Source organism: Vanellus vanellus (assembly GCF_965231255.1).
Source record: "Vanellus vanellus genome assembly, chromosome: 24".
Classification (NCBI taxonomy): Eukaryota; Metazoa; Chordata; class Aves; order Charadriiformes; family Charadriidae; genus Vanellus; species Vanellus vanellus.
The window spans coordinates 2921864-3059261 of record NC_138929.1 but is presented as its reverse complement, the minus strand read 5'-3'; the positions used below and the strand labels follow the sequence as shown (position 1 = coordinate 3059261).

The 137398-nt window shown below is 54.6% G+C and overlaps 6 protein-coding genes across 10 annotated transcripts; 4 read left to right on the top strand and 2 right to left on the bottom strand.

The window, feature by feature from the left end:
* Positions 1-16977: 16977 nt before the first annotated feature.
* Positions 16978-30439, bottom strand: NGFR (nerve growth factor receptor; the record flags this gene model as incomplete). The annotated part of the gene is made up of 6 exons (XM_082494990.1): positions 16978-17279; positions 17357-17517; positions 18893-19136; positions 20819-21178; positions 26368-26509; positions 30398-30439. The coding sequence occupies 6 exons, from the start codon at positions 30437-30439 to the stop codon at positions 16978-16980; spliced, it is 1251 nt and encodes a 416-aa protein (XP_082351116.1).
* A 24920-nt stretch (positions 30440-55359) lies between these two features.
* PHB1 (prohibitin 1) lies at positions 55360-61884 on the top strand. Of its 2 annotated transcripts, none has more exons than XM_082494755.1 (7): positions 55360-55410; positions 55926-56051; positions 56473-56634; positions 57099-57241; positions 57866-57982; positions 59157-59252; positions 60225-61597. In XM_082494755.1, the coding sequence occupies exons 2-7, from the start codon at positions 55964-55966 to the stop codon at positions 60435-60437; spliced, it is 819 nt and encodes a 272-aa protein (XP_082350881.1). In that variant the 5' UTR covers positions 55360-55410; positions 55926-55963; the 3' UTR covers positions 60438-61597. The 2 variants fall into 2 exon arrangements, with proteins under 2 accessions (XP_082350881.1, XP_082350882.1); XM_082494756.1 differs by lacking the exon at positions 55360-55410 and adding an exon at positions 55415-55451 and having other exon boundaries at positions 60225-61884.
* An 11165-nt stretch (positions 61885-73049) lies between these two features.
* ZNF652 (zinc finger protein 652) lies at positions 73050-97517 on the top strand. Its single transcript, XM_082495126.1, has 6 exons — positions 73050-73097; positions 89505-90652; positions 94114-94261; positions 94563-94678; positions 95968-96112; positions 96583-97517. The coding sequence occupies exons 2-6, from the start codon at positions 89744-89746 to the stop codon at positions 97095-97097; spliced, it is 1833 nt and encodes a 610-aa protein (XP_082351252.1). The 5' UTR covers positions 73050-73097; positions 89505-89743; the 3' UTR covers positions 97098-97517.
* A 12915-nt stretch (positions 97518-110432) lies between these two features.
* On the top strand, positions 110433-118065 carry PHOSPHO1 (phosphoethanolamine/phosphocholine phosphatase 1). 3 transcript variants are annotated; one of them, XR_014270015.1, is made up of 3 exons: positions 110433-110564; positions 112465-112655; positions 114559-114574. XR_014270015.1 is itself a non-coding variant. In XM_082494783.1 (2 exons), exon 2 carries the CDS (start codon positions 115945-115947, stop codon positions 116695-116697), a length of 753 nt encoding a protein of 250 aa, XP_082350909.1. In that variant the 5' UTR covers positions 112628-112655; positions 115936-115944; the 3' UTR covers positions 116698-118065. The 3 variants fall into 3 exon arrangements, 2 of the variants coding, with proteins under 2 accessions (XP_082350909.1, XP_082350908.1); XM_082494783.1 differs by lacking the exons at positions 110433-110564; positions 114559-114574 and adding an exon at positions 115936-118065 and having other exon boundaries at positions 112628-112655; XM_082494782.1 differs by lacking the exons at positions 110433-110564; positions 112465-112655 and adding an exon at positions 115936-118065 and having other exon boundaries at positions 114529-114663.
* A 96-nt stretch (positions 118066-118161) lies between these two features.
* On the bottom strand, positions 118162-123758 carry ABI3 (ABI family member 3). Its single transcript, XM_082494781.1, has 8 exons — positions 123636-123758; positions 122740-122907; positions 121756-121932; positions 121000-121082; positions 119921-120016; positions 119403-119584; positions 119156-119281; positions 118162-118925 (listed from the first exon to the last, which is right to left on the bottom strand). Exons 1-8 carry the CDS (start codon positions 123750-123752, stop codon positions 118765-118767), a joined length of 1110 nt encoding a protein of 369 aa, XP_082350907.1. The 5' UTR covers positions 123753-123758; the 3' UTR covers positions 118162-118764.
* Positions 123759-124636: 878 nt separating this feature from the next.
* Positions 124637-128169, top strand: GNGT2 (G protein subunit gamma transducin 2). 2 transcript variants are annotated; one of them, XM_082494988.1, is made up of 3 exons: positions 124637-125202; positions 126323-126412; positions 126801-128168. In XM_082494988.1, the coding sequence occupies exons 2-3, from the start codon at positions 126329-126331 to the stop codon at positions 126924-126926; spliced, it is 210 nt and encodes a 69-aa protein (XP_082351114.1). In that variant the 5' UTR covers positions 124637-125202; positions 126323-126328; the 3' UTR covers positions 126927-128168. The 2 variants fall into 2 exon arrangements, with proteins under 2 accessions (XP_082351114.1, XP_082351115.1); XM_082494989.1 differs by lacking the exon at positions 124637-125202 and having other exon boundaries at positions 126006-126412; positions 126801-128169.
* The last annotated feature ends 9229 nt before the right edge of the window (positions 128170-137398 follow it).

Below are 137398 nucleotides of genomic sequence, written 5' to 3'. Positions count from 1 at the left end.
TTAAATTAACATGGGAGGGGTGGGGGGAGGCTGGAAGGGGAAGGGAATATTTTCCGGGAAAAACGGCCTTCTCGGTTTCTTTGGGAAGCTCTCGCTGCATCCGGGGGGGAGGGAGAGGTCGGCGAGTTCACTTCAATTAGGGGTAATAAAGCTGTTTTCCTTTCCCCTCCGTCCTTGGGAAGAGTGGCATTGAGGCGGTAATGGGTTTAACCTGCTGCTTGCTCAGGTGAGCCTTCTCCCATCCCAAATATCCAAAGAGAGCTCCTGGCTGGAGGCAGCAGGAGCAGTGAGAGCCGGACCTGGGGAAACCCCTGGAGATGCAGACAGGTACGGTGCAAAGCAACCGGGTGCCGGTTATTGGGATCCCGTGGTGCTTCTGCCGGCAAAGAGGGGAGGAAAGTTAAAAAAAAAAACAAAACCAAAAACACAAACCCCGTGGAAAATCTGCCACGAACTCTGCAAATGCAGCGATGCCTTTGGGATGAGGTCCTGCTGTTGGTTTTTCCTGGGATAGGACCCCGCTGCCGGGGATGGGGGATGCGTTTTGCCATTTAACCCGCTAAGGCGCCCGGAGATGCTGCTTTGGGGAAGGCTGGGGATGCCAAAGGCTGTCCCCTCGGGGTCTGCAGGCGGAGGCTTTGCCTGGGAAGCGAAGGGAGATGGGGGGAGCCTCGTGTTTTGGGGGTGCCACGAAGGTGTCGGCTCTTCCCTGCTCCCGAGGAACAGCAGGAGTTGGCAAAAGGTGGATTTTGCTCAGCCCCGGGGGGGAAAGCACGTTGGGGTGACGCGGTGTTTGATCAGCGCCGAAAGGACAGACGAATGGGGACAGACAAACTGCCGGCTGACGCTTTGCCGCAGCCCCGGAGCATCGCGATCCCCTTCCCGGCTGCTCCATCCCCTGTGCCCCCGGAGCAGCCCCACATCTGGGGCTAAATCCTTCCCGGCTGCTTCCCCCCCCCATCCTTGCAAACGGGGAGGGGTGGGGGGGGCTGATCCCGCTGGGAACGGGACGATGCTGCCGGCAGCATGTGCCCCGCCGGCTCCTTCGAGGCATCGGCCGTTTCGGGGACCCAGAGCTGACATGAGAGCCCGAACTGCCGATGCCCGCGGCGCCCGGAGGCAGTCGGCGTTAAGCTCTTTCGAGGCGCTTCATCTCGCAGCACGCACAGCGCCGATGCTTTCCCAGCCCCGGCATCGCCCCTTGCTGGCACGCGATGGCGAGACCCCGCGGGGACACGGTGCCGTCACGTCCCCGCGCACATCCAGCAGCCGGACACGTTTTAATTAACCGGCGTGAAATACAAATCGGAGAATTGCCTCTCGGCGCTGAATGGAAGCGGCGGTGCTGGGAGCAAGCCGTCGCTTCCCCGCCGCCCCTAAAAACGCCGGAGCAGGTCCGGATCGCGGTGCCCGCGGTCCCCATCGCATCCCGCGGCTCTTCCCAGCAGCGTCGCGCTGGTGTGGCCCCGCGGGCGGTCACAGAGGGTGTGGGGACGGGGGGGTTTGTGTCACTTGAGCCGTTTCTTAAGGGCAGAGAAGCGCGGCAGCAGGCATGGGGAAAGCGGAGCAAAGCTCCGGCCCTGTCTGGAACGGATTTACATCCGGAGAGAGGTCGTGTCACGCACATTCGGTGCGCACGTGTTAACCTCGCTCCCGCTTTCTGCTCCGGCCGGCCGTAGCCGGGATGAGGCAGAGGGGCCGGCGAGAGATTTCTCAATTCAGATAAAAAATGTTGAGGTCGTTTTCCAAGCCCCTGCTTTGGCGACCGCGGCAAATGCTGCGGGAGAAACACAAAACCATGTGAAACTCGTTGAGGTCTCAGCTTTGTTATGAGCACGAAACTCGGACCAGATTTCCGCAGGGGCCGTCGCCGCGCTCGCCGCCCTCCCCGCAGCCTGGAAGCCAGAATTAGACGCGATGGGGTTGGGGTTTTTTTTTTTTTTTTTTTCCCTTTTCTATTTATTCCCTGCAAACTCCTTGAACGCCTTCTATTTTTGGCACCTTTCATTTAGGCAGAGAGCAAACCCAGTCACCTGACGGATGAAATAGTTTCTCGATAAGACACTTTTTTCCCCTTGTTTTGCTCCCCGAGGCTCCCAGGACCGCTCCGTCCCGGCCAGCTGTTGGTCCTCGCGGAACTCTGTGCCAAAACTAAACGTTACACAGCTGTTTCTCACTAGGGCGTTCTTCAGAGGCGGATTATTTGTCATTCCCCGGCTTAATAATAATAATCCGTTAATGCATTTTTGTCATCCAATGAAGGAACAAAATGCTCCCATGTGTTTTTACGGCGACGGCGCTTTTCCGCGCGTGCAGATGGGGTTCGGGCTCTCCCCGCGCCCTGGCCCCACTAAACCCACTAAACGACCCCCGCAGCGCCAAGTATGAAGTCTTACAATATGACAGAGTGGGTCAGAAGCGTATTAAAACCACTGACTAACGAGCGTATAAAAGAGATGCAAATGGGAAGGGAAAAGTGAACGTTTCCGACACGCCGGCGGCCGTGGGGATCCCCCCCCACACACACACACCTCCCCCCGGCCCCGACTTGTGCTTCCTGGGAATCTTGCGAAAATATTTGGTTTTAATCCTGCGCTGGATCAGAGGCTGTGCCACGAACGGGGGAGTTTGCGGTTCCCCCAGTGCGCGCTCGATGCTTTGCAGCTGACGGGCTGTGGGCAGATGTCCTCGGCCAGATCCAGATGTGCTGCACCAAGCTCTCGCCTTCCCCCCCCACCCCAGCCCATCCCCCCCTCCCCACCAGCTCCAGGGCTTTGCCGGAGCATCCTCGGGAACACCCCCAGCATCTCCGGGGAGCAAAATCACCCTTTCAGTGGGTTGTCAGGTTTCCGACGAAAAGGGACTGCTCTGCCATGGTCCCTTCCTCGGGTAGGAGCGGTCCGAGCCCGGTGCCACCTGCTGCCGGCAGAAATGGGCCATTTTGCCCTTTTTGTTGTTGTTGTTGTTGTTGTTGCCACTGTCGCCGGTGCCCTGGAGCCAGGCAGGGGCTGAGGATGAGGCGTAAGGATGCGCCTACAGCTGCCGTCAGCCCCCGGACAGTGGCAACTGCAGCATCGCATAGCCACAGCCTGGCCAAACTCCTCCTGGGCAGCGGGGTCGCAGCGCGGGAGGACGCTGAGCATCTCTCCGGCCAGCGAGAGCCCGCCTGGCTCAGCCCCGGCTGCCGTCCCGGCGCTCGCTGCGATAGAGGGAGAGAGCCCCGGCAGGGCGACGGGCGCGAGTGGGGACGGCTGAGCCCCAGGGTGGCTGGCGGGGTTCCTCGGGGACATCGGGTCCTCTGCTGCCTCATCTTCCCGGCCAGCGCTTCGACGCCAAAACTCGGTGGTTTTGCAGTTCCCGGGTCGGCGGCTTTGCCAGCACGGAGGAGCCAGCGGCCACGGGCTGGGGAAGGGATTTGGAAGCCCTGCCTTGAGTCCTTGCTCCGCCAGAGCATGTGGGAGCCAGTCCCACGTGTTGGGGCGATGCAAACACACGTGTTAAAGCATCGAGGACGTGGCTGGGAGCGAGGGGAGGTCCGGGGTGGGGGGGGGGGGGGGACGGGACACGGCAGCACCTTGGGTGGTGGCTGCTGAAGCTGTCCCTGCGACGCCCAACTTCAAACGAGGGGTCAAATCCACCGACATCGAAACGGCTGGGAGCCGGAGGCAGCGTGTGAACGCAGCGCAGGACAGGCATCCACGCCAAAATTTGGGTGACTCGCTGCGCTGCACGGAAATTAAAAAGCGCTTTCTCCTGTTCTTGCTTATCCGGACGCTCACAGCCGCGGCGGGCTCGGTGCGCTGGAGGAATCGGTGTTTAGAGCAGGCTTGGGCTTTGATTTGTTTCTTACGGCTTCCTGTCCTGATGAGAAAGGAAAAGTTATTTGGGGAACCTCATGAATGAACCCCAAGAGGTGACCGAAGCATCAGCGGGGCGGGCAGGAGCGGCGGGGGCAGCCAGACACAATATTTCTCCTACCCGCGGGAGAGATGCTCTGGAGGCCGTTTGCCTTTGATTCCTTCTCCCCGACCGCTTCTCGGTGCAATGAAGAGCAATTATCCTTTCCATAAAAGCCTCCTTATTTTAGGGGATTTCTACTAACTTCAAAAGAAGGGGCAGGTTTCTCTCGGGAACAAAGTCATCGTTTCAGTGGGTTGTCGGGTCTCTGATGAAAAGCACCGTCTAAGGCTCCCTGCTGGGTGCTGGACCTCTGCTCTGTCCCCGTCCCCGTCCCCGTGGTTTGGTTCAAAGCACGCGTCCCCGCAGGAAAATGCTTTCCGCACACTAATCCCACGCTGCCGGACCCCGTCCCCAACCGGGCTGAGAGCAGGAGCGCCGAAACCCACCTTGCACGGAGCGATGGAGATGCTCACAGCCACGCGGGGACCTGCAGCATCTCCCAATCCTCCGCCACCAAAGGGGACCGGTGGGGAAAAGCGCGGAAACGCCCGGCTTTCCAGCTCCCTCCTCCCAGATAAATATTGTTTCTCCTTCCGAGAAAAAGGCGGCGATACCGGAGCCGAGGTTGGCCGAGGCTCGGGATGTCAGAGTGAGCAGCGCTCGGTTGGATCGGTGCTATTTTACCTCCCCAGCCCCTGTTCTGAGCCTCCAACTGGGTTACGAAATAACCTTTCCCGAAAGCCAAGAAACGCTGTCGTGGCCAGGAGATGCTTTTCCTCCCGCCCTGGCAGAGCGCGCCGGCCCTGGACTGCTCGTGCGAGGGCCGAGCGGCATTTTTGGGCTTGTTTCTTGCAAACGGGAGATGCTTCCCAGGCGCCGCGGGGCTGCGAGGGGCAGGCTGAGCTCGGGGCTCGAGGGCTCCGGGCTGGGGGGGGGGAGACGGCGGCGGAGGAATTAACCTGTAATTAAGCCCCGCGGGAAACTCTCTGGGATGCAGCCCGGTTTCCCAGTGCGCTCCCATTGCCGGGGTTTCCTCGGCAAAGCCGCTGAGGCCATTGTGGGACGCAGTATCCCGTTCCGTTCCCCGCATCCAACGGGCAGCATGGACGGGGAAGTGGGAGAAAAAGCTGCGCGAGGCTCAGGCGAAGGGGAAGGGCCGTGGTTTTGCTGGAGCCGGAGCCTCTCGGGGATGCGATACCCCGCAGAGCGACGGGAGGGAGCGGGTTGAGTTGCAAAGAGGCAGAAGGCACCGGAGAAACCCTCCGGTTTGGGGTGCTGAGGGGCTGAGCCTTGTCTAACCTGCTGGCTCTGATCTTATCTCGCCAGGCAGTCTGCTCGGGGCAGGGGTTATCTCCGCTCCCCATCTTGGTGGGGAGGAGATGAAAGCGCCCTGGGCCGGGCTGTGTCCCCATTTGGGGACCCCCAGCCCCCTGTCGCCGGCACCTTTGTCCGTGGGGTAACTGTAGCCGGTGGCGGTGGGGCGGGGGGGGGAGCAGCCGGTGAGGGACGGAGCGGGAAGGTGATGGCGAGATGGGTGTCATTCGGTAACCCAATCTCCCCACTTTTCATCGGGACAAAAGGAAGCCATTCCAGCCGCCCGGGCTGGGATTACAGCAGGGAGGTGCGGAAAGGCCGGTGACCCACCTCGCCTCCCCTTCCCCTTCCCCTTCCCCCCTCCTCCTAAGGGTCCAAAACGCCTCTGCTCCCACGGCAGAGCCCAGCAAGAGCTGTAACCCCTGCGAACGGTGGGGGGTAAACCAAACACAGTCTCCCCTGGTTTTGTGCTGCTGCTCTGCAGCTCCCACCCGCCGGTTCCTCTAAGCCAAAACTCCCCAATCTCTCGATTCAGCCTTTGCCGGACCCCCACCTCCAGAGTTTGGTCTCCATCCCCGGATTTCAGACCCCGTATTTTCCTAACATCAGGGTTGGTTTTTTCTCTCCCAAACCGGCCTCTTCCCTCTCAATCCGTCACGGGGGCTCTGCGCTCACCCTACAGCAGCGGCTGAGCACAGCGCCCCCGGGGCCGATGGGCCATCAGGGAATGGGGGGCTTTGGGGGTGGGAGGGGGGGGCGGTGATGGGGATGAGTAGGAAATCTTGGCAGGAGCCCACAGACCTTCGTTATGGGTTTCTGGCAGCCTTAACGGTGCTCCAAACTGCTAATTGTCTGCACGCAGCCCCGGTGGCTTCCAGCTTGTGCCTGGCTCAGCCCAGACACACAGACAGCCGTGGGAACGGCGCAGGGACTGGTGGTGGTGGGGGGTCCACCGCATCCTCACGTTGTGTTCGGTGGGGAGAAGGGGGCTGCCGAGCAGAGCAAACCCTGCGTGGGGAGACCGCGGGCATCTGCCCCATCGCCCTCCCCGGCAGCCGGACCGGTCTTAGCAGAGCCGCGGTGACAGCCGTGCAGCCACTGCTTCGTCCCAGCGTGTCCCATCACCCAGCTGGAATTCCCCCGGCTGTGATTTAACCTCTTGCTACTGTTTTTTTGGCCCAAGAGGCGTGGAGGTGGTGACCCTGCAGCAGAGCTCCGTAGCGCGGCGTCCTTCCCCGGCTCCGCGTACAGCCCCGAGACCTCCCGTCCCCCCTCAAAGATGCAGATTTTTACACTTTGGGTTTTGTTTTTTTTTTTCCCCATCCTGCCCTTCTCCAGCACCGGGGGTGGGGAGGGGGGGGGAGACCCCAGGACCCATCTCAGGTTTTGCAGCAATCTGAGCTGCAATCGTTACCCCCCCCCCCCCGGCTTTGGCTGAGCAGAAGGGGAAGGGTGATATAACCAGGGGGATGCGGGGGGACCCCCTCGGGGCGGGCGATGGAGCCCAGCTGGCCCCACTTGCTGCCCCCCCAGCCGGGCCAGGGGGCCGAGGAGGGGAGGGGAAGGAAAAGGGGAGAGGGAGGAGGTGGTACGGTCAGGGACTGCTTGCTGGAGGGGATTAAAGGCTCAATCTTGGGTCGAGAGAAGGAAATTAGAATCAAATCGGCTTCTAGCGCCTGCTGGAAGTGGGGGCAGGATTTATGGCTGGGGGAGAGGTGGGTTGGGGCACCCTGTGGCTTCCCCCGAGGGTCCTGGTGGGTGATGAAGAGGGTGGCGGTCCCTCCGTGCTCCTCCCCCACTGTTGCGGAGGGGTGGGGGGTCCTGAGGAAGGGCCCAGGCTGGAGGTGACATCCCCCGCTATGTCCCCAAAGCGGTCCCCCGATGGGGTCTCCACAATCTCTGGACCACAGTGTCCCCAGCAGTGCCTGGAGCTGGTGGAAGGGGCAGGAGATGGTGAGGGATGGATGGAGGGATGGAGGGATGGATGGAGGGATGGATGGAGAAGGGCGTCAGCACTGAGCTGTGCTGGATGGGGCCATCCGCAGCCCACCGGGTCCTGCGAGAGCTGGGTTCCCCCGGCCTCTGGGTACTCTGTTGTAGAGGGGGCAGCACCCATGGGTGCTGCGGGGGAGGCTGGTGGGTGCTCCGAGCTGGATCCCGGGGGCTGAGCATGGGCGGGAGCAACGAGATAAAACACATCACCTGCTGCTCCCACCTTGCCTCTCTCTTACCAAGCCCAGCACCAGCTCCTTCCTCTTCCCTCCTCTCCCCCTCCCCAAATCCCGCGTTTCCAAATCTTTCCTGACCCCCTTCCATCACTTCTTTCAGCCTCCATCCTCTTCCTCCTCCCTCTCCCCTTCCCTTTAGTCTTTCCTGCCTCCAGCCTTTCAGCTCAGCATCCCCCCGGTCTGCCCAGAGGCCGGAGCATCCCCCTACCCCCCCAGCAGCACCCCGGGGTGCCCTGTGGCTCTGACCCCCCCACCCCATCAGCCACACCGCTCCCCACATCGCAGCAGGGTGGAAACGGGGCGCCTGGCAGGAACCGCCTGTAAAATGAAGAAAGTTAATCATGGAGATAATTGAAACCAGCGGCTGCGGCTGGAGAGCGAGCGGCTTTTTCTGAGCCGAGGGGAGGAAGGAAAGCGTTGGGGCTGGGGGGGGGGCGGGGGTCTTTGGGGTTTTGCGTTTGTGTTTTTTAAGCCGGGGAACAAATCCATATGGTTGCACTGGCAGTTCCCAGGAACTTTTAGCCTGGGCTCGATCGTAAACGTTTCAATCCTTTCACTTCAAGTGTAAAATTGAGGGTTTGGGGAAGGAAACGGGTCGGTTGGCGGCGCTTTGCCGGGGCTGTGCGGGCAGCCGTGCCCGGGGGGGGGGGGGGGGGTGTCTCGGAGGTGTGTGGCTGTGATCGACACCCCCCCCCCCCCCCCCCCCTCGGACACCGTCTGTGGGGGCCAAATCTCTTTCTCACCCATCACTGGAGAGCAGGACTGCGCTGCTCGCCCAGCCCGCATCCCCCCGGTGCCGTAAGCCGGGCTCCCTTAGGAAAACAGGGCTGGGGGGTGGAAGCACATCACCCCCCCACCCCCCCACCCCATCCCATGCATGCTCCTGGGCATGGTACGGGATCGTGGCACCCATCACCTCACTTTTCGTTCCCCTTCCAGCAGCGCTGGCAGCACCTCGCAGGAGCAGCAAACCCGGGGGGAGGAAGGTAAGGCAATGGCTGGAAGGACCCCTGAGCCCAAAGTCTGGCTGGGGGGGGGGGTGGGGGGTGACAACGGGGTGGCCCCTCTCTCGGAGGTGCCGGAGTCCCGTGCCTGGTTCAGATCGGCATCATCGGGGCCCTGCGACTTTGTTCCCCTCCTCACTAATCTTCCCACAATCTCTATTCCACTCATCCTGCTTACCCCCCCCCCCCCCAAGCCGAGGCTGCCCCCCCACCGCACCGGGACCCCACGCCCCCCCCCCTGCATCCAGCACCTGCCCCAAACACGGGGGCGCTCCAGGTTTGCACCGGGTTTTAGCCCCAAAAATGCCATTTCGGTGCTTCTGGCCTCGGGTCGCCGGGGCGGGCGGGGGGCAGCGAGGATGCACGTGTGCCCCACGTGGTCCGGGCGGGCGGGCGGGCGGGATGCTGCTTCCCTCCGGCTGTTTTGGAAAACCTCAATTTGGGCTTTGGCTGGGGCTGGTGGTGGCGGTGGTTATCCGCCCCCAGATCTGCAACTGGTTTACGCCTCTGGTTTGTTGACCTCGCGGTTGTTGTGTGCAGCATTGCCCTGGGTATTTTCCAGGGTTGCGCCGAAGCGTCTCTCCAGAAAGCCCTGATTATTCCAGGCTGAAAAGCGGGTCCGAAGCAATTAAGAGATGGAACAAAACCCTTCCAGCTACGGAGCCGCGCGAGGGAAACGGGGGGGAGGCGAGAATTTGTGTGGGATGGATTTGAGCTTAAAGCCAGGCTGGACCTCCCTCCCCGCTCAGGAGCTGAGCAAAACCCTCGCGGGTCTCACGTCAGTTATTCCTTCTCCCTCTTCAAGCTCAGTGAATATCAGCGAGAATCGGGTCTCGTCATGAGACTGCCGTGGCGGTGACCCATCCCTGGCGGCACGGGGACACGAAGTGACCCAGAGAGCTGGAAAGATGTGGCTGCAGCCAGATTTTGCTTGGTTTTGGAGGACAGGCTGCAAAAACGGGTCCTTCCCCGGCATCTGTCCACCGAGGGAAGAAGGGGGACAAGGATGTGCCCGGGGATGGGAAGGGACATCACGCACGAGGGTGCACTGGACTTGGCCGCTCTTTGCTGCCTTCCCCCGGCTCGGCTGGCGCCCGGCCCGGCCTCCCTGGTTGGAAAACCAGAAATCTGTATTTCTAAGGACTTAATCTGGCAGTTTTTACAAAGGGGAGGGCAGCCTCCCGTCCCGCCTGACGGTCGCCGGAGTTTTGCTTTGTTTGTTGGGCAGAGTCTCATTTCGCATCTAATGAAAATTTTATTCCAAATTTGTTTTGTGTTGTTTCGTTTCTAAAACAAAGAGGCATTTCCCCCACCCAGCAGTCAGGGATGAAAAAAAAAAAAAAGAATAAAATATTTATTTTAAAATGAGTAATTAACTAACCTGGGAACTTGTACCTGAGGAGGCTTTATATTCTCTCCGTTTTTCGGATGGGGAAAATGAGTCACCAACTTAATGGCCAAGGGGAGCTGATGAACTGGGATGAGTTACATGGGGTTTCTCACCTGTCGAGGGAATAAAAACCTCTTTACCATCCTTCCAGTGTGGGTCTCAGCCTGGTTTTGCACTCAAGCGGTGCAATTTTCCCCGGATTTACACGTTCATCCCGGGAGCAAGGGACCCTGGAAGCCTCCTCTGAAGCGGCACTGGCTGAAGCTCATCTTCAGTTTGCCCGGGAACGAAAATCTCCTTCATCAGCCCCATCCTCCCTTGGAAAGAGGAGAAAGTCAATTCTTCCAGACCCTCCGGAGGCTTTTTCCTGCTCTCGGTGATTTTTGCCTTCAGCCGCATTTGGAAGGAAACCAACTCGACCACTTTCTCCCAGTCTCTGTAAATCATTCCCCCGCCCCTTCCACTTTCATACTCGAAGGAAATAATTAAAAAGACCAGGAAAACGAGCTGTTGGCAAGTTTCCCACAAACTTGCTCAGCGCTAGGGTGCTGTGCAGAGCTCGAAGCCTTTCGCGAGGAACGGGGTAGACTTCCAGGGAGCTGCCGGGATGCCTCCGGCGGAGGGATTTGGCCGCTTCTGTGGCTCTCTGCTCCCTTCCCCGCGCTCCGAGATGGCAGTTTGCCGTCTCTTTGCCGGAGGAAAAGCCCCGCTCCGTACCCAGGCGGCTTCTTTTCGGCTTCAGATGAAGGCAGCCTTTGCACGGCAGCCTGCGGTGACGGCGGAGTTGCCGGTGAGCGGCAGTTTCCATCTCAGAGCGATGCTTTGAGGCAAACCGGAGTGTTTTCCCCCGTTTACCCGCTGGCTCGCCAGGCTGCGGGGGGGTTATTTGGGGTTCGCTGGGCGGCTCCGTTGTACCCTCAGCCTTGTCTTGCCGGGCTGGAGGTGGGTTTGTTCAGCATGTTTTGGGCAACGTCTCACACCCCCTGTGCCAGACCCTCCGCGCTGGGTCTTACTGGGATGATGCAACCGCAGCAATAGGAATTGCATGTGCTCGGGGAGGGGGGGATGGACACCACTGCCCTGGCTGCTGTATCCCCGCTCACGTTGTCTCCCTTGTTAACCTCCCCCCCCGAATCCATCCATCTGGGGCTGCTTAACCTCTCCCTGCTCCCTCCAGGAAGGCCACATCCATTAAAGTCCAGCCCCATCACCACCTCCCTTGGTTTGCACCCAGCTGCGGCAAAGCAGGAGCACCTGGAGGAAATTGGGGGAAGAAGAAGAAGAGGAGGAGGAGGAGGAGGAGGAGGAGGAGGAAGGGCAAGACTTTCCCTCCCCTCTCCTTTCCCTTTCCCGCCTGTCCCCGCTGGTGGTGGCAGTGCCGTCCCTCCTTCCCGGGTGAGTGGGTGAGACGCGGTATCCCGTAGATGCATCGGATTCGGGGTGGTTTTGCGTGAGGTGGCTGCAGGGGTTGGGTTTGGCTCTGTCACTGCTCAGACACCCTTATCCCATGATAACCTGTGCTGGGACACCCGCGTCCCTCTCCTCTGTGTCCCCTACCCCATATGGGGTCGTGGGGACACCCTGAGACACGGGGACTTTCCCCACCTCTGCCCTGCCTCGCCGGGCACCGGGGTGTGTTGGGTTTGCCCCTTCCTCACCCCTTGCCTTGTCCCCTTGCTTTTTTGGGCCAAGTTTATCCCGGGCCAGGTTTTATCCTGCTCCAGGCACAGCCCTGCTTTCTGCTGGAGCTTCTGGATGCTGTAAGAGCATCCGCAATTCCTCGAGGTTCGGACCACGCGCGTTTTTCCCGGAGCCTGGTCGATAGAGACGTGGTGATGGGTTAAACCAGCACCGTGCGATGCCGCCTCGGCCCCGTCTGCCCCATCGGGTCTTCGGGGCTGGAAAAGCCCTGGGCGAGGAGCAGAGAGCAGGTTAAAAGCTGAAAGGGTGACACGCAGCTCTCCCGGGGGCCCTTCGCCACTGGGGTCTCGCGTGGCCCGAGGCGGCCGCGGGGGAACGGTCGTGCCCGGTGCTGGCACGTGGCCATCGCCCCGGCGCTGCCGGCTTTGCCGCCGACCTGCTTCCCATTATTTGGGAATGTGGCTCTCGCCGGCATATGGGAGGCAGATTTTGCCTGGGGGGTTCAAAGGAGCGGGGGGGTGAGATGGGGCTGCTGATGGCAGCGCTGACCCTCCTGCCCCGCTCGGGGCGGGTACCACGGGGCTGTTGGCAGCTCGGGGTGGTCTCTGGGGTCTGGAAATGGAACAGCTCCGAATCCCCCCACCCCACCTCCCTGTGGCCGGCTGCACCCCCAAATCCCGGGTAAATTGCCGGGGGAACCTGCAAGAACACTTGCTCAGCTCGCTTCTGGAGGCAGACAGATGGATGGGGAAGAAATATAGGTGAGATTAACGTCTGTCAGCTGCAGCTGAGCGCCGTGAGCTGTTGTTTCGCTTGCGAAGCCCGGCTGCTCTTCTGGAAGCTCGGCTTTCTTTTCCCATCCTTATCCCCCCGCCAAAGGAAGGTCCCGGCTCCCCGTAGGAACCAGCAGTTGAATCAAAACCGTCTCGGTGCATCGCGGGGTTTCAACGTAGGTTTTTTGGTTTGTTGTTTTTTTTTTTCCCTTTTTCTCGGTGACTGGTGAGGTTATCCGAGACCTCGCGCTGGGGATGGCGAGCGGTTTGGCGAAGCGGTGGTCCTTTGCTGGGGGTGAGGGTGGTCAGAGCGGGTGTGTGGGACCAGCACGGGTCTGTCCCTGTGCTCCCGCGCTGGTGGCTGTCCTCCTCCGCCTCCCGCCCCCCCCAGCCTGGGGGAGCCCCTCCAGAGCTCCTCAGAGCAGATGCGAGATTAAGCCGGGGGCCGCTCTCTCCCTCCCCAGGCACCCATAAAGAAGGGGAAGGAAGTTTTCCAGGGCCCTTTCCCCAGCCCTGCTCACCAGCCGATGCAAACATCAGGCTCCTTTCCAGATCTTATTGTTCTTCCCCCCCCAACACCGCTTCTGCGCTAACCATAAATCAGGTTGTTCTCCCCAAGGACCATCTCATGCAGCTGATCCCACACATGAAGACCACCTCACATAGCTCCATCCCTCCCTCTCCTCCCAGCACGGGGGATGCAGGGAGGGTGATGGGGGGGAGAGGATGCTCATTCCTCCCCCCACCCCACCTCGCCCCCCCCCCCCGGGTCCTGTTTGCCAACTCCAGGCTCCTTTCCCGGGCGCTGAAAGCAGAAACCCTTTAACTCGCGCTCGCAGCCCAGCTCCGCTCCTCTTCTCCATCCCAGCCCCTTTCCCAGGGGAGGATGGGGATTAAGAGGAAGCAGATTAAACCTAATGGATTGATTGCAATTATTTTCCCTTGTTTATCTGCAGTACCGTGTGGGAGCCTGGAGAAAAAAAAAAAAAAAGGGGGGGGGGGGGAAAGGAACGCTCTTTATGTGCGTGCAGTCCTGGTCCTCATTACGTTTCCCGTGACCCAGGCCAGCCAAAAATAAAACCAGCTACATTCGAGCATCCTATTTCAAGCTCTTATAAACTGCGACGTGTAAATACTTCTGTGCGCGAACCCACACGCGATCCTGCGTGAAGAAGCTCTTCCTCCCCCCCCCCCCCCCCCCCGACTCCCCCGCAGGTCCCAGCTGCCCTCGCCCGCGTCTCCCACCTTCGCCGGGGACGCGTACCCTCCGAGGAGCCGTCGGAAGCGCTTTGGGACAAGAGCCGACCTCTTGTTTGGGGGAAACTTCACCTGCCCCCATGCCTGGGAGGGTTCCCCCCCCACCCCCCCCAAATTCCACTGCTCAAGGGTTATGTGAGTATTTAGCGTCAGAAATGCACCCTGTGTCCCTTTGGCCACCTGGACCTGAGCCCTCCAAGCCCCTCCTGGACTCGTTGCAAAAACTTGTCCCACCTCGATAAATCTCCCCGGGTCTGGGGGTTTGTGTAGGACCGCAGGAGGCTGAGCCCACACCGTGGGGTGCCGATCACGGCACCGGGGTGCAGAAACAGGCGCCTTGTGCCCAAAGCAGCAAATGCTTCAAAATAAGTGGATTTGAGCCTTTTAATGCTCTTTGACAACAGCCGAATTAACTCGGAGGGGCAGGAGGAGGAAGCTACCTCCTTTTTGTGGGGTTTTTCCCAACATCCAAGGTGAAACAAGCAGCACACCAACGTAGTGATGCTCTTTATTGGCATCCGACAGATACACAAGGACAGCTACCCACCCGGCCGGCGCGGCGACCCGCCACCCCCCGTGCATCGCCCCCCCTCCCCCACCTCATGCTGCTCACACACACCCCCACCCCATCCCCCCCACCCCCCCACCCCCGACAAACCCCCCAACTCCTTCTACGACGGCTATTTCTTCACCGTAAAACTTCCTAATAAATCGGCACTGGCATCACAGAGGGGTGAGTGGAGAAACACACATTCTTCGTACAACAGAAACATTAGAAAAGGACACAAAACGTACCGACGAGCGCTAACTTTGGCTTGGTTTTCCCTCCTTGGTTGTTTTTTTTTTTTATTATTATTTTTATTTATTTCCTGCAGCCCAGGGATTTGAGGCATCCCCCGGCTTCTCTTTGGATGCTGAGTGTGTCTCCGTTTCCCCAGCTCTGAGGAAATCCCTTTACTATGGCAATTGAAACCTGAGACCGTGGCAATGTTGTCCTGAAGAAAAGCGATTTCCAGCTGGCAAGGTACGGCCAGGTTGGCTGGTCAGCCCGAATCGGGCAGTTTGGTTCGCTTTTGATCCGGCCGCCTTATCCCAGGGGCCCTTAGTTCGTATTTGAGTCGATTCAGGCAAAAAAAAAAAATAAAAAAAAATAAAAATAAAAAGGGGACTGATGGAAACAACCTGCCGACAACCAACGTTTAAATTCATCCAGAAGCATCCATGTGGATGGCTTGGTCTGGCAGGAGCTGGTGGCCCCGCCGGGGGCTCGCAAGCCAGAATCGCCCGCTGCAAGTGGGGTTGCATATTTGGGGCAGTTTCCTTGGATTTTAGCGACGGGAGAGGGTTGGGATGCAGAGGTGGGACTCGCAGCCCTGTCGAGGCCAAGTGTTTCTAACCAACGGGTTTGGCATGGGCAGCCAGTGGCCACGGCCGTCCCTCCAAAAGGGATCTTTGCTCTTTCGTTGCAGGAGGCATCAGAATACCCCATCCCGGAGATCCGGATTCGGCCCGTCCTGCTTTATCATCCAAAGCACAGGGGGCAAAATTCCCAACAGCTTTTGAAGGACCTGGGCGCTCGAATCCTATTGACGCAAGCTCCAATCCTTCGGGAAGCGCCGAGCTCTCCCTCCCGGCGCCCGGCACATCCGCTGGGAACAGCCAACCCTTCCATGTTCCCAAGTTGCCCGTGGACCTTCCGCAGTGATTTCGGGAGCACGTGTGTTCCCCTGCCTCCAAACTGAGTCTTTAAGGCCAGAAATGAGGTGGGACCGAAGGCTTGGACTGGAAGAGGAAAGCTCGCCTTGCGGGCAGAAAGGCTGCGGGGACGAGCAGGGGGGCCGGGGCGGGCACCGTCGCCCCACGTCGCACGTAGAAACATCAAGCAGTTAGTAAAACGACACGGGATTATTTACAAGTCTTGTTTATCTCCTTAAAGAGGGGAGGAAAACCACCTTCTGCCTCCAGGAGAGAGTTTCTGGCTGAATCCGGAGGCGAAGGTCCACAGGCACAGATGTACCGGGCACGGGTGCTGTGCACCGGCTCACCTTGCAGTCCTCCTCCCGCAAAAAGTTCGCGATGCTCCAGGCGGGTCAGATGTCAAAGCTGTACCTGTGTTGGGGACGTCCCCCAGGACCGCGGTGGCAGTTCGCAGGGGGAACAGGGCGCTCGTCCACCCGGCGGGTGCTCCCCAGCGTCACCCATGAGCGAGCTGGGTGCCGGGCAGGGAGCTGATATGCCAAAAAAAATACGCTTATAGCTCTGGAAAGGTGGAGGCGGTGAGTGATGTCCCCTCCCCGGGGCCGCAGTGGGGTCACGGCAGAGGGAGGCGCTGGGACCACCCGAGGATGCTCCAGGGGAGGCAGTGGGTGCACGGAGGGTGGGCAGCACCCACTGCGTGCGCAGACGGAGGCGAAGGGTCCGTGGGGGAGTGGGCAGGGGTGTTTCCGAGCCCCCCTTCACAGTGCTGGAGGAGAAGGAGCCCTTACAAGCAGGGGTCAGGACCGCCAGCCCCCGCCGGCTCTGCGGGCAAGCAGGGAGAGTGCAATGGCAACGGTGGCTTTGCTCCTGGGTGGGCGCAGCACGGGGACACCGGGGTGGGTGCCGGGGGGGAAGAAGGATGAGCGGAGCCCTTTCGTCGTGTCCTCGCTGCCGGCAGGCACTTTTTCAGCCCTTTAGACCTTCCGTGTCCTCCCACGGAGCTCCAACGCCGGGAAAGCGGTGGCACCCGGACAACCGGTCCCTGATTTTCGGGTGGTCCCGTCTGCTCCTCACCGAGACCAAACGCTGGCAGCCCTGCGGAGCGCGCGTGGGGGCTGCACCCCCCCCCCCAAATTTCACAGTGTCGGTTGGGCTGTTGGAAGCCAAGTCCTTTCCCCCAACCCACCCCCTCCCGTGGCACAGCCCGGCCGTGGGACCAGCCCCCTCCCCGCATCCCAGTAAAGCAGCTCCATTTCTTTCCGGTGCCCATCCCAGCGCTGCCCCTTTGCCTGCGGTTTGGGGGGAAATAGCTGCATTTTAGGGCGTTGGAGGGGAGCAGGAGTCAGCAGCGGGGTGCGCCAAGGAGGAAGGCTGGGAGGAAGAGGAGAAATGGAACCCCAAGGAGGAAGGAGAAAGGGCTGGAAGGGGAGAGAGGGGAGGGCTGAGAGCGCGGTGGTCATTCCTCCGTCCGTCCGTCCATCTGTCCAGCCTCCTGTGGCTGCAGAGGATGCTCTGGCAGCAGACGGGCTTCGGGCATCGAACGGGACTGAGCTCTGCACCCACCCCACTTACAGGCTGCCGGGGGAAGGTGGCGTCGGGAGGGGGCGATACCGAAAACAGGAGCTCAGTGCGTACAGGACTGTAAATTGGGGGGGCCCGGGGAGCCCCCGCTTCCTTCTCGCCCTCCCCTCCAGGGCTCTCGGTGCCGGGGAGGGGAAAGGGGAGGGGGCGAAAGGGGAAGGGGACCCCGCGGGGCCACCCCGGGCCACCCTTCAGACGGGGGAGGTGGCGGTGGACTCGCTGTACAAGCTCTCGGCGATGTCCCCGCGCTGGATCTTGCGCAGGGCGGCGAGCAGGGCGTCGAGGGTGGCCGTCTCCTTGGAGGACCAGTCGGCCAGGAGAGCCCGGGCGGGCGATTCCTCCCGGGTGAAGGAGTCTATGAGGTCCTCTTTGTAGCCCAGCTCCCCGGCCAGCTGCCTCCACGTCTCCTCCGCCGAGCTGCCCAGCAGCTTCTCCACCTCCTCCTGCTTGCTGGGCGGCAGGTTGGCGTAGAGGTTCCCATCTCCCTTGGGTGCTGGGGACGGACGAAGCGGCGTTAAGCCCGTTCCCCGGGGTCCCCCTGCTCACCCCACAGCACCCGCTTCGCCCTACCTGGCCCCTGGGTGCTCTGGTTGGGCGGCTGCTGGTCGTGAAGGCTCTGGCTGTCCACCGAGATGCCGCTGTCACTGTGCAGCTTCTCCCCCTCCGGCGAAGGCGTCTGGTTGACCGGGCGGTTGTTGGCCCCTTGCTTGTTCTGTTTGCAGTTGTTCCACCTGCAGGGAGAGGAGCGGGGAGGTGACAGCCGGCGGTGACATCCCCCAGAGCTGGCAGGAGGTTTGTTGCTTTGTCCCCCTTTCTTGGGGGAACCGCTTTTCCCAGGGAGAAGCATTTCTCCCGCAGCCTCAGCCTCTCCAGCGCGGTGGCCGGATGGGTTTAAATCGGCATTTCTAGCTGCCAGGTGGGTGATGAGCTCCTGAGATTTATCATAAAATCATAGAATGGGGGGAGTTGGAAGGGATCTTAGAGACCATCCAGTTCCAACCCCCCTGCCCCGGGCAGGGACCCCTCCCCCCAGCCCAGGTCGCTCCCAGCCCCGTCCAACCCGGCCTTGACCACCCCCAGGGATGGGGCAGCCACAGCTTCTCGGGACACCCTGCGCCAGGGGCTCACCGCCCCCACAGTCAATAATTTCTTCCTCATATCTCATCTCAATCTCTCTCCTCTTTCAGTTTGAAGCCATTCCCCTTCATCCCATCACTCCATGCCTTTGTAGAAAGTCCCTCCCCAGCTCTCCTGGAGCCCCTTCAGGCACTGGAAGGGGCTCTGAGGTCTCCCCAGAGCCTTCTCTTCTCCAGGCTGACCCCCCCCACCTCTCCCAGCCCGTCCTCCCAGCAGAGGGGCTCCAGCCCTCCCAGCATCTCCGGGGCCTCCTCCGGTCTTGCTCCAACAGCTCCGTGTCCTTCTGCTGTTGGGACCCCCCAAGCTGGAGGCAGCACTGCGGGGGGGTCTCCCCAGAGCAGAGCAGAGGGGCAGAATCCTCCCCCCTCCCCCCCCCTTGCCCTGCTGGCCACGCTGCGGGGGATGCAGCCCGGGATGCCGGGGGCTCGCTGGACCACGAGCGCGTTTGCGAGGGACGAGGGCAGCGCTCCCTTCTGCATGGATGTGCTGCAAAAAAGCCACTGCGCTGCCGGAGCTCGTGGGGGTCCCGGGGCTGGCTGGGGGTGTCCCCCCCCACACTCTCGGGGTGCCTCCAGCCCGGGGTGCCCAGGGAGCGGCCGAGCCGGCCCCGGCCTGCCCGTGGCCAGGTGCAAACGCAGTGCACCGGGGATGAGCCGCTGAGCGTTATCGGCCGCGACGGCGCCCGCGGCGTGCCGGAACGAGCAGGGGCCGGGCGAGGGTGGGGGGGGGACACATTGCGATGAGGGCTGGGTGGGGTGCATGGCACGTACCGTACCCCCAGCCTGCTGCCATCTCCCTCTTTCACCCCCCTCAACCTGATTTCTCATGCATTTTCAGAAATCCCACTCCTACCCACCCGGCGTGGTCCCCTTCCCTCCCTTGCTGGTGACCGCCGAGTCGGGGACGTAGCCTGTTTCCCCCTACCCAAATCCTCTGCCGTGACCCCATGGCACCGCCTCGGTCCCCCACCTTTTGAAAGCGATGTAGGCCACCAGCCCCACCACCACGGCCGCCAGGATGGAGCAGTAGACGGGGATGAGGTTGTCGGCGGTGCCGCGGCTCACGACGGGCTGCGAGCTGCCCATGACGGTGGTGACGGTGTCCGCCAGGGTGCTGGGCATCACCTCGGTGTTGAAGGGGTCCCTGGTGATGGGCTCGGGGCTGTCGGAGCCCACCAGGGGTGGCGCGTGCGTTGTCCAGCGAGGGTGGAGGTCTGCCAGGCAGGAGGGGAAAAGAAATGAGAACAATTAGCCATGCAGGTGGCCCTGCCTTGGAACGGGCTGCGGCGGGTGAATCGGTGAAGGGACAACGATCCCTGCAGGGATCTCCTTCCAAAGGCTGTGGGGTTTGCAGAGGTGCCAGCGCTGCCCCATCCCCTTGTCCCCAGGCTTGTTCTGCCAAACCCCCTCCTCCCCCTGGCCCCAGACAGCACCCGGTCCCCAGGACAAGCTGAAGCCATCCCCTGTCCCGAATGGCCGATGGTGCCTGGTCATGGCTGGACATGGACATGGCTTTGCGAGCTCTTCTTTCCCAGCACGGGGTTTGCTCGAGCCCTCCAGCTCTCCCCCCCAACGTCCGAGCCGCAGACTGAGCCGCGGGCTCCCATCGCCGGTCCCAAAGCCCCAGCTGCCTCCCATCCACCGCGCATCCGCACTGGGACCCCTGTGGGACAACCCAGCTCCCGCGGAGCTGGGCTCATCCGCTGCTGGCACCGCCGGCGCCCGCATTTGCCCCTTTCCCGGCCCCCGCTGGGAGTGACCCCATTCCCGCCGCACCCGGGCGTCTCCCGCGGAGCGAGGGGATGCGTCTCGTCTCGCCCAGGGGAAAAAACGCTCTCACCTGCGGCCGCCCCATCCCCTCCCCTGAGCGCCGGCTGCATCCCAAACCCGTCCCTGCACCCCTCTCCGGGCTCCGCACCCGCCGGCAGTGATCCCCGCGGGGCTGTGCCGCCACCACCACCGCCTCCGCCGGCGCGGTGAGGATGGAGCGGGTGCCGGGTTGGGGAGCTGGCATCTCGCCGTGGCGGGGAGCTGGCATCTCGCCCTGCCAGCCGGACCCCGCTGCCCTTTCGAAGCGGCGCTTCGGTGGCCGGCAGGACCCTTTCCGGCGGGGGCCCCGCGGCCGGCTAACAAAGCTGGCCCTGTGCTCCTTGACTTATGGCTCCATTTACTCGACCCTTTCAAGGGAGCTGCGCTGGCTGCCCCCGCGCTGTGAATCAGCGGCGGTCGGGACAAAGCTCTTTTCTCCCCGGCCGGGCTCCGGGCAGGGAACTGCGCTGCTGCTGCCAAGGAGCGACCGGGGCGTCCCCAACCGGAGCAGCTCTGCCGCTCCTTGGGGGGCTCCACGTGGCAGTGGGGTACGGGCTGGCACGGCGGGGGGGTGCCGCCGGCGGTGAAGGATGCTCTCCCCTTTCCCCTGGGCACCGAACCCTCCCGGGCTGCGGAGCCGGCTGCTCCCCGGCTCTTCAGGGCGGTTAATTCCCATCACAAACCCATCGGCTGCCAAGTTCCCTCCTGACGATGCTCGGGTGGTGGCGGCGGCGGAGAGCGTGGCATACGAGATTGGTGAACCTCTCGGCTCCGCTCGCCGTTCCTGGATGCTAAAAGCCACCCGGCCACGTCCCTGCACCCGCAGCAGCGTCCCGCCAAGGAAACCCCTGGAAAGGGCTGGGCAGACCCCGGGCTCACGGAAAGCACTGCCTCGGTAGGAAGGTGTGCGCCGAAACGCCCAAGAGATGGGATCTCAGCTGGACACCGGGGTCACCTCCTCCGAGCCCAGGGACGTGGCCCTGCCTCCCCATTGCTGCGGCGCAAAGGGAAACTGAGGCAGGGAACGCTACAGGAGAGCCAGCGAACCCAGTTCTCCCCTCCGTAACCCCAGAAAAGGCGGCGTTACCTCTGCATTCGGCATCCGAGGTGGCCGTGCACTCCTTCACCATCACCTCGTTCTCCTCGCAGGTGGTGCAGGGCAGGCAGGGGTCCACGAAGTTGGCTTCGCTGGAGAAGGTGCCCTCGGGACACTCCTCGCAGACCGTGTCCTGCGAGTCCTGGCAGGGGAACATGAGGCCGAAGCCCACCTCGCACACCCGGCACTCCTTGCAGCTCCCGCTCGGCTCGTCCTGGTAGTAGCCGTAGGCGCAGCGGCACACGGCGTCGTCCGACTCCACGCAGGGCGCAGACATGCTCTGCAGCCCCACGCATTGCGTGCAGGGCTTGCAGGGCTCCGTAGCGCTCACCGTGTCCGAGTAGGTGACACCTAGCAGGGCACAGAGGGTGAGGTGAGCGGGGTCCCGGTATGGCGTCCCCATCCCCGTGGCCGCTTTGCTCCCCGGCACTGGTTTCGTCCCATCACCAAATGGTGCCGGGACAGGGAGACGGGCTTGTGCGGCGACCGCCAACTGGGACCGTCTCCCCTTTCACCATATTCCCCCTCCTCCAGGCCAGATGGAGATGGAGACGCATCCCTACCTGCAGCCCCCCAACACCGCTGAACGTCCCCCCCAGTCCGCAGGCTCCGCTTCCCATTAACAGCGACACCCTTTCCGCAGCAATTCCCAGCCCGGGGGGGGGGGGAAGCCTTTGAGCTCCTGCAGCCTGGGCAGGGCTGGGTGCTGCCCTCAACGTACCCACCCCGGCTCTCATGCCCCATCCCTGGAGGTGGTCAAGGCCAGGTCGGACAGGGCTTGGAGCAACCTGGGCTGGGGGGAGGTGGCCCTGCCCAGGGTGGGGGGGTGGGAACTGGATGATCTTCAAGGTCCCTTCCCACCCAAACCATCCTGAGATTCTATGATCCCAGCGGCTGGTGCCCGTGTCCCTGGGCAAACATCCCTGCCCCAGCTGGAGCACCACCCCCATTTTCGACCTCTGGATGGTCCCTGTGGGCATCCTACAGCCGTCGCTGCTCCCCAGCATGGAATCATAGAATGGTTAGAGTTGGAAGGGACCTTGAAGATCATCGAGTTCCAACCCCCCTGCCACGGGCAGGGACACATTCCATTAGACCAGGTTGCTCGAAGCCCCATCCAACCTGGCCTTGGACACCTCCAGGGACAGAGCTTCCACAACTTCCACAAATTTTGCACTTTGAGGGTGGTAAGCCACTGGCCCAGTTTGCCCAGAGAAATTGTGGGAGGTGTCCCTGCCCAGGGCAGGGGGGTTGGAACTAGGTGATCTTCAAGGTCCCTTCCAACCTAAACCATTCTGTGATTCTATAATTCTCTGGGCAACCTGTTCCAGTGCCTCATCACCCTCAAAGTGAAAAATTTCTTCCTGATATCTCAACTAAATCTCCCTTCTTCCAGTTTGAAGCCATTCCCCCTCATCCTATCACTACATGCCTTTGTAGAAAGTCCCTCCCCGGCTCTCCTGGAGCCCCTTTAGGCACTGGAAGGGGCTCTAAGGTCTCCCCAGAGCCTTCTCTTCTCCAGGCTGAACCCCCCCACCTCTCCCAGCCTGTCCTCCCAGCAGAGGGGCTCCAGCCCTCCCAGCATCTCGGGGGCCCTAACAGCATCCCAAACACTTTCTCCTCCGCATCCTGCCCGGGATGGGTCCCTCGGGGCATCACCACCCTGTGCCCCCCTCCTCGGCCGCGTGTCCCCGACACGGGACGTGATGCGAACAGGAGGTTACAACACTAATTGCTGACTCTCCTCTGACCCCGGGGGCTTCTTGCTCTCCGGTTTCATCCTGCAGGACTGACTCTGCGGGGGAAATCAATCCTCCTCCGCGCCCCCTCCCTTCCCCTGCCGGCTCCCAAAGGTGTTTGAAGATATTTTTAGCCCTGGAAGACGGGTCAGCTCCCGTCCTGGAGGGCACAGCTGCTGTCCCTGCGTCTGCTGCCTCCCATCGATCCCCCCAAGCCAGAGCTGCTGCGACACCCCGTCTTCCCCCGTCCGAAACGCCGGGGGGGGGGAAAGTCCAGCCTCCTCCATGGAGAAGGTGTCGGGGAGATCAAGAGCGATCCCTCTGCCAGCCCTGCTCCTCGGGAAGGCGATCCAGCCCTGTGCTCATCTGGAATTACCTGCCTGTCTCCCAGGGATGATCATGGGAGACGGCAACTCCCACCCTGAGTGGCCTCCAGCATCCCCGGGTGGGCAAGGGGAGACCGAGCCATGGATGGGCTCAGGGCAGAGGTGTTCTGGTGCTTAATTTTTGGCAGCTTTCAAGGTAGATGGGAAGGAAGAGCCCCGAGACCACGGGGATGGGCAGAGTCAGCATCGCCTGCGCAGGAGGAGCGGGATGGAGGTGCCATCTCAGCCTCGGTGGCTCCTTTCCCACCGTGGCTCGGCCGCAGCAAACCCTGAGCAGCGACAGCCGTGACATTGCCACCTCCCCAACATCCCCCCACACCGTGTCTGGGCCTCCTGCTCCCCCCTCGGGGCCGGCTCCGGGTCCTCCCTGGGACCGCAGGACCCCGGGGACGAACCCGTTCCGCTGCTGCTGGCCCCGAGCCACCGCCTCGGCTCTACCCCGGGGTGGGCTAGTAGCCCCTACCCCGCTGGCCAGCCGAGCGAGCAGAGCCAGAGCAGCACCGGGTCGGCCGCCGGCGTGCGCGGCTCCCATTAACCTGGGCTCATCCTTTGCATTATTGTGAATTATTGATAGGCACCATTAGAGCGGGGAAGTGGCCAGGAAAGGCATACGGCTGAGTGGGCACATTTTCCGTGGCAGCAAGGTATCCGAGCTGAGCAATTACAGCTGAGATTCAAACAGTCCCCCCCACCCCACCCCCCAATCTCCCCCCCCCCGTCTCCCCCTCCCCTCCCGCCCGCAGCGATGGAGGCTGACGAGGGGGATAAATAAATCATGAGGCAGCAATCAGGGGTGGCTGGCAAGGGAGGGGAAGAAGGAAAATAATAATAATAATAATAATTAATAATAATAATAATAAAAAGCAAGTGGCCATTTGGGCTAACGCAAGGACTGTCGTTCCCCCCCCCCCCCCCAGGCCCCCAAGGGCTTTGGCAGGGTTGGCGCTTTGGTGGCAGCAAATTTTTGCGAAAGGATTTGGCTGGTGAACCGGGAAGAGGTCCAAAGCGAGAGCTGCGGAGGCAGCCCGGGGTGGAGGTGGGGACCGCGGCGGCCCAGGGCTGTGCCCGCATTCCTCCCCGCCGCCTCACGCTTGGCACGCACGGGGCTTTGCCAGGACCGGGGCTGCCTGCTCCTGCCCGCCGCGTGCCACAGCGGGACCCGGCATCAGCCCGGCTCCAAAAAGACCCTCTCCCCCATCCCAGCAAGGGTCAACAATGGGATTTTCAGGTCTCCTTCTCTTCCCCATCCCGAAATCCCGCTCAGGGGGGAGCTGGGGGAGCATTTACCCCCTTGCAGCACCTGCACCCCTGAGTCGCCCCGTGGGCGCCCCCACCCAGCAGCTCCCAGCTGACGAGCTTCGGGGGATTAGTCCGTGCTGCCATTAATGAGCGGAGGAAAGCCTGCAGCTGGGGCAGGGCTGGGGGTATAAAGTAGGGGGGGTTGGCTGCTGTGCCCCTCTTTGAGGTAGGGAAGGGGCTGGATGGTCCCCTCGGTGCTGTTTCTTGTGAGGGTTGCCTGATGCTGCCCTGGGGTGTACCCCACGCCGCTGCGCAGGCGGGTGAGCGAGGGGGACCCCACCGAGGGGTGGGAGGGCTGCGAGCCGCTGGGATGCGGGTGAAGGGGCGTGGGGGAAACTGAGGCACGGAGATGGGGGCGGGGACGAGGGACTGGCAGCTGGCCGGAGGCCGGGAGCGCTCAGCCTTGCGGGTCCATCGGCAGCAAAGGTAAGCAGGGCACAAAGCGCTGCCCTGGGGCTTTGCTCTCCGTCTGCGTGCCATGCGATGTGACACCGGGAGGTTGCTGCCGGTTGCTCTCATCCCCGCAGGGATGGAGGAAGGGGCCAGACCCTTTTGTCCTGCTATTTTCCAGCTCAGCTCCCTGACCCAACACAGCTGCTGCCTGATGTTAATTCCCCTGCAAAAGTGAAAACGTCTGGGATGGGATGGGATGGGATGGGATGCAAACCAGCGTGGTGGCACTTGCATCCATACCCTGGCTGATGCACGGGCTTCCAGGTGGTGGTCCCGGTCTCTCCATAAACTCCACATCCTCCAGAGAAAGTGGGATAACCCCCCAGCTCCCAAAAAGAAATCAGGGAGACAAGGCATCTGCCAGCCTGGAAGTGGTGGTGGTGGGGGGAGTTACGGGAAACAGGATTTTCAGAGCATCCCTGGGAACACGCAGCGCTCCGGGGCACATACAGCCCTGCGCACCCGGGAGCCGGAGCCTGGCAGCCCGGCCAAGTTCCACCCAAGATGGGCTCACGGGGGGATGGACAGCACGATGGATGCTCCGGCACCTCGCAGGAGGATGGCTCTGAGCCCGGCGGGGTTATCCTGCACGGCAGCCCCGAGATTGCAGCTGGGGGGGGGGGGCTCAGCCCCTGCAGCCGGGCGCTGGGAGGGTAAACGCCGTTTATCGATTTTGCAGGAGAGCAGAGGTATTTTTAGCACCGCCCTGACACTGCTCCGTCCCCTGCTCCGTGCTGGCGCTGCTCGGCTTGTACTGCTTCTTCCCCCCTCCCCGGACTTTGCCTCCTTTTTGCTCCCCCGCAGCCATACTCTCTCCCTTCCCCCCCTCCTCAAATCACGTCCCCGGAGCGGTCTGGGCTCGGCTGGCACAGCTTTTCCTACAAATAGTTGTCCTCGGGCCTTCAAAGGGTTTGCAGCAGTAAATTTGAAGGGCAGATTGTTTATGCCTATCATGGCATTGTTTAAACGGTATTACTGTTGGACCACTTCATCTGTAAGCATTTAAGCAGGTCTCCAGCGCGCATCGCCCACCGACATTTATGAAGCATTTGACATAGGCAATGCGCCGGGAGAAAACCGTTCCCCTCTCTCTCGGGGTCCTACAGGATTTGCTTCTCCCCTCCCAAACTTGCTTTTGTTCTGCAGTCTTTACAAGGCTTTAAAAAAAAAAAAATATATATATAGGTGGCGCACTGGGAGACATCCCTGTGGCTGGATGTGTGGTTAATGCGGGGGGGGGGGGAGAATTTTTCGGAGGCAAACGCTGGCCACCAACCAGTAGCCAGGGAGCCATCGGGAGGGCAGCAGTGCTGGAAGGGGGATCTGCAAAGGTGCCGGGCACCAACGGGTCCCGAAACGGGGAGAACGGCTGCATCCGCGGCTGGGATTTGCAGGGCGGATGCTTTGGGAAGCGCTGGTGGTGGTGCAGGGATGGGGGGGGGGGGTTGGGGGGACGACCGGGAAGGCAGCGTGCGGGGTGATGCTGTGCCCGGGACCATCGCGCTGTGCAGGGAAAGACTGAAACAAACAGGAAAAATTGCGCCCAGGCAACAATTCCAGGAGGGAAAGAGGGTGCAGACGGGGAGACCCACAGCCTACTAATGCTCGCGGACCCCGAAGCCCCCCCCCCCAGCCCCTTTGCGGTGGGGGAGCGGGTACTCACTGTCCAGGCAGGGCTCGCAGACGGTCTGGTTGACCCCGCAGGGCTGCACCACCCCCTCTCCCAGGTTGCAGGCTTTGCAGCACTCCCCGCTCGCCGTGTACATCTTGGTGAAGCACTTGTCCTTGGAGCCCCAGGCGGGTCCCTGGGAGAGAAAACGGAGCCGGGAGGTCACCCTTGTTATGGGACCCTCCCTGCGGGCGGAGATGTGCCTCACACCCAGGTAGGGTCCTGCTCTGGGGTGGACATCCCATGCCGGGGCTAAAGGGGGCTCATATATTCAATAGAGGTCTTGGGAGAAATGATTTTCCTACGCGAAACCTGCTCATGGAGAAACCCCGCATCTCCACGGTCTGGGCTGGTGGGTAGTTTTTTTGGGGGGGGATGTGGGCTTTTTTTGCGGGGTTATGGCGTTTTTTGTCCTAGTCTGTTATCCGAGTGGTCTTCTCTAAGGATGCTTTGGCATCCTCAAGGGTTCGGCCCTTCCCACCCTCCAGGCTGGTGGCAGGGAGACCTGCCTGCCGCGGTGGAGGGTTTGGGGAGGCAGCTCCGCACAGCGCTCTTGCTGCCCAGGGGGATTGAAAATCAGACCCCCACGATGGAAATAAAGATTTTGACGGTCTCGGTGCTCCCTTCAGCAACATTACTCAGTCTCCCACTCTGGAGCCGCTCCAAACCCGCCTGGACGCCATCCTGTGCAACCTGCTGGAGGTGCCCCTGCGCTGGCAGAGGGGTTGGACCGGGTGAGCTCCAGAGGTCCCTTCCAACCCCGACCAGTCTGGGATACTGCCTAATGGAAGTCAGCACATCTGCTTATAAAACCCGTCGTGACAGATGGAAGCGATAAACACGCCACGAGCGGTGGGGTCAGAGCCACCCTGCACGTGCACTTTGCAGCCCGGGGAGCGGGGTGCATTTGCGGGACAACTGCTCCCCAAAACACCTCTTGGCCGGGGCTGTGTCGTGCAGGAAACCTCCTTGCCTACCGAGATGCTCGGGATGCTCTGAGCTCTGCCAGGGCTCCTTTTGCTCCCTCTGCGCGCAGGCAGGTGTGCTCCAGGGCTGGACCATCCCTTTGCCATCCACCTAAGCCTGATTTTTGGGGTGGTGGTGAGGAAGAAACTCGGCTAATGCTTGGAGAAGCTCTCCTTCCCGGCGCATCTGGATGCCTCGTCAGCCAGTTGGCCGCCTCCTCCTCGCACAATGCGGCAGTTATGAACTCGCTGTGCATCATCCGGCAGCATCCGGCCGGGGCTGAGACAATGGAGCGCCAATTATAGGCATCTGAATGACAAAGTGCTCCAATTACCCTGCGCTTGAAAGCATGTGCTCTCCTCCCTGGCACTGCTGCTGCTGCTTCGCCAGCCCAGGCTGGCAGCCCGCTCCGGCACTGGGCTTCAGCTGAGCAGCCAGGAGGGCATGGGATGGGAGGGATGGGGGGGGACACGGGGACTTCCCAGCACCCCCAAATGACAGCTGGGAGATGTTTTTTTTTGGGGGGTGAGGAAGGGGTTTCCGTTGCAAGGGGTTGGCTGCGCGCTCCTCCGGAGGGGATGGATGCCGTAGGGCTTTGTGGCCAACTTGGCTAGAGAACCACCCTGCTGCCCTGCCTCGCAGTGCGTCCCCCCCCGGCTTGGGCAGGGCTTTGCCCCACTCCTAACCCCCCCGCGAGCCCCACGGCTGTGGCAGCAGCAGCCGTGAGCGGGGCTGGGGGAGCAGCCCGACGTGCCTGGCTATAAATAGTGCCGGGGAGGCCGGGGGCAAGCACAGCTGGGGCCGGCGGTGGCCAGCTCTCTCCCATGCCGCAGGCAGCTGCGAGCGGCTCCGTGTGCCTGCGGGAATGGGTCGCCGGCCGTGCCGCTTCCTCCGGACCCCCCCTCTGGCCACATGTCTTCCCCCCCCCCCATAGGGCTGCCAGGAGCTGCCGATGACTCCTCCCTGCCAGGTTCCCCTCCAAAAAATGCTGTAGAAAACGCAAATTCCAGTCCCGGGTGCTGCACCATCCCCCTGCTCTGCCCACGTTTGCCTTTCAGCTCTGCGCCTCGAGCCCCGAAACCCCCCTCCCCTAAAGATTAACACACTTATAAGAGGGGCACATGGTCTGCATTAGCCCGCTGAAATGTGCATGTTATTAACACAACTCCTGTTGACAAAGCCACAGGTATTAACACCATAAAGCATTTTGACAGCTGGACCGAGGACGGGGGGGACGGACGGACGGACGGACGGAGGGTGTGAGCGACACCGCTGTAAGCTTTTAATTGCTTTTGGAGTTGTGTCAGTGGGGGGGTTTTGTGTCCTTCGCAGATGCCGCCGGTTGAGGAGATGGCCTTGAAGGGAGATAGGCTAAGTGGGAGTTCGGCATGGCACCGTCAGCTCCGGAGCCCCGGCAGAGAAAATCGGTTCGCACCGGAACGGGGAAGGGAGGGGATGCTACAGCTGGAGAGGGGCCCAGCGGCAAGCCTGGACCCGAACCGCCTGACGGTCGGGCTCTGCCTATTCTGGCAAAGCACCCAGTCTAGGAAAGGCAAAACCCCTGGCTCGGAGCAATCCCCAAACTTTGGGCAGCAGAGAAAGCCACGTCTGAGGTCTGCGGGTCCGGCCAACGCTCGGCACAGCCAGAGCGGGGAAGGCTCTGCCTCTTCCCATGCGGAGCTACCAGCCACGCAGCGCAGGTAACGAGCAACGAACACGGGGTGCCCGGGGAGTTGGGGTGGCCCCGGGATTGCTGCCACAGCTGTGGGTGCACATCTGGACCTGCCCGTGCGAGGAGAGCTCAGCAGAGCAGCCGATCTCCCCCCATGCACACACTCCCCCGGCACAGGGGGTGTAATTCTGGGGGGCAGATCCAGCCCCACGGCAGCGGGTGCCCCGGCTGCGCTCAGCCCTGACCCGGAGAGCCGGCTGTAGAAATTTGGGGGACACCAAAGCCCAGCCCCCCTGAAGCAAGCGGGGGGGCCCCCCAGGCGGGTAATTCCCTGGGGTGAAATAATTTGGAATCCATATGGCCGGGGACAGTTCTTGCCTTTCCTGCCACCACGAGCATCCCCGGGGAGCGGGGCCAGCCTGGTCCCACGCCCGGCACTGTGGGTCTACGGGGGAAGGAGACCCTCCGGCACGGAGCTGCGAACACCGCTCTCTTCCTCCGTCTCTGCATGAAACCTCTCAAGCGCCGGTTTTAATATCCTGCCCGAAAGGTGTCCCGCTGCCTAACGAAACCTCCGGGACCCCCGTCAAATCCTCCCCCAACAAAAGCCCTGTTTCTGGCACAGGTAGGTGGGTCCATCCCTGTGTGCCCCCCACCTCCCACCCCCCACCCTCCCCCCCGGCTGCCCTTCTCCTGGTGTTTCCCTCTCTTCTGTCGTGTGTCCCGTCCCCCCCCCCCCCCGGTGCCCCGAAGTTCTGTCCCCGACACCCGCCGAAGCTGTGCCCGTCCCGGGGGCTCACGTCGGGGCGGGGGGGGGAGGAAGAGAAGGTCTCACCCTTCGCTCTGGGCGGTGAGTTTGGAGCTGGAAAAGTCTAAGGGAGATTTTGGGGGATGTGGGATGGCAGGAGATGAAGGCATTGGGGTGTGGGCGGCTTCTCCCTCCCTCATCTAATCACTGAGGGCACTGTCATCCTTTTTTTTTCCCTGGGTGAAAGGGATGACGGAGCTCGGTGCGGCGGGATCAGAGGGGCCGCCCACGCCATCCCGGTGGGTTCCCCATCACCACCCACCTCCCCGGACCCCCTCCCTTTGTCCCCAGCAGTCTTCTGCCTGGCACCCCCGAGCCTCCCCCCCGCTGCCTCCGGGACGCTCCAGCCCCGCCCGGCGCGGACCCCCGGGACCGCCCGCCCCGTACCCCCGGGGCTCTCCATCCCGGTACCCGCGGGACCCTCCGTGTGCGCAGCCTGGTACCCCCGGGGACCCTCCAAACACCCCCGTGTGGTGCCTCCGGGACTCTCCATCCCACCCCCGCCCGGTGCCTCCGGTACCCCGGGGACCATTTGCGCTCCCCCCGCGCCCCCCGGGATGCTGCACCCCCGCACTCACCGCCGGGAGCAGGAGCAGCAGCAGCGGCAGGAGCCCGGCCATGGTGTGTGGGGGCTGTGGGGTCGGTCACCCCCCCTCCCTCCCCGAGAGCCGGTGCGCGGCCGGGGCTGCCCTCCCTCTGCCGCCCGCCGCCTCGGCGGCAGCCAGAAAAGGGCTGCAAGTCCCTCCTCCTCCTCCTCCTCCTCCTCCTCCTCCTCCTCTCCGCCCCCGGAGCATCACGGCGAGCCGCCGAGCCAGCACCCTCCTCCGCCGGCACACAAAGCCCAGACACCCCCCCCGCCCCGACCCCCCCGACCCCCCCGCCCTCCCACGAAGCCCTTTCGGGGTGCGCTCGGTCCCCACTCAGCCCCTCAATTATTCACGCTCATCCATCCCCCCCCTCCATGCACCCCCCCTCTGCTGTCTGCCCCCTCCGCCCGTCTCTCTCCATCCCCTCGAACGCCCACGTCCATCCGTCCGTCTGTCCCCGCACACCTCGCTCCAGCCCTCCGCCGGTCACCGTCCCCATGATGGGTTCGTTAATAATATTGCGGCCCCGGCGAGAGGCTCCGCGCAGGTCAGCGGCTGTGGCTGGGATGGGGTGACCAGACCTCCTCTGGCTGCAGGGGACAAGGGACAACATCCCACGGGTGCCTGGATTGGTGACACCCCCAGGACCCAGACCCCAAGGTCTGTCACAGCCACCCGGGTGACAGGGAGAAGCCCCCAGCGGGGAGCAGGCGGGTGATGCTGCGGTGTCCGAAGCTGCCCGCTCCTCTCAGTAAATCCACCCTCGGCAGTAAAAAAAAAAAAAAAAAACAAAAAAAAAAAAACAAAAAAAAACAAAAAAACAAAAAACCCCCAACCCTAAACTATATTGACATCCTTCGGTTCCTAAAAACCTCCCCGCTCCCTGCGTGCCCCTCTCCTCCGCCCCGGCGCTTGCAGCATCTCGCGGGAGAACTCTGCCCGGCCCAGACCCCACGGTGATGGGAGCTGAAAATGTCACGGCCTTTTCCCCGGCCTGGCAAGGGCCCTGCCGGGATGTGTGAGTGCCAGAAACCCTCTTTGTGGGGCTCACTGGAAAAACGAAATGGGTTTTCTGGTGGTGTTGGTAAGAGAGGGCAGCTGGAAACCGCCCGGAGAAGCTGTCGCTGGCCCCTGCGCTGGCTCCTGCTGCTGGAACGGGGGGGAGATGCCTTCCCTCTCCGACTTTGTCCACCGCACAGTGGATTTGGCCTCGTGTCCTGCCAATACCAGGTGTTTCCTCTCCCCTCTGGTCTCTGCAGGTGCTTTTTGGGTTCCCTGTAGTGCTGTTTGGTCCAGGCTTTGCCACCGCCGCGGCCATTTGAGCCCCTCAGCTCCCCGCGGGCTCTTCCCGTGGGTCACATCTTCCCCTCCGGGCAGCAAAGCGCCTGGGGCTCAGCTGAATTTCCTCTTGAAAAAGCGAATTATTGACCTCTCGAGGTGTACGAGGTCGGCTGCTCCCGGCCGGCTCACGCTGCTCCGCCGGGCAGCCGGGAAGGGCTTTAAGGAAAGTCCCTCGGTCGCAGCCTTGCCTTTCAATAAGCCTTAAACCGAAGCCAAAGCCGCCGTTAATTCCCCGGCGTGGAGATACGGGAACACATGTGCGAGCCACATGGTGACGGGTTTGCCGGCCAGAAAGCCGTGCCGGGACCAGGTGGGGACGGGGCAGGATGCGCCCGGGGCTGTGGGGCGCGGGATGCCCACCCGCGGGGCAGGGAGGGAGGGAGGGAGGGAGGCGATAAGCCCAGCATCCCGCTCGCTTTTTAACGCGCCGAGAAATGGAAATGGGGCGAAGCCGCCTGCAGACATATGGCAGGGCTGGGCACAGCGGGGGGAGCCGCCCCGCTCTCCGGTAATTAATTTGCCTTTGCCGATCCGCCGCAGCAAGTGGCAAACCCAGCTGCTTTCCTTGGCCCCTTCGATAAATCCCTCTACCCCGTAGGATTTGGGGCTGTGGCTTCCCAGTGTGGGGGAACACAGGGTTTGGGGCGAGCGGTCCCCCGTGCCTCCCTCCCTGCCACCGGCGCGGCGCGACAGCCTGATGCCACCGCGGGGAAAATGCCGGTACGGGCGATGTAGAGCTGAGCCCGGCAGGCAGCGACGGCCGCGGGGACCGGGCCACATCTGCGCGGGGCTGGGCCGGCGGCCAGCCGAGGTAAGTGAAAACTTCTGCTCCCATCCCTAACCCTCCGCGGCTCCTTTGGTGAAGGGACCCGCTAGCGCTTTTCATTAAATCCCCCGCACGCTCTTTTGGGGTGGGGGTTTTTGGTTTGGTTTTTTTTTTTGGTTGGTTGGTTTTTATTTTTTTTTTTCCTGTCCCAAAAAGGTTGTGGCCCTTCCCTGGCTCCGTCAGATGACAAAGAGCCTCTTAAAAGTCTGCTGTCACCTCTCGGAATTAAAACCAAAGGCTCCGGGGGGGTTATTTGCTGGGGGAGCATCCTTTAGGCTGCCGGTGGAAGACGGCGCTCTCTGCCGTATTGGTCAACCAAAGGCTACATCCACCCGCAATGGGCTCCGCGTGCCACAGTGTGGCCGGTCACGCTCCTGGGGTGGCTCATGGCCATTGGCGGGGGGGGGAGGGAATTGGGTGCTGGTGCTACTGTGGGTCCCACTCTGCCCCGGCAGGATGATGCTGCGGGGGCTGGCACGGCGCTGGCTGCCGGCAGAGCCGGGTTTGCCTGGCTGAGAGCGGGTTGGGGACTGGTTTGGCTGCCAACTGCCCCTTTTGTCAGAAGAAAAAGAGCTTCTGGTTTTCTCGTTGGCTCCCGACATCCCTTCAGGCTGCGGGCGGGGGGGGGGGGGGGGGAAGGTCCCCGCCGGAGGGGCAGAGTGGGGCTCTCGGCTGCCGGCACCCGGGCGGCATCGCTGCCTGGCAGAGAGACAGCCGTGCGCCGGCGTGCCTCCTCGCCCCTGGAATGGGAAGGTTTAATTAGCAAAAGCCCAATTACAGCTGGGTGAAATATTGCATTAAGTCCCTCTCAAGGACAGAGCACGCAGCATCCTCGGAGAGACTGTCTCACCCCCTCGTTATTCATCGGGGCTCATCCGCAGCATCCTCGGAGAGACCGTCTCACCCCCTCGTTATTCCTTCGGGCTCATCCAGGTCTTCCCCCAACCGCTTCCAAAGGCCAGAGGCGTCCGAGCAGACCCAGGCGACGCTTTTCCCCTCTCCTACCACCTGCGAGGACCCGTCGGAGCCCCCAAAAACCAGCACGAGTTAAACACTGGGTGTGAGCTCCTGCCTTCAAACTTTTTATTGATTTTACTAAAAAGCATAGGTAATTACTTTCCCGACAAAGAGAGTAACACAGTAATGGAAAGTTATAAATAACGATGAATAAATAATAGACATTGGGAAAATATCATCCCGGCCGTTCACAGCCAGGGCTGAGTGTAAATAAAGGGCTGCAGGGAAAAGCCCGGGGGGGAGTGAAAAGGCCCCTGCAGCCATGAGCTGGGACCAGTTTGGGAGCTGGGGATGGGTCCCGGTGCGTGGCAGAGCCCGCCTGCTCCGGGGGAAGGCACGGGGGACCCGGCACTGCCCACATTGTGGTGGGAAAAGTCCCTTTTGAGGGGGGAAGGGAGGAAATTGGGGATGGAAATCAGGCTGTGGGGTTATCGCTGCTGACTTCAGCGAGGGGCTTCGCTTCTCCGGGAGCTTTCCTCAACGGACAGTCTCTGCGGGGTGGAGAGGAACTGGTGGCAATAAGGCACCTTTTAGAAAATTCATTAATTTTTTTTTTTTTTTTTTTTCCCCCAACGGAAAAAAGATAAAGAGGAGAAGAAATGGTTTCATTTGCAGTTTCTAGACCGGCTTTGCCGAGAGATTTGCACCGAGGGCCGCTTGGCAAGAGCCGAGCCCACGTCTAGAGAGCAGGAAGCCGCTGGCTCCCGCGGTCCGCGGGCTCCCGGTTCTCCTTGCGATCGATGGGGTTTCGGCACTTAAAAGCTTTGAAGGATGGAGGCCAAGGGCGGCTCTCACGCAGCGGGCGCAGGGCTGTGCTCTTCGCTCCCGGCGGAGCTCGGCGCCTCTGCCAGCTCCGAAACCACCCGTTTGTTCTCCCCGACGGAGGGACGGGAGGATCAGCTCCGTCTCGAACCGCAATTTAAAAACTGCCGAGCATCTTCCCTGGCTGAAGCAGAGTAACCGCCGAGCGGCTCCGGGCTGGTACGCCCACGGCAGAGTTTTACCATTCAGGGGAAAACCGCTCTCTCGATTTAGACAGCCGGGGAGGGACCGCCGTGAACACCTCCCCTTTTTCCCTTACTGGAGCCTTGTGCGTGCTCATCCTTGTCCGCGCTGTGCTCGGGATGCAGCCTGCGAAAAATGGGGAGCGCTCCGAAAAATCGGTGGCCGTGCAGCGCAGGGAGTTATTCCCATGAGGATGGGGCTCAGCTGGACCCACGGCATCCAAACCGAGCGGTTCAGACGTTGCCCTCCCAGTTTGGGGAGGGAGATCCCACCGTTCCAGTGCTGCTGGGGCAGGATCAAACCGCAGCCCTTTGTACGGACCGGGATGGACGCAGCTCGCTGGTGTCGCTGGTGCCGGTACGGGTGGACCAGGGAAGGATGAACCGCCCGCGTGGGGCACGTGGCCGGGTGCTGCGTGGATTTGGGCCACCTCGGTGCTGTTTGGGGGGTCCTGAGCAGAGGTTTCTCTCGGGTTTTGGCCCCCAGATACCCCCGAGGTGTTGGATGTGGCCCGAAATCGCTGCTGGGCACCTACCTGGGGGAAGACTCAAAGCACCCCCAAAAAGCACAGCTCCAGGGTAGGAGGGATCCAGCATTCCCCCAACTCACAAAAAACCCCTGATTTCCATTACTATCAAAGTATCCCAATCTGGTTTCGATTACGCTCCTTGATTTCCATGCCTGTAATTTCTCCTAATGCCTCTCTCCCTCTCCCCCCCTCCCCTTTTTCACTTGCTAATCCCCAGCCTGACGGCTCCCAGCCTCCCTCCCTTTCCTTTTTTCTTTCTTTAACTGTCTTTCCAGCGTGATCCATCACCCTGACTGCGGCAGGGGGGATTCATGGTAGCGGCTGCGATGAATCTCTGGTTCCTTATAAGGACCGAGCGAAGGAATCTCCGGCCAGCGGAGACCACGATGTCCGGGAAACTCGATCCCTCCTCGGGATGGAGCCACGGCAAAATCGTGAGACGGTAAAAATAGACCGTGGTTTCCCTCCCTGAGAAAGAAGCGAGATTTTGTACAGTTTAAAATAACACTGGCAGGGCCAGGCAGGGGGGAGAAAATTGCTCCTCGTGGCACATATAATAAAGGACATAAATATGTCCGCGGCAGCAACAGTATCAATATTTTTCTGCTTAAGGTATTGATTGATTCCACATGCCAGGGGCAGGGCTGGCTTTCTTCTCACCAGCCCGGCTTTTGGGAACCGATTGATTCAGTTTTGTTGCTGATGGATCAAGAATTCTGCTGTTAGGAGGAAATGAATGTCAAATCCGCCGTGGCATCGATAAGGGCAGAGCAAGGCAGGCGGTGCGGGCTGAAGCAGGATTGCTGGGGGGGGGGGGGGGGGGTATTTCTGTTTTTTTTGTTTGACTCGTAGCTGGGCTGTCTGCTGGTTTTGGTTTTATTTTGGAAGTGGACATTTATTTTAATTGCTTCAATGCTGGATAAGATAGGATAGGATGGAATGGGTTGGAATGGGTTGGGATGGGTTGGGATGGGTTGGAATGGAAGAGAAGAGAAGAGAAGAGAAGAGAAGAGAAGAGAAGAGAAGAGAAGAGAAGAGAAGAGAAGAGAAGAGAAGAGAAGAGAAGAGAAGAGAAGAGAAGAGAAGAGAAGAGAAGAGAAAGAAGAGACTATTTCAGTTGGAAGGGCCCTACAGCGATCATCTAGTCCAGCTGTGGGATGCTTTTCCAACTGGTTTTCAGAGTGCACGTAGCCCAGACAAGATGTGGCGGGGGTGGTTGCCTCCCTCTTCCCTTCTCCCAGCATCTGGCCCGCACCAAACAGGGATGATATTAGTGGTTGTGTTGGAAATATCACCTGCTGACTCTGCCGTGCCTCAGTTTCCCCCTGTGTAAAGCGGGGGCGCTGATCCCTGCCTCTCTCAGCGGTGTCTGGAAAGATAAGCTGTTTGTTTGCCACGTGCTTAGAGATACCGGGGCTCTATTTATTAATTGGTGGAACTGGAAATGTGGGTTTGCAGATGTGCTTCTGCAGAAAAACAGCTCCCGGGGTTGTTTTCTGGCTCCGGCAGGTTGCCGTGAGGCCGGGGACATCCAGAAATGCAGTCCCGGGAGGTCCTGCAGCTTTGCCGGAGATGGACCACCATCCGCGGGGTGTCCGCTCTCCTCCCCAGCCAAACTTCCCAAACTTCCCAGAGGGCATCCGGGCAGCAAAGCTTTGTCAGGAGACAGCCCAGGCTCCTACTTGGGTGTGAGATTCCCCTCTTTACTCCCTAAAACCTTTGCTACCGGAGTCCCGAGCGCGTCGGCCGCCGTCCCACCGCGGCCACCTGCGCGTTTGCACCGGCCGCTTCCCGCAGCTCGGCCCCGGCCCGGCCCTCTTCCGACGGCAAGATCCATGGCTGCGTCTGCCCCGCTGCCCATCACTCATCCTGCCTCCCCGGGGCACCGGCCCAAAAGGTTACGGGTCTTTAAATCACCTTCATTTCCCCCTTCCAGGCATTTCTGGCAGCGAGCAAAGCGGGGGGGCGGCTGGTTCGGGGCGGGAAGAAAGGGGCAGGGGGTGGGGAGGGGGGGCCGAGCCCCTTCCTGGAGCGTGACGAGGTTTCTACGAGGCTGGTCCAGGGGAGAGGAGCTCCGGCGGCGCCGGGGCGAGGGGGTGAACCAGCCTGATGGTTGTAATCTGCCGGGGATGTGCACAACAGCTGCAACACTCTCGGCCCCATTTATTTTCCTTCTCCCCCGGGTTCCCCTCCAGTCTCCTGTTTGGTTTTGCTCACGCTGAAGTCGCTGGGGAAATCTTCATCAGCCGCTGAGCGGGGCCGGAGGGGATGAAATGCCCTTCCCACACCTTCCTCCATCCCATCCCATCCCATCCCATCCCATCCCATCCCATCCCATCCCATCCCATCCCATCCCGCAAGGCGCCCCATCCCATGGGGCACCCCAACTCTGTGGGGCATCCCGTCCCATCCCATCCCATCCCATCCCATCCCATCCCATCCCATCCCATCCCATCCCATCCCATCCCATCCCATCCCATCCCATCTCATCCTATCCCATCCCATCCCATCCCGTTCTGTCCCATCCCATCCCATCCCATCCCATCCCATCCTATCCCGTCCCATCTCATCCCATCCCATCCCGTTCTGTCCCATCCCATCCCATCCCATCCCATCCCATCCCATCCCATCCCATCCCATCCCCACGGAGACCCCGGTGAACCCCAACACCGTCCAGCCCAGTTCAACCCAGTACCCCTTCCCTGTTTGGAAAAGGGAAGTTATGAACCCCTCCTCCCGGGGCCAAATGAAGCCTTTTCTCCAAGATTTCCTCAAAGCCGGTAATAAATAGGGTAATAAACTTGACCAGGTTACAGCTTCCTAACGAACTCGGACTTTTCCTCGCAGGGACTGTGCATCCCGGCAGCCAAAGCCCTTTGGTGCAGGATGGTGCCCTTCTCTCATGGATGCAGGGCAAACCTGAGCCGGGAAAGCTCGAATATAATCCCATTTTCACCTTTTTACACACGAAAAAAATCACACAGCCCGCCAGAGTGGAAGGAGCGAGCGGGGTACCGCAGCATCCAGGGGCTCCCGTCTCCTCTGCTTTTGATTAAAATGCAAAACATTTTGGAGCGTTTAGGGGGAAACAAAGAGATCCAGGGAGCCGCCTTCATTTTCCCGGGATAATGATGCTGTCGATGATGTCAGCTAACGAGGAGGGGGGGGGAGGGAGGTCTTGAGTGACCCCCGACGGCCCCGTTCCTCAGATCGCCATGTGGTCCCTCCAGCCCCGTCTCCCTGATGGATGGCCCTTTCCCGTCGCCTTTAGGGAGGGCAAGAGGTGCTGCCTGAGCCTCCCCCCGGGATTTGGGGTGACTTTGGGCTTTCCCTGCCTGGGCCGGGGCAGGGGATGCTTTTCCACCCCGCGGGGCGAGGAGGAGTCGCCGCGGCTCTGACCACTGGGTCTCTACAGCCCAAACCTTCACTTTCATCGCGGGACACAGCTTTTTGGGAGCTGGCTGGCCACGTTTCCCTCCCCTCCGTGCTCACCCCGGCCGACCCCATCCATCCGTCCATCCGGAATGACGCTCTCCGGCATCCAGCCCTTTCCTCCCACACCGACCCAACGCCCCCCCCGCCGCAAGGGGGGATTTGACCCTGGCAGAGCCGCCGAATCGGGCTCCTCGCAGAGACACCGAAAGGGAGAAAAAAAGGGAAGGAGAGGAGATGGGGATTGCAAACGAAGCCCGAGCTGCCACTCAGAGATGCTGTCCCTATGGCAACGGCTTCCAGCGCCCCGGCTGCGACGTCCTCTCCTTTTCATCTCCTCCTCCGCGCATCTGTGCACAAAAGCGGGGCGAGAAACCTCCTGGGGAGAGTGGAGAGGGGCTGGAGATGGGGTGCCATCACAGGGCTGCGAGGAGAGGTGGGAAACCAGGGGGTTTCTGCCCGGAGAGCCGTTGGGAAGCCAGCTTGGGGGGGGGCGGGGGGGGCAGCAGAGCCGTGACCCCCCCACTGCAGCCCCACGCGCTGCTCCGGGGGATGCTGGATCCTTCTTTCCGCTCAGATGTCCCCAGGAGGCTGGTTTGGGGACAACCGGGGGTTTAAGCCTTTCGTGTCACCCAGTCGAGACCCACCCCTGCCCTTACTTTTTCCCCAAATCTCCCATTTCTCCAAGATTTTAGAGGATGCTGGGCACCTTCACAGCCTGAGCTGATGACCCCGGCGGCGGCCGGGCAAGCCCAGAGCTGGGGAGCCCAGCAGGGTGGGAGCTCAGCTGGACTGAATTAAGGACTTTTAAAGCAGGTGGGAGGCAGGAGATGGTGTTGGGAGGGCAAAGGTGGCGCACCCGATATAAAAGCGAAACTTTTCTCGGTCTTATTGGGATGTTGCCGCAGAAAACCCCCAAGCTCCTTGCTCTGTCCTTTTGAAAGTGGTGATGGTTGGAGCCTCAGAGCTGCGGCGGGTCCTTCCCGGGGCTCGGCTGGATGCATTAAGCAGCAGCGATGCGGTGGGGAGAAATGCATTTCCATCCATCTCCCCGCAGGAGAGCGGCTCCGATCAGCGCCCGGCAGCGAAGTGCTCATCAAGGTGAAGCTCCTGGGAGCGGGATGGGGAGAGGGGCTTCTCCGCGCCTGCCAGGCTCGTTAAGATTCCCGCAGGGAATAAATCTTCAAGGGGAGTTACTGCTCCGCTTTGAGGGAGGGAGCGGGCTGGGGGTGAAAGATGTGGGCAAACACATCTGCTGTCCCCTGGGGAATCTCCCCCCACCAGCAGGAGGGTGAAGCAGGAGCTGTTTTCCCCGGGGAAATGCCAAATTGGGGCTGGGTCTGACTTTTTCTCCGCAAGCAAAGCGGGGGCTTGAGGCTTCCTGTGTGTCATCCATATGGGATCTGGTAGAAACGAGCCCGGAGGTGAGGAGGGCACGACCTGAAGGCTGAGGGCAGCGCGCTGGTGTGAGACTGGGCTGACTGGGACGGCAGCTCTCGTCCCCATTAAGCGGAGCCCGACGTGGCTCTGGAGCGGGTGCTCGGTGCGGCGGCTGCCTCTCTCTTCTTCCCCCCCCCCCCCCCCCCCCATCGCATCCCCAGAGCCTCTTCCCAGCAACTGTGATTGAATCAGAAGGCAGCTAATTTCCCAGTCTGCTGAGATGATGAGGTAAACTAATTGCTGCCTTCATTCCCTATGCAAATCAGCCAGCCGCCGGCCCTCGCAACAAAGCCCGCAGCATCTGCCGGAGCCGTCTGAGAGCGGGGCCGGGAGCTGCCCCGGTTCTCCCCTTTCGGGTGGGAACCACTGGGCTCGGTACCCGCTATCCCAGTGCCGCCGCGCGCACCGCATCCGTACGTGCCCCGTGTGTGTGTGGGGGGGGGGGGGGGTGCCTACAGCCCCGTCCCCCCGACCCGACACATCACCCTGCCCCTACCCATCCCACCTCCTGCCCCTTCAGCTCCGTCAATTAGCCTTTGGGGTTTTAATTAACGGTTTCCCTGTGGGTTACGGCAGGTTTAGCGGCTCTTTGCTGGGGAGTCGGCTGCCCCGACAGAGCAGAGCCAAGGAGGGAGAGGAAGGAAACCGTCCATTGCAAACGTCTTGAGCTCTGGCAATCAGGTGAGAGCTTTATAAAGGTCAGATAAATGAAGATCAATTGGATAAAGGTAATGTGATTGGGACGAGCAGCGCTGTCTCCGCGGGGAAGAGAGCCTCTCGGACCTGCTGGAATTCTCCGAGTCAGTAAACAACGTCGAGGACACGGAGGAAATTGGTAAAGGCAATTTTATTCTGGCTTCTGGAAGGGTTTTAATGAGGTCCATAATATGACAGCGATACAGACACGCAGCTGGCGTTTGCGATGGCACAATGGGCAAACGGGAGAGGGGAAAACCCACCCGGGAGAAGCAGTGCCTGGTTTGGGGTGAGCATCTCCTGGCCGCGCTTGGCGTGGATGGGGGGTGGCCGAGGCGAAGAGCTCCAGGATGCTCTAAAAAGGGACCACAGCTCGGGATGCGCGTGGAGGTGGATCCCCCCCCCAACCCCTTTAAGGTCCGCACTCGGGTTTGGTGACCCGGAGAGTTCCTGTGCCGGGCTGGCAGCGGCTCTGCCGGCACCGTGGGATGGGAAAACGTGAGCGTAGGAGGCTTTAAGGTCTTTATAAACCGCAGGCGGTTTGCTCCAAGGTCTCCGAGAGCTGCCCGGCCCCATCCTCGCCGCTCCGGAGGAGCAGGGGAGGGATGCGAGGCCGAGCCTTCAGACTCCCCGGGGACGCGCGAGACATGCTGAAAGCAAACAAACCATTATCTGCCATCCCTGTCGCCAAAAGCCTTCCCCAGCGTCCGCTCAGCCCTGCACAAACAGCACAACAAACAAGCGCACGTGTGTGTGTGTGTGTGTGTGTGTGTGTGTGTGTGCACGCACACGGGGCGGGAGGCGAGGGCCGGGGCAGCCACCGGCCCCGCCACCGCTTTGGTTTGGGGTTTTGGCTCCATTTTTCTGCTGGAATGGGTTGAGCCGAGCGCGGGAAAGCCGGGAGGTGTGGGGAAACGCTCTCGCAACCGGCAGGATGGGGAGGAGGAGGAGGAGGAGGAGGAAGGTGTGATGCTTTGGGGTGAGCTCGGGGGTTGGGATTTTGGCTGAGATGTAGGTCAGAGCTGGGGACGAGCATCCCGGCGTGTAGATGGAAGGAATTAAACCAAACCCCCATTTCACCTCTTGTGCCGCTCCGAAGGCGGTAAGAGCAGCTCAGGGCGGCTTTTCCTTCACCCCCTCCCCATCCCCCGGGATGGGAAGGAGCGGGAGACCCGTTCGCCACTGCTCTGGGGGCGCTGGGGGCTGGCTGAGCCCCCGTCCACCTCCTGCCCACCTGCAGCAGCACTGGGGGCCACAAACCCCCTTATTTTTTTGCCCCCTGGGTCCTGCCGGCAGCCCTGGCTGGGGAAGGGATGGACCGAAAGCTGAGCTGCGGCCGCTGGCAGCGAGCGATGGGCTGGGGGCTGCTGCTGCTGCTGCTGCTGCAAATCTCCTTGTTTTAAAAGCATTACGGCTCCCCGGCTAATAAAGCGAGGGATTTGCTGAAGCCGCTTGAGGTCCCATTTTCTCTGGAACCCATTTCCATGGCATGAATCACCGAGTGGAATGAACTCAATTAGTTCAGACAGAGGCAGGAGATAAATCAGGGTCCCATTAGGAAACCCTGAGGTTAATTTATGGCCTCGAGCGGCGCTGGCTGTCTCCCTTCCCTCCCCATACGCAACCTGCTCCAGAGCAAGCCGAGAAGCAGGGTGGGATCGCCGTTATCTTTTTTTTCTCCGGCGGTGGAAGACGCACCGGAGTTATTCAACCCGCTCCCAGCCCTCGCCTCGACCGGATGACCCAGATCCGGAGACGCGGAGCGGCTTTCCTCGCCCGGAGCCGCGTTCACCCGCTTGACTCCTTCATCCGTCGCGGGTTTGCTGCGAAGGGATGGTTGGAAGAAGGCTGTAGCCTTCCAGGACATCCGGGCTGGAGCTTCCCTCGCACCAACCCATAGCCTGGACGCTGCAGGCTTGGCCCTGTAAAATCCGTGTATAGGCGATGAGCTCCTCGGGCCGCATCCTGCTTCCCATCCTCGCCATCCCGGGGATGCTCGTTGGGTGATCGGATCCCTGTTAGAGGCGGAGGTGCTCTCCTTGGGCGCCCACCGATGGAGGCAGAGCTCCAGGAGAGGGGGGGGGGGGGGGGGAAGAGGAACCCGGATTTGGTCTCTCTGACCCATCTTTCGAGGTTCTGAGGAGGCAGCCAGGGTGCTGGGTGCTGGGTGCCTGCTCTGGAAGCTGCATCTCTACCCGGGGCGTCAGCCTGAGACGTTTCTGTGAATAATGTAGCTGCTCTGGTCTCCTTCCAGTCAATGGAGAAGGACAGGAATCTTCCAGGGACAATTTATATCTCAGATGGGCTGAATCATCGCCTGGGAAGAGAGAGGCATGTCCATCCCTCGCTGTGCGGGATCCTAAAGCAGACAACCGCTCAGGGCAGCTCGGGAGGAGGGTTTGGCTTTGCGCAGCATCCAGCTTCGCTCGCATCCCTTGAGCCGGGATTTTCCAGGGCGCGTTGGGACGCCAAAAACCTGCCCTTTACTGCAGGGCCAGCAACGTAGCCCTGGGAAAAGCCACCGGCCAGCTTGGGGCACTTGAACCCTGGCCCCAAAAGTGGTTTCCCTGGAGAGAAGGGCTGCCTGGGAGGCTCCTGGGGAAGAGCTGCTCCTTCCACACTTGTTTTCACCAGGAGAGTACCTGGGTGTCCCGCCAAAGCATCCCTGCCGGCGGTGCAGGGCGCTCCCGGTCCTCGGGGGGGCTGCGGGCTGTGGCGGTCCCAGGGGGATCGGCTCTCCGGCTCTGCCCCGGGGAGGTGGTTTTGCTCTGGAGGTCCCTGGCCGCCCTGGCTGAGTTTGAAAAACAACGGCGGAGCACTAATGGGCTTCTTCAGCTGAGCCCTCCCGGGAGCGGGGCGAGCAGGGTGCCCCCCCCCCACCCACCCCCCGCTCGCTTTGCAGTGGGAGGAAGGGAAAATAGATGGAGGGCGCGATTGAAACATCGGCATCCCGGGGATCTACTTACGGAGCATCCCGCTCCCTTCCTTCTCGCTGCAGCCCCGAAAGCTCTCGGGTGGTTGTCGCTGCGGAGCGAGGGGGGAAACTTTGCCGGGAATGCCGCCGCACGGGGGACCTCGGCAGAGGGACCTCCGGCCCCGCTGGAACCCGAGCGATGCGGCGCGGGGCACAGACCGCTGGTGGGGCGCCCGGCGGGCAGAGGCAGACCCCAGCCCCAGCCCTGCACGGGAACGGGCTCCTCCGGGCTCCCGGCATCCCTCACACCAGTCAGGTCCCTGAGGCTGTAAGGTGGGACAAGGGGCGGGGGGGGACACGGGAAACCAGCTTTTCCCATTACACCCTTTCCTTTTTCTAAGAGAAAAAAAAAAAAAGAAATAAAACCATCGCCCTCTATCCGAACCCACAAATTTGGAGCTTTCAGGCGGTTTTGGCGTGAAGTCTTTGCTGAGGATGGGAACATGATCCACTGTGTCGGGTCCTGTCCCCGCAGCCTGAGCGCTCGCCTGGATAATTCCCGGTCAACAACTCGCCCAAAAGGCGGCAGCTGTTCCCTGCTCTGGTTTTCTGATATCACCCTTGCTTGATTTTTTTTTTTTTTTTTATAATTTTTTTTTTTTTTTTCCTCTCTGCCCCTGTTGTTTGGCCAGCCGGCTCTCGGGCGGCTTTCCACGACACTTCGTGCCGGGCGGTGGGTTGTTTTTCCTGCGTCTTCTGCTCATGAGAGGTTTACTCGGGACAACCTCGGAGGGGGGGGGAAGAGGGAAACGGTGCCGAGGCCGAAGGGCGCACGTGGGGGAGTCGGCAGCGTGGCTGTTTGTCTGTCTGCTCCCGTTCTGCTTCATCATCAGGGCTTTGTACTGCAGGTCATCGTCCCCCCGCTCGCCCCATGGTGCCTCCGCTGCTGCTTCGTCTGGTTCCGCTCGTCCCGGCGACGGCCGCGGCCCCTCGTGAGCAGCGCCCCGTGCCCCGTTCGCACGGGGAGGCTGTACCCAGCCCTGCCAGCGCCCTCCTGGAAATCCCATTTTCAGCACCTCCGAAGGACATTAATATTAAAACAAACCGCCCTGCCTGCTTTTTACCCCTACAGTTCCGTTTAATTTAAAAAAAAATAAAAAAAAGGAATCTGTGCAGCACTTCCATCCGTACTGTGCTTTGGTGACAGCTTTGCTCGCTCGGCGCGGGAACCCTTCGCCCCAAAGCGCTTTGAGCGGCGAATTGCTCCTGCTCTCACCGCGTCTGTTGGGCAGAAAGCGGCTCAGGCACATTTCCCTGGAGGAAAACCTTCCCCGGGTGTCTCCTCCAGCGCTGTCCTCACTGGGGCTCCTCCAAGGACACGATCAGCCCTTTCCCTCCGGCCATGCCATGGGGGGGGACCCCCCTGCGCCCCCTCCCAGGTCTGCAAGCACAGCTCTGAGGTTCCACTTTCTCCGCAGCCGCCGGGGGAGGGGGGATTGCAGTAAAATGGGAAACCTTGGGAAAAACTCCCACGAACGTGTCCCCGGGCTGAAAGTGGAGGAATCTGAGAGGGCTCAGCCGTGTGCGCACCGGAGAAGGGTCTCTGTGTCACGGCAGTGTTCCCTGGGGGGAGCCGGGCAGAGCTGGGGGGGTTAGGGGGAGGGGGCCTTGGGCAATCTGTTGTGAGTTCCCAAAGATTTTAAAAGCTGGAGGGGAATTTGGGGAAAAGCAGCAGCTTTGCTGCCTGCTCCTCTGGGAAGAGCATCTCTGCCCGTGGCTTTCCATGGGAATAGCCATAAAAAGGAGGGTGCGGGGTCCCCTCCGGGGCCAGGCAGGGGTGACAGCTTGGGTAAAACCTGTTCCCCCCCCTCCCAAACCTTGAGCAGCCCTTGGGGTGGGGGGCTGAGCATCGCCGGGCTCAGGGAGCTCCAGTTCATCCCAACCATCCCTCTCCCCTCCGGCTGGTGGTGAAGAAGGGGGGAGAGGAGCTGCCGCTGGCTGCACTCGCGTCCCCAAGCTCCGGGGTCACCGTCACAGCAGCGGAAGGGCGGTGGGGAAGGATGGGGGGGGGGGGGATGGGACAGGAGGGAGGAAGGTGACCCCACGGCGAAGTCCGGGCAAAGGCAGAGCTGGCGGCAGCGAGGAAGGTCACATCCAGAGGGGTTACGTGTCTCTACCGAAGCACAAACCTCCGTGACGCTCCATGGCCCAGGATGTGGCCAGGGGAGATGCTGCCACCCCCTCACAGGGAGAACCCCCAAATTCTGCCTCCCCCCCCGCCCCAGCCCCGCTCCCCCGCGAGGCGCTGGCGAGTGGCGTTGTGACAGCTACGCTCTCCATATTTATTAGCCCTGATAAAACCTCCCTTCCAGGGCCCCGGGGAATAAATCTGGTGCGGCGCAGACTTCCGAGATGTCGCCGGGGGAAATCACCCCCCGGCAGAGAGGTTTGGGTGAAGCTGGGGGGGGAAAAGGGGCTGGGGGGGGGGGGGGGGGGGGGCAGTTTCCATCAGGGCAAAAATTCCCTCCAGTCTTTTTTTTGGTTTTTATTATTTACTTAGCGGCTTTTGTTTAAACCTTTTTCCTGTCTGTACGAAGAGGCCGAGAGCATCGCTCCGCTTCGACGGCCGTCGGCGTTCCCGGCTGGATCAGCTGCCGGAGCGGCTGCTCCCGGAGGGGATTTGAGCAGGGAGGGCTCAGCCTCAGCCTCTGCCCACCCGAAACCCCAGGCGTGGAAGGAGGATGTCCCCGAGGCGGTAGCGTTCACGAAACCCCACCGCTCCCAACCCACGTCCCTGCCAGCGATGGGCTGGGGACAAGCGAGGGGGGTTCCAGATGGGGGGAGAAGGTCCCCCCCGGGGGCTGTTTGTGCCTGGGTCAGGTCCATCCTGGTGCATCCCACCTGATGTTGGGAACTAATAACCCCCTAAAGCTGCCCAGCACCTGACCCTTCCAGCAGGATTTGCCCCCCCCCCCCCCCCTTAGGACCCATCTTTCTGGGGGTTCGACCCCACCACCCCCACCACCCCCTCCCAGCGCATCTCCTGCCAGACCTGAGGAAACGCTTTGATGAAGGATCAGCTTCGGGAGAGGGGAGAGCAGAGGTCCTTGTGATCCGTCTATTTAACTGGCAGCGACCACAAGGCTTAATTGAATTAAACGATTTAAGGATTTCCCCTCCGCTGCAGGGGAGGTGGCGAAGAGCCGGGGGCTGCGGGAGGCTGCATCCGTGTCCCGGCTTCCTGGCAGCTCCTCGGGATGGGGGTTTCTGCTCCCCCTTCGTGCTGCGGCACCTTCGTGGACCGCTCATCCTTCATCCCAGCGGGGGAAAAAAAAAAAAAAAAAAGGACTTTCTCTTTTCCTTCTTCCCCTGCAAAGCAACGGCTGGCGCTGGGGGCCGCTGCCTGGTCCCACGGATTTGGGTTTTGCAAGGTGAGGTCTCCGTGTCGTCCCCCCCCCCATCCCGAGCCGCCCCCAGCGCCTCTCGTTAGCTCTGCCACCCGCCTGCCCCGTTGCTCACAATTAGCAGCAGTTTGAAAACTGAGCTCCGTCCCTAACGCAGAGCCGGAGCAGAACCCCGCGATAAACCCCAGGCGGGAGCAGCACCCCCCGCTCCTGCGTGACCTCCCCCGCCAGGGCTCCGGGGGAGCTGCCCCCCAAAATGCCACTGCTGGCGGTCGCACAGCAGCGCCCCAAATTGAGGTCCCCTCCTCGTCTGGAGCATCCACCCCCAGCACCCACCCGGTCCCGGTGCCGCGGGGACCCCTCGGCGGCAGCGATGGGGTGGGTGGGAGGGGGGGGGGGCTGTGTGTCACCTCTCTGGTGGGGAAGGTCTCCTGCAGGACGCAGGTGGGTCCCCAGTGCGTCCCCACCGTCCCCACCTCCCCGTGCCACGGCGGCATGAGCTGACCCCAGCAGGGACGTCGTGTCCAGCCGCCGTCTCCGGAGGAGCGGACGCCTCCAGGCTGTCCCCGGGGCTGAGCCCCCCCCCGACACTCCCTCCCCGGACCCGCGCAGCCCCCAAAAGTCTGGTTTCAATAAACTTCAAAGCCTCCTCCATGGGCAGCCATTAGCTGAAGTGTTTCTTTCTCTCCGTTCCGTGGTCGGATCATTATTTCTCCTTGCTGCTGCCCAGGATTCCCCGGATCACGTGGGGCAGTGATGCTGGGGGGGGGGCTGGGGGCACCCCCCGCCTCGCCTGGGGCAGTCTCGCAGCTCTGCAAGGCGGGGGGACGGGGCAGGATGTGGCCTCGCCGTGCACAGCCGGATTCGGGGAGAGCAAGGAGTTATCCCATGGATGAGAGCATCACGGGGAAGTGGGAAGCAGGGGGTGGGAGGGGGTGGGGGTGATGCCTTCCCTGGAGCCCCCCATGTCCGTGAGAGCTCAGCAGATTCCCTGTGGGGCAGGATCAGGCCATGCCTTTGCCCTCCCACCTTTGGGGCTGTTTCAGTAGCAGCTTTCGGGCAACGGGAATTTTGCTGCCGGGTTTGGGAGCCGGGCTGTGGGGCTGAGCCCCGGGGGGTACCCCAGACCCCCCCCCTCCTCCAGCCCCCCCGGCTCACAAAGAACCGTCTTTCTCAGCATATTTTCCCCAAAGCTCCGCGATCCGTCTGAGCGCGGCTGAGCTAAGGACGGATCCGTACGGCCTCCGAGCTGCCTCTTTCCCACTACCCGCGGATTAAACATTACGTGTGTCAGCGGGGAATTTAGGGAATCAATTGGCAGACAATTAAAGCGCATTGAAATTTGGGTGTACGGAGAAATAGGCAGCAAAAAGGTTTAATCTCGCAGAGCTCCCGGTTGTTACCGGTGCCAGGGAATGAAAACGCTGGGAGAGAGCCATGGGGGAAGTAATACCTGGGGAGCGATGGAGGTGCATTTGGCAGAGAAAGCCCCCGGCCTTTTAGAAGCCGGAGGAGTTAAAGGGAAGGGCCGGAGGCGATGGGGCGCTTGGCTGGGGGCCGCGGCGGCTGCCAACCACCCCCTCCCCTCCGGGCTGCCTGGCTGGGCTACTAAAGCCAGCGGTGGGGCAACTTGTGCCGGGGGGCGAAGAGCAGAGGCTGTGTAACCCCCCTGACGCTCAGCCCCCCCCGCTCGGCTCTCGCTGCCGGCGCTGGTGGTTCCTGCCCTGACTCCCAGCGAAGGGGCCCTGTGGTTTGCCTGGTGTGTCCCCCCCCCCGTCCCCGTGTCCCCCGTCCCCCCCCAGCACTCTGCCTGCGGGACAAAAGGCAGCCTGGGGCTGCCTGACCTCGCCGGCGTTTCGGGGTGGTTTCTTTTCACGGCAGCTTCCACAAAGCGCCGGATTGTTTCCCCCCTTCGGCAGCTCCGGCAGCGTTCCGGCCTCCTCTGAGATGGGGGGAGCGGTGGGGGGAGGTTTGGTGGGTTTTTTTTCCCCCCAGGGAGAGATGTTCCTGCACCCGGCATTGCCCATCGGGCTGCTGGCTCGCCACGCTGCCACGGCACAGCCGCGGGGTGCCCGGCACAGTTTTGGCCGGGGTGAGGATGCTCTGGCCGGTACCGCTTCTCTGAGAGGGGGGGGGGGGGCTGCACTCACTGGCTGCACATTTTGGGGGGGCTGTAGCACAGCATATCCCCCCCCCCTTACCCCATCCCTCCTGCACGGGCACAGGGGGATGCTGGGGACGAGCTGAGCTCGGCAGGGACGGGGAGGGGGGGATGTGTCAGGGACAGGGTGACACACGGGCGAGGGACGCGCACGTGGACGCACATCACCGCGACGGGGCTCAGCGGTGAGAGGGGATTCGGCAACCTTCACCGGGAGCCGATCAATCCGGCAGCTCGGAATAGCCGGGCCGGGCTGGAGAGGCATCCGCTGGGGTCAACGCAGACAAGAACAAGCACCTGGGACTAATTGCACTAAATAAATGAGCAATTAAAGACATTACAGGAAGACTAAAACATCCCAGACCTCCCTCTGACCCCCTCCTAGTTCCCCTGGAAACAGCCGCCCGACCGGCAGGTCCGGGGATGCTCATTCCGGCTGTTCCCAGTGGGATGGGGGACATCGCAGCCCCCACCCCGGGGGGGGCGGAAGGGACGCGGGGCCGTGGGGCAGCTGGTGGCGGTCAGGCGAGACTGAAGTGCTATTGTCCCCAGGGACGGATGGGCTGCGGCGGGAGAGGGCAGGATTTGTGCCGGTGCGGGATGCGGCGCGCGCCGAGCCCAGCCCGTCCTCCCGGGAGGATTTGGGCTCAGGGTTGGGGACCCCCAAGTCGGGGACAGCGATGGGGCCGGTGGGACACGGCCATCTCGGTCCGGGAGGGACCACCGGGATGCACCATCCCCCCCCCAAGACCGGACCCCCACTTTGTTCTGAGCCGTGCAAGAACCACCCGGAGGGATTTCCCTCCCTGGGGTCACCCCGGCAGCGGAGATCCCCACCGAGTCCTGGCCACGTCACCCCCAAAACTGTCAACTTTGCTCTTTTTTCTTCCTACAAACGAACCGGGGGCTGTTGCTGCCCTTCCATCAGACTGGCGCAGCGGCATAGAAACGCCACGTCCGTCCGTCCCCCCCCCCCCGGGCAGAGAAGGTCTCGCGGGGGTCCCAGGGCTCCCCAGGCCCCCAACCTGGGATGAACCCCCCCGTCTTGGGGCCACGCCACGGCTTCGCCCTCCCGTGCCGTTGCGCCAGCGCAGATGAAAACCCTCCCCGAGCCCCTGGGTTGGAGGGGAGCGGGGCTGAGCGCGGCGGCCATAAATCCGATGTGAAGGGCAGCGCAGAGCCGTGGATCGCCCACCCTGGCGTGGGTGGGCTCAACCACCCCCCCCGCCCCCCCCTAGAGCACCCACGGCCGGTGCTGCCTTTTGGGTGGGTGCAGCAGGTTGGCGTTGGGGGAGCTGTGGGTGAGCAAGGGGGGGGATGACCGTGGCAGAAAGAGGATGGGGGTGAGGGGGGGGGGTCAGATGGAGCCCAGGGTGGGCCGGGTTCTGCTCCGGTGTCTGCGGGACCCCCTCCCCCCTCCGTGTGCCTCCCAAAGATGGGGGGGGTGAAGGTGCTCGTTGGAGGATGCTCTCGTGGCTCGGGATACGCATCCCTGGGTGGGCACCGCTGGGCTGTGGGGAGGGGAAGGCCCATCTTGAAGCTGCTCCCCATCGTGTGACAGATGGGTAATTAACGAGCGGTTAACGAGGAGGAGAGTCACCCCCCCCCCAGCCCCTCCCTTAGCCCTCCTGGCTGTTCTGGGGGGGATATAAGGTGGGTGAGGGGGCGGTGAATCCCCTTCGCTTGGGGATTTGTACAGCTCCTAGCACCCCAAAAATCTGAATACAATTTAAGTCTTAATTTGAGTCTTAATTTTCCGCAGCGCTGCAAATCCTCACTGTTTGGGGGGGAACGAGCGGGGGCCGACGGAGCAGCTCCTCGGTGCGCGGGGGCTCAGGCTTCGGGTCAGCACTGGTGCGGGATGGGGTGCTGGGGGGGGAGGGGGGGGGGGAGGGCTCACCTCCCCCAAACTGGGCTTTACCTGTCCCCCCGCCCTCCAGAGCTCTGCTCGCGCCCTCCCCAACAGGCTTAACGAGCGGCCAATTTGCTGGGAAGGAAATAAAAAGGTATGCGATTAAAAAGCTGGTAGCCACAACCAGAGAGGGTCAGCGGTTCACGTGCTAATGCAAGCAGATTTTGTTATGATTCATTAAGTCATTAACTCCCTTTTAATTGGAGCTCCTTTATGGAGATGCCATTTTACCTTTGCAGAGGAAACGGGAGCTGGGAGAGAAGGAAGGATGGGTGAGACCCCCCCCCCATCACCGCACGCGAGGTACCCCCGGGGTCGCGTTTTGGTGCCGGAGACCCGGAGGAGCCCGTTTACTTTGCAAATTGGGTGGAAGCCAGAAGAAGGGGATGGAGATGGGGAGCAGCTGGAGGATGCAGGGCAGATAAAGGGGCTGTGGGTTTTGGGGGGGGCCGAGGTCTTCCCTGGCCCAGCCCCAGCTTCTTCGGAGCTGCTGGCCGGCAATTATCGGCCATTACAGCCTTCCCGGGAGCGGCACGGGGCTTAATGCAGCCGGTTTCAGCTGGCTGCTCGCTTCCACAGAGGAGGAAACTTTGTTAAAGGGATGATAACCATCAAGGAGAGTCGAGAAACTCTGGTCCCGGCGCCTGCGGCGCTGCTGGGACCCCGGGGCGGCAGAGAGGCGGGATGCTCCGACTCACCGGGCACCGGGGAGCGCAGCGTGAGCAGCCGGAGATCGCCGCCGCGCACAGCTCGACCTCAGATTATTCCCTGATGGGATTAGGGATAATCTCGGTTTTCTCAAAACGCTCCAGGATTATCCATCCTCAAACCCACGGCCGAGCCCTGTACCTGCCCCGGGGTCCCAGTCCGGCCCCGTCACCCACCCCAGGGGGGGTTTTTGCTTCTCTGGGGTGAGTCAGGTGAAGTCGCCCGAATGAAAGACAGGCTCAATTTTAAAGCAGATTAATTAAACTGCATTAACGGGCCTGTGTGGACAGAGTTCAGAAGGAAAACAGCCTTAATTCGATTTCTCCGACTTGCAAATCGTGGCAGGGAAGTCAGCTGAAATCACATTAAGGCCGTTTCCACTCTGAACCGTGTCCTCGCAGGGGTTTAATGTAGTTTAACTAATTTGATTTAAATGCTTATTGAGACTAACTGGGTTACGTGCCGGGCCCGGGGCTGGAGCTGCCGGGGCTCAGACTGGGACCCCTGTGGGGGGTCGGGCGGGTGGGAACGGGGCAGCAGCATCAGCCCCATCCCACCAATGTGTGAACCAACCCCGTGGTTTGGGTTGGAAAACCTCATTTCTGCCAAAAGCCGTTCTCCTCTCGGGTGGCTTTGCTGCCGCATCCCTGCAGATCGACGTCTGCCTTCACGGCCCCGGGGTCACCGGCAGCCGAGCGCTCGGATTCTCCGCAGTTTGCAAACTTCATGCCATAAATTTTTCGGGGGCAGCGCCGGCCGGGGACGCCCGGTTGCGGAGGGCTGGAGAAGAGGAGGCTTTTTGTTCCCGTGCCGCAGTGGCCGGAGCTGGGCCAGGCTGGCCGGCCCCGGCCGCGCCACCCGAGGACAATGAGCCGCTTCTTGAAGCCGCCGTTTCTTTGCCTCGTGGAGGAATGTCTCCCCGAATGTCTCAAGCGAGGGGCGCAGCTCATTGCCATCGCCCGACAGCGGGGTCTCAGCCTGGTGTGGTTTTGGGGTACACCTCCATGGCCGCCTTCGCCTCGTTCCCCGGGGCGCAGGATGCTCCTGGCTGCTTTGGGGCAGCTCAGCCCCTCGCCTCCACCCTGGACTCGACAGGTCACCAGCCACCGAGGCTTTGTGCCACGTCCCCCAGCCCACGAAGTCAGGGATGGGCTCGGCGGGTGGTGGGGGAGACACATCAGGTGCCCCCAACGCCACCAAGCAGCGCGTCAGCCCATACCACCGGCGTCAGCCCCGGCTGAATCACCCGCCAGATATTCCCCGCACAAAGGACCCATTTTCCTCCGTTTTTGCCATGCGGGTGCCACAGGCTCCGACCCGGCGGCTCCTGGAGCTCCCACCCTAAAACATGGGACCTGAACCAAAAATCCCCATTGCCACGAGCCTTTTTTGCCTTCTTTTTTTTTTTTTTTTTTTTTTTTTTTTTCCCATGAACGCTCGTTTTCCACAGCGAGGGAAAGGGAAGGGGACTGCGCAAACCCAGCAGCAAATGCGCCCGCAACGACTGCTCTGAAATACAAAGCGCGGGACAATGCTGGGCAGGGGGTGCAAAACCCCAGACCCCCCCCCCCCGGCTCCGTAAATCCCGAGTTTAATGATCGAGTAGTGCCCTGCGTGAATCTCACGTCAAAAGGGAATAAATCTCTTGGTGTTTACAGTCGCGGCTTTGTCACCAATTAGGATGTTGTTATTGGATTAGACACGAGGAGATAGAAGCCTCCTGGGGGCAAAGTCATCCTTGGGGGAAACCCCAGCGGGTGGGGGAGGGGAGGATGCCCCAGGACGGCGTTGGGCTGCGGGGGCTGATCCCGGCACGCGGGGGCCGGAGGTGGATGTTCCCGGGGTTTATCCCTGGAGAGATGCACGTGGCCGAGGGCAGGAGCACCCAAAATTCAGCTTTACACTTCCCACTTGCTGCAGTGGGGGGATCCAGGATGTGGTTCCCCCAACTAAGTTTGGGGTGCCATGGGGTCGTGGGGAAAGTGACCGTAAAGAGGTCCAGGTCCTGCCTGGGGTATCTTTCAGGGCTTGGCCGTGGCTCCCCGGGACACCCCCGTTTCAGCTGGGGTTCAGGGGGTCCCTGGCAGGTCTGGCTGCCACCAACCACCTTCACCTTATCCCCTTCCTCTTCGGCGTCTGCTTCCCAGCACTGCCAAGGCACAAAAGAGCTTTTGTAGCCTCGGAAGGAGCATTGCCAGACACAGGATGGGGCTTCCACAGCACATCTGTCCGCACAGCTGTGCTGGGGACCTGGGGGACCCGGGGATGCCACGGGGGACCTGGGAGGGGGTGACCTTCCCAGGCAGGAGCTGCTCCAGCGTGGCCGCCCAGGGCTGCGCACACGGGGTTGAAGGCACACACAGGTAAGAGCTGGGGCTCAGGGACATTGTCTGGGACTGGCCCTCACTTTTAGGGCCCCCATCTGTCACCCCACTCACAGGGCAGCGCAGGCAACCGGGTGGCTGTGGCACAAGAGCTGAGCAGCGCTCCGTGCCTCAGTTTCCCCACCCAGAGCAGAGGGGAAAGGGACCCTCCGAGGTCACGGAGGGGGATGCAATGCTCCCTGATCGCTCCTGCGATCTGCTGGGCCCTAAAGGAGGGGGTTCAGCACCATTTTCATCATGAGATGCTGTCGGGGAGGTCATGCGCTGGGCGGGGGGGTAACAAAGTGCCCTGTGCTCAGCGGTGTCACATCAGAGGGAAAACCCACCAGGAAGGGTGCACGGAGGGGATAGGACAGGGACCCTTCGGGGGACGGCGGCTCCTCCGGAGTCTCCCGGGACAGAGGATTTTTTTTTTTATTTATTTCCCTCTTTTTTTTTTTTTTTTTTTTTCCCTATTAATCAGGATTCCCGGAGCCGATGGGAGAGTGCTGCTTCCCTCTAGCGGCATCGGCCCCGCTGCTCTTGGGGTTGCCGGGCCAAAAGGGAGGTGGCTCCAGGCGGGGGAATAAGGGGCCTTTGTCCGCAGGGGGCCGGGGGCTGCCCCGGGGGCTGTCTGCTTTCTCTACGCCAGAGGAGACAAAGCCCACGGCGGGTGTCTGCCTGGCCCGAGGACCGTGTGGCAGGCAGGCGGGGGATGTGGCCGGATGTCTGGGGTCCCCCCCTTGGCATTGCCACCGTTTCTCCATAACTCGTTGACACGCCGCTGTCCCCACGCCACCATCCCCCCCTCCTTCCCCGGGGCCCGCTGCCCCCCTACCCGGGCAGTACCGGGAAAGGCCCGTTCCAGGCCCGTTTTCCCCCGTGACAAGCGAGGAGCGGGCACACGCCGAGCCGCCCTCCCTGGCTGTTCGAGCAGCACCTCTGGGCCCCGCAAGCTCCGCACCGGCCCCGGGGCGCCCCGGTACAGCCCCCACGTGGCTTCGCGCCGCCAGGACTACCGCTCCCAAGAGGCCCCGCGCGCAGCGGGGAAGCCGCAGCCAATGAAAAGCAGTCTTACTCAGCCAGCCGGGCGCCGCGGTGCTCGCCGGGAGGTGCGAGCCGCCGGGCCGCGGGAAAGGACAGCTAGAACTATATATCCCAGAATGCCGCGGGGCGGCGCGGGGCCAATGAGAAACGGGCGTCTTGGAGGCGGTGCGCAGGCGCGCTGGGGCGGGAGGCCGCGGATTCATGTGGAGGTCAGGGGCGCTGCAGGAGGGGAGCGGGGCCGGAGGGCGCGGTGGGTGCCGGGGCTGGGGTCTGCGGGGGCGGGAGCGGAACCTTGGCTCACGGGGCGCCCGTTCGGGGAGCGATAGGCCGTGGAGGGAGCGGGGAGAGGGAGGCCTGGCTGCGGGAGGCGGCTTGGGGCGGGTTCGGGGCCTGGAGCCGGGATATGGCCGAGGGGCTGGGGCGAGGTGTGATCCGGGCTGTGGGGGGGTCGGGGCCGACGGCCGGGGCCTGCGGGGGTGCTGCCCGCACAGGTGGGGTGTCTGCGGGCCCTCAGGCGCCGAACCCCTGTAGGAGAGGCGGGAGGTGGGGGTGGCCCACGGGGTTGAGGCAGCGGCGAGGGGCAGGAATGGGGGGGGGGGAATGCCGCTGCTGCAGGTCGGGTTTTTTGGAGGGGGGTTCATGCTCGGCTTCCTGGGCACCCGCACGCAGGAGCCCCTGGCCTTCTGTCTTCATAGGGTTTTAACCTGCTGGTGGGGTTTTGCAGGAGGGATTTTTTAAAGGGGCTGGAACTGGACGTGTGAAATGGCTGCGAAGGTGTTTGAAAGCCTTGGGAAGCTCGGCCTGGGGTTGGCTGTGGCAGGTGGAGTTGTCAATTCTGCGCTTTACAATGGTGAGTGGGAGAAGCTGAGCGCTTCCAGTCCTCTTTGTATCTTTTTTGTGTGTGCTTTTTGTCCGTATCTTGGCTGCTCTGTGCTTTTGTTGCTAATGGCATTGGGGGGAAAATAGCCATGAAGCCTTGCTGGGCTGTTTTATACCTCCTGCATTGCACAAGCAAGAGAATTTACACGGCCCTTTCTCCAGGAAGCTGTTGAGTAGCTGCTGCTGTTCCTTGTGAGCAGACCAAGGGGCCGGGAGTCATGGCTGCATCTCCTCTGCCTTGTTGCTCCAAATGACTTAATTTCACCGGTCTCCTGTAGCAAAAGGCTTTGACTGTCCCCAGTGGACCGTTCCATGGAGGAGGTTTCGGTGGTGTTCAGGTACGACGGGTGGCAATAGCAAGACCGTGCTTGACGTGCTGTTTTTTCCTCTAGTTGATGCAGGCCACAGAGCTGTCATCTTTGACCGATTCCGTGGGGTCCAGGACACAGTGGTAGGAGAAGGTACCCACTTCCTCATCCCCTGGGTACAGAAACCCATCATTTTTGACTGCCGCTCTCGCCCCCGTAACATTCCTGTCATCACTGGCAGCAAAGGTGAGTGTTTGGACACGGCAGCCCTAAGAGAACCAGAAGTTCTGGTGGTTTGTTGGGTTTTTTGTTTTTTTTTTTTTTTTTTTTTTGTCTTCTGGATGTGGAGATCACACATGTCCCAAGTCCAGTCTGGCACAGTCAGGAACAGTTGCATCTGCCTTTTTAATTACAGAATAGATTGAGGGACCCTGCCTTCAGTCCTACAAGTTGTCCCTTTAAACATAAAGTCTTTGTCTTTACAGTAGGGCAGGTAGTTCCCTACATCACAAACAAACTGAAGCTTAAATCTTATCTGTCAGGAAGGTTTGGATCCCACGGTGAAAGGAGTAGTAAAAATAACTCTTCTCTGCTGGCAAAAAGAAGTCTGAATGTTTACTGTTTCTCCTTTAGTTGCCCTGGAGAGGACAGCTTCAGGATGTCTCCTGTCCCTGTGGTTTGCCACTAAACTCATGACTCTCTTCCTACAGATCTACAGAACGTGAACATCACGTTGCGTATCCTGTTTAGACCAGTGACTGCCCAGTTACCGCGGATTTTCACCAGTATTGGAGAAGACTACGATGAGCGTGTCCTACCCTCAATCACAACCGAAATCCTCAAGTCTGTTGTGGTAAGGACAGCGCGAGAGCTGCTGGGCTCTGCCTGTCATCTTCCTTCTTTTTAGCAGTGAGGGACCTGCTGGAGTATGGAATTTGTCATGCTTCAGATTAAGGCTTCTCTTTTCACCCCCAGGCTCTCACAGGCCATCCAGAAAAGCTGATTGTAGCTGCGCTGATTGTTTGTGTCTCAGTCATTCTGACTGCTTGGCCTGACTTGATTCACCTTGGATGATCTCTGGATGGAGAGAGGTTTCTTCATTATCTGCTCTCAGCTGTTAGCTCTGCACTTCAGGCTGGGGGTTGCAGTCAGGAGACTGGGATTTTTGCATCTCGTGTATTCTTAGATTTCAGCTTACTGAAGATCTCTGTTTTTGGAAGCATCCCCTGGGGACTGCCAAATAATCACTAACCAGCTTTAGTCCAGCTTTTATGTTATGTGCTCAACTGGACAACCTCCCCTCCAGCTTACATTTAAATTCACAGTCATTCGGTCTTTCCCTTACTTCACGTGCCTGGGCAACTTGGTATTTGCTAGCTTTGGGAGAACTGGATTAACTCTGGCATCCATGGGTGCAAAGACAGACACCTATCACTTCTTGGAGCTGTCTTCTCACTGTTGTCCATCCCGATTTCAGGCTCGCTTTGATGCTGGAGAACTGATTACTCAGAGAGAGCTGGTCTCAAGGCAAGTGAGCGAAGACCTCACGGAGAGAGCAGCAACCTTCGGGCTCATTCTGGATGATGTGTCCTTGGTAAGAGTTCCCTTTTTGGTTTTTCTCTTTGGAGTGTGTCCAAATAACAGCAGTAGAGAAGAAACTCGGTGAGAGAAGGCCAGAGAAGGGTGGGCTGGAAGTTTGGACACGTGGACTATGTTTGTCTGTCTGCAGTTGCATGTGACGTAGTGACTGCAGCTCGAGTCAGTACCTCTGGTTTTGTTGCTGGCCTTCGGTGACCTTGAGCAAGCCCTTGAAGGCTCCGCTGCACTGGTGTGTGGACAGACTCCACTGTTGCAGGGCTTTTATGGTTAAAATAAAGAGCAAATGCTTCTGTGGGTGGTGGATCAGGCTGCACGTTGCTTTAGGGAAGCCTGCCATTCCACAAGCACCCTGAGACACAGGGAGAAAGTGCCAGGCATGAGGAGGTAGTGAAAATACCCACATTTTATAGCAGCCTTTTTTCTACAAAGTGTGATGTTTTCTCCTGTGTCTTCTAAGACTATTCAAGGAGGGAGCTCTCCCCTCCTATCTCCCTATAAGCTTTGTAAATTAAATCTGTTGTAATCTGGCTTATACGTGCACCTCTCCCTCTCTCTTCTGAAACTTCCCTCGAAAGCCTGCTTAGAGGAAAGGGAAATGAGCTCTTTCATTTGGCTTTGAACATATTGGGAGCCTTTGGAGGAAGGTGACTTTGTTTCTGCAAAATGTGAAGTTTTAACTCCTTGTTTCTGGTGCTTTCCACTGAGCACACTACTGAAGGAAATTCGCCTTTCCCCTGTCCCATCCCAGGAGCCTGCAGCTGTCCAAACAGCCCGGGCTCAGCACACCAGTGCATAATGGAGCATGAAAGGGGTAGGGTGGCTTGGCAGACAGCGGGCTTCCTTGCCTGGGAGGGGAGCACTGGGCGAGCGGGCTCCCTCTGCTGAGTGCTCGAGCAAGCAGTGGCGGCTCGAGCGTGGTGTGTCTCTGAAGGTACTGGTGTTACTGGTCTGCTGGACTGGAGCTGCACTTGCGGTGTCTCCACTGGGACTTCGAAACTGGATGGGGAGGCCCGCTTGTCCCAGTTTCTGTTCTTTTAGGGGTACTGGCTTTCCACTTCCACTCCAGTTCCAGTTCAGGCGGGCTGCCTGCCCTGGGGAGCTGCGTGGGTCGCAGCAGTGCTGCTGTAAACTGTCAGCATTGTGGACTTTGCTTGATTTCTGCCCTGCAGACCCATCTGACCTTTGGCAAGGAGTTCACGGAGGCGGTGGAAATGAAGCAAGTGGCCCAGCAAGAAGCAGAGAGAGCCAGATTCATTGTGGAAAAGGTACCTCGTCCTTCTGGGAAACTTGGAAATGGGTTTCTGGCATCTCCCTCCAGCTCTAGCTTGCAGTGCACATCTCGCTTGCCTGTCTGGGAGATCGGGCAGGTCGAATGACGAAGTCACTTAGGGTCATGATGCTGACATGGTTCTCAGCTCTGGCATATGCTTGTTGGATAGATAAAGCCTAAGGTTGGTTTTGTGCATCTTTTTTTCTTTTAATACCATGTCACAGTCTTACTGGATTGCTTAAGAGGAATGTCTGCGTGAAGGAGGAGGGAAGAAACAGCACTCGGGAGGAAGTGGCAGTTAGAAATGGGGTTCAGGGTTGAGATTTGCAACCCAGGTGATCCTGCTGTTTGTGAATTTTGCGAGGGTGGCCGAAGCTTTCCATGGTGTTTGATAACGTGGGCACGGGGGCCTGTGTCCTGCGAGTGTTACTGACTGCATGCAAGACCACATAATCTCAGATCAACCCAGGATCTCGGCGAGCATCCACAGAAACAATTTCCTGCTAAAGTACCCCAGTACAGCTGAGAACACGCGCCTGTTAAGATTGCAAGAACCTGCAACTGCACCCAAAATTAATCCAGTGGATGCAGTAAGATGCATGTAACCAGCCAGGATGATTAAACAGTAGAAGTGTTTATCTGACCCAGTTTTAACTCAACTGAAGTTCTCAAATAGATAGTTTTCCACCAGGAGTGCCCCTACATGGGTTAATGTTTCATGAGGTTAAGGCTGATAAGGCAATTTCAAGATGATTTTTCAACCTTTCTTTCCACAGTAGGCAGAAAAACAGTCTAACAGAATACAGCTTTAAAATAAAATCACCTTCTGTCTTAGCTCTCCTACTGGGGAAAAGAACAGTAGGGTGGTGAAGTGGGACTTTTTATTTTAAATGTGACAATAGCATCTTCCTTCTCTTTTGCTCTTGTGTTCTGTTGCTTATTCCCTTTCTCATCTGTGTACTTGCAGGCTGAGCAGCAGAAGAAAGCAGCTGTCATCTCTGCTGAGGGAGACTCAAAAGCAGCCGAGCTGATTGCCAACTCACTGGCTACTGCAGGCGATGGCTTGATTGAGCTGCGCAAGCTGGAGGCAGCCGAAGACATCGCATACCAGCTCTCACGGTCCCGCAACATCACCTATCTGCCCTCTGGACAGTCTGTGCTCCTCCAGCTGCCGCAGTGAGCCTGGCTCTGCGACCATAGCTAGCCTGGTCACCTCTACCTACCAGATCAGCCCTTTCCAAAAGAATCTTTGTGATTTCCTCATTGGTAAAAGCAGAGGAAATTAAAATTCAACCCATTTTGAATTCTTAATCAAATAAAACCGAACGCTCTTGACAACAAACCTGCATTCCTCCCATGTACGGTCAGAGGAGTGGCTCCACTGACCATTAAGCTAGGTTTGAGAATTGCCCCTTTCCAGGCAGTTTGAGCAACAGGAGCAGAGTTTTCATCTGTTCACTCCTGGGACAAACAGGTAGCCCAGGTGACTCCCTGACCACAAGAGTGCTGTATCAATCCGGTTTCACAGCGATGCTTCAGTGCCTTCAGGCTGGCTGAGCCAGGGTCGTTACAGACTTGCAGGTCCTGGACTATGGAACAGGGATGTTCAGGGCTCGCTCTTCAGTCAAGCCAGTCTCTCTTCAGGTGTCAGCTGAGAGAAAGAGGACATCGCAGCTGCTAGGACAGTGGCTCTGCTGTGCCTGTGTGAACCATAGCACTGATAGCTGGAGGCACAGATCGAGTGGATTGTGGCTGGGGGTGAGAATAGCAGAGATTCACTTCATGTAGTAGATGGATTTCAGGCATGGAGGAGAAGATACTTCCTCTGCAGGAAATACTTCTCATGTACATGCTGGAAACGGGACATCTCCACTTCTCCCCCTGCTGCCACACACTGATCTGTCTGCTGCTGCTTGCCCTTCTTTCACAAAGGTCAGTAAAAGTGGCAGTTGGCCTATTCCAGATGGCACCTGGGACAGAGGGGATGACTCGGTGCTCTGTGGCTCAGGCAGTCGGAGGTGGGCAGAATTCTCTGTTACATCAATGCTCTTTTTATTTAGGGAAACTGAATTGTGAGGAGGATGTGATGGGTAAGATTGTATAACCAGCCTTCAATAAATGTCATGGTCCCAAGCGTAGTAGTGTGGGTTTTGGTTTTTTGGTTTTTGTTTTTTTTTTTTTTTTTTTAATATCTCAGAAGAATGAAGGTTGGGCGAGTGGAGTACGACACCTCATACTTGTGCTAGGTTATTTGGATAAAAGTCACTTAGCGCAGGCAAATAGGGCTGGCTCCTGACAACTTAAAAAAAGCTTGAAATGTGATTCTTAGGCTGAATTCCTGCAGTGAGGTAAGGCTGAGAGTATCCTGAGGTGGTTGTGAATACTTTTAATTGCTTTCCATGCACAGTTCAGGCTGTCGTTTACTGCATGTACATGCATTATCTAGGGTGCTCTTGATGCAATACCGTGCTGCTGGAAAGAAATCGGGTGTGTATTGTACCGGGTACAGCCTACAGCAAACTCCAAACCTGTCAGCAGCTGTCAGAAGGCACAGTACTAGCCTGGTACACCATCACCCCCATCCTGCAAACGGGGTGTTTGTACAATGTCTGTTATCCCTGAGCAAGGCAGTCTTAGGTGGGTGTTATTGCTACCCTGAGGACGTTGAGCCCTCGGGGAAAGCTTCTGTGAATGGTGGGCTTTCGTCATCATGCAGCCACTTTGGGTTGTTGCCCTCGCCTCTGGCGAAATGGAAGGACTTGCCTGCTTTTTCTGCTGGGCAGGGTACGTTCTCGCAGTGATGAGGTGCCTGAGCTTGCAAAATATTCTAAGCAGCTGAGCAGTCAGGTCCATAACTCCCAAATAACTTCCAGACCTCTTTCCCCCTCCGGTGCTCTTGTTCTTTATTCTTCTGGTTTACCGCTTCAGACACTTGTAAGGAAGCTTCCACTTTTCTCCCAAGGCTCTTTTTAAAGCCCCCTTCGTGTTTCCTGCGTTTCTCTCTGTTAGTTTCGTGCACCAGGTGTTGGGCTCAAAACAGTGTGTCTGAAATCCCTTCTCAGCTTCTGTGGCTCTGCATTACTTCTCTCTCCAGTTCTGTGTTTTCAGTGGAGTGTTTCCTGCTGCTTTTGCCGTTAGCCTCTCTGGCATCTGAGGCTCTAGTGGTGGCTCCTGGGTCTGATTAATCACCTTGTCCTTTGCTTTTGGGTGTAATTCTTTTTACAAATGTTCCCTGGCTGTTAACTGCTCCTTTACCCTCGCTCTGCCACACTTAATGCCTAAAGCTGCCATGAACTCATCAGACTTCAAAGCTGCTCTTGAACCTGTACCTGTCTTGATGTGTGCTAGCTGAAACCCCCCGTTTATATTGTGTTTACAGCTGCTCTTCAGCCTTGTAGCCTGTGCGGCCCATCGAGCTGTCTCGCTCCAGATGGGAGCAGTGACTCTAAAGTCAGGACGTGGTTGTGAACGGGTGGCACAGGGATACTGGGTGAGGAACCAGCCATCTGCTCACTGGATGGAGCTCCGAGAGCTGCGCAGCAGTGAGCGCGCGCTGCCTGGCATCCTCTGCCAAACTTCTCAGGTGCTGGCTGGCTCCTCGATGTAAAAATAAAACAAAACGTTGAGATCGTGTAGTCAAGGACTGGCCTGCCTGGCATTCCTGGCCAAGGCTGGACTAAAGAGAGTCGAAGGCGGAACTGCCCAGGACACTGGCCCTCCCCTGGCAGCGTTTGGGAGGTGTTAGCAGGGTGTGAGCATTTGCTCTCAGTGCTCTACTTGTCAGGGCAATAGAAAGAGCTTCGGGCTTGGGTAACACGCAGGCAGGCCGCCCTCGCTGCTCGAACAAACAAGGTGTCCCCACCCTCTCTGTTTGGCGTTTCTAACCTTGTTGCTCTTAATAATCCAGTAACAAAAACTTGCTCGTGAAAGTGGAGCACAACCTGGCGTGGAGAAACAAGAGAGAGAGGGTCAAGGCATGTAGTTTCATACCGAGGGCAGAGAGGGGAGTTTTGTGATGCGGGTCCTGGTGTGCCCTCCCAGAGAGCCTGTGTAAACCACTCCACCTGCGGCCGTCACCTGTGGTGTCCTGCGACTGTCATCTGTGGCTCTGCTGGCTAAGGTGGGCTGGCTCCTGGCTGCAGGGCAGAGCTGTTGCAAGGGCCGCCTGCTCTTCGCAGCGCTCATGCGTACGAAGGTGCTGGAGATGCTCCAGAAACAGCACATCTTCCCCCTTCACCTCATCCTTAGAAAGAGGAAGAGAGGGGCTGGCTTGTGACTATGCCTGGAGGAGCAACCACTGGCTGTGGCAGAGTACTCTGTGACCACCATGTGCCACATCTTTTGGGTAGAGACACTTGAGCCCGAGGTAAGCCGTGATCATGGGTGGGAGGCAGCTGGATAACGCCATTCAAAGGGAGGTGGAGAAACCTCAGGTTTGTTTCTGTGAACAGAAAAGCCCGTGGTCTGGATGTCTTGCCTGGATTCCCGCTGTCCAAAATGAATGGCACAAGTCTTACTGACCGAAGAATTTCCTGCATTGGACAGTTACAGCAGTTCTCTGTTGTGTGGGCTTTCTGCCGCTTTGTAGGGATTGCAACCACGCTAAAACTTTTGCTTTGGGGAGGGGAATGCTTTCTGTGGTCAGATTTTCTTCATTTTTGCCACCTATTTGCACAAAACACTTTGAATTTAGTATATTTGACTACTTTTAATCCCCCATCAGATCAGTTTGAAATTGGGTTTCTCTAGAGGAAAGACAACATGATTGCATAAAGCCAGTGCTTCCCCAGCAAGGCTGGATGTGCTACTGGGCTGGAGAAAGCAACCAGTTAAAATGGCCCAAAAGTTTACTCGGAGAAAGACTCTGCCCTAGACTTCTGCCTGGGTGTTCACTAGTCAGAATTAAATGCCCTTCTATCCGTCTCGCTCTCCCCAGAGCTGACTCACACCAAGTACTCCTGGATCTTCCCATTTTCCAACAAATTGTTACACTTTTAGCACCAAAGTCTTGGGGCCGGGGGTGTTTTGCGGGTGAGTGGTGGAGGCTGTAGCTTTGCTGCTAACGGCGATGGACCACGTTAGCCAGGAAGGAGGCTTGCGAAGTGGTCCCCTTTTTTAGAGACACAACGAACGCAAACTGAGGCCGCAGCCAGGCTGCTCTCCCACCAGATGGCAGCAGCAATTCTGCTCTCTGCACCGGGAGGATAGTGGGGACCAAAGGGTGTCCCTCAGCCTCCCGTGGGGACAGGTGAGTGGGGAGGTCACCCTGCCCTGGGCAGAGGACGAAAGGAGTGGACATGGACAAGGGCAAACACAATAGCACAGTCTCTGGGTGAGGAAGGAAAAGCACAACCTGGTACGAGAGCTGTAAGATGGGCAGTACAACTCGGGCAGGCGGGTACAAGGGTTTAGTCCCTGTGCCAGGCTGTCCTGGTAGACCTCTGATGCCCATTTCGCTCTGCTGAGCATCTCCAGGTTTCAACTCCTCTAGCCTAAGGTAGCACACTGAAAGGTGCAAATGCCTGTCTCCCTCTCCAGCCCTGGTCCCAGGATGGCTTGGCTTTGCAGCCTGCCTCCTTGCAGCCCTTCAAACATTCCTCCTTTCCCTTTCCCACCTGCCAAAGGCCATCTCTAGTTTATTACTAGGAGAGGAACAACAGAAATGTCTAGGCATGACTTCAGAGGTGCCAGTGGCTTTAGCTTGACATTAGAAAACAGCACGGAGTCCTTGGGTCCACACCATTAGGATGATGAATTTATATGGGAGCGCCCAGTGTTGGTAAGAGCTTGGCAGTTTTTTAATCCGAAGCCCTGTAGTTCTGTGGCCTCAGAGCAATTAGAGTAACGGCAGCACAGCCTCATCGCTTGTATTTCTCTGAAGACAGCCCAAACACTAAACTACAAGGACTGATTTTTGGGCAAAGGTCTGCTGGAAATGGGCAACATTAAAACCTGCTGGGGTGAGTAAAGGGCCCTGTATGAAGGAGACTGCTGCCCTCTCTGCTGCCACAACGCATCTCCCACTTGAGACCAAAGAGCAGCAGTTGGTTGCCACCTTCACACATCAAAGCCCTACAAGCCAAGGTGAAATCTCCCTGCCCACCACTCTTTGGCTGCAAACCTCCAGAGAGGTTTGGGTTTGGGTTTTTTTTTTCCTTCCTGGGGGACTTTGCCTTACTTCTCCTTCCTTTCATGCCAGTGGAAGAGCTCAGCTCTGCACCACCCGCAGCAGCTGGGCCAGCCCGCTAGCAACATTCAGACCAGCCAAACAAGCTTTTGTTCATGATAAACAAACAGGAAACTGCCTGATTTCCTCTGCGTGCTCACCCTCTCTCTCTCGCGCGCGCGTGCTCTCTCCCTATTTAATAGATAACCAGCCTACCTGAATTGTGAAGAGGAGACCGAAAGCCACCGCATGGACAGGCACTCTGGAGCAGTTGTAATTTGCAGCATGGCTGTTGCGTTGAAAAGGGCATCTGCTCCCCGGCAGTCGCTGATGCACCAGAGCCACAGCCTCTCCAGGTAAGGGAGCTCCCCGAGTTTGTGATAATTTGTACCCTGCAGCAAGCTGGCAGCACATCTGAAGTGGTTAGAGCAAGGGATAGGGAGGAGTTTCCTTATTGCTTCCTTTGTGCTGTTTATATCCAAGTGGATCTAGCAGAAAATGCCTCTGTCCTGAAACACAAAGCACGTAGCAGAGGGTCCAGGGGGAGAAAGCACTTACGGAAGCGGGTAGGATCTAATGTCCTATGCCAAGATGGAGCTTAGCTCAGCTGGGAGATGGGGAGCAATTCTTAGGGCCAAATTTGGTTTAATTATTCCTTGCCTGGCACTAGGCAGCGCTGGGGGCTGAGATATGCCTGTTTTCCATCAGCAGAACTGAGCTGACTTCAGTCCAGCAAGTCCTGACTCACACTAGTGTAACTCTCAGAGGTAGGTCAGGTTTACTTTGGGACGACTCAACTTTTTGTGCTTGGGTTTTCTACTTGGTGAAGCAGGAGGGGAATGTCACAGGTAGAAAGGTATCAGAGTGAGTGATGGGGGACATAAAGTGTACTCTATCCAGGGGATGCAGAACAAACTTTCAGAGAAAGAGAAGCATCTCATGTCTTTAGAAAAATATGGTGGATACTTCTTTTAACCACATGCTTACCCACAGCTGTGCTTGGTTTACTTTCCCCACCCATAGAAAGCAATAAAAAACCAAATCTATGGGGAAAGCACCTGGTGAAGCAGGCATCCAGTTCTTGTTGAGCACATCCTCAGAAAGGAGAGGAACTAGAGAGGCTGGGAAGCTCCCATGGGAGGCTGAACTCAACTGCCGCGGTAAAAACAGCATTTGGGGTTCCCCATGCTGGGTCTGCACACAGTGCTGACCTGGACCGAGTCAGAAACCTGCAGTGAGTTATCCTTGATCTCTGACAAGCCAAAGCTGTGCATGAGCATGGGAAATTGTGTCCCAAACTGAGCTGCAAGATGGCAGTGCAGAAGGTGGAGTCAGTGGAAGATGCCAGTTGCAAGATGTATTCCCATCCCCTGTGCTGGCAGGGGCAGGAAGGGCAGGAGGAGGCTAGGAAAGACTCCGTGCAGGATGCCTCTGAAGCGGTAGGTTAAAAATATTCGAGAGAGGCAAGAACAGGAAGGAAGCAGGGGTTAAGCCTGAAGAAGGTGAGTCTATCCCAGAGACATTAATTCAAACATGACTTTCATGGGGATATGACTTGCCGAGTCCCATCTGCAAAGGTGGTAAATACAGCTCTGTTTCCTCTGTCGCTTACAGCATCTTCCTCCCAAGCACAGCTTTTCACGGGTGCTTTTCAAACCCAGAGGGAAGCTTCTACACAAAAAGCTAGGCTGGAAGATTGGGTGTGAATGGAAAGGACTCAAGTTAAATCAGTTTGTTGCTCACCAGCCAAGGTACACCGACCCTACTTGCACTGCTTTGGTAGGGGTTTGATGCTGATCTGAGCAGAGGTGCTCTTTAACACAAAACCAGAAATGTCTCTTAACAGCCTGCTCTGGTGATGTTTCCATTTAGCAATTACCCCAGCACAAACTTTAGAACTTCCCTTATGCAGGCAGTCTGCTGGGGAGATCACCTGAGACTACAGCATAACACCAAAGCTGATTAAACAGACCACAGAGTAGAAGCCCAATTCTGTGAGTCTGAGTTGAGTTTCCCTCGCTCCCACCCTGCTCTTGTCTAACTCCCATATCTCAGAATCTGTGTTTTACTGTATTGAAAAAAAAAAAAAAAGGGGGGGGTGGGTGGGGGGAGAGGAAGGCACAAAAGCAAGGCTCCTTGAAGAGGACTTTTTATTTATTTATTGGCATGATTTTTATGCAGAGGCTGATGGCTCTGATAATACAGTCCAGTTACCACCCTGCCCCCAGTACCCCAAAGAAAGTTAATAACCCACACATGGATCTGCCAGGCTTTTCTGTATGACACAAGGCTGTTCGTTACTGCTGTCCTGCCCAGGCTGAGTTCAAGTCCTTAATGCACAAGGTCCTGCAAAACCATGCTGGAATTGGCTGGCCATGCTGAGTCCCTGAAGAGCTGCCCCTCAGCACTCAGGTGCTTTGCTGCATTAAAATACTTTTCAGGGAGGGCTGAGTGTGTCTTCTCAGAAAAGCTACTGGTACCACCAGTGAACGTACCAGTCTGGATTTCTGCTTCTCAGGTGTTCATTGCATGTCAACTCTGCCTGTACCTTGCTGCTCCGAAGGTCTAATCGCAGGCACAAGGAGATGCTGGTAGGCGTTAGCTCTGCAATGTTATTTGGAGGCTGTTAATCTTTAATTGTGGCCTTATATTGAACTAGTAAAGGAGAAGGGAGAATGGGAACAGGAATTTCCTCTGCTTGAACTTCTACTTTACTCTGATATAGTCTCAAAGCCCCAGTGCCTCTACACGCAAGTGGTGGTGGTTCCCTCAGCCAATGCAGGGCTTCCTGTGACAATAGCTAGCAGGAAAACCCCTTTGTTTTCCTTTTGCTTCCTTTCCCATTGCTTGAGAGGATCCTGAATCCTGCAGGACATAGCAGGATACCTAAAAGATAAAGCATTAATCTGAGAGTCAACTGGTTGGGTTGCAAACAGTGTCAGCATCCTCTCCATGCCTCAGTTTCTCTTCTCCCCCTTGGCTTGTTTTCTTAGCAGGGCAGGGCCTGTCCATTGCAGGGTCCTTGAGCAGCACCCAGCTCCAAGGGCTGTCCTCCTTGGGGAAGGAGAAAGAGTCCCAGTTGCAACTGCACTCCCAAGTGTCAAGTCATGCCCAGTTCAGGCTGTTCCCAAAACAGAACTATTATGAGGTGGAAGCCTCAACAAAACACCAAGCATGTGGAGAAGGGCTATTGTTATTTCACTTGGCCCTGCTTAGTGCCAGCCCTGTCACCAGCATCAATGAGCCACCAAAAGTCACCTCTCACCACAGGAAGAAGCAGGTATGACAGCAGGAAGGCAGCCCATCTCCCTGTTGGCTGTGGGAAGAAAAAGGATTAGATGGGCACTGGCTGCCAAGTTTCCCAAGAAATCATCACAGCAGGAGTTCAGACGAAGCAGAGAGCCATCACTGCCTGGGTAAAGCCAAGAACTCTTGTAAACCGGGCTCCATCTCACAACAGCACAGCTTATGTGGATCTATGGGCCCTGGACTGGGCAGACATCTCCTTTACTAAAGGATTTTGAGGACTTCAGCCCTGGTTTGCTGCCTGAAAGCTATATAAAATAAACAGAGCAGACGGCTCAGGGATTGCCCAGGAACACCTAGCTTTGCAAACTCAAGAAGACTGCCTATGCCACAGAAAAATTAAGTGCTGATGAAAGGAGTTCATCTCTGTTTGATTTTTCTCCTTCCCACGCTATTCTGCAGCTGGTACTAGTGGTCATTCCCACCACAAAGCTCAATGCATCTCAACAATGCTCTCACTGGTTAAGTTTGCTTTCTCAGCAAGTTCAGAACACCTCTAGAAAAAACACAGGTGGGTAACACTGTGTTCTGCTGTGTCTGAGGCCCCTAGCCCAGCAAATTCTCATACTTTTATTGTACTTTTCACCCTGAAAGGTCCTAAGCTGCTTAGCAGGAAAAAAAAAAATATCTGAAAAAGATCTGGTTTCCAGGAAGGGACAATGTCACCTACTGCTGTATTGCTGCTACTTGTGGAGAGAGCTGCACACAGCCTCTTGCTGAAACACTGCAGCAGTTTAGGGAGGAAATGGAGATCTGTATCACCTGTCCCTGGCACCACATGAGGAGGATGTGTGAGGGTACTCCCCACACTGCTTATGCTCTAGAGAGAAGGGAAATGCCAGAGAGAGCAGGCACAGGAGCCACAGCATCTTACTGAGCAGGGGAGAAGATGCAGAAAAGTTGCCTCTAGAAGTTATACACCAGTGTGAAGGGAAAGCAGAGATGACAGCAAGGAAATCAGAGGGCTGATAAGGATCTGTGGCTGCAAGGCAGGTGTGTGCTAGGGAGCGGATCGTGTGCAAGCAGAGATGTGGGGCTGTTGCTGCATTTTGTTTGTTTCCCTTTACCTGGCTGACATGTCTTTTCATGTCAAAAGCCAGATCAAAGAGAGGGATGTAAATAGCTGAAACAGGCTTCCTTGTGGGAACAGGGCCGAGTGCCACAGCCAGCCTCTCAGCTGGATCCTTCCCTGGGAGCAGCATGAGGAGCTGTCACCCTCCATTAGCCAAACACCCAGGGAAGAAAGCGTGCGACTGCAGGGTGCCCTGGGCATTCAGGAGCCAAACTATACAGCAAGGCTAGGAAGAGGCACTCTCCCCTGCAACCATTTCTTCCCTAGGCCACCGCTGACAGGAGACAGCAGGGCCATGAGGACAAGTGCTTTGGTTTCACCATGTCAGAAGCCCTTCAGAGTCCAAGGATATTTGCATTTGGTCCCTAATTTTTTATTTTTTTAAAAAACTCTCCCTCTGCAGAGTCATGGTGTCCACTGAGAAAAAGGGATTTAACACTTCCTTTTAATCTCTGCATAACTCTTATTTGGGGGGAGTGAAATCACCCTCACTGACACCATTTGAAGCTGAGGATGCAGAGCACTTTTGTCAGGAAAGGCCCCTGCAATCCTCCAGCAGCCATTTCAACACGAGGGAACCTCGTGTTGCACGGTAAAGAAGCCAGGTTAGAAAACCACAGACTGCATCAGAGAAGAGGGAACAGCAAAACAACCTGGGAGACCAAATGCTGTCCTCATATGCTGGAGAGAGAGATCATCAAGGCCCTGGCCTACTCTTGTCCCACAGATGGACACCAGCAGTGGCTTTGTCTTTGTGGGTGTTGAAATAGTCGATGGCTTTACTCCTCAACTATGCTCCTTTGGACAAGAGCACCCACTGTTTTCCAATGTCCCTCAGTTGTCCCCCTGCTGAAACCCCACATTTCAAAGAGGGGCTCTGTCACTCATTGCTGCCTGGTTCATTCTAAGAAAGAGGTTCCCCAGCATTTTTCTTCCTGCCTTTTTCAAGGCAGGAAACTCTACTACATGGCATCCTTCATATGCATACAGTTAACCAACAGCAGCACCACATCCCCTGACATCCTCCCTCTATTTTTCTCAAGAAGCTGCGTTGCACGAGGGTGTTGGGCTAAGATGGAGCAGTGCCCATGCTCTCGAAGCCCAGGGTCTCCCCTGGCTACCCCTTCCCTCTCCAGCTATACACAGCTCCCAGCAGAGACTGGAATTGCCTGGGGCCTGCTCTGTCTGAACTGGGCCAGCCAGTAACAGCTCCCATGGGGCTGGTCTGAGCAAAGCGCGCCCTGCTCTGCTCCTTTCCCATGCCCCCACAGCAGGGATTGCTGGGGCAAGGAAGAAGACCGGCAAGGTTGTTCTGATCCCACCATGGGGCTTCCCCAGCCTACCCTGCCCCTTTTATTTGATCATCAACTGACCCTGAAAGCCCCAATCCCTGCTCTGCACAGGGAGCTCAAATCTGGGTTGTATGTTCAATAACCAAGAGCAGGTCAAATACACTGGCACATAACATTACATTTCAGAGGAGTGAGGGTGCACAGATTGTTTTGTAGAACCTCAAATCAAGTGTCCTACACTGTTCGGGGGGGGGGGGGGGGGGGCATTTGCAGCAAACAAAGCAGATGAGGAAACAAACCACTGGTAGAGAAGGGATTACAGACTGAGGGATTTAAAAAAGGGGACTACAGCAGGAACTCAAGTCTGAGAGCAGGCAAGAAGGAGCCAAAGCTACAAGACACAGGAGATTCCTCAAGTCCCTGGGAAGCAGCTAACACGACCAAAAGCGCTGGTGCCCTTCCCCCCTTTCCTGCTACTCTTGCTAATTCTTTTACCGCCGCCAAACCTAAACCACAGCAGTGCTCTTCCCTCCTACACAGCACTCAGCAGTGGTTTTCAGGGCTATGGAGTAGGCTTCGCAGCTTCCTGGTAAAGGTGGTACCACTGCGAAATGCTCTGCCAGCCTGGAAAGCAGCAGTCCCGACCCTCCCTGCGTTCTTTTACGAGCCCTATAGCTGCCACCAACAGGGAGCTCTACCTGCAAAAAATATTTCCTTCTTGTCACATCTCCCTCATACATCAGGCCTAGGCCCTGCAGGTGGGTGTAATCAAGAAACCACAGGCCAGAGTTAAGTAATTATTAGTATTTTAAGGGGAAAGTTTGAACAAGTGGGAGCTGGGGTTTGGCATAATAACAGAAGTGACCGACTCCTCTGGCTGCTGTAAATCAGATAGGGCCTCACTGATGAGGCCTTTCTTTAAGCTCTTACCTGGCTCCTGAGGGGCAGCTCTGGCACCCTACATGACACACGGCCCTCCCAAGGCGCCTGCCATCCCGAGGCCACTATGTGAAGCGTTATCCCCATTTCTCCGTGAGGAGCGGGACCCCGAGGCCTGACACCGACCCGGTTCTTGTTACGGCATTTATTCCCTCAGCCGCCGCCGGGAAGACCAGGGGCCTTCACCGGAGCGACGGAGGTGCCCGCGGAGCGAGGCAAGGCGTGGGCCGAGGTTAGCCGCAGCGCGGCGGAGCGCTCGCCGCAGCTTGCCCGGCTCAGCTGACTGCAATTAGGGCGGCCTCTCTAATTACCTCAGCGGAGTAACGGTCGGCCCCGCTGAGGGAAGCAGGCGCCCTCCTCCCTCTTCTCCTGCCCCCCCCCCCCGCCGCTTTCCCGCCGCGCACCGGGCTCCGCGCGCGCCGCCTCACCTGAGCCCCGCGGGGCGCCGGCGCATGCGCAGCGCGCCTCACCTGCGCTCCGCGCGCCCCTCCGCAGCCCGAGGTGAAGGGCGGGAGCTGGGGGGGGTGGGGTGGGGGTGAAGAAGCCAGGCAACCGCCCGACTGCGCATGCGCCGCGCGCCGGCGCCCCCCCCGGCTCCCCTCAGCCTATGGGTGTCCCCCGTCCTCTCACCCCCTCCCCTCCTCGCCCCGCGCGCGCGCTCCCCCCCTGCCCCCCCCAACCGGCGCGGCAACCACCTCCTCGGCGCGCGCCCCCGCCGCCGGCACGCGCGCGCGCGCGTGCGCGCGGCGGAGTCGCGAGACTGGCTGCGGCGGCCACGTAGCGCTGCGGCGGCGGCGGCGGCGGCTGAGGGGAGCGGGAGCCGCGTCCGCCGGCGGCGGCGGCGGTGGTGGGGCCTGGGCCTGAGCCCGGGGCAGCGGCTACTCGAGCGCCGCGGCGGCGGCTGAGGGGGCCGAGCGGAGGGAGAGAGGGAGGGCCCCGGCCGCCCTGCCCTCCGCCCTCCCGCCTCGCCTCCTCCACCCGCCCTCCGCCGCCTCGCCTGTGCCCCCCTCCCCTCGCCGCCCGGCATGGAAGGCGGCGGGGGCGGCCCTGAGGGGATCGGCCTGGGTGAGTGCGGGCCGCCCGCTCGGCTGAGGGATCTCCCTTCCCTTCTCCTCGGGCCTGGCGGCAGCCGCCGAGCAGCGCTAGGCCCGGCCCGGGGGTGGGTGACGGAGGGAGCGGGGTAGAGCCGCCTTCCCGGCCTGGAAGGGAGCGGGGGAGGGAGAGGGGGAGCGCCGTGTTACCGGCCTGCAGCCCCCCCGGGGGGAGCGGGGTGAGGGCAGGGTACCCCCCGGGCGGAGGGGGTGCAGCCTGCGGAGCCCCTCCGCGGGAGGAGGAGGAGGAGGAGGAGGGGGACGGGCGGGGGAGGAGGAATGCTGCCGGAGGGCCGGGGGATCTGCCCCGGCTGCTGCGCCCCGCTGGGAGGGGGCTGTGCCACCTGCCTAGGGGAGGGGAGGGAAGGTGAGTTGGACGAAGCGGGTGTTGGGGGGGGGGGGGGTGGGTTGGGAAATAATAAATTCTTGTTGATTTGGTTGTGTTGGACTGCCTTTCCGCAGCTCTCTTCGCTTTCCGCCTTTGCTTTCCAGCCCCCTCCCGCGGAGGGGTGGCATGGAGGTGTGGGGGCCGCCGGCAGCCCTCTCCTTCCTCCTTGTCACTTGGTGATTGTGCAGCCGGGGCGGTGCGCGGTCCGCGCTTGTTAGGAGGGAACGAGGTTCTTAAAATTCATTCGCTTCTGGGACTGGAGTTGTCATTGGGTAGGTGAGGAAATGAAATGTTACCTTCTCCGGTAGCTGGTTCTGGGTGTAAGTGTGGGAAGGAAGGGGGGGGGGGGGGGGGGAATAAATCAGATGTTTTCTCTCTTCCTCAGTGTTTTGCTTAGGTATCTTCCCCTTCTCTCTCCTCTCGGGACAGATGTTGCGGTATGTGCACCCTAGGGTTTTGGTTGGTTTGATTTTTAACTGCCTTCTGTGCAACTTTTGGTCGTGTGGATGTCTCGGTACAGGTATTGTTAGAATGAAAAGATGTGCTTCAAGATAGTGTATCTCTTTGGTCTTAATAGTATTATGTAAGTATCTTTAATCACAACTGAGTTTTGGCATCTTGTGCGGTAGAAGTGGTTTAAGTCAAAGCAGGGGAAGTACTGTAGACATAAAGGATGTGAGGAATGTGCATTTTTATCTTTTCAGGGGATGACCTGAGCTGTATTGTTCTGGGAATGGCAACTGGCACATGCTTTGTTGACAGTGGTGTATGCGCGGTGAATCAAGAGAATGATGGTGGGGTATGTGTGTGCGCTGAATAAAGGAGATGTAACGGGTGAGCATCGATTTGTGAAGGGTGGTCTGGTGCACCTTGATTTGCCACCGTGCTGATTGACTGCAGCTTGATTGTTCGCCTGTGGAAGTTGGGTGCTCTTGAGGTATCTGGTGTGTATTAACAAAATGCGTATTACACGTGCAGGACTATGGACACTGATGTGGTTAAAAAGCCTGCAGAGTAGGAAAATGTCATATGAAAAGGATCTCATATTTTATGGTGACAGATAATTTACATCTTTTTACATGGATCTAGTGTTCTCCTCAGTACCTCTTTGAAACCCCTTTATCTTTCTCTCTACTTGCATGTAAGATGCATTTTTTTCTGCTTCATAGAAATTAATGAAGCGCTTGAAACATGGCTCTTGTGTTGAATGGATGAAGAGTCCCATCCCTGCTCCAGGCAGCCAAGGCTTTAAATTTAGATGTTGATAATAAAGTTGAGATATAGAGTAAACTCACAGTGTGAATCTGTAGATGAGGGATAGAAATTTTGAAAGCTTTTTCAGAGTATGCGTTTGAAAGAGAAGTGCAAAATCATGAAGGCTTTTTATTTTTCTAACTAAGCAATTGCATATAATAGGATGCCAGAGACTTAAGATTTTATTTATAATTTTATCTAGTGCTTGGTGACTAGTATTTATAGCTACTTCAGATTTAGTTGCAGTAATTGAGATTTGGGAAGATCAGTAAATGTTTTGTGGCTTAGCATTTTTAATATTTGGAAAAATAACCTTTGAAATGTTTACATGATGAAAAGAGAGTTTGGTATTACAGGCTATTGTTCATTTGTTTTAAAGGACTTAATAGATAATATTATTTCTTCTTATCTAATGCTGATACAGGAAGCCTTTAACTGACATTTTCCAGAGGGTGAATTCTTCAGCAGTTTTATATGAATGGTTAAGTATCTATAGGAGTTAAATTATAAAAGCAGTTTGTCAGGTTCTGTTGCAAGTGCAAGATATTGGGGTGTTCTGGTTTTATTCTTATTGCCAGAATCATAGAATGTGGATGTTTCGGGCTGAGAGGTGCAATTTCATCTAAAGATGGAAAGTCTTTATATGTACAAAAAATTGCTTATAGATGGAACATACTTTATCTGGTGTCATCCCACCTAGAGCAGAGATGCCCATATAAGAACGACATGGGAAGAGTCCTTTGAGTTCGTACAACTGCATTAAATAGATATTTTCAGTAAACAAGATCCCATCTTCCAGTCTTGATATCACGTGTCGTACCGGTGCCTAATGGAAGAGTGGTGTACCAATAGCAGATTTGAGATAGGCACAGGTATATTTAAGGTGATTACAAAACTACATGTCATCAGTGACCTATTTCTCTGTGGCACACTATAATGTGCCTTATCAAACAATAAATTTCTTTCTAACCCCACAAAAAAGTGAGACATAGTTGGAAGGCAGTACCAACCAATTGAGGAGATTGATATGTTCTCTAACAGCCTGATTCTGTGGATTATTATTGTATTAAAATATTTTATAACCATTCTCTTGGTTAGATTTCTACAGCACAGAACAGCTGATCTCTTAATATATTCTGCTGTGAAACATCTCCCTCCTTACAAGATCCAGACCTTGGCTTCTAAATGGAAGATTAAGTGAATTTTAAGGAATGTAATTTGTTTTTTTAAACCAGTATTAGTTTACATTTTGCTGAATATGTGCTATTTGTCTTTTCAGAATCTTAGGATACTAAAGTTTGGGGGGTTTGCCCCCACGATAGAAAAAATGTGGACTTTTATGTGGAGGTCATTTTATTATCATGAAGTTATATATATTAAATATTAATGCAGTCAGTGTAGACAGATACTGTCTACCGTTGACATCACCCTATAATGTCTTGTGCTTCCTCAAGCTGAGGAAGTATGGTTGAATTATTTCAGACCATGTTTTCCCATAAGAAAATGTAGTTTTAAAACCTGTTCTTTCTGTGAATCTAAATGCCTAACTTGCAACTGTTTCCACTGTAAATACTAGGCTTGCCTGCCTTAAAAACTTTGCAATAACTCCTTTATTGTATCAAAAGTCTAAGTAACTAATCTCTGTTAACATAAAAGGTTGTTTTGTCTAGAAGTGACAAATTTGATGCCTTTAAGAATATTTTAATAAGATTTGTCCTTGAAGTTGCAAACCCTGTTTAAACACATACCCTTATAAGTGAGTAAGTGTGAGTAAAAATATATACCATCTTGGGTCTTTGCAGGATCTTCATTTCCAGTATTTTGGAAAGTGGGTGGGGTTTGCCTATAACTCTTAAGTAGAATTCAGGTAGCTCTCAGACAGACTTTCCTAGTTCAGTTGAAACGTTCGTTGTAACATAAACTTGTAGCATCTAATTTCCAAATTACCTTTGCAAATGCTTAATTTTCCAAGTGATCTGAAATCGGCGATTTTTAGGTTGCTCCTCCCTCCTGAAAAACAATTGCATAGGGAGTGAAACTCTGGCGGTAGCTCTGGTGCCAGCAGCTTAAACTCATTAACACAAGCAGCTTGCATTAGTTTCCTTGACACTTTCAGACACCCTTCCCTGAGGAGGTTTCAGACTAGTAGTTTTCACTAAAGAGAAACATTTAGCTACGCTAAGCAATTACCTTTGCTTTATGCTGTGTTGCTCTCTTGTTTGTGTAATTTTTAAGTTTTGAAACTTGATTCTTTCCGTGGAAAAGTGATTTTAGGAATGTAATAGGAAACACAAGTCTAATAGAGTGGTCCTGCTTGAAGATAAGTTACTGGAACTAGGATCCATGTTAACATTTGAGACAAAAGCTGTTAAGCCAATTTCATTCTGTCCCTGTTAGTAAATACAAGTGAACAGAAAGGTTTTCAGCTGGAATTTTGGAGGAGTATTTGTGGTACCACTGCAAAGACAGATGGCCTGGTAGGATAAGGCAGTAGAGCTTTTCTTTTTTTACAAGCAGAAAGTTTTATAGTTGAAAATTTACAGACAAGCATCCATTGAGCCACATACCTGCTTTTATGGGAATGTTGTACACAAAAAGTTGCAAATATTTGAGTTGGAGCATAGCTGAATCTTGCAGGTGCAGAAAGCTCACTAGAACTTTACTTTTCCTATGGCTGACTAGTCTCGTGGAGGACAGTAAAAATCTGTTCCGAACTTCACAGTTGCTTGCAGGTCATGCTTATTTAAGCCTTTTTAGTGCTTATGTGATGAAAAGGGAATTATGGAATGTGTCTTGATAGTGCTGTCTGAAGACAAATTACATACAGTGACAACTGTGAATTTTAATGGTGGAAGGCAGATTATTTCTAACGAAAAGCCTGATTACTGGTAGTGTCCAGTATCCTAACACGTAGCAAGCAAGTACTGTCAACCAGCTGTGTCACTGTAATATTTTTGGACATTTGCTGAACAGGAGTATTTGTGTTTTCTGATTGATGCAGATATTTTTTGCTATGTATGTTTTAAAGAAGCAGCTCTCCTTCCTGCTTGTGCTTCCGTAGGTTTTCTGGTTCTGTCCTCTCTAACAAATTACTCTGTTTTGTAAAATGATGGGAGCTCTATCCTTAATTCCAGTAACTTTCCCTGTTTTTCTTCTCTTTTTCAGGCTAGCAAATTTGAGGTGTTCCTCGCATAGCTGCGTGCCATTCCCCAGTATATTTTGTATGCTTTCTCACTGTAGTAAATTCTCCACGTTCCCCATTAAGTGATATGTGCTGTGCTTAGATTTCCCATGGTTTAACTGCATGTCACTTTGAGGGACTTATGTTGGGACAGGTGTTCAATGCACTGTGACAGGAGCCTTGACGCTATGAAAATACTCGTCGTGGTATATAGATGTGACTTCAGAAGTCTTTAGCAAGGACAGAAACATTTCCTAGTAAATCTTTGTCGCCCATGTCATGTAATGGTAAAAATGGCTGCTGAGAATCTCTAGTTTGCTTTATTGTAATGTGCATGTCTTGAATCATTCATTTCACACTTACTAGCTGCGGGACAAAATCTATTAGTCAGAGTGAAATGCCATGCTGACTGCAGTTTAAAGGTCTGAGAAAAATTATGTCCTGAATTTAATAGCAACTTTTTGCCAGGCAGTTTGGTTTTAACACATACCTTGTTGCACTTTTCTTCTTCCGCTTATGCCTTTCTAAACTCATTCCAATTCCTGTGTTTTCCTGTTTGGTGTCCCCTCACCTTATTCTTTCTTTGTTACACTGGTTTCTACTGCCTTTTTTAAACTTGTTTCCTAAACCAGGCTGTTTTCTTTTCGTTCTTTTAGATTTTCATAGCTTTTCTTCTAACCTGCGGATTTCTTGATGAGGGATTCCACCTTCTACTTATCTTTGATAAATTACCTGGCCCACTTATGGTGCTATAAAATAATTCAACATAATCTCTCCTGTGCACAACCGACTTCTATTATCCCACACTCCAAGCACTTTAAATTCAGACAGTAAGATGAAGTTAATTATCCCTGCTGTCAGTGGACGTTCTTCTTCCCTTCTTACCCTCCCTTCACACAGATAACCCAAATCTTACTGAGATTCTTACTGAGATGCTATTCCCTGTCTTGCTTAGGAAGTTAAGTAAGTCTTGTTCCTTTTTGCCAAGAAGGGGAAAAAAAAGTTTTGGGTTTTTTTTTTCAAGTGTTCTCTCTTTCACCCTCAAACTTGCTGGCTGCTGTAAAGGCAACATCTCATTGCTGAGATTTGGAATTTGTGCACCACTGAGTAGGTCCTGAGGTAAACCGGTTTCTTTGATGGTTCGTTCAGACCTTTGCCAAGATGTGTATTTGATTTGAAGCCTATAACTCTGATCCTACTGTTCTTAAAGATAAATCTGTGGGTTTAGATTATAACGTGTCAGGAGGGAGAGAGAGCTCATATCTTAAGAATATTTTCATAATCATTAGGAACTTATTTTTAAATGGAAGCACGAACTACACATAGGCTGAAGTCATTTGAGAAAAATTCCTGTTTGCTACAGGTTCTTGAAAATACATTATTTTTTCAACCTCAATTCTTAAGCATAATCCTCAGATATTTTCCAGAAATTTGTTGTTGTGCTTCTCATTCTCTTACCTTGGTGTTTTATGGACAGTGAAAGCCAGATTGCACCTGTAGAACAAATTGATTATTTCAGGAAGCAAAATCTTGTAATGGATGGTAGTATTCATGAAGTTGCACGGTGGGCTGGTTCAGAGAACTGATCCAGCTGGATGTTTATTCCAAGGAGTGGTTATTTTCCAGGCAGACTGATTTCCCAAGGCATTTCGCCTTGCAACCATAAGAATGCCAGCGTTGGCATATAAATAGGGAGAGAGTGAACTGCCCCCTTTGGCAGCCACACAGACTTAGATCAGATTAAAATGAACAAGTAACGTTGGCCTTAGCTGATAATTGTCCTCACTTCGCCCAGAAGGAAGTTTAAATACAAAGCGGAGGTAAGGTGTCCATAGCTGCGTTATTAATTAGGGAATAAAATCCACTGTATCAGTGGGAAGAGTATTTATGTTTGAGAACTGCACCTGTAAAACATGTGACGGCTGAGATGAGCTGCTGCCATGGTAGAGAGTCTGTTCTGATCACACACAGACATGCTGAACAGCTTTCTGCCTCCACGTCTGACTCTGATAACTTCAGGGAGAGCTCTGAATGTAGTTTCTGCTTGCAAAGGTAAAATATGTGCAAATAGGAGTTCTGTTGAAGTATCGTTACTTGGTTAGCATTTCTTGGAAGCTGATAAATTTGTGTGTTGTTAAATGTGCTTTGTTAAATTATGTAAATATTATAAAAGCACGAGGGTCTGTTTTTCCAAAGGTTTACATTGTGCATCTAAAACAAACTCGGTGTGTAATGTTTCAGACGATTCAGTAGCTCAAAACAAGACAGTAATTGGTAGTGGAAGATAACCATACCGAATGGTTATTCAGGGTTTACAGGAGCGTTGTGACATTGTGCAAGAAGAAACACTCACAATGGTATAGTTTTGGTATTGGCACATTTAGACTTTGTCAACACTAGATTACTTAAACTTCTGCTGGTGATTTGTGCTTGCGTGAACACACATGCCATCTCTGTGTTAACAGCGAGGTTGGCTGGGCTTGATCCGAGTAGCGTTTGGGGATTCAGTAATTAAAATGCTGCTTGAATTTATAAACCTGAAACTTTACAGGAGAATGCAGGTGTGGTTTTGTGGGCAGTTTGAAAGGAGGAGATGCTAAGAGAAGCCCAGGTAAGGCAAAGAAGGGAAAGCTCCTTGTGCTAATTCATCAGCACAGCATTTACCAGTAGGAGGGTGGTGAGTCACGCCTAGCCAGTGCCTCTGCCATTGCGCAGGGGACTGCAAGCTTTTTTTGTTGCTATGGAGGTTTTTACAAACTTGTTGCTGGTTTCAAAGTCAAAATTATCTAGTGTGTAAAGAGCTCTAAATGAGAAATGGAGATTTTAAACCTATCTGTAAGCACATTCCAATGATGTGAGAAGAATAAAGGAGAGATCAAATTCACACTTCCATGAAGCCAAAGATTTTGCTATTTAAACCTTACTTTTTCTACTACATATCTTAGCAAAATTCCAAAATATTTAGCAGCGGTTTTTAAGGTAAACTGGTAGACCGAAAATGGATCAAAATGTTCTTTATATTAAACTGTGACTGAGGGACTCTGTAAAGTGCATGTGTGCATGTAACATCACACTCAGCTCAGATGAGATTTTAAATGTTCCATTATTACAGCGTGAAAGATAAATGATACAGGAGCACATTACGAGCTGTGATGCGTAGTACAGGCTGATCTACAAAAAGCTGTAAGCAAGTAACTGAACCTGTCTGTGAGTGTTCTTTAACTGAACCCTTCTGTAAAAAATACAAAACTTTTACCTCCATTCTACAGACTGCAAAGGTCTCCTTTAGGGCTCGCTAGGAGAGGAGGTAAGTCTATTCTGGATATAAAAGTTTATTATTTCTTGGGGAAAAAAAGAAAGGAACAACACCTTTCCTCTAGAGTAAATGTCCAGGTGGAAGTTACACCTGTCAGCTTCACTTTGTGGACAGACAATTTACATTTTTTTTTATCCTCTCTCAACTGATCGCTATCTACATATTCAAAGACACAGATACACATCTAGCGCCTCTTTCTCCACTCCTCTTTGGGAAACAGATCTTGATGTTAGACTTCCTTTTTGTTTTCGTATGGCTTTGTGTGTAGCCTATATTGTTAATGCAATCGTTTGCAGTCTTAGAATAAGTTAGTGGTGTTTTATAAGAAGTGTCATCACTGGCATCTGTGAATATAAATGAACGGTTTAAAATCTTAGTGCAGTGTGTACTAGTCTTCAAGATATGTGAGCAGATAATGATGAAAGCAAGAGTTTGTAAAGCAAATTAGACGAAAACTAGGCAGTAAAAAGTGATTTGGAGCAAAGAATAGGCTAATGGGTGAAACAATTGCCCTTCAGTATCGTAGCAGTGGGTAGTTTTGAACTTCTGGCACGCGTTTTGATGAGCATACAAATTTGAAGGGACACAATCTGTTAATGTTGTATAAGGCTTTTTTGCTTCATGTATGTGTCTTCAAGTTCTCAAACAATTACAGAAAAGTAATAACTGTGAAAGATAGGTGTATACATGTGAATGACTGCTGTTAAGTGGCAACTACATGTTTTTGTTTAAATCTTGCTTTCTATTTTTTGCATTGAAAGATACAGATGAGACACAACAATAGATTTGAATACAAGGAAGTTCCTAATTCAGTCACAGGTGTTGAATTTTTAAGGTAGTATGAAGGGCTCAGGCTTTTAATTTGAGTGTATGTCATGGTGTACTAGAACTTCTATCAAGATGGTTTTGCCTAGTAAAAGAAAAATGTTGAGGTTTATGGCTGTCGTATCTAAAACTAGTTCATAGCCAATAGAAACCCTTCAGCTTATTGCAAAAGCTGAGGGATTATAATGCTGCTGAATTCTGAAATGGCAACCTCTTAAACTATTTTCTGTGGAGATAATGCTTGAAAAAATTCCAGCTTCACAGTTCTGGAAATCACTGGTTTGAAAGCCTTTGTCCCTCAAACCAGATTTCTAGATACAGCCAATAATTCATCTTAAATGGAAAAAGCCCGAAGATTTTTTGTCATAGTTTTTATGTTTTAGCTGCAGGATATTATATAAGGCGTTTTTCTGGAATTGGAAATATGGTCTGCTTCATTTTCCATTAGACTGTTAAATACTTACAGGCAAATAGCCAGCTTCCATACAGTGAAAATATGTTGCCTGCTGAGTTAGCAAGATACCTATCATAGATTATTTCAGGAATGGTCGAAAAAAAGAACTGGAAGACGGGACAGTCTGGATGCTGTACTGCTTCTTCAGGCTTTCATATACCACCTCGTCATACGTACTTCTGCCCGGACCTTTACTTCGAGAATTGGCCGGTATTTGTTCACTCCCCAGTCTTTTGTTTCCCTGCCAAGACTGCCTGCAATACTCTCCGTTGCTGCCAGCGTTGTTGTTTTTTTTTTGTGATGTGCGTGTCGGTTTGCTTAGTTGTACCAAGACTAATCCATTTGAGACAGAGATGCCCAAATATGTTGCATAGCTTTAATTTCACCAAAATACAAGCCGCAGTGCCACACACCATTTTATGTCTGATCTTTTATATGAGTTGATGGGAAAATCGTTTTCAAGTGAATTGAGAGCTTGCAGTGGAAAGAAGAGAAAAGAACAGTCCCAGGAATTGTGAATGCTGTTTCCAAATATCCTCTTGCCGTGTTGTTACACCATATTCCCGCAGTCTGTGTCAGCTGCACAGGACTGTCCTTCTGATACAGTCGGTGGGATTACCCTTCCCTCCGTCCTTCCCTTTGTAGCTCTACTAAGCGTGAACCTATTACAGATACCATCTCTTAGGTGGGTGTTACAAGCTGTCCCCTGTCTGGCAGATGACAGACTAGATCGTTAGTCGCAGTCTTTTTATTTTGCATTTACATGGGCAAAGGCAGGCTTGAGTGCTTACCCATAGAAATGCAAAAACTGTGAGGATGTGCTGACTGTGGCTCTGTCTTGAGATAAAACTTAGCACTTAAGAACATATTTTCAGTGTTTTTGCATATAAAGCAGCTGAGATGCACAAGAAAGGAGTGATTGTACGATGATATAAATAATTCCCTCTTGTGTTATAGTCCTGATTGCTATCCGCTGACATGATGTAACTTGTACCAGATGTGTTTTCCCACTAACTGGGAATTGCTGTGCCTGTGCACTATTCTGTTTCATGCACCTGTTCTTCAAACTGTGCGAGGATATTGAAACTTTTGTTTTTCATGTGTTCTGAAATATTGCAAATGTGTCGAACCGTAGGTGACTGGACCACTTTAGTCAAACACTTTGTATTTTCACATCGCAGTCTCAAGTTATTTCTTGCTAATATGCTTTTCAGAATCCGCATTACCTAAGGAGCAGAGTTGCAGTGAGAAAGCGGTAATGTTTTGTTATTTTTAGGAAAAATACAGCAGAATTTGGGCGATATACTTAAAGCCAAGTTGTATCTGTGCAATGAAAATTATATTTTTCTGATGCATTTTCTTGTATTGCTGTCCTGTCTGCTGATGAAACTGATGACTTGAAATTGATTAATGGGTAACACTGATTAATATTAACAGAAGCAAAGTGAAAAATCACACTCTTATTTACCTCTACATTTATACATACCAGAATGATGCATTCTCTTATCAGCCTTATGAAATAAACACACGTGCGAGTTTAACATTATTTGGATACAGAAGAAGTATTAGAACTATGATGTGACTAGTAAGTGTGAAACCATTTAACTTAAAACGATACTGTTTTTTTGAAAGGGTTGACCCACACTTGCATTCTGAATTCGCATACGTTGTAGCTGTGCTAGAAATTTCTACCTGATGAGTAGAAAGGAAGCAGGGAAGCTGGTGCTCCAGTTTTGGTTAGAATTTTGGGTGGTGGCCAGACTGTAACGTGTCCCAGGTTTGGCACAATGTTGGAGCTGTATTTAATGAATCCCCCCAACCAGCAACCGCTGCCTTAGTCCTGTTATGTGTGTAGTTTCTTCAACAACTACTTCACTAGTTTGCAATTGGCACATTATCTTAAATAATGTAAATTATTTATTTATGCACATGGTTGTTTCATCACTTGTTAACTGTGTGCTAATCTGGTTGCCCCAGGACTTAAGGGAGCTGCTGGATTGTAGCTTCCAACCAAAAGAGTCCAGGATCCTTAAAAATTTCAGATTGTTAATGCATATGCAAAATGGCATTGCCTTTAACTATAACACAGTTGTTTGTTTGTTGGGTTTTTTTAACTTTTTCTAACTGTAGTCTGAGAGAAGTCTTGTTTTATGGAAAAGAAAATTTCAAATGTCAAGATACTCAAACTTTCTTGTTGAACTTGGTTTTAGGCATAGTAGTCTATATACCTAAATGGCAGAGTGGCAAAGCTATTTAATTCCCCTAAATGCGTCTTGATTGTATCCATTATAAAGCTGCTGTGAAACTGAGATCTGTCTGCTCTTGAACTGAAGTAGTTTGGGGGGTTGTCTCATGTGAAGTTGTAGGTCTTGTATTGTAAAGGAAGCATGCAAATTATTTGCGATGTTTACATAAGGTGCGTGGTGTTTCGGTGCTGCAGCGTTATGTTAGCTGGGCCTCAGGTTCCCCCACGTGTTGGGTGCTGTATGCTTTTGGAGAAACTATTTTGTGTTGGTGACTTGTGAGCTATATTAAGGTTGCGAGCACTTCCTCCTGTACTGAGTTGGAGGCGAAATCTTGTACAAGTGGCTCATAAAACCAAGAAATTATCTTCTGTGCCTGTCTTGAAAAGGCTGTATTATAACAAAGAAAGAAAATAATGGATGGCTAATAAATTAATTTATTTTTAATGTTGTACATTGACAATCACAATCTCTTTTTTTTATAGTATTCACTTTTCATGCAAGAAGTAGGTGAGCTGCAGCAAGCCCCAAGCTCTTACCCTTCTTCCTCTTTTTCCTTGTGGTTCACGTAAAACTTCCACAAGCATTCGCCACCGATTTGTGAATTGAGGCATGGGTGTTCTTTTAAAGGCATTTTCAGGTCCTTATGGCTATCTGGGAAGAGTGGGGGAACTTCCAGATGTTGACTAAGTAATAAATTGATACAGTGCCGTCTTTGTCTGTGGACAAATCACCCTTGTGCTTGCAATACTTCTAGCTTGCCAACCTACAGCAAAGCAAATTAGACCAGCGTCTGTCAATTTTCAGAGCTGATATTGATAACTTTCTGTGGGCAGCAATTAAACCGGTTAAAAATGAACAAATAAAAAATCAGGCGAGTGTCCCATTGCCGAGGAGTGGCAGGGTCATCGCTGGTCGTGCAGTGCCCCAAAGTGCCTCTTCTCTCCTTTTCTGGGAGCCACCAGAGACACCCAGGCAGAAAGGATGAGCGGTTTAAGTGTGCATCTGTGGAGCTGGCAGCCCCTGCGCGACAGATCGCCGGCGAGCAGCTGTGGGCCACGCGGGGGTCAGTAGCTCACAGGGAGCCTTGATAGGCAGAAATGACTGTGCAAACCACTTCACTTATTACAAAAGCTGGAAGAAGCAGTGTATTTTTGCTTTACATCAGTGTCTGCTTCTGGTGGATGCTTGCCAAGAGTAGAATCGCACGTCCTTGGCACAGGTTAGACGAAAATATGAGATAGCCAGACTGTCAAGGCGGTCCCTCTCTGAGGGCAAACTAAGGACATGTCATTTAAAGTCATTAACCTCGGAGTATATTGCACTTGGTCTGTGCTGATTCCACGGCATCTGCTGAGCCGGAGTTGGGGCAGGTAATTGAGCTAGCGCGCACTGCTATAAATGGTTCTATTTTTAGTACAGATAATGTGAAGAAATGCGGTTTTTCTTCAGAAGTAGCGAAAGCATTGTATGAAGTGTTGCTCCCACATACACATGCTTCCTCCACCTACACATTTGTCTGCAAGTTGTTTGTACTTTTTTCTGGGTTTGCGCCTTTAATATTTGTAGGCTTGCAAACCTTTTTTGTACGATCTTTGATTACCAAGTGTTGCGTGCACCTCGTGTGTTCATTCTACGCTCGTAATACAGTTATTCCTGAGGTTTATATCTCGATAAGCTTCTTCAAAAATTGCTTTGAGACTGTGTATCCTTTTTATATTTTAATCAGAACCTGTATTGCTCCCTTTTATAGCATGCCTGACATTCATTCTGTTGAACCCAAGCTATTTAGCAGGTTTGAAAAAAAGTGGATTCACCTTTTTTTAAAAAAAAAATAAAAGGCAAAAATAAAACCACACAAATGCTGCTTTCTTACATTTGGGATTAGAAACTTAAGGGGAAAAAAAATCTTCTATTACAATATTGTGGGCAGTATTTAAACTACTGTCTCTCAGAACTGTCAGTTGTCTGGTGGTGCGTTGATGGTATTAAATGTGTAAGGAGGGCTTTGCTTGAGCAGCTGTTTGACTGTTAAATAATGTTGTTCGAAAGTTGCGGGTCCCTTGAGGGTAGCAGGCGGTGTATTCAAAGTGAAAGTAGGTTACTGATTCTGCAGAGTGAAGTGGTTTTAAGACCAAATAGCTTTGATAACTCCGAATAAGCCCCTTTGTTGTTTTTTATTTGAAGTGGTACTGTGTTCATACAAAGTGGTTTATTATACAGAGTATTCTTTAAATGAGCAGAGGTGAAATGACGGCAGGATATGGAAAGAGAATATTTTGACATTCAGTAACTGAGGGGGGGGGCAGAGGGGAGGTAAAGCTTCCTTTTCATGACAAGATTTTGCTTTTTCTGGCTATCTAGCAGCAGCATTCTGCTAGCCTTCCTGATTTACTTGTGCAACTTGAGAGCAGCTTAATATGCTGAGGAAATAATCGGGTATCATTTTCTACATGACATAGTGATTTTTCTGAGCTTCTGAATAATTCATTAAACTTTGTTGAAGGAAAAGCTAAACAGTGGATTTCATCATGCTCACTGCTTTCTAGGGGCCTTCCTGGGTATAGGGTTGTTAATTTTGGCTTGCAATCACTACCAGTTTATTTTGTTATTTACTGGTTTTTCCATCTGAATATTACTTGTGATCACAAGCCAATGTTAACAGCCCATCTCCACCTATTTCCCGGCCCAGCTGGGTCTTGGCGCTCATCTTCCTGCCCCACCTCTGGAGCTGGGAAGCTGGGACCTTGCTGAGGAGAGCTGGGGAAGGACTTTTTACGAGGGCATGTAGTGATAGGACAAGGGGGAATGGCTTCAAACTGGAAGAAGGTAGGTTTAGATTAGATATGAGGCAGAAATTTTTCACTCTGAGGGCGGTGAGCCCCTGGCACAGGATGCCCCGAGAAGCTGTGGCTGCCCCATCCCTGGAGGTGGTCAAGGCCAGGTTGGACGGGGCTTGGAGCAACCTGGGCTGGTGGGAGGTGTCCCTGCCCAGGGCAGGGGGATGGAACTGGGTGATCTTCAAGGTCCCTTCCAACCCAAACCATTCTGTGATTCTGTGGAGCAAGCATGCAGCAGCGGGAATAGACCCCACTGTTGCAGTGTTATGATTCTGGCTGCAGGTCGCTCTGTCAGGCATCTTCAAGGTGCTTTTTGAGGGCAAAAAAGATGGGTTTTGTTCAAGAATCTCTTTTAATTAACTTTAAACTGGTAATCGGACGACTGGTTATTGGTCCATCACTTTCCCCAGCATGGCACTTCACAAAGATTGCAGGGCATGGTTCAGTCTTCTTTATTATTCAAACCACCGAGACCATTGGTAGGTTTGTCTCCTGTTCAGTTAAATTCAATTCAAAGGGGGAAATTTCTGGTGGAAAAGTAAAATAGAAACTAATATATAAATTGTGTCAGAACGTGTTTGGATGGAAGTTACTGCATTTGTAGTGTGGAGAGCATTTTAACTCAGTATGATGTGGAAAGAAATTTATCATAAAAATCCATGTCTGTAATACTGCTTTAGGTTGGGGGTTCTTTTATTGTTGCTCCAAGAATACTACTAATAAAAATGACCATATGATTCCGTGAATTCCAAGTAGTTTATACCTGTCTGCTGGGCTTAGCCTCAAGGAAATTTTCCAATTCCAATAGTGGGGATCTGTTTTTTTCATGTTTAGCTGCTCCATCCATCCATTTTCTGTTAGGGCCCTTCTCTGTCCTCTGGTCATGGGATGTCTCTTAGGCTTTGTCCTTAATTCGCCTCTTCTGCACCCTCTAGTCACAGGTTTAGCTCTGCATATGCTCTTTGGTCAGGAGTTTCAATGTATTTCTGATTTCCTCTGCACAGCCAAAAATCTTGGCTTGGTGTTGCAATACTGTGCTACCAAAATGTAATTGTCCTGGTGAAAATAGACACAAGAGCATGATTACTTGTATTCATTAGGGATCACGTGGCCTTTTTTTGCAAGAGGAAGTAACAGTCAGATTCCAACTTGGATAACTGCGAGTGAAATTTAGATGGGCAAATATAATATTGTTTGGCTACTGTATCGAGGAATAAGTAGCTGGGGGAAGGGAGAATGAGACAAAAGAATAAGTGCCTTAAATCAAGAGGTTGTGTGAGCGATCTCTGAGGTGGAAACAAGCAGGGGACATGGTGTTCTTAATCTGATTTAATGCTGCAAGTTGAAAATGTCTCCATTGAAATTCTTCATGCATATCTACGTTAATGGAATGTTGTTCGGTATAATATGTCCCCTTTCTGGGTAAGGATGGGCTCCCTTTGGGACATACAGAAGGAGAAGAGGTATTTCTGTGTAGGTATGCGCCTTGTGTCGTGGAGAGGCGTACGGGAGTAGAGCAGAGTTTTGGGGCCATCAGTGCTCCTGAGAGTCCAGCAGAAACACAGGCTGGCATCTTGGTCCAGCGCTGAGGCAGGTGGCGGTGATCTTTGGCAGGTGGAGAATATTCATTGCCTTGATTTCCATGTCTCAGGAGTCTAGTGTCAATTCTGATCCCCACAAAAGGTGCACATGTTTGTACCTAACTGCCAGTTTTGCTTGAGACGGTGCTATAGGACGGTCCACTCCAGCAGATACAGTTCATGGATAATATACCCTGTGCTTTACCCCAGTTGTACAAACTCAAAACAAAAGAATTTGATGATGACCTTAGTGTGGGGGATTTTTTTAATTGACTTTGTTTTCTCTGTTGTCTTTTATAGATAAAATGTTCAACGGTTCGTTGGCAACTTTCTCCAGAAGAATAATTACTACTGCTCTGCTCTTGCCATAATACCAGAATTCTGTGACCTACACATCAGTGCTAAACACCAGCAGAGAATCATATTTTGCTCATTCTGTGTAGATGGAACAGGCATCGGTCTTGAGAGTCCATCCTGATTTAAAGCTGCTTACTTGGTTTTCTGGGATTAAAGGTGCTCAATGAATCAGGGCCCCCCAAATGAGTCAAACAGCCAATTCTTGCCAACAGTTGGTTGAAAACTGTGCCGCGCATGTAGCAGGGATGGCGCAAGAGGACAGTCGCCGTGGTCAAGTGCCACCCACTTTCTATCATGGTGCCAGCCAGGAACTTGATCTGTCCACCAAAGTATACAAGAGAGAGTCAGGAAGTCCTTACTCTGTGTTGGTGGACAGCAAAATGAGTAAACCACATCTCCATGAAAGAGAGGAGCAGCCATATTTCAGGGAGAACAGATCGGTAGGAGAGGTCCGGGCTGTGAAAGAAGATAGAGAAAACTCTGACGACTCTGAGGAGGAAGAAGAGGAGGAAGATGAAGTGACTTACAAAAGGGAGCAGATTATAGTAGAGGTAAACCTTAACAACCAAACATTAAATGTATCAAAAGGGGAGAAGGGTGTCCCCTCCCAGTCCAAAGAGACTGCTGTTCTTAAGACCAGCAGTGAGGAAGAGGAGGGTGACAGTGGGGAAGAGGCCACTGAAGACAGTAATGATTATGAGGAAAATGAGAGGCAGAAGAAAAAAGAGAAAAGAGTGGAAAAAGTTAGTGTTGCACAAAGGAGAACAAGGAGAGCTGCATCTGCTGCAGCAGCCACAACTTCCCCATCACCCAGAACTACAAGGGGTCGTAGAAAGAGTGTGGAGCCCCCCAAGCGTAAGAAGAAAGCTGCAAAGGAGCCCAAGGCACCTGTGCAGAAATCAAAGTGTGAAGAGAAGGAGACTTTAACCTGTGAGAAGTGCCCCAGGGTGTTTAACACACGCTGGTACCTGGAGAAGCACATGAACGTCACTCACAGGCGCATGCAGATCTGCGACAAATGTGGGAAGAAATTTGTTCTAGAAAGTGAGCTGTCCCTTCACCAGCAAACAGACTGTGAAAAAAATATCCAGGTAGGTTTGCTCACCTGCTTGCCAGATTTCCATACCTTCTGTCGTGCCCTGGATACAGCTAGTGGACACTTCAGAGGGGGAAATCTTTTGCACAGACCAGGTTCTGACCGAGACCTTGTCTCTACGTATCAACACTTTGGTGTCTTCCAAAAGAAGTGCATTGCAGGGAACAGAGTGTACAACTGACATCTGCTTTAGCAGAGTTACTCTAGTATTTAACTACGAGCTGGGGAAAACACAAAGCTACTTTAACAAATGTCAGACTCAAGAGTAACTGACCTGAAAACAAGCGCATTTGCAGTGAAGTACTTGACAGGATAAACCCTCCTTCTTCAGGTGCTGAGCACCTGCAGCTATCACTAGCTTTAAAGTTCGAAGTGTTTCAGTGTCCTGAAATTCAGTCACAGAGTATGTCCAGGTAAGGTTTCAAGGGCGAACGGAATTATGGCAGTGTGCTGGTATTGGAATCAGAAATTTGTGAAATACCGGAGAGGCAAGCAGGTGAGAAAGAAACTAGCGAAGTCAGGATTTGAACTTATATTAGAATGTAACTTTTTAAAATCCTACTGAGGTAATTATGTACAAGTAATTTACAGTAGTGTTCATGTATGCACATGGAGATGTATGAACTCAAGTAAATCTGTTCATGAGCCTGCCCTTTTCCCAGTGCAGAAAGAAGCTCAGCAATTCTCACTGATAATATAAAGATCTCTGGTCTTTCTCACCAGAAGATTTGCAGCTTTTAATTTCATACAACAATGGAAGCCTGTGTTGTAATAAAACCATTTTAAAGTTTAAGTTGTGGAAAGAGTTTCAGAGTTTCTGATTCATCTGTGGTTTGTACTTTGCTCATAGGCATCTATGTTCTCATGTAACTGGGTGCACTGCTGTTTTATCTGGCAGTTCGAACGTGCTTTTTTTGCCTTGTTAAACTGGGCACAGTGTTGCCACCTACTTCTGAAATAATCCCACTGCCAGCATGAAGCAGCTTGAGTTCAATTTCTGCAGAGCCAAAATGTTGAGAGTTTGTAGGGCAACGAGTTTTTTTGCCTGTCCAATGAGTTCTACCAGAAAGATTTAAGATTGGTTTGTTTGTTTGTTTGCTTAAATGCTAAACTGAATTGGTATTCAATTCCTACTGTGTGGGAGACAGTTGAAATATTTATTACAATTTCTCTTTGCTGTAAGACTCGATTGCAGCTCTGTGTAACACTCTGCTATTTTTCCTTATGTTTCAGCTCATAGGAGGAAGACTGAAGGAAGGAGTATAATATAAGATAATGAGCCTTGAGCATAGTTAGTAAAATGCATAAACATCTCAGTATGTCCTTGCAGTTTTTGAAATACTTCAAAAGTTTAGTGTAGCGGAGAACACTTAAATGTAAATTTAAGCAATGCCCTATCAGCCAGGTGGCTCATTCACAGCATAAAATCTTTTGACTTTAAACAGGAATTCATGAATAGTTTGTGTGTGGCATAGAACGGAGAAGCATCCTGTAATCCACGCACCCATATACTTCTGAGGGGTTATGTTCCTATGTCCAAAAGTGATAGGAAAAGAAGAAATTGTAGAAATGGTGTCTTATATCCAGTACCAGAAGAATCAGGTCCAGAAGCTTTCCCAAATATTTTTAGTGCCAGAAGCACCGCTAGTCATCTTCAAGTTCTCAGTATAAGCATATATTCAACAAGTATTTTTGTCTGTCCTGACATTTGGAATGTGTTTCGCAGCTGCCTGCTAATTTGTTTTTATTACGCTTGGCAAAAGGAGTAAGGGGATACAAAAGATTTACATTAATGTAGGGTTTAATATGTCAAGAGGGGTATGGAGCTTTGGGAAAAAACATGGTTTCATTAGATAAGTGGTAATTGAACTGATAAACATGGCTGGCTCCTCTCTATATTTTTCATCTAAGTGATGCAATATATCTGTTTGTCCAGGTAATTTCTGGCTTTCAACCTTTCAAAATTAGCACTTTCACAGAATTTCTGTTGTCATCTTAGACTCTCTGTGTAGTAGCTTTCAGTATTAGTGATTTAAATAACTTGCTGCTGATCGTCAGTTGAATTGTAGACTGACTGCTTCAAGGGCTTGCTTAACCTTAAATAGAGGAATTTTGATCATTTCTTAGCATTGCTTTATTGTCTAGGTTTGATGGTGGGTTTTTTTACCCCAAAGACTACAGTTTGTTCCTGACATGCCTCCAAGTAGGTACTTTTAGAGGCAGAGGCTCTCCTTGGAGTCAGCACGGTGGCAGTGTACTGGAGTTTCCAAGCCTGCAGAGATTCAAGCACTGTGGAAGCAGCATATCTTGCCTGTACAGGGAAGAAACAATTGAAGTTGAGAGAAGACCTAGTATTTGCTAGTTCTGCAGTGAACAGCATACAGCCCCTCTTCCTTTGAGGGAAGGAGGGTAATTGATAGGCAGAAAAATGGAGATGTACCAAAAACCCCAAACACTCCAACAGCTAACAAAAAATAACAAGCCATAATTCCTTCCTCTTCACTTCAAAGACGAACATGACTTGATATCCTCACATCTGTGTTTGCTATCAAGTTTCACAACTAAGATAATTCTGAAATTTTTAAAATTGTACGAGGATTTTTTTATCGAGTCTTTAGCAAGAACTAACTACTGGGGAAAAAAAGAGATGCGTGAAAGCCTGTGGATCCAGCTCATCTCTGACTTTCTGGACACTTCACAGTAGGTGTGGGAAGAGAGTAAAACATTGTTTGCATTTGGTCGTTTTAGACCTAGAGTGCTACTGACATGTATAAATGAAGAGTCAGAACACGAAAGATGGAGGTGACGACTTGCTTTGCGGTATGAGCTATGTACAAGACTGTCCATGTGGTCGAGAGCTCCACGTCGTCGAGAGCTGCAAGATGGAACCTGTCTTCTGTGTCGATCTAAAAGGATGAGGGATCTTTGCCTAGTTCATGGGCTGTTAGAGCTGGAGTTTGAGGGGTCGCAGTGCTCCTGTGAAAGCCAGGGCTGGACGTGCAGATGGGTTTAAGGCAACTTGGTGGTGTTGGGCTCCTCCACCTGTTGGCATCTTCCCACACCAGGGCTTTGGATTCTTCCCACACCAGCAGCATCGGTGCCTGTGAAGTTGTCTTTTCTGTGTTAGCTCCTTGAGGGCTGCATCCAGCTGTATATGCTGTTGTGTTTTGGACATGCATTGGTACAGTGGCTGTGGTGCTCTTCAGGTGGCACCAAAATGTGGTGTGTTAACATCCTCTCTAATCCTGCTTGATTTAGGTTTTCTTAGTGTAATTATTTCTCATCTGTGAAACAGTAAATGTAAGCTCAAGTGCAGTCTGAGACAGTATACAGCATTTTGACTTGTTCTGGGCTTCTTTTTGTCATGCAAGAGGAAGATACGTGGCTTAACTCCACAAACTTGAATCACTGAATCTTTCTAATTTAAACTTCCTTCTATTTATCCCATTCATTCAGTGCGTTTCCTGTAATAAATCATTCAAGAAGCTCTGGTCCCTCCATGAACATATCAAGATTGTCCACGGATATGCAGAAAAGAAATTCTCTTGTGAGATTTGCGAAAAAAAGTTCTACACCATGGCCCATGTGCGGAAACATATGGTTGGTGAGTTATTGATCGGCTCTTTTGTTGGTTCTGCCTCATAACGTGTCGTTGTGGTTCTTAACTTGTAATTGCTGTTTTGAGGAGGAAAAATATTGAGGAGAAAAATAATATGGCAAATTCAGTTGTCTGATCTTTATCCTTAGCAAAAAGTTCACGTCTAGTACTGGGCAGCGAGCAAAATATGTATGTGTGTACCTATGTGTATAAGCTGTTCAGTAGTAATCATTTTTCTGGAGGAAAAAATCGGTTAAAGAACTGTTTGCATTTGACTGACCCTCTCTAATGTACTGTTGTGTTGCAGCACACACAAAGGACATGCCATTTACATGTGAAACCTGTGGAAAATCATTCAAACGCAGTATGTCTCTCAAAGTACATTCCCTACAGCATTCTGGAGAGAAACCTTTCAGATGTGAGGTGAGGCAGCAACTGTTAATAAGTTTAGATACAGTAGCATAAAGTATAAAATTAGTCACATTGTCAGTAAGGAATGTAGGTGGAAACTGAATTGACTGACTTGTAAATGAGGTGCAGTTTCATAAAAATTGGGTGAAAATTCTTCTCCATGTGGAGAGCACAGCAGGAGAGCATCCAGCAGCAGTTCAAACCGAGAAGTATTTGGTTTGCTTTTACTGCTGGCTGTCTTTTTGTTTTTTTCCTCTGGGTACACACTCCAGCAGGATTTGAATCCTAGTTTCCCCTTCGTGTTCATAGCAAAGCCTGATGCAAATTACATTAATCCTCCCTGTCCTGCCTAGTAACTTGAAACAGCTAGAAGTAGCGACAGTGAAAATAAACAAATTACTGCTTGATTTTCACTTGTGGGAAAAACTGTTGTCCTCACTGCAAACTGTTACCTGCTTGAGATCTAAGACAGTGCTCTGAATTTGCATTTCTTAAACTGAGAGAGTGTGTGTGCGCGTATGGATGGGGGAGAGCATCTCACTGATGCATTCACGTGTGTTTGCGATTGTAATTTCATGCCTGCCCTTGAGAAGGAGACGGTATGGGACAGACTTACCCAGTCATACGTCTGGGGCAGATAATGTCTCGGTCACCTGATGGGGATGCTTGTGGGTATCACATGGTGGAGGCAGAGGGGGTGCAGAGCCCTGTTCCCAGGGCAGGTCTGGTGGCTCACCCTGTCTGCGAAGTGGGGCGCAACTCCAGCCGGACACGTAGGAGTAACGGCAGTAGTGCAGCCAGAGTAGTCTGGGGGATAAAACTCGTAGGGAAAGAAATTACCTCGTACCAATAAATCATAGCTGGAAAACAGACTGGCTTGCTGAAAAACAAGCCTGCCGTACAGAGGTTTTGCTGTGTGAGCAGAGTCCTCTAGTGGAGGCACGCTGTAGTCCAGCAGAGAGCGCTGGCAAAGCTGCAAAACCTCCAAATGATACGTTAAGCCAACAGAAGCGCTTTTCTGTTGGCATAACCGTGTCTCTGCCAGGCTTTTGCCAACAGCTGTGTCAACTGAAGGTTGTGACTGTTCCACGCTCCTTGCCAAGGCTCCTGTGCCAGCAGACCTTTTAATACGGACCAAATTCTGCTCTCGCTAAATAATTTAAATTCTGTATTTCTGTGAGGTTCTGTGTGTGTACTAGTTCAGGTATTCTTTACTCTTTCACATAGTACATTTGAGTGCTGTCCCAGGACTGCCTTGCTTCCTGACGTGCGTATCATGGGTTGCTGTTCTTCTGTTGCAGAACTGTGATGAGAGGTTTCAGTACAAGTACCAGCTGCGTTCCCACATGAGCATCCACATTGGGCACAAACAGTTCATGTGCCAGTGGTGTGGCAAAGACTTCAACATGAAACAGTACTTCGATGAGCACATGAAAACACACACTGGTAAGAACTTACCAAAGAAAAGCACGAGTACCTCCAGGACAAAAACTTTAATATACCTGTAGCTGTATTCCCTTCCTTGGAACTTGGGATCAAAACTGTTACCCAACGTAAAAAAATCGGGCAGGAAAGGTTAATATGTTACCTTACTGTTAAATCTAACAAACTTCAGTCCTGTGATTCACTGAGGGGGGGGAAATGAGAGGTTAGGCTTACTTCCCTTGTTACTTTTACTTTGGTGTGAAGGAACCCCTTGCCAAAGCCTTATAAAAGATTGTCTCGTGCATCAAAATGCAAAGGTGAGAGAGGATTTCATAAAGACTGAGGACTTCTGTGGAACAGCTGTCTCTCTAATTGCTGAAGGTAGCAGTCACAGTAGCTTTGGTAGGATGCAGTTTGTTTGCATAAGTATGCTGAAGTAGGTATTAGCAGATGTTCTGTGCCTAACTGATTGCCGTATCTGCGTTTGGCAGGAGAGAAGCCCTTTATCTGTGAAATCTGTGGGAAAAGCTTCACCAGCCGCCCAAACATGAAGAGACATCGCAGAACTCACACGGGGGAGAAGCCCTACCCATGTGACGTGTGTGGCCAGCGATTTCGCTTCTCCAACATGCTCAAGGCACACAAGGAGAAGTGCTTCCGTGTTACCAGCCCCGCCAACGTGTCAACTGCTGTCCAGATCCCGCTGTCCACGACTTCTCCTGCCACCACAGTCCCTGCTGTAGTGAACACACCCACCACCCCAACTCCACCTATCAACCTGAACCCAGTGAGCACGCTTCCTCCGCGCCCTATTCCCCACCCGTATTCACACCTTCACCTACACCCTCATCCTCACCATCCGCATCATCTCCCCATCCCCCCGGTTCCTCATTTACCCCCTCCTCCAGCTCTTTTTAAGAGCGAGCCTTTAAATCACAGAGGCCAGAGTGAGGACAACTTCCTGCGACACCTGGCAGAAAAAAACAGTTCAGCACAGCACCACTAACGTCTTTGCTTCCCGCCAGCTATTTTCCCGTTTTATGCACATGGAAACACGCCCTCGTGGAAGTACAGAGGGTTAGTTGGTGAGGATCTTAGTCTTTCTCCTAGTCCCAGCAGATGGTCCTAATTTTTCCCTTGAATCAGTTAACAAACAAGGAAATCCTGTTTCGGATCAGCAGTGCTCATTTGAACCTGGGAACCAACAGGACTTAAACCCAATTTGCTTGCGTTTTACTGGTGACTTTTATAAATTTCAGATACTGAGACTTGTGGAATTTTATAATTTCATATCAGCTGATGAGGTATGCTTGCTTTTATATCCTGGACTTCTCCTCAAAGAGGAGATAGGCCTGGTTTTCTTTGTACTAATCGGAAAGGCTGTGAGATTAATACAGAGCATTAATTGTATCACTGTGTATCGTAATGGATTCTTTTCAGCTTTTGGTGCCGGCTATGGAGTGAGCCAGCCACGTATCACAGTATATTTGAGCATTATAAAGAAAGACAAAAAAATTTCTTGTTTGTGTAGCTCTCCTAACACACTCTTTATTTTACTACAGAAATTATTTTAGAGTTTTTTGTATAGACCTATTTAGTAGTCTGTTTCTAAAATGAAATGTATTTCAATAAGCGGTGTAATTTTTTCAGTGTAGCTGGACCTATGTTGTATAATAGATAAATTTTTATAATCATCAAAATGTGATTCTTAAAAGATGCATATAGCTTCTATAGTTAAAGTTATTCTTACAACCATACGACTTAAAAGGTGCTTCAGAGAAGAAGGGAACCCAAGAGGTCTCTGGAAAGGTTGCCTCAAAAGTGATGTTGATTTCAGAACTTTACGTAATTTATTTTAGTAGGGCTTTTTTTTTTCCTTTTTTTTCTTTTTTTTTAACCTTACATTTCTCTTAAGCTTTTTGGACAAGGATGTTGGGATACCGTATTCCTGCTTTCCTGCTCCACGGGTTTTCTTTAGTTCAGTTGGAGTGAGGTATGAGATGGGTTAGAAAAGGAGCCCCTTACACGGAGGGACCCACTAGTTTGGGAACAGAGAGTCGCAAAAGGATGAGAGATCTGACAGCAGAGAGGAAATCAAGTATCTCAAGTCAGTCAAGCGTCTTTTCTCTTTACATAGGAGAGCCGGTTTTAATGGCTTTTCACGGTATGATTTTAAGTTGGGGATCATATCAAATGCTGCTCTTCAGACTGCTTTTTGGAATTCCTGGAGTTGTTAGGAGAGGGGAATTAAGTGAGATCATAAATGGGGTGTTTCTGACTGGTTGATTGTAAGAGCGAGAAGAGAAGTTCAAATGAGACAATGGTGTTTCAGTTGCATTGTTTAAGAGAATGCTGATAGCACTGTACGTACCATGTGAAGCTCTATCCCATAAATGTATTGTGCATAAAATTATGGGATAATTTCTAGGGGTCGTAGTCATACCTTTGGCAAATCTAAGTTTTACAGTTGTAGGATAGGAAACTTTGAATTGTAGGCATGTCACTGTTTCATAATCCTGGGAGGCAATGAGGGGGAAATGACAAGTTAGTGCAGGGATGGTGGGCTGGAATGCCAAATGTATCTGTTTTAACCAGTGAGTAGCTGTTATTTTTTCAGGTTTGTATTTCTTTTCAACTAAAACTAAATATAGCAGCATTATGCAATCTAGGATCTTGTTGTCACCTTCGATGAAGACAGAGGCCCAAGGCAATGTACTGTAAGTCCTCTTTTCCTTAAAATTCCTACTCTTCTGCGCTGCTTCTTAAATTAAGTTCCACCAAATTATACATCCAGAGATCCTCGTAGGCAGATACCGGACTTACCATTCTGCTTTGGTAATGAACTGGGGTTTTGTGGCTAATGGGATTAATATTTTTTTCAAGATAGCAGAAATGGTGGAAATTCTTCTTAGCATTACTTCCTCAAGGTTAATGCTGTTAAGCACTGTGTTTTGAAACACCATGTCCTCTGTCTGTTGAGAATTAGCTCCTTAGTTGATGTTTTTCACCGTTTTCTACCACCTAATCATTAATGTTGGGTTTTTTCGTAACAAGCATAGGAAACTTTAGGAACCAGAAAGGGCAATTTTGGCCCAACAAATCTACTCATTTTTGACTGAGCTGAAACCCCTTCCAGCATTTCTGAAAAATAAAACAATGTTTTCTAAAATGTTTTCTCTATAATATTTATATGCACCCTCTTACCTTCTAGAAGAGAAAGCCAGTTATGAAAGTGAATTTACACTCATGATTATGACTGTTGTATTTACTGTGGCTGGTCCGCCCCGGAGGTTCTATGCATTCCACGTCACATTTGCAACCTACATTTCTGTTGTGCCACTATTTTATGGTCAGGCCTGTTATTAAATGATTTTTAAATGCTAAAAAAAAAAAAAAAAAATCTTGGTAAATCAATTGTATTCCAGTTTTGCAAAATGATTTTCTTCTCAATAAATTTACAGTATTAGGCTGCTATTCAGAACTCTAAAATCTGGGACAGTTTTTTTCTATCATTTAGTTCATAGCAATGATACACCTTGTATTTTTTTCTTTCCAAGACTTACGAACTTCCTTTCTGTGGAAGAAGATTTAAACTATCTAACCTGCTTAACAGTCTGCCATAATGTGACACGATGTCAACAGATTCTTCTCATTATCTGGGACAAACGTATCGAAAGCTGACATACTGGTCTGAAAGTGTTGCAGTGTGATACCTCATGAAGTAGGTATTTCGGCAAGAAAAGGAAAATGGGTGTTACAAAAGGCAGGAAATTCAAAGTTGAGATTTGCTGTGGCTTCTCACTTCTGCTTAACAAATTTGCATTGGCATGCACAGTCTTCCACAGAGTTTGCGCAACGCTAAGGAATGTGTTCAGGTGTGTTTACTACCTTTTGCTTATGTTGACTAAGCATAATGTTTTGTGTCGGCTTTGCTGCAGTTAGTAAGTTAAGGGGTTGGTTTGCGTTGCCAAAACGCTTCCTTCAAGAAGAGCAAAGACAAATTATACTAACTTTGGATTTGGTTTGAATGTTTCTGGAAAGTGAGACTATATTATTTAATCCTCCCCCTTCCCCCCCCCAACAGCCTACAGCAAAGTTTTACTGATTTTTTAACATTGTGCTTTTAAGGGGGGAAATTCAACAGAATTAACCGCAGTCTGGGAGGTCAGCATTCGAAGATGAGCAGTTTAAAGGACCGCATCTTCTCTGGAGAAGTTTAAACTGCTAGTCCACCGGACAGTGCCTTATCCTTACTAAAGGCATTAGCTGCGTGAGCTTGTTTGTTCATTATCTCAGACTAACTTATCTTCCTGGACAAAGCTGTGGTGATTATTTGTTTTCTGTTGTTATGCCTGCCTGAATTATTGCCTCGCCTATTTACCACAGCTCAGACACTTCTTCGGTGGCCTAATTTATATTGCTGCTCGATCAAAAGTTACTGTCGCCCACCTTGTATTTCCAACCAAATCTGAAATTATGGATGTCTGAAAGAGTCCTTTAAGCTGAATTTAGGGGTTTATCGCTGGGAAATTAGTTCATATCCAACAATACAGCCCATTTGGATGTTTTTGTCTTTGCCCTATTGTGTCTTTTGAGCATGTAGTAGCTATTTTCAATTCATTGAAGAAAGGAGGAGGTAGAGCTCAGGGTATGCAGTTTAAAAGATAGTGCTTCCCTCTGACAGCTTTAGTCTGTTTTAGCCAAGTAAGTGACAGACCGTGTTTACCTGTGAGCTGAAAAGATTAGTATTTTTGTAATACATTTAATTTGCTGCCCGTTCCTTTGCATTATAACGACCAATGGTGTGACCGTCAGTGGGGTGGAGTACCATTTTTGTAGGAGTTTGAGCGAGATGCCGTTGTGCTGGGCTGTTTCTGTTCGTGCAGAGACAGTCTTGTGTTGTGTTGACACTTTTTGGTTTGATTATTACTTGCAGAGTATGTAGGTAATGTGCCTTTGAGAATACGATAAAACAATATGCAACTTGCAGTGAGGCACTCAAGAACACTAATGTCAAATGTCTTTCACTCTTGGGACTTCAGCTCAGGGCCGTAAAATGTTTAAATGATTATTTTATGGTTTCATATTTCTATTGACTGACTATTAAAAAAAACCAACAACCAAACAACAAAAACAATATAATGTATAGCTCAATAATAGCTTTTTTTACCTGCTAGTAAGGAATATCTCGCTTGTAAATAGGAGATGGATCAAGTTTCTGGGTTTAGTGTTGTTTTTGGTCTTTAAGCCTGAGAGACACGGCTTCTTGAGAGGTGATGGAGGGGAATTAAACAAATGCACGTCCGTTTTCATGACAACATGAACTGACAGTTTTTCCAGCTTGTTATGTGCTACACTATGATAAAGATACGAGTAATTTTTAATGGAAAACATGACTTTATTCTTATATCTTATCTGCTTCTGAACTTTGAGCTCTATTGCTTTTCAGGAGTGACTATAAAAGTTCTTTAGATCTCTGTCCTTACGGTCTGATCACGTTATTTTTTTAATGGGCATATAATTTTTCTGTATTGTTACTATTTGGGGGGGTGCGCATAGTATGTACTGCTGAGCAGAAAACTCATGGTGAGTCCAAGCCTGGGTGTGATCTGCATCCAGGTTAGAAAAACGTAGAATGTTGGTATGTGTACTTGTTAGAACCAATGGCCACGTGTCTTTGAAGGATATTTTTATGTTAAAGACAGTGAGTCTGCCACTATGTGTTCTCCTGAGAAATTATAGATAACCATATTCACTACTTCTAAGAATTTGGAATTGCCATTTGACTTTTCAGAAACCAACATTGCTATAACCTCTGCAGTTTGGAACTGATAAATGCCATACCTCTCTAGACTATATAGTAAGTCTTCAAGTACTTCACAAGTAGAAGAAAGGTACATTGAAAATTAGACTATCAGATGGGTTCGCTCTTTTACAGCTTAAATTTAAAAGCACATTTTAAAGTGTCGCTGGGCAAGTTTTGACGTGGGCATTGAGATTTCCACGGTCTCTCATAGCACATCACTTGCCGGCTTCCAGCACACGAATTTGCCCTGTACCATAATGGTTATTTTACGCATATCTTGAAAACATTTTTGTACTATTTCACCATTTGATTACTTTTGTAGAATGCTCTTTCCTGTCAATTCATGGGAAGTGTTCTCTTCAAAGAGTGCAGGTGGGGAAGAAGGAACACTTATTTTCCCAGGGCTCCTTGTGTCTGTGGTTGAAACTTGATGACTTTTTGTGGAGCTTTAAGGCTAATCAAAACTGGAATTAAACTCAAATTATTAACTTCCACTGCTTTAGCAGACAGAAGGCAGTTTGTGAAGTAATCTGGCACTAGCAAGTGGTATTGTCATGCTGGCCTTGGGAGGTATAAATTAATTAATTCCTATATTTTTATTTTAGCACATTGATTGTGCTAAAAATAAATTGTGTAATATATTGTAAATATATTGGAGACATGACAGAAGAATTAAAATCCACCCTTAAGGGGAGAGAAGTTCAAAAGAAAGACAAGCATTTGCATTTACTATGGACACTAGAAAAAAAGCCTACCCTAGGGTTCACACATGTCCTTAATAAAGATTTTTATCCTGGCAGCAACGAGATAATTTTGCAGTTTTTGAGCTTCTAATATAATTCTGAATAAGGAATTGCAATTACATTAATTTCATTGCTGCTTTCTGCCCCACCAAGGTAATTTCTGCCTGAGCTGACCTGTTTGAATCTGTGCTGGTGCCTAAGAAAAGTTTGCTGTGGATCGCAGGGGGCACCCTCTGCTCTCGGAAACAACCAGTGCTTTTTTTGGACAATGCCGCCGCCTTCTGTCTCCTTAGCTGTGCCTTTTTAAATGAGGATAAAGATTTGAAAGGGATTTGATGGTTTGGGTGTTTGTGGGTTTTGTGATTATTTTTTTTTATTCTCCATTTTTAAAATCGGCCTGTCCCTGTATTTTTGTTTTGTTTTGTTTTGTTTTTTGGAAATAAATCCTCCTGCTTTCTTGACCTGTTGCTGCTTTTACAGATGTAATTAGCCAATATCGTCTGATGAAATGTCTTTTGAATATTGGGAATAGCTGCCTTTGTACTGAGTCATGGCCTACATATATGTACAGAGTGGATGTATTTTGCAATGTAGGGCATCTCTTTGTGTACTGAGAACTAATGTACACAAAGCACTGTAGTCAGAGGAGGCTCCCTGAGAACAGCAGTTGGTCTTCATGTTTCCAATCTGTCCTCTTATTTCATCACAATGCTAGATATTTCTTTCACTCATGTCTTACTGCTCCCTCTAATTTAGCCTGAAAATGGGTGTGATTTGTGCTTGTATTTCTAATTCTTATGCTGTTTTCCATGGTTTGAGGCTTTTCGCCATGTACTGCAGCATAAGAGCCTTATAATGCACAGTTTAAGTACATTTGAAAGTGAGAAATTATGTAAAATTTTCCACCAAAAAGGAAAAACAGCTTTTGTTTGAATTCCCTTTCCTGGAAAACCTGCCAAACTCCTGGGCAGAGTGCAGAAGCCAACTAAAAGTCCCCTGTTGAAGTTGTCTATTAATTATTATCTTTCACTTGGAGAACTCTGAACAGGGTCATTCCTGTTTATTTTAATCAACCTAGACGGCAGTAGCATAGTTCCCTCAGATATTTTTAATCTTGTTTCTGCACAAAGGAGAAATTTGTAATAACACTGACACTGATCGGTTGCGGATTGTTTTCCAAGAAACTACACATCTGACTTTTCCTGAACTAGATGTCCGGTTTCCCAAAGGGTCGTCAAAGCCTTTTAAGCAGAACTGACCAGTTAGAGAGTCTTGGCTTAAAGGTTAGTAGGGAAATACCCCTACCCTTTCAGGGATGGATGGATTTTTCTGATACGCTGCTGAGCTAATGCGCTTTCCTAGGATAAGAAGAAGCATTGAGGGCAAGAATGAAAATCTAATGAACGGTTTAAAGATGTGCACGCACATAGTCCGTTCAAGTTAATGCTGTTGAAATGATTACCCCTAAAGAGAAGGCAGTTATTGATCCTGCTGGACAGGTATACCAAATTCCTTAGAAGTACAGGAATAAACCATGGTATGTCCTGGAGTAATACAGAAGGTTGATGCTTTTGGGGGATTTTTTTCATTCGTGTCTCACTTATAAACACACAGAAAGAACACAAAGATTTGATGGGAGTTCTTGTATGTAGGAAAGTAGGAGGTTTTTCAGGTGAGCTGCAAGAGAATTACATCTTCTTCCTGGTTTAGAGCGGAAGGTATAATGAAACCATCGTAAGAGCAGAGATTTTTGTTTCTCCTTGCTGTTTGCCGTGGTCTCCAGCTGGAAAAAATGGCTAGCAGGCAGTGTTCACAAAGCCTCTTGGGTGTTTCCGGGCACACGCAGGCTGTCTCAGGGTTTTTTCCTGTAACACAACTGCAATTTGAAAATCAAACTTGGTTAAAATAGAAGTTTTAAGGAGCGCCGCTTAGCTCTGGCTGACTTGCTGCTAATACCGAGGTTACAGCCCTCGTACCGAGAGGGATTCGGTGATGTTGCACCTTTCATTCTCCAACCAGCAATTCTAAAATCAGTTGCGGAAAGAGTTTGGAAATTTGTTGTGTGTGGTTTGGGGGGGTTGTTTGGGGGTTTGTGTGTCTGTGTGTGTTTGGGATTTTTAATGCAGCAATAACTAATTAGTAAAATTTCTTGAGCAGAATGGGAACGTTATGAAAATGATTGTTACTCCATTTGAAAGTCATAACCTAGCATGTTTCTCAGAAATGCATCGTAATGATTTTTCCCTACATGAAAAATTGCATAACATTAAAAGAAGGGGGAAGGATGGGCACGTAGGGAGCTAAAATTTTTCTGACTTTCTACTTTCTTCTGAACCCCCACTGGAGTTAACGCATTTACATTTCTAATGAGAGCTGATACTAGCAAGAAGTAAAGAATTAACAAAGCAAAGTCAGGAGAAAGCTGCAGCGCGGACCTCGAGCAGCCAAACTGCTGACAGCCCCACACCACCAGCGAGGATCTAGAATTGCTGGTTGTGTCTGATTTCTTTCTTATTTGACCTGAACAAAAGTGTGTTATGGCTAAGTGCCGTTTCTGTTTACAGTCTTAATTTTGCAATCTCATCTTCAGATTGCCTCAACTCTGTTTTGCCTGTAAGTCTGGGAATAATAATCAAGGGGCAACTGATAGTGGAACGTAACTTTGTCCTTCCCGGTCTTTCACGAGTGCTGCCGCGGTGGGCTGCACGTTCGCGGGGGATACGGGAGTTAAGACTGTGGGATGTTGTGTTCATGGCCGTGAATCGTGAGCTGCAAAATAATTCTGCAACCGTGCGCTGGCACGTCTGAGAGCTTGCAAAACGAAAGACTGAGACAGCATATTACAAAATAGTTTCCAGTTTTGCTTTTCAAACAGGAATTCAGCCGCCTTCCCCGTGTGACTCGATGCAGGGCAATGAATTGAAGTGGTGTTTGTGTACTTTCCCTGTAAAATATTGGTATGCTTTCATCTCCATGGTTAAAACTCTCGGCCTCCCTCCTGCACCCCGTGAGAATGACTTAATACCTTTACCGGGAAGACAACTTTCTCAATAAGCTTTGATAAAACTAGGAAGTTTATTAGGAGAGGACTGTTGTAAAAGAAAACTTACTATTTAAGGGTTTCCAGGGGTGGTTACTTGTGTGTGTACTTGAGCAGCCCGTGCGATTAAATTTAGTGTGTTACTGTCGGATGAGCCAATATCCCCGTTCTGCAGATGTGGAACTGAGACCTGCCTGACTTTATGTAAGCGAGTGACGGCTGGGGTCAGAGCTCTCTGTTATTTCTGATCCAGACTGCTGCCCTAACCACAGGATCACCATTTCCCTTTTCACTTCTTTTTAGATTTTCTGCATAATGTCCTCTCTGAGGTTCTTCAGACAGTGGATAACGTGTGTTATAATACAGGAGATAAGCATCAGTTGCCTGTTTGTGGTTATATCGAAGCTACTACGCACAGGCGAAAAGCCGTGAATGCAAAAAATAGCAATTGGGAAATCTTACTCATCTCACGACGTGTTTCTGATGGCTTAAGCGAAGCAGGGAACGGAGCGTAGCCGACGTTTCAACTGGAGATGTCTCGGAATAATGATACATAAAATTAGTTCAGACTGAAAAATGATTCCTTCCAAGACAGCTCAAGCATGAAGGTATCAGCTTTCTGTTAAGCCTTAGATATCATTAATAGTCCAAAGGTCTTACGATGCTTAAAATTAATGCCCGTGTCCTGTACAGCCGCCGGTTTGATAACCGTGCCCTGATTCTTATGTAAACCCCGTGATTTCAGCAGGCTTAGGGATCCTGCACCTCCCTTTTCCAGAAGCGTTTCTGCGGGGTGCGAAAAGAAAAGGCATCTTATGTCAACAGAGAGGCTGAAGTTGATATTAGCTGCGGGATGCCCCAGTTCCCAGGGGCCAGGAGGAGAACCAGCGCGCTGAGAAATGAGAGCGTCCAGGACGCGCGTTATCTAACTGCCCATTCCAGTCGCGGGTTTGTAATGGAAAATGATTCATCGCCCATCACCAAGGAAACCAGGGAGCATGTCAGAACATACTACTTTACCTAGAGTTAAGAGTTTGTGCCCCTTTCTTTTAGAAATCGTGTATTTAGTAATTTAGGGTTGTTAATTCATAGGAAAATTCCTGCTTGGCCTGAAATGTTGCCTCCTGTTCTGTGAAAATGTAAGATTTTTGTTACTACCAGAAAACAATGGGATTTTATTATACAGTGTCTCACAGATTTTAATTTACTCCTTTTAGGCATATATTTTATTGATTACAGTAACCCATCCACTCTGCCTGCTGCTTAAAAAAAATACAGAAATAATGCTGGATTGTCACAGAAGATAACTTCAGTGGTTTAAATTAATTTAAGATAATGTAACTTGTGATGCATGATGTCGCTGTCGTAGCTCTTGGCTTTTCCCATCCCACGGAGAAATCGTTCCCCAGAGGGTTGCGATTTAATCTGTGTCCTTTCCCAGGAGGAGGAGAGACGGATCTGCCGGAGGAAGAGCTTGTGGAGGATTAGCCAGGAGATGGCAGTGGAGCGGATGGCTGCCTGCTTCTCCAAGGAGCAAGTGAAGCGGATGGAGGAAGGCAGCTCGCTCCTCTCACGGTATCAAGTGTTGGAATCCATGCGTTGAAGTAACTCACTGAATTAGAAAACATTTCCAATTTGCAGCTTGTTTCTAATTAATTGCTAATTTCCTCAATCCCTCAAATTTTCACATCGCTTAAGTTGTATTTGCCTAACTAGAGCCCCTGAACGCCGTAGGTCCGTGTTGCAGCTGCAGTGACTCTTCATTGTGGCTCTCTCCAGCAGAATTGTCTGAGCTCGGTTATGAACTGCGCCGAGACGGAGCCCAGAGAGTTTTGTTCTAAAACTTTTGTATTTTCTAAATATGCTCAGGGACGTGGGGCTGCAGTGAGAGATTTGTCACCTCTGTCGGGCTCTTTAGAAACCGTTGTGATGATTGGTGTCAGTTGTATTGGATGACTGGCCGAGGAGTAGGATTTTTAGGCTTGGTTTATGACAAAGTAGATGGAGATTGAACTTGCTTCCATGAGAAGGAGCAGGGTTTCCCGCTGAGCGAGGGCGGTTGCAGTTCCTGAGAGCATCGTCTTTGCTCACCAGCGCGGCAGTGTGAGAGCAGCCGACGCCGCTGACCTATAGCACGTGGAGATAGTTGGCGTTCTCTGTGCGTCTCTTGTGCCACTTCTAGTTTATCCCACCAGATAAAAAGCCGTCTTTCCTGATTTCTACATGTTATATAGAGCAGAACATAAAAAATATCCTGACTGCTGATGGGTGGTGACTCCTCTAGCAAGTCCTTCTTTCTTTCTTAGTGACTTTTAGCATTAAATACAAAACTGAAGCCCACGCAGACAGAAGCAGCTTTAGGGACACCTCAGCCCGGACTGGTGTGGCCCACACTGAGCAAAATCGGCCACTTTCTGTGTCGAGTGTCCCGACTGCTGCGCTTTGGGGGGGAGGGGGGGGGACACGACTCATGGAAGGAGATGGAGGGGAAGGTTACCCCATGTGGCAAAATGAAATTAAATGGAGTTTGCTGTTTTCTTGCTTGTTACTTCTTGAGGTTTTTCCTGAAATTGACCGTGTAAATATTAGTCTGCCACCAAAAATGTATTGCTATAAAAGAAATACTGTTTGTTAGAGTACTCTGTTAAGGAGATGGCACGAGGTGAGTAGCTGTAGCTGCAGTTTCACTCTGGGCTTCCCCAAAATAGATATTGCCGACCGCGGGCGCCAGTGCCGGGCGGTCTGATGCAGGCGACCCGATGGATGTCATGGGCGCTGCTGGACCAGCCCGCACCCAGCTTCTCCTGTGGGGATGGAAAAAAAAGCAAAGGGGGGATGGGACGGACAGACAGATGGGTCTGTGGATGTTGTGGGCTCAGGGTTGGCTGTGCGCTGCTGCGATCCGCTCGGTGGTGAAAAAACGGGAGAGAAGCGTGCATCAGCATGTGGGGATGTTACGGCCATTGTGAGGAATGCCCGTGCCCAAACGAGGGTTGCCAGGAGCCAGGACGGCCCGGCGCAGAAAGCGCTGTCCTCGCTTGCTCCCCGGGGTTCTTCACAGTGGAAAATCACTGGGATACAGGATCACCCTTGCCAAACTCCTCCGTCTGGGATGTTTCTGGAATGATCTTTGCCCCGCTGCCTTTCAGTGGGAAGCAGACAGAAGGCAGCGGAGAATTTGCCCTTTTGAGTTTCCCACTCGCCTTATACCCGCTGACAAATGGCTCGAACGCCTTAACGGGAGCTGGTGGAACTCCAAAATGGGGAGGGAGGGGGGGGGGGAACAGCAAACCCCACGCTGCGCGGAGGAAACGGGGAGTGCTCTGCACCCAAAAAGCCTGAATGTCTCAGGCTAAATAGATAAAATATTTCTTTGATAAACCCGGGCTGTTTCTCAGGAGAGGTGGGTGTCCTTTAGGTGGGTGTCCTTTAGGGACAGTCTGGGAACAGCGACAGCCCGGCTGCAGAAACGCTCCGAGCTCCACTCCTGCCTGCGGCTGCAACTCCAAATTTTGCCAAACCGGGGAAACTTTAGAGCCGCGACTGGAGCGCCCGGACAACGTGGCGTTCCCCCGGAGCTGCCCGGCACAGGGAGTGCCCGTGGTTTTTCGCAGACCTTTTGAATTTTATTTGTGTCCTTCCATTCTTAGACACTTCTAATTAAAAAGCAAGACAAAACCCAACCTCTGGTGATCTCTTAACTACATGTTTTTAAGGCCGCGCTGCTGCCTCCCCTCCCTGCCCACACCCTCTGCCTCCAGCCTTTGAACAAGCTGCCTTTATTCATTTTCATTTTTATATCTTCTTTTTTTTTTTTTTTTTTTTTTTTTTTTTATCTCAGGCGACTCCAGGGTGAATTAGACGTCCTGCAAAACCAAAGATACCACGTAAACACCGCCTGGGAGAGTATTTTGGGGTGTGGACGCGCTTGTGCCTGCCTGGGCACCCTGCAATTCCCTGTCCTGGGGCAGGGACAGCCCCTAAAATTACCCCCGGGTGTCCCTGTGTCCCCTCCCCCGGGGGTGGTGGGTGCCCGGTGAGGCTCCTTTCCCCACCGCAGGGAAAGGGTGTGTGTCCCCCCCCCCCCCCCCCCGGGGCTGTGTTTTAGGGACCATTTGTGCATTTTTGGGGTCCCTTGACCTCGTGAGCTGCCTGCTTTTGGGGAGGCAAAATCCCCCTTCCCCCCCTCCTAATGGCTAAATTACAAAATTGGCTATTTCTAGGAGGGGTTTTGTGGCTTATTGCCGGTTTTCCAACTTTTGGGGGCGCAGCCAGACCGCCGGGCTAACGCGGGACCGGCGCGGGGGGGACCGGCGCGTTTACCGGCTGTGTGTGCGTGTCCGGGGACTGCGTTTTGGGGCGCATTTGTGCGGTTTTAGGTCCCTGGGCCTCGGGGGCTGCCAACCGCTCCCCCCCAAATGGCTAAATTACAAAATTAGCTATTTCCAGGAGGGTTTTTGTGGTTTATTGCCGGTTTTCCAACTTCGGGGAGCGCAGCCGACCCGCCGCGCTACAGCGCTATTAGCGGGGGGGGGGGGTGAAGACACGGGCCCCGCTCCCCCTCCCCGCGGGGTGGGGGCGTGGCTCCGCCGGGCCCCGCCCCCTTTGGTGCGCGCCGGCGCGGCTCTGCCATTGGCTGTGCGGGCGGTGACGCGCGGGGGACTGCGGTTGTTCCGCGGCTCCGCCCCGCGGCTCCGTTTGCGTCGCCTTAAAGGGGCCGCGCTGGCGCCAACCCCGGCAGCGGCGCCGGCCCCGCCGCACCGCACCGCGCTCCGCAGCCGCCGGTGCCCGCTTCACGGCCGAGACACCACCCCCACCCCCGGGCTGCCTGCGCACCCACCGGCACCGGGGGCGAACCGGGCGCTCCCGGGAGGTTCCCACCCGGTAAGGAAGCACCGGGGGCTGATCAAGCGTGAGTCTGCACCGGGGGGGCGGCCGGTACCGGGAGGTGCCGACCCGACAGGAGGCTCCGAGGAGCGGTGCACCGGCTGTCGGCACCGGGAGATGCCGATCCGCTGCGGCTGGTGCCGGTACCGGCAGGTGCCCACTCGGTGGGGGTCTCCGCTGAGCGGGGGAGGCTGGTGCCGGTACCGGGAAGTGCCGATCCGGTAGGACCCCGCGGGAACCGGTGCGGCTGGTGCCGGTACCGGAGGGTCCCCACCCGGTTGGACTCTCGGGGGACCGGTGCGGCTGATGCCGGTACCGGGAGGTGCCGAGCGACGGTGCATGAGTCAGCCCCGTTGCGGCTGTCGCCGGCACCGGGAGGACCCGAGGAGCGGCCGTGCGTGAGTCGGCACCGTTCCCGCTCCCCGGGCAGAGGGATGGGGGTTTGCCGGTACCGGAGCCGGAGCAGCCGCCGCTGTCAGTCCCGGCACCGCCGACTGCCGGGAGCTGACACCGGGTTGGCACCGGTGCCGGTGTCCAATACGTGTGCCCAACGGCGGCGCCGACACCGGCACCGCGGCAGGAGAGGATCTGGGATGCGCTTTTGGACTTCCACTGACCAACCGCCAATGCGGCACCCATGGCCGTGGCATTTTGGGGCCAAACCCACCTGGTTTAGGGGTTTTTTTTTGGTGGTGGTGGTGGTGGTGGTGGTGTAGAGCAGAGAGCACCGGCCACGGTGGGAGCCCGTGGCGGCGGTGACGCCGCGGCGCCTTGGTGGGCGGCAGGAAAAATAAACACCATTTAAAAAAAAAAAAAAAAAAAAAAATGGAACATCCCCAATCACCCGAAGTGACCGACCGCGGCGTCGCGGCCGTGCCGGCGGGAGAAGGTGTTCCCACTCCCCCTTGGCCCTGCCCGGGGGGATTTTGGGGGGGAAGCGGGAGCCGTGGGGCAGGAGAAGGGGTGAGGTGACACCGCGGCGTGTGGAGGGGGTCGGGGACCCCTCCGAGCTCCGCTGGCCCGTGATTTATCATTAATTTGCTCCTTTGCTTCTGTTTCGGGAGCTGTGGCGCTGGCCGGGGACGGGAACAGGTCGGGATTTATTCCGGGAGGGGTGAAATCGTCTCGTCATCCCGGTGACGTGCTGGAGAGGGAGGTTACCCCCCCCCCCCTTTGCTTTTGGGGCAGCAAGACCCCATCCTCTTGGTTTGCCCTTAATACCCTCCCAGGGGGTGGGCGAACGCGTTTGCCAAAGGTCAGTGGTTGGGTTCTGAGTTAAAATTAAAAAGAAATACGTGTTGCACCCACCGGAGACATCAATAAAAAAATTTAAGGTTAAAAATAGGAAAGAGCAGAATACGCTGGGGGGGGGGTGGGGGGTTAAACCAGCGCAGGGACTGCGACTGCAATTGGGAAATGCCCCCAAACCCCTTCACTTTTGAGGGTTCAGTAGGTCCCGGCTCTGAAATCGGGTGGTGGACCCCCTCCGGGCTCGCGCGGGGCCGGATCCTGCGGCGGAGGGCGGGTGCGTAGCGCAGCGCTGCTCCTCGCTTGTCCTGCGCTGAACCCGTTCCGGGCGTTAAGCCCGAAGCTGATCTGCGGAGATAAGGAGGGCGGCGAATATTGCTGAGCTCCAGCCTTCATCCATGGGCCTTTCCGAGGCGGAAAGATCCCAATGGGATGGCGGGAGGTGTCGCCGGGAGGAGGGGGAAAAAAAAACCCACAGAGATTTGGGGGATAAAGTACCCCGGGAAATGACTCTCGCGGCGGCGCGGCAGCTCACCGCTTTTACCGGGCGCGTTTTGACCCCCATCCCAAATTCAGTTTGTTTAAGCCTTTACGGTTGAGGCGGACGCTGAGGAAATATCCCGGTTTATTTTCCTCTTTCCCCATTCAGGCTTCGCCCGACGTTAGGACGCGCGGCCGCTTTTCCTTTATTTCGGAGGGAGTCCCTTTTTGGCAGAAGGTGGACGGACGCGCTCCCGGGAAGCAGCCGCCGGGTGAGTCATCCCGGCGCAGAAATAGCTCTGCCGAGAGCGCTGACACCGTCCTGCGGGGATTTCGCTGCTCCTGCCCGGATTTAACGGGGTAATTTAGGGCTGGGAGATTCGCTAAGTGGTTTTGGTTTGTTGGTTTTTTTGATTTTGGTTTTTTTTTTTCCCCCTCTCCTCTCCGCTCCCCTCCTGCGCGGGGCAGAGTCGGGGGCGGAGGGGGGTTCTGCCAAAGCGCAGAGGATGAGCGTTATTAAGAGTCGCTCTTAACGCTGCCATCTCCCTTTTCTGTGTCATAAGGGGGAAACAGCACTTGGGGGAAGGATGTAATTTCCCCAACAGCCCCCCCTCCCCCCCCCAAGGCTGGTGGGCGGTGAGAAGTCCCATCCCCGACCTTTATTCGCTACATAGCGCCGGCTTAGATTTTAATTTCTCCTTTGCCAGAAAAGCCATGGGCATTTTTTGGTAACAATTAATAGGATAGAAGGGATGCGCGTTTTGGTAACAATTAATAGGAGCGATGGGGACGGCGGAGAGCAGGCGGCGGCTCTCGCAGAAGCGTGGCAGGGATGCTCCCACCAGTAGGCTTCAGGGATTATCATTTTCCTTAGAAATCCTTGGGGAAAAAAATAAAATAAAAAAAAAACCCAAAACGGTCCGGTGGCCTCACGACGGGGAAGCGCTTGGCTCGGAGCCCCGGGGCGGCGGGAGGCAGTGCCGGTGACACCGGGGCGAGGAGCCCCGGGAGAGGAACCGGTTTTGTTTTCCAGCTCTTTTCCAGCCGGATTTATCCCCGTTGGGGCTACTGGTGGCCGTGGCGCTTCGGGGAGAGCGAAGGGATGGCAGCTCTTTAGAATGTAACGACAAAAAATACAATTACTCTTTTTCCCGTGTTTAATTTAATCTGGTTTGTTTGGGTTTTTTCCTATTTCTCTTGGTTTGGACCGGAAAATCCCGGTGGCTAATCCCGCTCCCAGCCTGGCCGCAGCGTTATTTGGCATCAAAACGAAGTCCGTAAATAAACGTCGGCTTTTGGTGGATGCTTCTGTGGAAGGTTTCAGAAAAAGTCGCTTTTACAAGAGTTCAACCCGGGCTTTAATTTGGACTTTAATTTAATTCGGGCTTTAATTTAAACCAAAATTGCGGTTTATTATTTTAGCCGAGCCGTGAATGGCGTTTGTGCCCAAAATAGTTTGATGCCGGGCTTCAAACCAGACAAATCCCCCACAAATCACCTTTGGCTGCAAAACTCTTCCTGTTGTCATGCCGATGTCAAAAAAAAAAAAAAAACCACCATTGTAATCCTCCTGGCCCCAGCCAAGCCCAGCTACTGGTGCCCAGTTAACATTCCCAGTGTGTTATTCCTTCCTCCCGCCAACCATCCCGCTGAGTTTTCCAGGCGGGTTTGGCTGCGAGGTTGGGGTTTGGTTTTTTTGGCGTGGGGTTTTCTGTTTTGTTTTTTTTTTGGTGTTGGGTTTTGGTTGGTTTTTTTTTTGGGGAGGTTTCCCATCGCTCTGTTTTCATCGCTGCGGACCACAAGAGGTCGGCAAAAAATCAGGAGACGTAACGGGGGCTCTGCGTTGGCGCATCCTCCCCCGGCGCCTTCGTCATTCCGGGATAATTACACCATTGAAAGCAACACCCCAAATTAATTATACTGGAAGAAAATCAGGGCAGTTTAGGAAGAGGGGAGCGTGTTGCCGGGGCTTATTGCCGAGCCGGTCCGCCGGCCGCTTTCACGTGCGGCAAAGCCCGGGTGCTTGAGGGGGGGAATTAAGGGGGATGAGGAGCATTAACCGGGCTCTGCCCGCTCGCCCCGCTCTCCGGAGACGCCTTTAATTCCTCCGCTCCTGGTACGGGAGGTCCCGAGCTCGGGAGTTCGCTGCAGGACGTGGAGCCCTACCCAAAAAGTGGCAAATCGGGGAGGGAAAACCCAAACCGTTAACCCAACCTCTCCCCTTTTTTCTTTCTTTCTTTCTTTCTTTCTTTGGGGTTCGCAGCCCGGCGAGCCCTGAGCGCTGCCCTCGGCCCCGCGCTGCCCGCGGAGGGATGGTCGTGAGATGAAGCGGTGCTGCGAGGGCGTGGGGCTGCCATGCCTGTTTAAGGTCAGTGCCACTCTCGCCCGGCTTCGTCCTCTCTGGACGCGGCTGTCCCCTCTCTTCTGGTGAGGAGGCTGGAGGCCACGTCTGATGGGCAGCGGCTGAGGGACCCGGGGGCGCTCAGCCTGGAGAAGAGGAGGCTGAGGGGGGACCTTCTCGCCCTCTACGGCCCCCTGGAAGGAGGGGGTGGGGAGGTGGGGGCTGAGCTCTTCTCCCGGTGACAAGCGATAGGACGAGAGGAAATGGGTTCAGGTTATGTTGGGGGAGGTTTAGACTGGATATTAAGGATTTTTTTTTCATGGAAAGGGTTATGAAACATTGGCAGAGGCCGCCCAGGGAGGGGGTGGATTGGCCGTCCCTGGAGGGGTTTCAAGACAGGGGAGAGGTGGTACGTGGGGACGTGGTTTAGACGTGGCTTTGTCAGGTTGGGTCAATGGTTGGACCTGATGATCGTAAAGGTCCCTTCCAGCCTCAGCGGTTCTGTGGTTCTTGGGGACAGGGAGCGGGAATGGGGTTTCCCCCCCACCACCACCCATCCTGCAAACCGCCGGCGGCACGGGAGCAGCCGGGAGGGGAGCGGGAGCTGCGGGGGCCGCGGTGGCTTTCGCCGCGGGGAGCGGGTGGGCAGCGGGAGGCTGCGCCGGGGCTCGCCGGCATTGCGCCGCGGTGGCAAAGCGGCTCCGTTTTGGTTTCGGAGCGGGGTGGGAGGCGGCTCTGAGCTATGCCGGGTTTTTCGGGAGCCCCCACCCAGCGGGAGACCCCACTCAGGCGATGGAGCAAAAACTCAACCTGCGAAATGTTCTCCTCCGTCGGGAAGAGCCAAACTTATCCCGGCAGCAGGAGGGGGTCCGCAGGGACACCAACCCCTCTCCAGAGGTGGGACAGGAGCGGGCTGGGGAGCAAACCCCCTCCCCCCGCTCCTCCTCGAGGCCCCTCCCTGCACAAACCGCCCCGAGGACGCTGTCCCCGCGTCCCGTGGGAGGACGTAGCCCGGCACAGTGACCGCCCTGATTGCGGAAACGGGATTAGCGGTGACAAAATGATCTCTTTATAGGCAGGATAAACGCCTTAGGGCCAGGGCCGAGGCATGGCAGCAGGGGATTAGGTCCCCCCCCCCGTCCTGGGTTGGGCTAATAAGCTGCCTGGGGTGAGGTAGCCAAGGGGCATCGCTCTGCGGGGCCCGTAGCCTCCTGCTGCGGTGGTGGCCACCATCGCCGGGCCGGGGCCGAAGCGCCGGGCCTTGGACTAAGAGCCGGGTGTTGTCCTTCCACCTCGCAGGGTGTTGGTATGGCCAGCCCCCGGCCTCCCAAGTACCTCCTCGTCTTCGATTTCGACGAGACCATCATCAACGAGAACAGCGATGACTCCATCGTCCGGGCGGCGCCGGGGCAGGCGCTTCCGGAGCACATCCGCCAGACCTTCCGCGAGGGCTTCTACAACGAGTACATGCAGCGCGTCCTGGCGTACATGGGGGACCAGGGGGTCAAGATGGGGGACTTCAAGACTGTCTACGAGACCATCCCCCTCTCCCCTGGCATGCCAGACCTCTTCCAGTTCCTCTCCAAGAACCACGAGCTCTTTGAGATCATCCTCATCTCTGATGCCAACATGTTTGGCATCGAATGCAGTCTGAGGGCAGCCGGTTTCTACTCCCTCTTCCGTAAGATCTTCAGCAACCCGTCCGGCTTTGACAAGAGGGGGTACTTCACCTTGGGGCCCTACCACAGCCACAAGTGCCTTGACTGCCCGGCCAACATGTGCAAACGCAAAATCCTAACGGAGTACCTGGCGGAGAGAGCCCAGGAGGAGGCGGAGTTCGAGAGGGTCTTCTACGTGGGAGACGGTGCCAATGACTTCTGCCCTTCCGTGACTTTGACTTCAGCTGACGTGGCTTTCCCGCGGAAGGGTTACCCCATGCACCGCATGACCCAAGAGATGGAGAAGAAACAGCCTGGAGCCTTCCAGGCCACCGTCGTCCCCTGGGAGTCGGCTGCAGAGGTCGCCCGCTATCTCCAGGAGGTCCTCAAGAAGAAGTGCTGAGGGTGGCTCAGAAGAGACTCGCGCACCGTAAGCGGCTGCGAAAGGAGAAGCCCTGGGGGAGGGGGTGACACCCCGTACCCCACCTTCGTCAGCACTGCTCGCTCGGCCCCCGCTCCTGGGTCGCGTTCCTGCCTTTCCCCTCCGAGCTCGTCGCTCCCCGGTGATTAAAGCACTTTCTCTGGGCTCCCCCCTTCTCCTTCCCCCCGCCACGTTGGGATGAAGCCTTCTCTATGCAGCTCGCGTACCCACTCCGGCGGGGCTGTTGGCCAACGCTAACGGTGGGGGTTTGTGTTGGTTTTGGCTTCGCCAGAGCAACTCCTGAAGGACCTGAAGCCGTCCCCCCCCGCGGGCTGCGCCCCGCGCACGCTTCCTCCTCCCGCCGCCGTCCCCCTCCGCCGGCCACGCCGGGAGCCACGTGCTGTTGCCTTGAACCTGACGCTCGAAGGGCTCCCCTGGCCGCTCCGCGAGGCCACTGGAAGTTTAATCCGGCAAATTCGGGGGCTCCCCGGGTTTGCCCTCTGGGCAGGGCGGCCCCTGGCTCAGTTGCCACAGAGGCACTGGTCCCTTGAGACTTTACTCGCTGAAAAACTTAACGCGAGGGACAGGAAACCTTTCGGAAAAGGTGGGACCTTTGGGGGGGAGGGGGGGGGGAAGAAAAAAAAGCCCTTCTCTAGCCCATCCTCACCCGCTGGCCCAGGGCACGGCCACGGCCACCGCATCCCGCTGCGGGGAGGAGGACCTTCCACTTCCATCGCCTTCCACTTCCATCCTCCGCTTCTGCTTCCAGGGCAAAACGTCGCCGGGGGCGGACACGTTCCTCCTCACCCCTAAGCCGTTACCGGCCGTCTCCTCGTGTTTGCTGGATCGTTTGCTGGATCGTAGGGATTCCCCTTTTATTACCCCAGGGAGGAGGTAATTTCCCTCCTGATCTGGTCGAGAGGTGCCGAACCTCCCCGGGGAGGTGTGGTGCTGTAGCACTTCTCCTGGCGTTGGGTTCCCCGGTGGCCAACCCCCCCTCCTCCCCCCCCCCGGCACTGAGCCCCCTCGCCCCGCTGCAGTATTAATTGCCCCTTCTAATTGCACTCTGCAGGGGGGGACCTACAGTATTCGCTGCTCTCTGGTGTTGGCTTCTCCCGGATTTATCCACAGCCTTACCGGCCCCGGAGGGTGGCTCCGAACTCCTCCAAAGCGTAGAAACCCCCAACAGCAAACCTGAGCGGTGAGGAAATAACCAAAGCAGCCCTGAGTTGTTCCTCCTCTATATTTCATTTTCCCCTCTCTTTGTTCTTCCTCCTCCGGACCCTGTTCAACTGTGTGGAACTTAAAGCCATGGAATTAAAAAAAAAAAAATAATAATAATAATACATATATATGTATATAGATATATATCTCTATATTGCAGATACACAAGTTGTCTGTATCCAGGACATAAACCTGGGTGTGAAACGGCTCTCCGAGTTGCACGTACATGTTGTTTCTCTTCCTTGGGCTGGCGCAAGGCGGGGGACGGCGTCGGAGCGGGGAGCAGCAGAGCGGGGCCGGGCTGCGAGTGACCCTCTGGGGACCCCTCTGGTGCAGGATTGGGCCCCGCCGCATCCCCCTCTGCGGCTGGAGCTGATGGGGACAGCAGACGGGTACCCCGGGGACGTGGCTGGGTGCTGCCCTGGGGGTGTTTGGCCCCATCTTCGCATCGGTCCTGCGCCGCCCTCGTTCCCCCCGTGGGGCCGGGAACATCGCTGGGGTCCCACCTCAGCCTTTCCATGGGCTGCGACGGCCGCAGCGCCCCGGCACCAAACCTTCCCAGCACCAAACCTTCCCAGCACCAGCCACAGCCAGTGCCACCATCATTAAAAACATAACGAAAAGATGGGAGCGAGGGCGGGTGGGAGGGTGGGGGGGGGGATGCTCTGGGCACTGGAGGCTGCCAGGATGCAGCGGGTCCAACAGCGGTACCCAGTCCGGCTGCCCCGGGAAGGGCTGAGCGCTGCGGAAGCTGACGGTCAAAGGCAAAAGGATGCGGGGGGGAATGCGGGCTGGGGGATGCGGGGGGCCGCCTGCCCCCAGCGCTCAGCAGGGCTCCACGTAATTGCCGGGGAAGAAACCCGCTTCTTCGCCCATGACCCCCTCGCACCAACCGTCCGAGTACCGCCGCGTGACGAAGAGGAGGGCGCCGGGCTGGAAGGAGAGCTCGTTGTCCTTCTGCCGCGTGTAGGGGTAGAGGGACACCACTGCGAGAGGAGGGAAGAGAGGAGTCGTGGAGCCCGGCAAAGCCAGCGCAGGGGACAGGCCACCCCCGGGAAGGGCAGGAGGGGACATGAGCCGACCGCAGCATCGCTCGCCATCCCAGCCCTGGCCAGTGCCGGGGCAGAATTGGGCCCTCGGTGCTGTGGTTGTAGGCAGGGGTTCAACCAAAAGCAGCCCGGCGAAGAGCTCGGGGGGATCTGGGGGTCCACCGTACCTTTCTCCAGGTAGCTCTCCGGGGCCCAGGGGGGGTCCTCTGCAGCGGGCGGTGGCGGTGGGGCCAAATCCTCGAAGTCGAGCAAAGCTGGTGGTGGCGGCGGTGGCGGCTCGAGGTCATCGGGGGCTGCAAAACCCCCGCAAAATCCATGGGGGGGATAAAGGACTCTATTGGGAGCAGTCCCCCCTCCCCCCTTTCCCCACTGACCCCCCTCGTGCTGAGCATCCCTGGACCACCGAGCACTCACCTGGGGGCAGGAGGTCCAGGGGGGGCACGGCCAGGTCCCCTGGCGGTGGCGGTGGCAGGTCACCGGGGAGCGGTGGCGGCGGCGGGACGGCCACCGCAGGCGGTGGGGATGGCCCCGGCAGGGAGGGGGGCGGTGGGGGCGCGGGGACACCTTCACCGGGGGCCGCCGGGGCTCCGCTCGAGCTGGGGGTGGAGGAGCGGCGGTGTCAGGGTTTTTGAACTCTTTGCTCAAAGCCACTTGTCCCGTGCCAGGATGGTGCCACCCGTGCAGTCACCCTGGGCAGGACACCCCAGCGTCCCTGGGTACGCCACACAAGCCCTTTCCCCGCTCTTGTGCCTCAGTTTCCCCATCGGGGACTTTCTCCGTGAGGGGATTTTGCTCTAGAAATAAGCACTGCCCAACGCGGCGAATCTCCCGCTCCCCAAACCCCTCGTTTTTCATCAAACCTCCCCCGCGCAGAGGGGTGACGGTGGCTGCCCCGGGCTCTCCGGACCCCCCTCCCGGGGCAGTGCCGGTACCTGGTGGATATCAGCGAGGAGGTGGAGGAGGCTGCGGAGAGTTTGCCCTCAGGAACCATGGGTGGCTGGATGGGCTCGGGGACGCGGGTGCTTCTCCTGCGGGCAGAGCGGTCACTGAGCCCCCCCAAACCCACCCACCCCCCATCCCCCCAGCCCGGCCGGCGGCTCGGCACAGGGATGGGGGGTGACCCCCGATGGCCACAGCACCGGGAGCTGCCGGGGGGCAGGAGGGCTCCGCGGAGGGCTCTGGCCAGGCTGGACGGATGGGCCGAGGCCAACGGTGTGAGGTTCAACACGGCCCCAAGTGCCGGGTCCTGCCTGTGGGTCACACCAACCCCATGGACGCTACAGGATGGGGCGGAGTGGGTGGAAAGCCGCCCGGCGGAGAAGGCCCTGGGGGTGTTGGTGGACGGCCGGCTGGGTACGAGCCAGCAGCGTGCCCAGGTGGCCAAGGCGGCCAACAGCATCCTGTGTCAGGAATAGTGTGGCCAGCAGGGCTGGGGCAGCGATGGTCCCCCTGTACTCGGCACTGGTGAGGCCCCACTGCGAGTGCTGCGTTCAGTTTTGGGCCCCTCACTACAAGAAGGACATTGAGGTGTCGGAGCGTGTCCAGAGGTGGGCAACGGAGCTGTGAGGGGGCTGGAGGCCACGTCTGATGGGCAGCGGCTGAGGGACCCGGGGGCGCTCAGCCTGGAGAAGAGGAGGCTGAGGGGGGACCTTCTCGCCCTCTACGGCCCCCTGGAAGGAGGGGGTGGGGAGGTGGGGGCTGAGCTCTTCTCCCGGTGACAAGTGACAGGACGAGAGGAAATGGGTTCAGGTTATGCCAGGGGAGGTTTAGATTGAATATTAAGGATTTTTTTTTCATGGAACATTGGCAGAGGCCGCCCAGGGAGGGGGTGGATTGGCCGTCCCTGGAGGGGTTTCAAGACAGGGGAGAGGTGGTACGTGGGGACGTGGTTTAGATGTGGCTTTGTCAGGTTGGGTCAATGGTTGGACCTGATGATCTTAAAGGTCCCTTCCAGCCTCAGCGGTTCTGTGGTTCTATGACACCCCCCAGCCATGCCCACCCCCAGTCTCACCCCAGGGTGCCCCCAGCCTGCGCCGACGACTTGGTCCCCTTGCGAGCCAGGGTGCCCGTGCGGGACAGCTGGGTGCTGTGGTCCTGCGGGCACAGGGAGACGCGGAGACGCGATGGGCGAAGGCAGCCGCGGCCGCCCGACAAACTCATTGCACCCCAGAGGGCTGTGCCCCCCACCTGCCCCCACAGGCAGCGGCACCCCGAGGTCTCTGCAGGGCCCCCCCCCGATGGCACCCGCTGAGCAGAAGGAGCCGCCGACGCTGCGGCACGGAGGCGGCCGAGAGGCGCCTGCCACCGTGGGAACCACGGCCCCAGCGCCGCCACTTCCCCTCCAGCCCCGCGGCGGCTTCACCGGGGGCCTGCGAGGCTGCCGAAACCCCCACCCCCCGCCATGGGCGCCTTCCTGTGCGGGTGGTTTCGGTGCTGGGAAAAGCACCGGAGGGGGGTGGTGAGAGCATCGCGGCTCAGCATCGGCCCCGGCGGCGCTGATGGGCTTCGCTGAGCGTTGTGTGCCTCAGTTTCCCTTTGCTGTGTTGAACCCTGTTCCCCCCCCTGTCCCTCTCCCCCCCCCAAGCTGGAACCACCGAGCCGCAGCGGGATGAGTCCTGGGGTGGGCTGTGGGGCACAGACGGACCCCGCTTCTCCATTGAGGAGGGGTTTGAGGCCACCTGTGCACCCATCAGTGCAACGCTGGGGACATCGGGGATGGAGAAAGCCCCCTCACCCCTGTGGGACACCCTCCGAGCCCTGGGCTGACCTTTATGCCATGGCCGATGTCATCCAGGACGCTGAAGTTGAGGGGTTTCCTGTAGTAGGGCTCCAGGCAGGGCGGGCTCGGGGGGGACATGATCTTCTGGTAGGACGGGAACCTCTTGCTGACGGTCAACGAGCCGATCTCCCGGCGAGACACCTTCTCCTTGTGCATGTCAACCCTCTGCGGAGATGGCACTGTCCCCATTGTCCCATCCCAGGTTCTCCCCACCTCCTGCCGCCCCCTCGAAGTCCCACCACCCTTCCCAGCCCCGTCTCCCTGCCTCTTCAGGGAGGATCAGGATTGAGCCAAAGCCGCAGGGACAGATCCTGCTCTGCTCCATCACACCAGGGCGAGTGATGCCCTTGATGCCACCGCAGTGGATCTGGCCCTTCCCAAAGCAGGGGACGGGGGGACAGGGCAGTGGCGTGGGGATGTATGAACCTCGGCCGCCCATAAGTTGTTTTCCTGCTGCTCCCGGCGTGACCACAGGGTCCCGTCTCCTCCCATGGCTGGAAAGGCTCCAGGCAGCTTCCAAGTGCCAGGAAGAGGGCGGGTGGCCACGGGACTCCGCATCGGTGTCCCTCAGCTCTGGGAGGACGAGGCCAGGCCCCAACAAGGGGAAAGCGTGACAGCCAAGCCAACACTCTGAGCCCCATCGCTCCACTTTGGCTCCTCTGAGGTTTCCCAGGCAGTTCCCACGGTCCCCTCCACTGGGATTTGCAAGTGCCCAGACTGGGAGAACACCCAGGAGACCAGTTTCCCGGCCCCGGTTGGACTCGTGATGTGTTGGGTGACCCTCCCACCACCATCCAAGCAGATGGTCCAAAGGCAAGGAGATGCTACGGGGGGGCTGACGGGCTCTTGGAGCTGTGGGGAGAGAGGGTCTTCAGCCCCTTCCAGCTGCCCAAACCCCTTTTCCCAGAGCCCACCCCCTTCTCAGCACCCAAACCCCAACACGTGTCGGCACTGGTCCGAGGACGGTCCCACCTGGGCCACGCAGCTGACATCGGCCTCCACTTTCCGCAGCTCGGCCGCCTGCAGGTCCAGCAGCCGGAGGAAGGCGGTGGCCAAGCTGCTGACCTGGTACGTCACGCTGGCCAGGGACTGCGTGCTCAGCGCCATCGTCTCCTCCAGCGCCTTCCGCTTGTCACCGGCCTGGAGGGGGAAACCCAGCCGGTGGGACGAGCCCACCCCGCGCGGCCACCGCTGCCCTCCATCTTCGCGTTGGAGTCACACGGTAGCAAAGATGCTTCCTTCTGCTTTCCAAATGCATCAAACTTCCTCCGGCTCCACCGGGGGGGAACACACGGACACGTGGACCCCATCGGGCGGCGGTGGCGGCGCTCGGCTTTTTTGGCACTGGGGCAGACAAGGAGGAGGAAGAGGAGGAGGAGGAGGAAAGCCGACCGCAGCAGAGCTTCACGCTTGCTCTGTGTGTGCAGAGACCCCGCTCACCTCTGCCCGGCCAGAAGGCACCTCCGAAACCCTGGGGACAGCCTGGGGACAGCCCAGGTGGGGCTGGTGTCCCCGGTCCCCTCCCAGGGCTTCTCTGGAGGCACCAAACCGCCGGAGGACACTCTCGTTGTCCCAAACCCACCCTCAGCTGAGCAGAAAAGCTGCTGTGGAGCAAAAGGGGAAACTGAGGCACAAGAAAAAGCAACAAACAGCAGCATGCCGTGCGCGGTAAGAAGGTAACAGCGATGCTCGGGCTCCCGTCTCCGAGGGCAGAGCCTTCGCTGTCCCCCACCAGCCACCCCTCCGGCACCACCGTCTCACCGGGGCTGCCGGCTGCCCCCCAGCATCATGCCCAGCCCCAAAGCCGCAGCTTGTCCCACGATGTCCCCCGCCTGTCCCGTCCCCGTCCCTCCAACCCCCCCCATCACCTGCAGGTAGTTGCTCTCGCAGTAGTCAGCGACCCTGAGGAGGTTGCGGTGGTGGTCGCGCAGGACCTGCCGGCCGGCCGGGATGTCGCGCTGCTGCAGCTGCTCCAGCTCCGACATGGTGCCGGGCTCGGTTCCCACTTCCTCCCCGGCCGCCACGGCGCCGCGTTTTGAAGCTCGCGGCGGTGCTGACGCAGGGCCCGCGGGCGCCGTGGTGTCCCTGTCGCCTCCCCCCCCCGCCCCCGAGGGACACCCCATCGGCGTGGAGCCCGCCCCGGCCACCTTCACACGGTGGCCTTCAGGAGAGCTGGGGGCAGCGAGGAAAGGTGGGGGGCTAGCAGGGAAGAAGCCATTGTGGCCACAACCCCATGGGGATCAGCCCCCAACTGTGGCGGTGGTCACCCCACTGGGGCAGGGGATAAGAGTGGCCGCAATGGTGAAGGATGGGAGTCACGGAGGTGCAGGATGGAGGTGAGCCACCAAAAAAGATCCTGACCCACATCTCTGCCACCTGCACCCACCCTCCGTGAGCCACTCAGTAGCTGTGGGGCTGAGCCGGGCTCGGGCGCATCCGGGGGGGGCAATTCCCTTCTCTTCACCTTTAGCAGCCAGGCAAGAGTTACAGCCAAGGGCAGCGCTTCGGCTGCCGGGTCCTCCTCCCTGGAAAAGCCCCGTGGCATCCCGCATGGCATCATCCGGACCGCGCTCAGCTCAGGGCACTGAGCGATGTGACAAGTGACGCGTCCTTCCCTCAGCCGGGACAGGGTGTCCTTCTCTGTGCTTTGCTAACAAACGTTTCACGTCCCCACGGGTGAGGCTGTGCCGAGGGCAGGAAATTCCCACTTTCCCGGTGCTTGGAAATCCCCCTCCACCCTCTCCTCCTCCTCCCGCTTCCTCGGGGCCTCCCGGGCTCCGGTCCTCAGCCCCGGTGACTCTGCACCGGTCAGACGGGAGCAAAACCCACGTTAGGGCTTGGCCCTTCCTGAGCCCGTGGCCCCACCAGCGCAAGGACGAGGGAAATGATGAATTTCCTCCAGCACCGTCCCGGCTCCTCACACCCCGAAGGACCAAGAGCCGCCCGAGCTGCTCCCGGTCCCCGACGAAGCTGCTCCAGCCCCTGGAGGTCCCCTCGCCCCCAGCTCCCCTCCACTCCATCCCCTCCAAAATTGGGTGAAAGCTGCTCCGATTCCCACCAGAGGTCAGTCCTTCTGCCCCAGCAGGACCCCGACACCCCACGGGCTCAGACACAAATGGCAGGAGCTCAAGGGCTTCCCAGGTACCCGGGCCACCCACCCTTCCTCCCCCACCCTCATCCTCACCCTCCCCGCAGCCCCACCACCGATTACCCCGGGTGGGCTTTGAGGCTAATACCCAACACCTGACCAGCTTATTCTCCTGAGTCTATTATCAGCTTAAGGACCAAAGACATCTGCTCCCCACTGCCCTCCCAGAGAGCTGAAGGAGTCTTCAAGCCCACGTCAGGAGATCGAGGGTCCGGTTGACGGCGTCTCCTCTTGGATGGATCTCTGAACATCTCACCGCTGAGAGGGGCAGCCCCTCGTCCCCGCAGGTAAGTGGCTTCGCTCCCTCCAGGTACAAATGGCATCGTGGGGTCCACCTCCTCCGTGGGTTGGTAGCACGGCCGTGCTGTGGCTTTTGGCTCCTCGTGCTCTGCCACAAGTGGCATCGGTGGGCAGAGGAGCGCTGGGGACACACGCCGTGAGAGCAGCCGCAGAAAACCCAGCGGGGTCCAGGGCACACAAGCCTGATGCCTTCCAAAGCAGGGCCAGGGCACATTTGCACTTAATTACATTTATTTTTTGGTTATTATTATTATTATTATTATTATTATTATTATTATTATTATTATTATTATTATTATTAAAAAAGGGGTTGTGGCATTATTATTATTATTATTATTATTATTATTATTATTATTATTATTAAAAAAAGGGTTGTGGCCAGACTTTCAAACCAGGTTTAAACACGGGCACAGATCTCAGCAGTGCCAGCCAGCTGTGCGGGAACCTCGCGTAACCCTTGGATGGGCTTTCCTGGAAAAAAAAAAAACCAAAATAAAAAAAAAATAAAAGAGCTGAGCTTTTCCAACCCACACGGCCCCCAAATCCTTCTGCCGCAGCAAGCAATGCCTCTGGGTGCAAAGAGCCGAGCTCACGGCAGTGAAGGGGCCTCAGTCCATGTTAGCACTTACCTGGGGGGTGGGCATAAGGAGGGGAGAAAAGGGGAAAAAAAGAAAAAAGAAAAAAGAAAAAAAGCTATTATTTTGTTCCTTAGAAAACCTGCAAAGATGCTCTTGCCCAGGCACAGGACACAGATCAGGAAGGTCTCGTTTGCAGCCCTGGGCATCCAGGTTCTCCTGCGAGGTAGAGAAGACTTCTTTAAAAACCAGGATGGGTCCTCCTCCGCTGCCCTCAAACTGCATCTGTCGCGCCGTGTGCCGGCTGAGAGCGAGCAACCCAAAACCTGGTTACCGCAGATGTTACAAGAAGGGTTTTGAAAGGTGTCTTCTGCCTCGGGGGGGGGGGTGTTAGCATCAGCCCATGTCTCACCACGGGGGTAGCTGAGACATTAGTGGCATCTGCCATACTATTAAGGCCAAAGCAATAGTCCTAATGTGCCTTAGGAGGCCGTGTATATACTAATAACGCACCATTTCCCTGTGGTTACAGGGCAAAATGGCTCAGGACATGACAGAGAAGGAGCTGCTGAAGATGGAGCTGGATCAGCTGAAGAAGGAGGTGAAGAATGAGAGGCAAATGGTGAGTTTTTCACCCAAAGCACAAAGGGGTCGTTTCCCACGGTAACTTCCTGACCTGATCGTGCTGCAAAGGACAAAAACCCCACAATCCCTGAAACCAAACCTCAAATACAGGCACAAGCATGTGCATTCCCACCTCTCCCCTTGAGGCAAATGTACAGCTCGGGCTCAGCCCCACGTCCCAAAGCCTGGGAACTGCAGCCCCACACGCAACGAGGTGCCCATAGCACCCCGGGGATGCTTTTGGGGACACCCCACACTGGGTGGGATTTTCATGGCCACCGTTACCCCTCTCCCGGCCACAAGAATGGGTTCGTAGGGGGCCGACGAGCGCTCTGCAGCCAGGGTTCGTTCCCGTAACCCACGCAGAGCATCTCCTTCCCTGGCAGGTCTCCAAGACCGGCAAAGAGATCAAGGAGTACATCGAGTCCATGGCGGGCGAAGACCCGCTGCTGAAAGGTGTCCCTGAGGACAAGAACCCCTTTAAGGAGAAGGGCGGCTGTACGATAAGCTGACACCCCTCTACTGCTGTCACCGCCGGGCACAGGGATGTTCCCGTGTGCAAGCCAAGACTGTCAGAAACCTGCTTTCCCTGTAGTCTGACCTCAGCGCTGGGGAGTCCAGAACCAAAGCGTAGCACATCTAAAGGACAGCAAAAGAAAAAAAAAAAAGACAAAAAAAAAAAAAGGGAAAAAAGGAAGAAGAAAAAAAGAAGGCAAAAAAATAAGGAAAGAAAGAAGAAAAAAAAAAAGAAGAAGAAAGAAGAAGAAAAAAAAATTACCCCGCTGCCACCGGAGATGAGGTCCAGCAGCCCGCGCAGCTTTTATGCTCTCACGGCTGATTTACATTTGGTTTCCTGCAAGCAAAACTTCTGCATTTTCAGCAGTCAGCAGCAAACTGGCCTTTAACAAAACAGCAGAGCCGTGTCTAGTCTCAGACTTCTCCAAGCAGCCCAGCCCCGGAGCCGAGCCCCCGCTTGCTGCAGAAGAGCCTCCCGGCAGAACCTCAAGCCGTTTCCTCTTGGTGCCTCAGTTTCCCCACCCGGCACAGGAGGACAATACCCACCCTGCTGCTTTGAGGCTTCCAGGGCTCTGAAGCTTTATTCTCTTTATTCCTATGCGTCCCCCCCCAGCTGGTGATCACCACTGCCCACCGCTCCTACGGCACCCAGCAGGCATTTTGCATCGAGAGCCAGGGGATGGCCAGAACGGGGCCGGGTGGGCTTCACCCGACACGGCGCAGGGCATGGGAAGGAGCGAGGCTTGTTCAAACCCTCACCCCGCCTCTGGGTCTCGCTTCCTCCACTGGAAACCCCCTGGCAGCCGTGGGAAAGCAAGCCCAGGGCTGTCAGGTCCTGCCTGCGACCACGGTGGCTCCAAGCGCTGCTGCTGCTTCACTGTGAGCTCCCCTCTGCTGCTGCGACCGGGCCCCGCAGGGGCTGCAAAGCCTCATCCCACCATGTCCCATCGGTGATGGGGATGACTTGGAGCAGGCAGTTTGGAGGGGCAGCAGATCCTCGGAGCAAGACAGGACTCGCCAAGCCCTTAAGCTAGCAATGCCAGGCCATGATCCTCCTGCTCCCAATGGCAGCTTTTTTTTCTCTGGGACAAATTTCATCCCCTGCTCAATAGAAAAAGCACATCAGCTGGTGCACAGCCTGTTTCCCAGTTCAGTAGGTCAATACTTTGGGGGAGATTCGTGGGGTTTGCTGTTTGGGGCTTTTTTTGGAGGTGTTGGGGTTTTGGTTTGTTTTTTTTTTTTGGTTTTTTTTTTTTTTTTTTTTGAGTCTTGGGTTTTCTAAATTATACTTTTTTTTTTTTTTTTAAATCATACACATTATCTTGTGGGAAAACCCTCCAAAGCATCCCCAGACGACTGACCCCAAACAGAAGCAGCAGCTCTTTTCTATTTCTCAGACTCCCCCAGGTCCCGTCGCTGCCGCAGTCTATCCCCCATCCCGCTTCTGCTTCATACCAGACCCCCTCAGACACGGACCCCCCAACCCCCTGATGCCCAGCCAGCCCCTGCTCAGGGGTGTCAAAGGTCCCGTGGCCCACTGAGACACGGCGAAGACGACGGCTGCAAACCGAGGGCAGGAACAAACCTCTCCCAGCCGGTGGGAGAAGGCGCTGGGGAAAGAGGTGGTGGGTCCACCATGACACTAGCAGATGCTGCCAGGGCTCCGGGAAGGCACGGAGACAGGCCTGGGAGCAGCTTAAATGCAAGGAAACGGCTTTTGACCCCACTTGGAGTGGTGTTTTCCTGCCTTCCAGGCCACGGCTTGGTTCCATCGACGGGCCGGCCCTGCTGGGCACCGCGTCCGCGGGGCTGAGGGGTCCCACCCCAGAGACCCCCCCACGACGGCAGAGGGTGGTCAGAGGGAAGAGGCCTTTCCTCAGGCCGGAGGTTCCCCACCGCTCCCCCGCAGCCAGCGCCTCCGCTCACCTCCCTAGCCAAAAAAAAAGAGAGAAAAAAAAAAAAAAAAAGAGAGAAATAAAGGAAATAAAGGTGGTTTTGTTCTTGCTCGCAGATGCTAAATAAACCCGCCAGCTCAACCACAGCGTCTGTCTTTCATGCGGCACTGCGGCCCTCAGCAGAGGGACTCCTCCCAGGCCGAAGCGGCGCTGGGGAGCCCGGCCTGCCCCTAATCCTGGGCTTCCTCCTGCGGTCGGAGGGGATTGACCCGTTAATCGACGTTAAACGGCTGAAAACCTGCGTCAGAGCCGGCTAAGCCGCTGCTGAAGGGATTCGGGACGCTTCAGGCCCAACGGCGGCTTAAGGCCGGGCCGTTGCACCCCCCCGAGTCGCCTCGCACCGCCCAACCGCGTCCGCGAACCCGCGTCCCTCAGCACCGCTGCTATCTCACGCCGCTATGTTATAAGAAGGTGGGAGGCGGGGCGGGGCGCCCTGCCAGCCAATAGCAGCGCGGAGAGGCGAGAATGTCAGCCCACGCGCCCAATCAGCGCCGGAAACTCGGAGAGTGCCCGCTGGGAGAGTGCTCCGCCCCGCCGCTCCCACGCATGCGCGGTGAAGAACCGGCGCCCACGCACAAAATGGAACCCGGTGGGGGCCCGGAGGGCGCGGGGGTTATTCGGTGCTGCCTTCCACCCTCCCCCCCCTCTTCTTTCAGTAACCGATTCGCCGCCGCCTCCCAACGCGTTACCGGAAAGCAAAAAAAATAGGTATCGCGAGGTCCCACCGAGATTTGAACTCGGATCGCTGGATTCAAAGTCCAGAGTGCTAACCATTACACCATGGGACCGCTGCGGTAGCAGCCCGCTGCCGTGTCCTTAGTCTGTCTCACCGCCGCCTACGGGTGACACACCCCCACACCCCCCCGCGGTCTGGTTGACCCCCCCCCGGTGGCAACGGGGCTCTGCTTCTCACTCCCCCCCCTCTAGTACCGCCCGGTACGGCCCCGCTCCGCTCCATACCCGGCTTTGAGAGGGGGGATTCCCGTTCCCCCCGCTCCGTGGGCAGCCTCCGGTCCCTCCCGGGGGGGGAGGGGGGGGGCTCAAGGGCACCGAGAGCGACCGACCGGTCGCTCTCGGTGCCCTTGAGCCCCCCCCTCCCCCCCCCGGGAGGGACCGGAGGCTGCAGCGCGGTTTGGAAGCAGCACCGATGCTACGCGGCCGGGATACAGCTGCATCCCGCCGGGAGCGGGGACCGGGCGACAGAATTCTATTCATTATTCCTCCAAACCCTGTTAAATCCCGGTAGCGGCCCCGTTTGGCCGCTACCGGCAACGAGGACAGGCCGTAGCATCCTCCGGGATGGCCCCGACCTTCACCACTGGCACCCCCGCTCCTCCTCCCCACCCCTCGACACCCGTATTCCCACCTTTTTTCTCTATTTTCCCTTTCTTTCTTTCCTTTTTCCACCTATTTTCCCTTTAATTCTCTATTTCCCCCTTAATTCTCTATTTTCCCCTCTATTTCCCCCTTATTTCTCTATTTGTTCCTCGATCTCTCCCCTTATTTACCTATTTTTCCTCTATTTCCCCCTTATTTCTCTATTTGTTCCTCGATCTCTCCCCTTATTTACCTATTTTTCCTCTATTTCCCCCTTATTTCTCTATTTGTTCCTCGATCTCTCCCCTTATTTACCTATTTTTCCTCTATTTCCCCCTTATTTCTCTATTTGTTCCTCGATCTCTCCCCTTATTTACCTATTTTTCCTCTATTTCCCCCTTATTTCTCTATTTGTTCCTCGATCTCTCCCCTTATTTACCTATTTTTCCTCTATTTCCCCCTTATTTCTCTATTTGTTCCTCGATCTCTCCCCTTATTTACCTATTTTTCCTCTATTTCCCCCTTATTTCTCTATTTGTTCCTCGATCTCTCCCCTTATTTACCTATTTTCCCTCTATTTCCCCTTTATTTAGCTATTTCCCTTTTATTTTTCTATTTTATCTCTATTTCCCCTTTTATTTCCCCCCTTTTTCCTCTGCTTCAGCCCTTTATTTCTCTGTTCCCCCTTTCTTTCTCCATTTTTCCCTCTAGTCCCCCTTTATTTCCCTATTTTCCTCTACTTCACCCCCTTATTTCCCTATTTTTCCTCTACTCCCCCTTTTCTTTCTCCTTTCCCCCCCTTAGTTTTATTTCCCTCCTTTATCTCCCTACTTTCTCCTCTATTCCCCCCTTTATTTCTCTTTTCCTCTCCCCCCCCCCCAAACAAACACACAAACACGATTTTTTTTTTTCGCTTGTGTTTTTTTTTTTTTTTTTCTCTTTATTTTTAAAAATGTAACAGTGGAGTGAAGCGGTTTGTGGCAAAAAAAAAAAAAAAAAAAAAAAGAAAGAAAGAAAGAAAGAAGAACCTCGCTGGAAGAGCAATGGAGCCCCCGTCCATCCGTAATCCCAACTCCACATCCGCGCCGACAAACTGCCTCACGCGAGGGGACAAGGGAGGAACAGGGATTAGAAGAGGCGAGGAGGAGAGGGAGGGGGAAAAGGCGAAAAGAAATCAATCAGCTGAAAAGAGGAAAAACAATATCGTTACAGGAAAGTACAATTTTATTTTATTTTTTTTCTGGAAGAGCCCAAAATCGTACTGGGGCGGCCGCCGGGAGCAGCAGCACCGTCGGGTGCGCCCACCCCGGTGCTCCCGGTGTCGGGGTGCAGAGCGATGCGGCATCTCCGAATTCGGCTCAGTCCCCCCCCTCGTGCTGCTGCCACCAACCCACTGCCGCCATCCTGCCCCCAAAAACCCACTGGAAAAAAAAAAAAAACAAAACCCCCAAAAATCAAAAAACTAAAACCATCGACTGCCATTCCCCCAGCAAAAATGGGGTTCAGCCCCGCCGGGCCGGGGGAGCGAGGAGGATGGAGGTGTACTGCTGATGGAAGAAGTAAATATCCAAGTTCAAAAGGAAAAAAAATAAAATAATAATAAAGAAATGGAAGATTGAGCATTTAAAAAAAAAATAAAATAAAAAAATATCAGTCACAACCAAACATTTCGCACTGCTGAGGTCTGGAGCTTTTACAACTAATGACCATTTTAAAGTGAAAAGAAAGACCATAAATTCTATTTTTAAAGAACATTTTTCTTTGGAAAAAGAGAGTAATTTTTTTTTTTTTTTTAATTCTTTTTTCCCCCTAAACTACAGCATGTGGAGTTGCCACTACCTAGTTTTTCATCTATTGTCGCTAAGAGGTAGATAAACAAAAATGAATTGGTTATATATAAGGTCGTGCCCCCGGGTTTGACGTGGGGTGAAGCTGAGGGACTCCACGGGCACCCACCGGCCGCTCGGGGCTCCCGGGAAACATCTCGGCCTTCCCGGGGGGTTTCGTCTCCTCTGGGGCCACCCGAAAATTTGCCGGGTTCAGTTCAGCCACAGGAGCTGACAGAGGCGGCGGTGACACGGGGCGGGGGGAGGGGGGGGGGGAGTCACGGTTTAGGGCCAGATTTCCTCCTGAAGTCAAGGAATTTGATCCCGAGATGAATCCAAGACGCGCTTCGAACGAACCGACGCAATTAACTGCTGGGTAACGAACGCTCACACCAATTACGGCCATTTTAAGGATTACTTTCTGCCCCGATTCCGGTCAATCCCATCGATTTCCCGGCACGATCCGCCAACAGCGATGGGAGAGCCCGGCGAGCCCAGCGCCGTTCCCGTCCCTGCCGCGGGCAGCTCTGCCGGGGCCGTGCTCCGCATCAGCCCTTCCCCACCCCGAAACATCGGCAAAGTCCTTCCCGCCGGAATTGGTGTTGCTTTGCAGAGACCGTTTCCCCAACTGATCCTAAAAAAGAACGGCTTCGGTTCTGTCGTACTTCCCAATTCCTCGGGCTGAAATTATTAATTAATTTCTTTTTTTTTTTTTTTTTTAAGAAAAAAAAAAATAATCCCTTTCGGTCTTAGCTCGTGCTGATCTGCAGCACCCAAATGCTTTCCACAGTTCATAACCCACCGCTCTGCCGCGCCGGCGCGGACGGGCTCCTGCTGTGGTCCGGTAGAGCGCCCCACCGTACCCTGGCAGAGCGCCCCACCGCGCTCCAGCAGAATATCCCACCATAAACTGGCAGAGCACCTCACCACGGTCTGCCAGAGCACCTCACCGCGGCCCGGCAGAGCATCCCGCTGTGCTCTGGCAGAGCATCCCACCATAAACTGGCAGAGCATCCCACCATGGTCCAGCAGAGCATCTCACCGTGCCCTGGCAGAGCATCCCATTGCACTCTGGCAGAGCATCCCACCATAAACTGGCAGAGCATCTCACCACAGTCCAGCAGAGCATCCCACCGCGCTCCGGCAGAGCACCCTACCATGGTCCAGCAGAGCACCCTACCATAGACTGGCAGAGTACCTCACCATGGTCTGCCAGAGCATCCCACCATGGTCCAGCAGAGCATCTCACCATGCCCTGGCAGAGCATCCCATTGCACTCTGGCAGAGCATCCCACCATAAACTGGCAGAGCATCTCACCACAGTCCAGCAGAGCATCCCACCCTACCCTGGCAGAGCATCCCACCGCGCTCCAGCAGAGCACCCTACCATGGTCCAGCAGAGCACCCTACCATAGACTGGCAGAGCACCTCACCATGGTCTGCCAGAGCATCCCACCATGGTCCAGCAGAGCATCTCACCGTGCCCTGGCAGAGCATCCCATTGCACTCTGGCAGAGCATCCCACCATAAACTGGCAGAGCATCTCACCACAGTCCAGCAGAGCATCCCACCGCGCTCCGGCAGAGCACCCTACCATGGTCCAGCAGAGCACCCTACCATAGACTGGCAGAGTACCTCACCATGGTCTGCCAGAGCATCCCACCATGGTCCAGCAGAGCATCTCACCATGCCCTGGCAGAGCATCCCATTGCACTCTGGCAGAGCATCCCACCATAAACTGGCAGAGCATCTCACCACAGTCCAGCAGAGCATCCCACCCTACCCTGGCAGAGCATCCCACCGCGCTCCAGCAGAGCACCCTACCATGGTCCAGCAGAGCACCCTACCATAGACTGGCAGAGCACCTCACCATGGTCTGCCAGAGCATCCCACCATGGTCCAGCAGAGCATCTCACCACGCCCTGGCAGAGCATCTCACCGCGTCCTGGCAGAGCATCCCATTGCACTCTGGCAGAGCATCTCACCACAGTTCAGCAGAGCACCCCACCATAAACTGGCAGAGTATCTCACCATGGTCCAGCAGAGCACCCCACCATAAACTGGCAGAGTATCTCACCATGGTCCAGCAGAGCACCCCACCATAAACTGCCAGAGCACCTCACCGCGGTCCGGCGGAGCATCCCGCTGTGCTCTGGCAGAGCATCCCACCATAAACGGGCAGAGCATCCCACCATGGTCCAACAGAGCATCCTGCCGTACCCTGGCAGAGCATTCCAACCGTGGCCCGGCAGAGCATCCCACCGCCACCGCGCCCCACCGCTGCTCAGAGAGGTATTCGTCTTCAACAAAAAATAAACCCTAGATAATCGTGTAACGTACAGTAAAGCAGCAGGGACCAAACGCACACCCGAGTCAGCCCGGAGCTGACTTTTCCAGGGGTCCGGACTTGGCCGTTATCCCATCCCACCGCCCTCCCGGCACCCCCGGGAGCCTTCCTCAGCGGCTCTCCTCTTCCTCCCCCACCACACAGCTCTCCCTACCCGCGGGGCGGAAAGCCGGGACGCCAAAACTGCCTTCCCCCACCCAGGCGGGAGACTCTGCGCTGAGCCCGGGGGTGCCGGAGGCCGGATCCTGCCACGGCGGGGGGGGGATAAGGGGGGGGTGGGTAGCGAGGGACACCCCCCCTGTCCGTCCCCCGGGGCTCCCCGTCCCCTCTGAGGTAGTTTGCACGCGTACGTTTCCAGCTCGCAGCACCTACACGGTCTCCGAAAAAAAAAAAAAAAAAAAACCCAAAAAAACAGAAAAAAAAAAACCAAAAAGAAAGAATTTCATGATTTAAGAGCCTCTGGCTGGTTTCGCTCTGCTCTGGATCTCATCCACAATCACAAAGGAGTTTAAAAAGAAATAAAATTTAAAAAATTAAAAAAAAAAAAAAAAATTAAAAAAAAAAAATATTAAAAAATTAAAAAAAATAATAAAAAAAAACCAACAAAAATAAGAATAAAGGCTGATTTGACCGAACGGGGACGCGTGTCTCTCCTCCCCGTGCAGCGCCGATGCGGAGCCGCCGCCGCCGGGCATCCCGAATTAATTGAACAATTATTGCCGAGCACCCGCTCCCAGGCCGCTGGCCAAGCCCCGGGTCCCCGGCCCGTGGCCACCCTGCTCCCACCAGCAAACCGAAGGCTCCCGAGCTCCAGCACCGCTCCTTTCCCGCTGCCCCGGCTCCCAAAAGCAAATCCGAAGCCAAATCTTTTCTCCCTCCGGCCGAGGAAAGGCCACGGCACAACCCGAGCGGCCGCCGGGAGCCAGCGCCTTAGGAGGATGCTTAAATATTTCCGTGCCCTCGCAGGAGAATTCGCGTTTCGCAGGATCACACCGATTTCATCCAAACAAAACAAAAAGCTACAACGGGAAAAAAAAAAAAAAAAAATTAAAAAAATTAAAAAAGACCGGGAAAAAAAAAAAAAACAACCCCCTCAGAACCCAAAAAAACCCACCCAACACCTCGGTTACTAAATTCTCTGAAAACCAGAAAGTTCCAAAAATATCAAAAGCCTACGTTGTGTGGACCAGCAGGGGACAGGGAGGGAGGACCTACATCAATAAAAAGAAATTAAATTAAAGAAATGTCTTCAACTCTCTTATAGCAAGTCTGCGTTTCTGATCTGTTTCTCAAAGCCTAGAAAACACTCAAAAATAGTCGGAGCTAAAAATTCAAAAGAGATTTTTTTCCTTTCTGACACTGATTAACTATCCGACTAACTTTAACCGCTTTTTTCTTTTTTTTTTTTTTTTTTTTTATGCGCTAAAAAAATAAAAACAACCCCAAAACCTAATGCCCAGAAAACATAAAAACGTATCTTAGAGGCAGTTCCTTTTCATTATTTACAATGGATTTTCCTCTAGTTTGACTCCGTAAAAACCCTTCCCCGCTCGGCGGCCGCGTCGGGCCGCGGGGAGGGAGCGGAGCGCGACCCGACATCGCCGCTGAGCCCGCGGATGCTCTTCGCGGCCGAGAAAGCGCTCAGAGCTTGGAAGAGAAGAAACATTAGCTGGGATTTGGGAATTTTTTTTTTTTTTTTCCTTTTTCTCTCTTTTTTTTTTTCTCCAGCTGAACGGCAAAAGATGACTCGGAGAGCATTAAAATAAGGCGAAACCCACCCCCACCCCCCCCCAAATATCTCCGTAGCGCGGCGGCGGCTCGTTCCGGCGATGCTTTGCCCGGCACCGGGGAGCACTGAGTGCTCCCGAACCGGGAATTTGTTGATCCCCCCACCAGCCCCGGGGGGAAACTGAGGCACGGAGAAGCGCTTTGCTCTCTTATTTTCCTTCCTGCCCCCCTCCTTTCCCCCTCCCCCCCCCCCCTCCGGGCAGGAGGGGCAGCCAGGGCAGAAGCTCTGCCCGCTCGCTGCCTGCAGCACCCAGCGAGCGCAAACCCAGCTCACCCTCTTCCCAAAAATCCTGCCCGGAGGTTCCCCCGATGTGTTTGTGTGTGTGTCCTCTCCGTCCCCTCTTCCCCAACTTAAAAAAAAAAACCCGCACATCCCTCCTTGCCCCACGGACAAGGACGGTTTGGGATAGCAGGGGCAGGGCTGGGGCTGCTCCTTGCTTACAGGGGGGGGAGGGAGGGAAAAACCCCCAAATTAAAAAAAAAATTTTAAAAAATTTTAAAAATTTTAAAAATATTCCTCTTCGGATTTAAAAAAAAAAAAAAAAGACAGAGAGGAGGCGACAGCGCCGCTCACCCCTCTGTGCAGGGGGGGGGGTGTCCCCTAAATTACCTTTTATTCTGGTGCAAAGAGGGGCTTGAGGAGCTACCGCGGGGTCCTGCTGCTTTTCGGGGTTCACTACAGCTTTTTCTTTTTTTTTTTTTCTTTTTTTTTTTTTTTAACTGCTTATTGGATCCGGGGTTCCCGCGCGCCGCCTGCCCCCCATCGCACCGGGGGTGCCGCTTCATCCCGCTTTTCGCCCTTCCCAGCGCACGCCCGGCTCCGGAGAAACACGGGAGATGCTCAGAGGCGTCTTTTTTCCTTACCGCAAAAATCGCTTTTATATAAATAATTTCATCTTTGGGAAAACAAAGAGATTCCCCCAAAAATAAAAAGCACCGATGGCTCCTACGTTACGGCAGCGGGAGCGGCTTGAGGGGGGAGGAGGGAGAAGCATCAAAGGTTTCCCTGAATCATCAGATTTTAGGTCAAGATCTCACTGCAACAACCAGATCGAGAGGGCTGGGGGCGCTTGGGGGTGGGATTGGGCGGTTTTGTGGTTTTGGTGGTTGGTGTTGGTGTTTTTTGTTTGGTTTTTTTTGTTTGTTTTTGTTTTTTTTTTCTTATCCCTCAATGATACAGTTTGAACCAGTTATCAAAAGCGCTTGCTGTCGGAAAAGACAATTATAATCACCGA

Excerpts from the sequence above, each read along its gene's own strand:
- PHB1 (XM_082494756.1), top strand. The coding sequence starts at position 55,964 with ATGGCTGCGAAGGTGTTTGAAAGCCTTGGGAAGCTCGGCCTGGGGTTG. Across the intron at positions 57,242-57,865 it reads AAATCCTCAAGTCTGTTGTG|GCTCGCTTTGATGCTGGAGA; the intron begins GTAAGGACAGCG and ends TCCCGATTTCAG. Across the intron at positions 59,253-60,224 it reads CCAGATTCATTGTGGAAAAG|GCTGAGCAGCAGAAGAAAGC; the intron begins GTACCTCGTCCT and ends GTGTACTTGCAG.
- ZNF652 (XM_082495126.1), top strand. The coding sequence starts at position 89,744 with ATGAGTCAAACAGCCAATTCTTGCCAACAGTTGGTTGAAAACTGTGCC. Across the intron at positions 94,262-94,562 it reads TGTGCGGAAACATATGGTTG|CACACACAAAGGACATGCCA; the intron begins GTGAGTTATTGA and ends GTTGTGTTGCAG. Across the intron at positions 96,113-96,582 it reads GCACATGAAAACACACACTG|GAGAGAAGCCCTTTATCTGT; the intron begins GTAAGAACTTAC and ends TGCGTTTGGCAG.
- PHOSPHO1 (XM_082494782.1), top strand. The coding sequence starts at position 114,619 with ATGAAGCGGTGCTGCGAGGGCGTGGGGCTGCCATGCCTGTTTAAG. Across the intron at positions 114,664-115,935 it reads GGCTGCCATGCCTGTTTAAG|GGTGTTGGTATGGCCAGCCC; the intron begins GTCAGTGCCACT and ends TCCACCTCGCAG.
- ABI3 (XM_082494781.1), bottom strand. The coding sequence starts at position 123,752 with ATGTCGGAGCTGGAGCAGCTGCAGCAGCGCGACATCCCGGCCGGCCGG. Across the intron at positions 122,908-123,635 it reads GCGAGAGCAACTACCTGCAG|GCCGGTGACAAGCGGAAGGC; the intron begins GTGATGGGGGGG and ends TTCCCCCTCCAG. Across the intron at positions 119,585-119,920 it reads TCCTCGCTGATATCCACCAG|CTCGAGCGGAGCCCCGGCGG; the intron begins GTACCGGCACTG and ends CTCCACCCCCAG.
- GNGT2 (XM_082494989.1), top strand. The coding sequence starts at position 126,329 with ATGGCTCAGGACATGACAGAGAAGGAGCTGCTGAAGATGGAGCTGGAT. Across the intron at positions 126,413-126,800 it reads TGAAGAATGAGAGGCAAATG|GTCTCCAAGACCGGCAAAGA; the intron begins GTGAGTTTTTCA and ends CTTCCCTGGCAG.